The sequence below is a fragment of the Daphnia carinata genome, chromosome 9, assembly GCF_022539665.2.
Source record: "Daphnia carinata strain CSIRO-1 chromosome 9, CSIRO_AGI_Dcar_HiC_V3, whole genome shotgun sequence".
NCBI lineage: Eukaryota > Metazoa > Arthropoda > Branchiopoda > Diplostraca > Daphniidae > Daphnia > Daphnia carinata.
Genome location: NC_081339.1, coordinates 9,033,853 through 9,175,140, shown reverse-complemented (window position 1 = coordinate 9,175,140; position 141,288 = coordinate 9,033,853). Strand labels below are relative to the sequence as shown.

General features: G+C 40.7%; 13 protein-coding genes, 3 long non-coding RNA genes, 2 other non-coding genes and 4 pseudogenes across 20 annotated transcripts; 9 read left to right on the top strand and 13 right to left on the bottom strand.

Moving 5' to 3' along the window:
- Positions 1-8,212: 8,212 nt before the first annotated feature.
- On the bottom strand, positions 8,213-9,969 carry LOC130685739 (compound eye opsin BCRH2-like). Its single transcript, XM_057509063.2, has 5 exons — positions 9,515-9,969; positions 9,330-9,431; positions 9,134-9,239; positions 8,637-9,060; positions 8,213-8,573 (listed from the first exon to the last, which is right to left on the bottom strand). The coding sequence occupies exons 1-5, from the start codon at positions 9,921-9,923 to the stop codon at positions 8,451-8,453; spliced, it is 1,164 nt and encodes a 387-aa protein (XP_057365046.1). The 5' UTR covers positions 9,924-9,969; the 3' UTR covers positions 8,213-8,450.
- A 931-nt stretch (positions 9,970-10,900) lies between these two features.
- Positions 10,901-13,056, top strand: LOC130685715 (synaptojanin-1-like; annotated as a pseudogene).
- Positions 13,057-14,389: 1,333 nt separating this feature from the next.
- Positions 14,390-14,713, bottom strand: LOC130685714 (uncharacterized). Its single transcript, XM_057509035.1, has one exon. It carries the CDS (start codon positions 14,711-14,713, stop codon positions 14,390-14,392), a length of 324 nt encoding a protein of 107 aa, XP_057365018.1.
- A 164-nt stretch (positions 14,714-14,877) lies between these two features.
- On the bottom strand, positions 14,878-15,528 carry LOC130685713 (uncharacterized). The gene has a single exon (XM_057509034.2). It carries the CDS (start codon positions 15,526-15,528, stop codon positions 14,878-14,880), a length of 651 nt encoding a protein of 216 aa, XP_057365017.2.
- A 1,416-nt stretch (positions 15,529-16,944) lies between these two features.
- On the top strand, positions 16,945-21,720 carry LOC130685712 (uncharacterized; annotated as a pseudogene).
- A 12,196-nt stretch (positions 21,721-33,916) lies between these two features.
- On the top strand, positions 33,917-34,567 carry LOC130685711 (uncharacterized). Its single transcript, XM_057509031.2, has one exon. The coding sequence runs from the start codon at positions 33,917-33,919 to the stop codon at positions 34,565-34,567; it is 651 nt and encodes a 216-aa protein (XP_057365014.2).
- Positions 34,568-36,392: 1,825 nt separating this feature from the next.
- Positions 36,393-38,548, bottom strand: LOC130685710 (synaptojanin-1-like; annotated as a pseudogene).
- Positions 38,549-39,483: 935 nt separating this feature from the next.
- On the top strand, positions 39,484-90,219 carry LOC130685752 (compound eye opsin BCRH2-like). Of its 2 annotated transcripts, XR_008999661.2 has the most exons (6): positions 39,484-39,934; positions 40,018-40,119; positions 40,210-40,315; positions 40,389-40,812; positions 40,876-41,093; positions 90,208-90,219. XR_008999661.2 is itself a non-coding variant. In XM_057509076.2 (5 exons), the coding sequence occupies exons 1-5, from the start codon at positions 39,526-39,528 to the stop codon at positions 40,996-40,998; spliced, it is 1,164 nt and encodes a 387-aa protein (XP_057365059.1). In that variant the 5' UTR covers positions 39,484-39,525; the 3' UTR covers positions 40,999-41,236. The 2 variants fall into 2 exon arrangements, 1 of the variants encoding a protein (XP_057365059.1); XM_057509076.2 differs by lacking the exon at positions 90,208-90,219 and having other exon boundaries at positions 40,876-41,236.
- On the bottom strand, positions 44,407-46,609 carry LOC130685754 (uncharacterized). Its single transcript, XR_008999662.2, has 9 exons — positions 46,449-46,609; positions 46,273-46,370; positions 46,053-46,207; positions 45,682-45,897; positions 45,489-45,615; positions 45,301-45,423; positions 44,952-45,219; positions 44,712-44,876; positions 44,407-44,638 (listed from the first exon to the last, which is right to left on the bottom strand). It is a non-coding gene; the product is annotated as an uncharacterized LOC130685754 (long non-coding RNA).
- Positions 49,460-52,720, bottom strand: LOC130685709 (uncharacterized). Its single transcript, XM_057509030.1, has one exon. It carries the CDS (start codon positions 52,718-52,720, stop codon positions 49,460-49,462), a length of 3,261 nt encoding a protein of 1,086 aa, XP_057365013.1.
- Positions 60,297-60,368, bottom strand: Trnac-gca (transfer RNA cysteine (anticodon GCA)). The gene has a single exon. It is a non-coding gene; the product is annotated as a tRNA-Cys (tRNA).
- Positions 60,838-60,909, bottom strand: Trnac-gca (transfer RNA cysteine (anticodon GCA)). The gene has a single exon. It is a non-coding gene; the product is annotated as a tRNA-Cys (tRNA).
- LOC130685753 (uncharacterized) lies at positions 77,344-78,576 on the top strand. Its single transcript, XM_057509077.1, has 7 exons — positions 77,344-77,456; positions 77,522-77,755; positions 77,815-77,949; positions 78,006-78,198; positions 78,258-78,358; positions 78,403-78,473; positions 78,530-78,576. The coding sequence occupies exons 1-7, from the start codon at positions 77,344-77,346 to the stop codon at positions 78,574-78,576; spliced, it is 894 nt and encodes a 297-aa protein (XP_057365060.1).
- A 10-nt stretch (positions 90,220-90,229) lies between the features above and the next one.
- Positions 90,230-90,916, bottom strand: LOC132088331 (larval cuticle protein 65Ab1-like). The gene is made up of 4 exons (XM_059497000.1): positions 90,908-90,916; positions 90,763-90,830; positions 90,614-90,676; positions 90,230-90,527 (listed from the first exon to the last, which is right to left on the bottom strand). The coding sequence occupies exons 1-4, from the start codon at positions 90,914-90,916 to the stop codon at positions 90,230-90,232; spliced, it is 438 nt and encodes a 145-aa protein (XP_059352983.1).
- A 10,755-nt stretch (positions 90,917-101,671) lies between these two features.
- LOC130685708 (uncharacterized) lies at positions 101,672-102,197 on the bottom strand (annotated as a pseudogene).
- Positions 102,198-102,273: 76 nt separating this feature from the next.
- On the bottom strand, positions 102,274-103,277 carry LOC132088288 (uncharacterized). The gene is made up of 3 exons (XR_009421745.1): positions 103,019-103,277; positions 102,462-102,952; positions 102,274-102,401 (listed from the first exon to the last, which is right to left on the bottom strand). It is a non-coding gene; the product is annotated as an uncharacterized LOC132088288 (long non-coding RNA).
- Positions 103,278-104,427: 1,150 nt separating this feature from the next.
- LOC130685751 (uncharacterized) lies at positions 104,428-105,492 on the top strand. Its single transcript, XR_008999660.1, has 3 exons — positions 104,428-104,560; positions 104,653-104,992; positions 105,095-105,492. It is a non-coding gene; the product is annotated as an uncharacterized LOC130685751 (long non-coding RNA).
- Positions 105,493-105,496: 4 nt separating this feature from the next.
- Positions 105,497-107,432, top strand: LOC130685750 (uncharacterized). Of its 2 annotated transcripts, XM_057509074.2 has the most exons (9): positions 105,497-105,571; positions 105,914-105,943; positions 106,018-106,077; positions 106,148-106,198; positions 106,260-106,318; positions 106,381-106,592; positions 106,673-106,832; positions 106,902-106,999; positions 107,057-107,430. In XM_057509074.2, the coding sequence occupies exons 5-9, from the start codon at positions 106,303-106,305 to the stop codon at positions 107,372-107,374; spliced, it is 804 nt and encodes a 267-aa protein (XP_057365057.1). In that variant the 5' UTR covers positions 105,497-105,571; positions 105,914-105,943; positions 106,018-106,077; positions 106,148-106,198; positions 106,260-106,302; the 3' UTR covers positions 107,375-107,430. The 2 variants fall into 2 exon arrangements, with proteins under 2 accessions (XP_057365057.1, XP_057365058.1); XM_057509075.2 differs by having other exon boundaries at positions 105,503-105,943; positions 106,148-106,161; positions 106,289-106,318; positions 107,057-107,432.
- Positions 107,433-110,936: 3,504 nt separating this feature from the next.
- LOC130685749 (vitelline membrane outer layer protein 1 homolog) lies at positions 110,937-111,915 on the top strand. Its single transcript, XM_057509072.2, has 2 exons — positions 110,937-111,302; positions 111,380-111,915. The coding sequence occupies exons 1-2, from the start codon at positions 110,992-110,994 to the stop codon at positions 111,681-111,683; spliced, it is 615 nt and encodes a 204-aa protein (XP_057365055.1). The 5' UTR covers positions 110,937-110,991; the 3' UTR covers positions 111,684-111,915.
- Positions 111,916-119,647: 7,732 nt separating this feature from the next.
- LOC130685707 (girdin homolog) lies at positions 119,648-121,422 on the bottom strand. The gene is made up of 2 exons (XM_057509029.1): positions 120,766-121,422; positions 119,648-120,440 (listed from the first exon to the last, which is right to left on the bottom strand). The coding sequence occupies exons 1-2, from the start codon at positions 121,420-121,422 to the stop codon at positions 119,658-119,660; spliced, it is 1,440 nt and encodes a 479-aa protein (XP_057365012.1). The 3' UTR covers positions 119,648-119,657.
- Positions 121,423-125,352: 3,930 nt separating this feature from the next.
- Positions 125,353-127,718, top strand: LOC130685738 (AP-3 complex subunit mu-1-like). Its single transcript, XM_057509061.2, has 10 exons — positions 125,353-125,511; positions 125,608-125,725; positions 125,796-125,908; positions 126,056-126,177; positions 126,250-126,377; positions 126,448-126,474; positions 126,535-126,562; positions 126,619-126,901; positions 126,967-127,176; positions 127,399-127,718. The coding sequence occupies exons 1-10, from the start codon at positions 125,398-125,400 to the stop codon at positions 127,531-127,533; spliced, it is 1,278 nt and encodes a 425-aa protein (XP_057365044.1). The 5' UTR covers positions 125,353-125,397; the 3' UTR covers positions 127,534-127,718.
- Positions 127,570-128,496, bottom strand: LOC130685737 (uncharacterized). The gene is made up of 3 exons (XM_057509060.2): positions 128,281-128,496; positions 128,074-128,213; positions 127,570-128,011 (listed from the first exon to the last, which is right to left on the bottom strand). Exons 1-3 carry the CDS (start codon positions 128,360-128,362, stop codon positions 127,661-127,663), a joined length of 573 nt encoding a protein of 190 aa, XP_057365043.1. The 5' UTR covers positions 128,363-128,496; the 3' UTR covers positions 127,570-127,660.
- Between the last annotated feature and the right edge of the window lie 12,792 nt (positions 128,497-141,288).

Below are 141,288 nucleotides of genomic sequence, written 5' to 3'. Positions count from 1 at the left end.
CCTCCTACAGAGCCGCCACTTCCGTGGCGCATTTCCTTACATCCCCTCCGCACTCCAGCCCAGGGTCGTTAGTACGCCTACCGTCTAGCAGCAGTTACAGAAAAGCAATGCAGCAGCGTCATTCAACCATGGCAGTTTCCCCACCACCCGTGGTGTCGTTTTGTCCGTCGGGAAGACGGTACGAGTTCGCGTTTCCAGAAAGTGGATTCCAGGTAATGTTACAAAGGTATATGCAGATCCCCATTCGTATGTAGTCCACACCCTAGATGGGCGAAACTTCAGGAGAACCCGCCGAGCGATCAATGCACAGCGAGAACGCAGCCCAGCTCCTCCACATTTTTCACCATTTTTACAGTATTCGGCTAAACCACCTCCGCAGGCCGTAGTGTCCCAGACTTTTCCAGCTTTGCCCCAAGTTGGATGGTTACTACCACAGAAGTATACAACCCACCCGACTGACGAGAGTCCATTTCACTGGTTTTCACCGCTCGTTCCCGCAGTCGCCACTTCGTCAAGAGGCCAAGCGTCTACAACAAGCATCATATCAGATTAACTTGCCATTTTGGAGCAAATACTCTCTATTCTAATACTGTATACTAACGCGAAAGAGAAAGGTGACTGAATAGTTAAAGCGAACAGAAAACGCCAATGCCATAAAAGATGAGGTAAGCTGGCCATCGCAATGCTACCTGTCGGATATTCATCAAATAACGAAATATTCTATTTTCTAACAGGAATCTTATCTTTCTGATTGTTCATTGCTTCACTAGGTAGAGCATACGACTGCAGATCGTAGGGTCCCAAGTTCAAACCTGGGTGCCCCCTTTAAACATAAGATGCATTGGTATCATCTCATGGGATGAGTTGAAAAAGGCAAGCAATTATTTCGAGATATTTAGAAATAAATTTGTTAAATAATCATCTTAAGCGAAGATAATTAAAAATGGAACACTGAAGGAGAATAACTTCCTTGAAATGAGAAACGTTTTCCTTGTTTAACAAGAATTCAATTACTGTCGTGTGGATGTTGTTGAAACATAAGAAGCATTGGTATCATTTCATAGATTGAGTTTAGAAAGGGCATGCAATTATTTCGAGATATTTGGATATAAAATAGTTAATTAATCATCATAGGCGAAGTCAATTGAAAATGCGCACGGTGAAGGAGAATTATTTCCTTTAAATGAGAAACGATTTCCTTGTTTAACAAGTAATTCCATAACTGTCGATGTTGTTTATTTTAATTTACATGACCGAGCATCAAATCAGATTAACTTTCCATTTTATAACAAAAACTCTTTATTGTAATCTAAGAAATGTCATCCAATCATGCAGTAGATGGCTTCATACTACCAGCCAACAACATCACTCCAACGCAGCCCTGTCTTGGTTGTATGTCCGGAAAAAGGCAGAGATCCCTTTTTCGTGTCGGTAGGACAAGAGCCTATGAAGTCGAACAACAAATTCATTCAGACGTATGTGGCCCTACGCACGTACAGACAAGAAGCGGTTGGCGTTTCTTCATAATTTTCACTGATGACTTCAGTGGATGCCACACAGCCTACTTCATGAAGCGGAATTCCGAGACAGCAGATCTCTTCATAGAATACGTAAGTCTACTCCGCAATGAAACCGGTCACGTTGTCCACACACTTGGGTCCGATTACGGTGGAGAATTTACCAGCCACTTGTTTACATCATTAGTTACTCCATACCAAATGTGGCACCACACAAAACCGAACATACCACACTTGCGCATTTTTGAAATCACAGCATATATTCATATTGCAAAAGCTGACCGCAGCAAGCTAGACTGCAAGGGCCTCATATGTTTCTTCGTAGGATACTCCCTTACCAAAAAGGTATACCGTTTTGGCACCCTGCCACTAGAAGGAAAAAAATCAGCCGGGAAATCATATTCGACGAGCAACTTCACCCACACTAGATTTCCACCGCAGCGCTGAGAAGGGAAATTCACCTGACTATTTTATAAAACTCTTAATATCTACACTCAAAGAAGACCAAAAACAGGTCCCCAAATAATACAAGAGAAGATGTAATGCCCCAGGTTGCAGGGGGAATTGACATTGATCCTGAGCCACCACACGAGCCCATTCCGTCAGACGTCTCAATCCAAGAAGATATCCCAGTTCTGGAGAAGGAACCCAATCCAACTCTACCAAACGACAGCATATCAGTATCTCCAACAATAAGAACACGCTCACCGCCTTACCCTTTGCGCATCCGCGCATGTTGGGTTCACAATCTGAAAATGTCTTAACTGGATGTGAAGGCTGCTTTCCTCTACTGGCAGTCAAACGAAGAGATCTATTGACAACAACCGGAAGTGTTTGTTCTGCGGGACAGGAGGATTTGAACTGTCGTTTGCACAAATGCTTATACCGCATTAAATAGGCATATCGAATATGGAATCACACTTTCGACACTTTCCTAAGGAAATTTGGACTTCGTCCAAGCACTTCTGATCGAAGCCTGTATTTACGTCATCATCAAGAGGAATTTCTGGCAGATCGCCAGAAAAGAACGTTGTATCTATCACAGCCCGACAACATCCATAAAATTCTTCGTTTACTTAATAGGAAAAGGGAAGCGCCCACGATATTTACTCTCTTCACACTCATCACCGATGCGCTAGCTACACATTAAACCTGCTTTTGAAAATTTGAAACCAAAAGTGAAAAAAACTAAAGGAATGCACAGAAGGAAAACTGAAATTCTTTGTAACAAACAAAGCAGGAGCTCCAAGTCATCCTATGTCATTGATGCAAAATTCTTAATGTTCATCATTCTTACTGCAACGCGCTGGAATGCTTTCTTTGATGCAGTTGAAATAGTTAACTATTTTATAAAGAATAAAAAACAAGATTTGAAGTATGTTTTCGAGAGCTTCAAAATCCAATACGGAGAAAGATTGCATCAAGGAATATGTGACGACCATGAGGCCACTAGTAGAAGCGCTAGATGTCTTTCAATCGGACTTGAAAGTGTCCACAGGATACCTACTTCAAACATCAACTATTTTGAAAAAGTAGACCATTGTTTTAAAAGAAAACGGTGGTATCTTTCATTGTAAATCATATATTTCTTCTATTGTCAGCACTTGAAACTCTTTTTTCTCGTTTCTTTAAAGACTGTGAACTAGTTCTCTCTGCTCTTGCTCACATGAACATCAAGCTGAATTGGTTAGACGAGACTGGCAAGTCATCTGCTGTAAGAAACTTGAGAAGAATTATCAAAAGTTCGCTCAAGAACTAGCTTCGGGTAAAAGTGTCGTCATGTATATTATTATTGTTCATATCAAAAGGAAGAAATTTTTTTTTCTGAGAATCAGCATTTCAACTTCTAAAGATAATTGCGGTGAAGTTGCTGTTTTCTTAGCAGATCCGTCAAATGGTATTTTGAGCTTGACTAAATATTATTCATTAAATTTGATATTTATTAAATGTGACGCACCATTGTCTTCTCGGCTTCAGTCGAAAAGCTTTTCAGTGCCGAAGGGAGCATTTTTTGCCCAACAAAAATCGTCTTTCCGATACAAATTTTGAAGAAATGTTGCTTTGAAAAGCAAACAATGATTTGCAATACGAAAAAAGAATAAAGAAAATGAAAGAACAATATACTGTTAATGTATTTTAATTATTGGTTGCAAAAAACTAAATGATCAACTGGTAAATCAAAGCATAAGTCCCATAAACGGGGATATCTGAAATATTGACTGGTCTATCGGAATATTACCTTGGTAAAAGCTTTCAATCCTAGATTGCGTTGATTAAAATAAAAGTATCGGTATCAGTAATGTGTGCAATACTTCAAAATAGTATCGCGATTTTTTTCGAAAATTCGGTACCACGATACCGATATTCCTTCAGAGTATCGCTTCCCATTCTAGTTGAAGGTTAAATATTTGTTGCATCGGAAACTAAATATATTGTTGGTGAAGTCCCAGGAAACGCGATTTGAAGGCTTTTGTAAGACATGAATTCCAAAACAAAGATTGGTTCAAACATGATGTTAAGTATATTATTCGAACAATAAAATGGTATTTCATTTTTTATAGTTTTTTTTTCAGGTTTTGTTACAGTTTAATTTTTACAGCCTGTTTCAAGTATAATTGTATTTCAATTTATACTTTTAAAAAAGCACCAGATAAAATATTACATTCAGTCGAGTTGCCACTCCACACTGCACATCTTCTTCTTGGAAACTTCCCAGAACGCATAAATCGTATCGTTGAAGAATACAGAGGCAGGTCACCGGGCGCTGGTAAATTTTTGAAGAATATGCCAATATCTTATGGACGAACTCCGCTATAAAGAAACTGGTTTAGCATTAACGGATCAGGGTCTTCCGGGTCCATGCTAAGATGGATCAGTTGCCGCGCATTCAGAAGGGCTGTTACTTCGGCGACGACTGTTCTTAAGACTCGACGGTAACTAGCCGATTCCCTATGCCAAATTTCATGGTACAGGATTGCAGGATTTTCTTCGCACTCTCCCAAATGCGGTCTATGTGGGTGAGAAAAATGTCATTCGATTTTGTAACAAACACCATGTATTTTTCCGTATAGTTTGGTCATTTCCTAAAGGCTTGGCGAAGTTTTTGCCGGCTGTGACCAAGTTGGTCCCATTATCGCTTGGTCTTTGGTAAAACAGAGAAACAAAGGAGTAATTCTTGCACGCTGAATCCGTCGAGAAGTATGGCGTACCTTTCCCAGACAGCACCTTTCCGTCTTTAAGACGTCTTTTTTCCTAGTCAACGGGACGGTGCATACCGTATTAAAAACGTCCCAGAATGGGCCAAAAATCGACTAATTCTGGTATTTATGACAGCCAAACCTGGGTTATAAACGGTCTTTTGTAGGGTTCTTGTACCGTGACGTGGTCCTAAAGACGTCTTTTGGTCAGGCCCAAAGACGTCTTTTATTGGGCTAATAAAAGTTTTTTGACCGCCCGTACATTAAAGGCAAAGTGTGGCTGGAATCGAACTCGGGTCTCCCGCACTACTTTCAGATACTCTTTCCACTAGACCATTCTACACATGATAATGCTAGTATTTCCGAGCAATTTAACAGAAATGTAGGAAAATACTTAAGTTTTTTTCGACAACAGATCCCAAACAGGATTTTAAAAACATAAAGATGTAGTCGAAATTAAAGTAAACCCTAGTTCCCATCAAATGTAATTAACCCAATTATGCTAAAATTTTCCAAACTGAGGTATGATTTTAAAATTTTTTAAGGAAATGAATTATTTGATATTTAAGTCCTATCATAACTAATGCTTGTTTGGAGCATTTCTTATGCTAAATTAATGTATATGTTTTCCTGACTCCCTTTATTTTAGCTTACACTTATTTCAATAGCTTGATTCTCGTAAACTTTTTGATAAGGCATAAATCCGTCTTTTTCACAGGGTTTCAAAACGTATAAAGTCGTGAAATGTGCCTAGTTTGGGACCGATAAAAGCTTTCTTTTTCCGGTCCTATATAAGGTTTTTAGGACGGCTTTTATCCCGGAAAAAACCAGGCGTGTTGTCTGGGTTTCAGACCATGTGTACTTTGGTTAAAAAGCCTGATTTCGGCCCAGTAAAAGCCGTCTTTTTCACAGCGTTTTGAACCGCGTAAGGTCGAAAAACGTATCTTTTATTGCGGTTCGGACCGCACGTTTTGGCAAAAAAGAACCAGTCTGGGCCTGATAAAAGCTGTCTTTTTCCGGTCCTACAATTCGGTTTCGAAAAGACGGCTCTTATCCCGAAAAAAAAACCAGGCGTGTTGTCTGGCTTGGCGATACTCAGTCCCGACTGTATGTGGTAATCTCTAAACCAAAGTGTATACAGTAACATTAGTGTGCAGGTAACATATCGCTGAAACGATGAGTTCTATTTCGAACTATTTCAATATTTGGGGACGAACCTCCCAATTGAGTTGGTATTTTATTGGACACCAGGAACGACCCGTTAGCCGTGGAACGGAACACCTTAAGGATTTTTTGCCGCACCGTCATATGCAATAAAGGTGGGATAAAAAACATTGAAGATCAAACTATTTTCGGGTTCAGGATTTCATTCGACTAATAACGTAATGAATGTGGATGGTACAAGGGGCTATTAAAAAAATAACAAATGCAATTAAATAATTTGCGATAACTCAAGCATGCACCTTCAACCATACTTGGTGGACATCTTGCAGCAAGTATTCTGCATATCCAGCCTGCAATCTGATAAGATAGATTCGTACAATGAATAGTACATATTCCTGGAACCCAGGTGACTTCCAATCGCCCTCCCAGCTCACTCCGAAGAATGAACCGACTACGAAAGAAAAGAATTTTGCTGTCATTTGCTATTTTCTTGACTGTGAACTCGTTGTTACAAGGTGTGAGGATCGAACTCACGTTTCTATACAGAGACCAGAACTTAAGTCCGGCGCCTTAACCACTCGGCCAACCTGGTGTTAAATAACACTATTTCACTCAATTGGAGTCCCAGCTTAAAATTCCAATCGTCCAATGAGACACTAAAAAAAAATTAACAGACTACGATAGAAGAGAAGATTGCTGTCATTTACCATTCTCGTGACTACAAACTAGTGTTTACCAGGTGTGTTGAACGAACTCACGGCTCTAGACAAAGACCAGAACTTAAGTCTGGCGCCATAACCACTCGGCCAACCTGGTACACTAAAAATCAGTAACAGTAGCAGTAATAGCTGCTCCAAAGAAATTTTCTTTCTTTCCAGTTGCACACAACCGTTAAACAATACATTTAAGATCAACGTGTGAAAATCCAACTTACGTATCTATAAAGAAACGAAAACTTAAGTCTGGTGCCTTCACATCTAGGGTAATCAATTAATATATCTTTAGCAATCAAATAATTGTGTTAAGTATTATCAGCACATGTTGCGACAGATTTTAATAACAGAAATCCAATTTACCAGGATATAGATTCAATTTAGCGTTAGTAGTCTATTGTAGCAAACTTATGGTTACCAGGTATGAGGATCGAACTTACGTCCCTATACAGAGACAGAAATTAAGTCTGGCGCCTTAACAACACGGTGAACCTTGTGTTCACTAATACTATTTTACTTAATTGGAATCCTAGCTTAGAATTCCAATTGTCCACTGAGACACGCAAAAAAATGAACAGACTAAGGTAGAACAGAAGATTGCTGTCATTTGCTATTTTCTTGATTGTTTCTTACCTTTTTCAAATTGATTTATTCCTAAATCTACCAGGAAATAAAATTCATTTCACGATTTTTCGACGTGGCATGGTTCTATCTGCAGCCAATATAATCCTTGTGGTTAACGATGTTTTCTAGCTTATGGTCCCACCTCCAATGAATGGGCAGCGCAATTAAAACGTTATTTTAAAAGGTTTACCAACGGAAATCATTTATCTTCTAGAGCATGGTGTTCAATCTAAGATAAGAAACACAGCGCGAATGAATCAATTGAAGAGTGTTCACTATGAAAACAAGTGGATACGAAGAATTTAGGGTTATATTATGATTATTCACATTATATGTTTACCAGCGAATGTCGGACGGATTCGTTCCTCTAAAGATAAAAAACTAAGGTTAGCTATTATGTCCTGAAAGATCTGAAACTAACTCCAGTTTACCGCTCAGTTTATTTTCTACGCAAACAACAGAAACAAAAAGAACTCGAAAAACATTTGTGATTCATGGATACCAATCCGTGGGCTGTCCTTCTTATTAAAGGCAAGTCCTTGTTTGGTTTTATTGGAAATTGGGATGTCGTTGTAAAGTTTTCCCTAGAAACGGGAAAAATACAGACTTACAAATCCATATACACTTCCCGTTCAGGAACCGCCTCAAAACCTAAAATTCTGCATTAATACGGAATTTGCTGAAAGTGTCGTAACTTCTTTTATAGCGAAATATTTCAAGTACATAGTTATTTACGATTTCTCTATCAGCGGCAAGATAGATGAACAAGTTAAAACGAAACTCACAGAAAATCCACAAAGGAGCGAAACCACTTAAATAAAACAACCCAAGATCCATTGGTTATCCAAGAAGGAAGTATTAGTATACTCATTTTCCCTGTTTTAAACGCCAAAAAATGCGATACTTTTCTGTCCCTAAACTAAATTAATGGTGTCGTTTGCCACACGGTTATAATGCTGCCATAACGAATTCTTCAGGAAATGGATAAAAATGTATCTTTTTGGACAATAGAAATTTTATTTAGAGAAAAAAACAAAGTCCGTCAAAATAAAGAAAAGTAACGAGAACACTTTTAACGCGGTAATATTCAAAATTATCAGAAATCACTGAATTTTCTCATTTTCGTTAGTCCTCAGTAGAAAGCCAGCGTCGTCATCATGAATGATAGCCGTCTGATAACCAGAACACCCACGAATCTCTTTTAAAAAGAAGCCTACTGATCAAGCTTGATGTAGTTAAGCTGATTCGCACTTGACAGTTTCTGTCATTTCAGTCTTCTCCGAAATGACAGATTGGTTATCGGTCACTGCTTTCTTCTCTTCCACGATGCACATCCAAGGGAACATTTGCTTGAGGCACTATATAAAAACACAATTTTATAATTTGATGAGCAAAACATTTTTAATGGAATCGAACTGTACCTCTCGGTATTTAGGATGGGAAATGGCATAAATGAGCGGATTGTAGGCACAAGATGTTTTAGCCAGAATTACTGGAATAGCAGATACCAAAGGAGTAATCTTTGAAACATCACCCCAGGTACCAACAATGCAGATGACGGCGAAAGGGGTCCATGCGGCCAACCACATAGACACGTTCATGATGGAGACCTTGGCAATGCGGATCTCAGCAGAGACTTGCTGTTGATCGTTGTTGCTGCGGAGAGAAGCAACGTTCATCTTCTTGGCCTGCGCACGCAGTTCTTCTTCGTGCTTAAAAACAGCATGGACGATGAAGTAATAACAGCCAGCAATGACAATGATTGGCAGAATGTAGTTTGCAATGGTGGCTGCCATAATATGGGTTCTGTTATTCATATTTTGAGAGACATAGTCATACGAACATCTGTTTATTTGTGGTGAGAAAAAGAAGTAAATGTTATATGAATATAGCCACGCTTACAGATAAAAATACTCACGTTCCCATGATGCCGTCCATGGCGTACGCACCCCATCCTACGAGTGGGCAAATAGACCAACCTACAGCCCAGATCCAGCTCATCGTGATTATGGTTACAGCGCGGTCTAAATTTCGTCAAGGAAGTGTATCGAGTAATTTTAACGTAATACTTCTAAGTAAGAAAATTTTTAGTAATTTCTTTAACAAAACCATACTGAAAGTAAGTGGAGTCCCACTGAATCCCTTCACTATCACATTATAGCGATCGTAAGAGATCATGGTCAATGTGAAAATCTGGTTGTACCCGAAGCAAGCCCCTATTTACAGAAATCAACCGACGATTAATAGTTAACATCGTATCAAGCTATTCACCGCGTAAAATTATTAATTCGCAACGTACCAAGAAAAGCATGGATTTGGCAGCCCATTTCTCCAAAGCGCCATGGTCCGCCAAGGAAGAAATTGTAGACGCATTCCGGGAAGAGAGCAAGCATCAACAGGAAGTCTGAGACAGCCAAATTCATCACCAAGAGGTTTGCGGGGCTTCGAAGAGCTGGGAAACGGCTGAAGATTTTCAGAACGACAGCGTTTCCGGCAACGGCGCAAGTACCGATGATCAAGTACAGTAATCCCAAAAAGTAATACCAAGCAGGGTGCAAAGCCTTGTAGGTGTGCCAATGCGGATGAAGAAAGCTACGAATGTCTTCGGGTGCGTAGGCATAGAGAGTGAAGGTATCGGGCAAAGCCCACGGATCGAAAGCCTGCTTCTGGGCCATAGCCACCACAGCATCACCAGTCAAATTCGCCATTTTTCTAACGGAAAAACATCAATTTTTGTCAATTAGTACAACAAGATCAAAATTATGGTACATTCAAAATGATGTTTTACCTGGAAAAGAGATTTTGTTTTCAAGGTAGACAAAAGAATCTAGCACAGAAGGAATTGTCAAAGGAATTGACTTTGTAAAGCTGGAGCGTTGACAAGCAGAAGAAGCGACCTCGAAAGCAAGAGCTTACAGACTGACGCTATGAATTGAACACATGAAATGGGTCGTTTATATACAGAATTTTTTACAGGGAAATCAATATCTTGACGATGGCGTCCTCAAGAAACTTTATTGAATTAGCAGCCTACTTGTCTAAGCTGTTTACTAGGACAGAAACCATACAAATTGTTTGTGGTTATTACCGTGATGTTTGTATACAAAAAAGAAAACGAATAATCATGGCTCAGCACATCACTATGGCGTAGCAGGGGGAAACTAAACTCACGGGAACCGTGAAGGTCACGCAATGCCTTGTGAATCGCGACTCACAACTGGATCACGAGATGGCCACCACGACTCCAATAAACAGAGGCACACACAAGTATTTTATACGTGTCTTTCTGCACGAAAACCGCGTTTGTAAGAAGTTGCGGCAGTCCCGAACAGTGATTCGTTTTTAGTGTCAATAAATGAATTTCGTAAGAAATTGTTTAATGAACTTTCGTTTGACTTTTCATTCTGATTTAGTAAATGCAAATAGTTTTCAAATTGTCTAGTTATATCTTTCTATTATTATAAGATAACTGATGAACCCCCATCTTCTTGCTCTTTATTTTCTTCGTGTGATTAAATATTCCACGATTTTAGCAAACTTGTTTCACGAAATACCCTTCCGGTGGCGGTTTCCACAACTGATGGCGCCTCCCGTTTCCAGGGTGATTTCCTCGCCATACCGTTCCACGTTCAAGTACACGATAAACACGATACCGTTTGGACTACCACAGCTGATTTCAACTGATTTTGAAAGAAGGAATTACAGTAAACGTGCTAACCGATTCGAAGTCGCATATCAAGTTAATGACATTCTAAATACAATCGGCCGGGTAGTGGCTTGAACCTGCGTCACGAAAATGGCTATGGGGAAAAGTTACAAGATTTGGCATAAAACTAATGGGCAGGGACCGTACAGTGTTTTGCCTGAACAACGAATCCGAGACGAAGCTCTTCTCTTTGAATCTTTAGTTATTCCTGGTATGGGTAAGTAAACTGAATTTTTTTACGATAAAGCTAACAAACAAACCAACAAAATTGCATATAACTGCTAACTATTTGCCAGATCCTGCTGAGGTAGACGTAGGAAAGAAGTTGTATACAAAACTTTCTGACTCATATGGACGTCTTGGTGTACTAGTAGTTAATACAGGTTTATCAAATGAACTAGAATAATTTTAAATAACTTTGAACTTTGATACTTAAATTTATTTAGGAGATTGGCCCTTGCAATTCCTAGTATTAGCTACAGGTTGTGTTTCTGTTGGGAAGATTGGAGTATCTACAGTTTTTCGCATCAATCAAACAACTTTTATCCCTCTGAAGGGGCCACAAACGGTAGAAGAAGAATGGGTGACTGAGCTGCTGAAGCCGTTTAACTCTGGAACATTCTATTTCTTCTGGTCATCTGGGTAAGACCCAACTGATGCTACATTATGTACCCAAAAGATCCAACAGAATCGCGGAATAAAGAGGAAAAACAGAAGGGGATGATTCACTTAGGGAACTCTTCCAAGCTGTCCAAAAACGGTATTGTGAGTCGATGCCTTCTATTATGTTCGACTATCACCAAAAATGCAAGGTGTTAACCTCCAGAATCTCGCAAAATTGAAACAAAGTCTGCATCCCCTCTTTAAGCGCCATTCCTTCTTCTTACTCAAGAATCAGCAAGTTGAATCTCAACAAAAAGGAGTTATCCGAACCAACTGCCTCGACTGTCTTGACCGAACAAACTGGAAAAAACTTACAAATTTGAACGGTAATTTTAACGTGACTCGATTTTCTGAATATTGTTACAAACCTGTAAATAGTGCGCAGACATTTAGTGGCTTAGAGATCTTTGCCCTTCAGTTGGATGCTCTAGAGCCTCAAACGAAAACTCAGACCTTGACAAGGTTCGAGGAGGTTTTCCGGTCACCGTGGGTGAACAACGGAAACGAAATCAGTAAAATCTACGCTGGAACCGGATCTATCCAAGTGACTGTTTGTGTTAGCTACTTTTAGCTTCTGCTTAACAACCATGGTGTTATTTGAAAAGGGTGGATCAAAGACTATGGATGGCAGCGAGCATTGAGAACGCCAAAGCCTGGGCAACTGAGCTACAGAAGGTTTTAGTTGAAACGAAATCAACCAATTAGTCATTCAGTAATGTGTAAATGATATCGTACAAGGTGCTTTCACGGGATCGCCTATTCGCGCTACTGACCTATGTTCAACTTGTTGGCGTATGCCTCTACGTTTTGATTCGACACTAATTAGCGGCTGACGTGCGAGACGTGGCCCCCAGTCAGTCAAAACCGGGCTTGGTGGTGCGACGGGAAATAAAGGTGGCGTGGCTATCCGCTTTTTGGTGCGCAACACTTCGTTGTGTTTTGTCTGCAGTCACTTTGCCGCTGGCCAATCTCAGTGCGCTGAGCGCAATGCTGACTACGCAGAGATCACGCGACGCATTTCTTTCCCTCATGGAAGGAATGTGGAGAAGCATGATTTCGTTTTAAAAAAATTCAAAAGCGCAAGGTATTCGTGAATTACGTTGAATGTGAATTCAGCTTTCCGCCAACGCACAAATACCATCTTTTCTCCGACGATTATGACACTCGCGAGCCGAACCCCGGCATGGATAGATCGTGTACTGTTACGCAAACGGCGTGATAATAGTCAAAACCTAGGACGAACTGCCTGTTACGGTCGTGCAGAACTAAAACAGATTGATCATAGGCATGTGATGGCCTTCATAGACATAGAAATTCTTGCTACACGCATAGAAAAAACTCGATGGGTCTTGGAAGACGTGGTTGGGAAGCTAGGCCCATCGGATGCCACCGTTAGAGTACAACTTCTAGGCAACTTGGAACACGATGATGATAAAACGAGCTGGGCTGATAACAAAATGATTTTGACATGAAAGAGGTCAAAATACAAAGTAAAGGGGAGAAAGCTAGGTAAATAGAAGAAAGGAAAAGGGAGACTGCGCAAATGGAATGCTCGGTCTAAGAAGAAAAGAGAAGAGATGAACTTGAACAACAAATGCAATTGGAAAAGAAAGAGCGGTGGAAAAAAACTTGAATGCTCATGTTGAACAATTGAGGTATATAGAATATTTGTGTACTCCATCATTTTTCTCTAAGGATGTTCCCCTCACAGGGTAATGGACTTTTAGGCAAATGAAAAACTCGAGAACAGGAGAGATTGATAGCAGAAGCTGCAGGGTTAGAGGCTATTAAAGAAGAGGAAAAAAAAAAAAGAGAAGACGAAAGAGCAAGAAGAAAACAAAGTGGGTATAATATATTTTTTTTTTTTTCAAAACAATTTTTTTAGATAATATAATGTGTATTTTCAGAGAATTTTTGACCAAACAGCATTTGGCAAAACTAAGACAACGTTCGAAAGAAGTGACCGCTGATCTCGAAAGATAAATGAACTTCGTGGAAAAGCTTGCCGATAGTGATTGTTCCGAAAAAAGGAAAAAACACGTCGAGACATAATGCGATTTTTAGAACTCATTAAAAACCATCGTCAAACTGAGAAAGAACGCTTGCAGCAAAGCGAACCAAAAAAATTTATAGTTTGAAACGAAAGTGGACGTGTTGTCCCAAATTGATCAAAAACAACATAGTGAAGAAGAATTCATTAGCCTAGAAGAGCAAAAATGCAAACACCAAGAAATCATGGGCGAACCGAGGTCAAATCGAAGGTAGAGGTTAGTCGAATGAGCAATTGAGCATCGCTGACATAGTTTAGTACTAGCAGTCTTTCAAGTACCAATAGCTGAGTTATTAAAGTGTGCTCCAGTTCCAACCTGCAATCATAGGTAATGTACACACTTCAACTTGTTTAATGATTTTAGTTAATGTGATGATGCAATTGTTGATTAAAATTGATGTTTGAACGAGGTGAAGTGATTCTTTATTATCGTTTTAAGGACTTCAATGTCATAATGGAATTATGAAAATGAATGTTTCTGTTCTTCGTCAGGTTATTATGGCATTATGCTACTACTAGCTGTCGTCTTCCTGATGACTGGATCGACCTTAGGTGTGCCGATGGGTTCATCTTGTGGATACGGTAGTTATTCATACCAGACAACCCCAGCTGCGCCGTACTACGGTACGAAGGCGGCCGAGTACTACACCACAACATGCACAGAAAGGAAAAAAAAACAAAAAACTAAGTGACTTGATTTTATATTGTATAGCTTATTTGGCATACTTCTTAACATTACAGAAGACCATGCTTAATTAATAGGTTAAAGAGAGATTGATCGGATACGGGCGGGAAGTAGTTACAGGAAGAGCGGAACTCATTAAATAGGGGGGAGTTGTTGACGCAGAAAGTGGCATCGCTGGAAGTGCAGGATAGTTCACTGGTGCAGGTGTAGGTGCCGCAGATGCAGGATAGCCCATTGCAGCAGGTGCCGTAGGGGCCAACGGTGGAGGAATGCTCGTTGATGCGGGCATAGATACCGGTGGTAAGGGATAGCCCATCGGTGATGGTGTAGACGCAGAAGGTGCAGAGTAGCCTATTTGAGAAGGTGTAGCCATAGGAGGTGCAGCGTAACTCATCGGTGCGGATGGGAGTGAAAAGGAGTCGGGGAAGCGACCATCGGGGCAGGCGCTGGGGCAGGAGCTGCGGTGTAACCCATTGGCATTTGCATAGTTGTTGGAGGTAAAGGATAACTCATCGCTGCCGGTGTACTCATGGTGGACATAGTGGATGGAGTTGCAAGCTAGCCCATTGATGCAGCAGCCATAACTGGAGGTGAAGCATAGATTGCTGGTGTTGCCGTGGTTGATGGAGGTGCAGCATACCCCATCGGTGTGGGTGTGGCTGCCGAAGGTGCGGGATAGCCTGTTAGTGCCGGTGTAGTTAACGGTGGAGCAGAGTAGCTCATTGATAAAGGTGAAAGTGCCATAGGTGCAGCCGGAAGTGGCATTGGTGGGGGATTACCCATAGTTGTAGGTGCTGACGGTACTGAACTTGTAGGATAGCCCATTGGCGGAAACATAGCTGCCGGGGGTGCAGGATATCCCATTGAAGCGAGTGAAGGTAAGGAAGGTGCTGGTGAGGGTAGCGAAGGTGGGGAATAGGTCATGGGGGCCAGGGTAGGAAGTTGAGCCATATAATAATTCATAGCCGCCGGAGTAGCATAACTGGTTGTGACCGCGGCAGGTGGTGCCGGAGTGGTATAGCTCATCGTACCAGCAACATTGTAGCTTGTTGGCGTACTGGAAGTCGGATAACTCATTGGCACAGTGGTAGGTGTGGTAGCGGCGGAATACATCGGCATTGCAGGAGCAGGTGTCATAGGACCGGGATGAGCCATGGCTGCTGCTGTGGGGAAGGTCATCGACGGCGAGGAAGGTGTTGGGAAACCCATTAGAGCGGGCGCAGAATTCGTTACGGTTGCAAATGCCTGAAATGGAACTGTTTTTGGAATTCATATTGCGAATCGCAAAAAAAAAAAAACGTTTGTTTTAAATCTTTAAGCTTGGGAAGAGATGGCTAGGTGAACCACTTTTGTAAACAGTGAAAAATAATACCTTGAGGATTGCAATTGTTGAGAACGGCGCATAACTGGCTTGGTTGAGGAAGCATTGGCAAAAATTGTCTACCTCTTGTGTCTTCAGCAATGTTAAGGCGGGAAACTGGCGAGATTTCTTCTTCCAGTGTTTCCGTTAGAGGAACAAAACTATTATCACCAGTTTCTTTGAGCTGAGCTCGAACTGAACACAATACTACCAAGAAAATTACTGTGAACCTGTAAAAGAGAACAACAATGCAATTACTGGAAATTACATTTAAATTCACATCAAATAAGAAAGTTAAATTACGTTTGTTGTTTCATCCTGGAGAAGAGTTTGATTTCTTGCTGTTCTGTTGTTGCTGAGCTCAACTCGGTGGGTGATGGCAAAAATCAGACTACCAGGCATTTATACACCTTCCAGACCAAATGGTCCAAGCCCTGCCAAAGGTTGCAATAATTACTTTTATCAATTGGAAAGTAATAGCTGAACTGGTTCTAGGAAATCACTTGTGGATCTCATTAGGCACTAGCATGATCGTCTGAATGATGTTCCGTGCAAACCCCAATAGCGCGAGGAAAATAATCGCAATTCGCAGTGGCTTTCCATTCCCAAGCAATGAATTCTTATTCTCATGGGTCTAGATTAAAATGACATTATGTACTCGTTAACTAATGATATCGCAGCTAAGCCTTTTGAATCGAAGTTCTTTGCTTGAAAGGTTTCCAGCTGATGTTATGAAGCCACGGAAAAGTTTAAGCAAAACTGAGGTAAATCGTTGGCTCGTCGTGAGTATTATTTTTTTTTTTCGTATTTATAAGCAATTTTTTCATCTACACAAAGAAGAGCGGAACATACCCGATTGAAATTAACGAACGACTATGGTTCAAATGCTAGTTAGCTTTATGGGTTTCGTTTTCATTTCAGGTAAATGTGTACTTACCAGCTAGTTCATAAATATGCAAATTAAGCTGATGCTAATTAAGCAAAAGTGTAATGACAATTTTTTTTTTACTAGGCCCAAACAGTGTTTTGGGTTGCTGAAATAGCAAGCCAATTTGGCAACTGACTCATAGGACTGGGACCGGCATTCCAACCTGTTAAAGCATTCAGAGTTAACAGTTCAGATCCATCAAGTGCAACTATAAAGTAATCAATATTAACATTTATTGAAAATTTAAATTTTTACTTTCTGGTAGTAATCCGGATTTCTCCTAGCATTCGTAAAGTTTCACACGATATTAACAAGTTGTCAACATTACTCAATTCACATGGCGTTTGCCCTTTGTGAAAAAAAATTCAGGAAAAAGAACATTGACGTTATTACAAGTAATGACGTGCTGGCTCGTTGGGATTCTACGCTGTCGGTTGCCGATGGTGGACTGCGGGATCTTTACGAATATTTCAGTGTAAGTGTAGCAAACAATTGCAGCCACAGCGAGGACGAACGAACTCAAGCCTACAATGCAACAGTCGTTTATGGACAATTGGCCAATTTCCAACGAGATTATTTGCTGGATAAATTCTATGGTCACAACATTCGCGGTGACCGAATCATGGACCTTATCATTATTGATGAGGTCGATTGCATGTTGCTCGATCGCGGTAACAATACGCTGTACCTATCGCACGACATTCCTGGCATGGAGATGCTCGAATCTCTTTACGTTTTCATTAGGGAAAAGATATGCATAGCTTCTGCTATATCTGATAAAATGGCAATAATGAAATCCATTAAATCAGCCGTTCTTCACGACCTCTACGGTGCTATAACTAAAGATGATTTAGAATTGATTCACGGCCTATTAAAGGACCATCCATCGGAAAAGAATGCGCTCTGGAATTACTTGATTGAGACAAAAGTCATCGACCCACAAGGATGTCTTTTGAAGGAAGACAAGATTAAAGACATTAATTTTAAACCAGAACTGAATCCCAAAATTATCTTCTATCTTCATAGTGTTGCGAAACGCGAGCGGAGTATTCGCATTCCTGAACATTTGATTTCTTTTGTCGATTGCCATCTTGACACCTGGCTGGAAAATGCCATGACGACACTGGAACTCAAACGAGACGAGGACTACGTTGTTGATCAAGACCGAACAGACACCTGCCCAGATCTCAATCCTCAAGTGATTATCATGGACCAGGAAACTGGGATGGATCAGACTTCGGCGCAATGGGACGGAGCACTGCATCAATTTATTCAGCTAAAGGAAGGCTGCAAATTGGCATCACAGAGTCTGAAAGCAATTTTCGTTGCTAATGCAATGTATCTCAAGAAGTGCAAAACGGTGGCTGGAATATCGGGTACGTTGGGATCAGAAAAACGAAAGACAATTCATACAAGAGAAATACAAAAAGCACCAGTTCGTCATTCCAACAGCTTTCCAGAAATGTTTCTATCTTAAGCCGACACAAATCTTTAAATCAAAGGACCACTGGCTCAATGCGATCGTCAAAGAAACGCAACAGATCACTCTTCCTGGAGATCAAGCTAAAGCTCGTTCTCTCGTCATCTTCTGTCAATCAATCAGAGATGTGAACTTTATTCATTGTTACCTTAAAAATGGATTAAGGTCGAAGCTTAATGGCAACCACATCCATTGCTACACACGTGATTATGAAAAGTTTACTTTCGAAGGTCAATCACTTGAAGTTGGTCACGTGATCGTCGCCACTAACTTGGCGGGTAGAGGCACAGATATCAAAATCAGCAACGAATTGAGAGACGACGGAGGTCTAGACATTTGTTTGACTTTTTTGCCGAAAAATGAGCGAATTGAAGAGCAGGCGATGGGGCGCTCTGCTAGAAATGGCGCACCTGGAAGTGGAATCTTTCTCTTGTACGAAGAATCGCCAACAGGAAAGAAATGGGGCGCTGGAAAATGGTTAAGTATGAAGCAGGAGCGCCAGTGGCATGAGAGCCAACGGATTTCTCGTTTACAAGAAGATTTCAAGACCATGGAGTATGAACGACACTTATTTGAGGAATGGTCTAATTATTACACTGAACTGAAGCAAGAACTAAAAAACCAAAAACGTGGAGATCAAGAAATTAAAGCAACTTGCGACAGTGTACTCGATGTATGGGCTTTGTGGCTTGACCAAACAGAGGAGCATTTGAAAGTTGCTCATTCCTCTTATGTTGAATTACTCCGCAATTTTCGTGCTGGGCTTGGACTGCCAGAAAACAGCACAAGAGACTGCAGTTGGATGGCGCCAGTTCGATCCACCGACGTAGCCAAACATCTGGCTCTGCAAAAGCCATCACTGTCGGAAGCAGGTGAAATTCTGAAACGCGTCATTGATTCAAAGGACAGTGATTTTTATCCTGCTGCTCATTACTACTTTTCATTCATTTTGATTAAAGAAGATTTTAAAGAAAACAAAATTAAATTCATTCAAATTTTACAAAAATGCGAAACTATTTTGAGAAACGACATAGACATGCACTTGTCCTTTTACCGTAAAATCGCCCATGCAACGCCTGACCCAGCCCCGTCATTCTGCGTCGTCGACGCCTATAAACAACAAAAAGACAATATCATGAAAATCCTGGAATATTTCATCGGTTCGTCCGAACTCTATTAGGCAGTCATTATTGCTCAGCTTCTAATCTCAAGGAAGCTGGAAAGGAAGAAAAAGAAGAAAAGAGCTTTATTAACAAAGCTGAACATTGCTACAGAAAATCGAATTAGATTTTGTGCGTTTCCAAAAAAAAGGAAAAACAAAGTGTAAACCTGAACAAAAACCAAAATTTGTCCCAAAAGGGCGGACAAACTGTTTCAACTATTGATAGAAAAGAAGTGTATCAGCTGTCGGTTCAACGACATCGATATAATCCCTAATGGAGACGCTATCATTCAGCAAGTAGCCAATGAATACGGAATCCAGAAACTGAAGGACAATTTAAAGTCTGTCTTTGGGGAAATTTGGCAGAAGAGCAGATCGAGAAAAAACTGAAAAAAGAACATGTGATCCCGTGCACGAGAAAAGCGTTCTGGGAGGAGCTGAGGAAAGAAGGTGCACTTCAAGCTTTGAAAGGTGGATTATGTCCTCAAATGAACTGCGTCATCGTTTTGGAATCCGAATGCGACGACGAATCAAGTAAACTGAACAGCAAAATACTGAATCGAGAAGATCGGATCAAAATCGAAGACTTTCAGTTCGGATTGGATTCTTTTGATGGCGAAAACAACTGTCTGAACGTGCTGTGTAATCCCATTTACGACAACATGGACGACTTACTGAAACAAAAGAAAATCATGTTCAGTAAAGAGTACGTTATTAAACAATTTGGCGATCAATATCGTTGCCAAAAGGAGAAATTCGAATTTAACAAAATTGCACAGCTTAACCTTAAAAAACTTGAAACCGTCAATTTGAAACCTTCTTTCCCAATGGGGAAGGATGATTTAACGCGGGCTATTATAATTCCGAATAGCGAACGTAACTGCGTTTGGAAGGCGTTGACTGATCAGCAAATCATCGATTCGAATGGCGAGTTATGGTCCAACTACCAAAAATTCAGCTATCCCGAATGTCCTGCTTACGAGAAACCTGTCATGCGTGTAATAAGTAGAATTTTCGTCGCTGAAATAGTTAAACGTCAATGGCTAGAGGCTGACAAAGAGCCCAATTGTTTGAAAGCCATAAATTTGCTTCCATTGAAACCCTATCGAGATATGCTTGGCCATTTGATGGCTGCCCACGTCATCTATGGTGCTCGAGTGACTGAAGATGCAAAACTCATTGAAGAGGAAACTAAAGACATTGAAGATGAAGACGACCGTGACTGTGTCGGGAAGTTTCTGAAAAGCCACCAAGCTGTTTACGCTCCGAGGATGAAAAAATCTGACTTTTTTCTCGATCTTATCGAAATGGATATTCGGAAGATTCCAAACACAAATAACATTTCTACGGAACTTTATATCTTCGATCTTTTAGGATTCAATCACGTTGTTGACATTAAAGATTGAGAAAGGTCCTGGATATCATATTTGGGGGCAACGTTCGCCGGTGTTGTTGGTGTAGCTTAGATCGCTGTTGGAAATTACCTTATTCACGGTAAAATGCTGTCCTTTGGATTAAGCAAGGATTTATTGTTAATGGGAGGGGTATCGGACATTTTGTACGCCATAACGACCATCATGACGCACAGCAATTTCACCTGGTCAAATTTCATGCGCCAAAGGCTTAGGAGTGCCATGGGAAAAATGGAGCCAAACGAAATGATCAAAGCACTTTACAAATTATATAAATCGACTGAAAATGAAGATTTTAGAAAGGCAATCAATTTGGCTGTCGATCTAGTAAGATGGAAACGACAAAACAGAGGTCAAACAAACAAAGGGCATGAAACACCACCAGGAAGGATCGCAGAGGTGACTGGATGGGTCAACCACCAAACCGAGTTCTACTTTCACAGCCAACTCCATTACCTTTTACTAGATGTTGGCATCTTTGTACTAGGAAAAACCAAGAAATGCGTCACCAAAAACTTGACCGACATTCGAAAGGCGCTGACCCAATTCAACGAACTGCACGGACTCGAAACATCCCAGCATTTCGTTAAAGAGAAGTTGAAAGAATTGATTTCTGATTGGACTACAGAAGGGCACAAATGGGTCAATAGAATCGTCGAGGAAATCTCGTTGAAGCTTAACGAGATTCAACGAAAGGAGGGAATATTGCTGACTCAAGAATTGGCTGATAAAGTAATTCGCTTGATGGAACCGATTTTCAATGATTACGAGATGCGAATGAGATTGATACGCGTCATTGTCACCTGCATTAGCGAATTCCTATTGGGCCTGGAGAATCGCGACAGCTCTGAAGTCCCAAGAGCTAAAGACATCGACGTTGAAGAATTTAATCAATTTCAGAAAAAAATGGTAGCTGACATTGACTCTGAACTGGGAAGCCTAGTGGAAAGGATTCTGGACTGTTTGAGGCAACAAGTTCATCAAGTCGCCTCCGACCAAGTCTCGAAGCTAGAAAATGTTAATTCCGAAATGTTCACTACTTTTTCACAGTTGATTTAATCGAAGGTGAAAACACTGTAATTTTTGAAAGATTGCCTTACACGATTTATGAGGACGACGAACATTTTAAATTGTTTTCAAATTGTTTGATTTTTCCAACATTTCCAGTTTTCCATTTTAGCCTCTTCTTTCCTTGTTGTAGTTGCTGGCTATATTATTTTCCAGGTTCTATTAAGTTGAATACAAAGACATTTTTGTTCAACTTTTTTTTATCCGTCGAAGAGAACTGACTGTTTCCTGGAGGCAAACGTAGCCGAAGGAAGCTTACACTACCGTGTGAAATTTATTAAGTATGAGCGACGAAAGCTTCACCTTAAATCCGTGGCATTAAAGATCAAAATGAAAAAAGTTCGGTTGAAAAGCATATTCGTACGAACTGCAGCGATTTAAAGGAAAACTAAAAAAAAGAAGATATTTCCTTTCAGTATTTGCATTGCAGCAAAATCGGTGAGACGTCAGTATTACAAATCTGCCAAAATCTAAATGCTTCACGAAGAAATTTTTTAGAATCCTTTTGCAATAGTTGGAGTGCAAGTGTTGGAAAGACACAGTTTTATTACTAAGAGTTTTAGCAAAGACGCATGGCAAGCCAAACGTGCAGACAGGACGAAAACACAGTGATACGCTAGCGATTTTGATGAAATTTGTCGATTCACATACCATATACGCCAGAACACCGTCAATGCTGTGCGGGTGAAACCTACAAGGCTGCAGCCCAGTGAACCTCGTTGGATTTACATTTCCATAAATGCTTGGGTGACATAAAACATTTTTGGAGTAAACGTTTATGAAATAACACATCACGCATACCAGAAATGCAGAACGCCACCGGGGTGTCAGATTGCCACGATTATTTTCTGCATTCGTATTGTAAGGAAAACGAAATTACACAGGAACGATTAACGGGAACATTGATGTAGGAGCCATCTCATTTTGAAATCAGAATTTCGATCGGGAACGACTGTGATAAATGAATGATGCAATGGCGAAAGAAACAACTGATACATAGTAAACTGACAAGTACTTTCATCATCATCCAGCTATTAAAAAAATATTTCGAAGCTCGTACTATATCAGGGCTATGTCAGTGTAGTGGCTTGCGTCGGGATAATACATCTAAGCCTCGGTGTAGTAGCTGGGTGGTGGCGAAGTATTCAGCTGCCTTGGTGACGCAGTATAACGCAAAGCCTCTGTTTGGCAATAGTCTGCAGTCAAACAGTACTTGGGCGTCTTAGAGTGATTCGTCAGTGTTCTACTTGTGTAGTACCTGGACACGCAACAGTAAAACGGGGCAGGTGTGGTGTGGCCGCTTGAGGTAGAATAGTACTTTGAAGCTTCGTTGTGGTAAATAGGTGTAGGTTCAGTGTGTAAGACGGAGCAGCTTCATTTTAGTAAGCTACATAATACTTCATTGCTTCTGTGGTGTTCTAATACGAACCAATAGTGGCACAGAATTGCTCGTAGAAGACTAGGACTTCTCAGGTACGGAAGGGTAGCTGGGTATGGCGTAACTGCGTGGGGTTGTAAAATTCGATTTTGACAGGTTTCAATTGGTAAAAATAGAAGGTAAAGAAATTCGTAAATTGTAGACTAATCAGACGCTTTGCAAACATCTCCTGCATCTCTACTAGTATTTAAAATTCATGAATCGAATTATTGAATGGCATGTTGGCCGAACTGATAAAACGCCATACTTAATATCTGGTCTGTAGAAATGAGGGTGATTAAACCTACACCTTGTAACAAGCGTGAAAATCTATAAAATGTTATTGTGGAAAAGACTGGCTGAACGAAAATGAAGAAACTGCATGGGCAATATGTCAAGGTTTTAGTGCTCTGAGACTCTTTTCAGAATTCCGTGCGAGCAAATTCTTACAAAATTTTAATATAGGCCTACAGGAATTTAGCCCACTTGGCATAGGCTATTGAGACGAAAACTTGGCGGTGTAAGTGTCTGTTAGCAGCATACAATGTTTGTCTAGCAGGGCGCAGGAGTTGTGTAGGACCCGGACGGCGACAAACTCACCGGCAGACTCCTATACAACCCAAGAGTTGGAAAAAAGAAGAAAAAATGGCTGCCCTTAGCACTCGAATGACATCCTCTAGACCTGTTACGATCGGTCACAATGGACCGCATTGTATTGTACAGTTATTGATCCGGATCTATCATGACATCAGCTAATATCTTTTACCTCTCTGTTCAGCCTTGCATTGGAATGCTAGGCGTTGCTGTTGCAGCTTCTTCCGGGTGCGGTAGGCTCTGTATCTTTGGAGTATAGGGGAGGGTGGGCGTGGTTGGAACACAAAACTTATTTTTGTTCCGTACGATTACAAAAATCGTCCAAGTAAAGTAAAAAATATATAGATTTGTAGCCAGTTATGTCAGCTACATAACCGTATTTTTTTTGGGTGGGTTCGGCAAAGTTTAATGTGTGCTATGAGTAAAAAACCGGAGGTACCTCAAGTTGTTTCAATTGCCAATTCTACTCGGCAATTGAAACAGGGCGTCTGGGCAGTTGAAACGTGGGTTTTCCCATAAGAGAGCTCCCGGTTTTACGAAAAAACTAAAATGACGATATCTCAGAATCTGGGATACGTATTTTGATGAATTTTTACAGTAATATAGAGAATTTTAATCTTTATTTTTTAAGATGTTTTATAAGTTTCTATAGTAAATAAATATTATTTAATTAATTTTAGTAGTTTTCTGAATTAGGTTCTGAACACCGTTAGTAATCCAAAGAACGGTTAATAGTATGGAGATCAAATTTTTATAATCGAATATTGCATGTCCGGCCTTACATCATAATTGTTGTTAATGTCCTTAATTTAATTTTTAAAATTTAATTTCTTTCGTCAACGTTGTAAATAAAAGCACAAAACATTGTGGCAGACGATAAATGCCAGCCACCCAGCAGACGAAATAAAACACAAAATAAACAATAATTGAAAAAAGAGCTCTGCTAATACGCTGCGTAGGGAACACCGTTGCCAGACTACAGTAAAGGAGACACGCATACGGAAGGGTCGCAATTGGAACAAGGTGTTCCAATTGCTCCGACCATGGGTCTTCTCGGAGTTTTAATTTTTATAGGTGATAAAGTTAAGCAGAGACTAGAAAAAAATTAATGTGATCAACTTATAGCTTAATGAATGACGAATGATTGGAGACCTTTTTTAATGATTTTCTCCATCGTTTTCAGTGTGAAAACGAAAAAATTGTCTGCAAAAAAACAACAAATGGACAGCCAAAAAACAATTTTCTGGGATAATTCGAAAACTTTTAAATTCTAAAGCCTCCAATTTTTTCTAAAAATGTAGAACCCTAATTCCCGTTAGTTCAAATTTTTTAAACCAAATCTCTTACGTACTTTAAGTGGTAGAATTTTTGTTTCAATTGCCGCGTGTTCCAATTGCGCCCACCCTCCTCTACGTCGCTTACTCTTCCGCCACAAATGTGCAATGTACTTGATGATCTGCCGGTAGCATGAAGTAGACTCGCTGGCCGACGTGCTGGCCAATGTCGATGTCGATTGGTAGCTGTAGTAACCCAAGACCAATAGCAGAGACATGGCAACAGGGCCTGCTAGTGGTCGAGGGACGGCAGTTGAAAATCGCAAATAAACGCAGCAAGGTCAGACTTAGTTCGCCTCCCTTTCATCTTAGCTATCTGTTCACAATACGAGGTAACCACGCTAGTCTAGGTTACCACATTGGCGACGAGGTATTTTTTTTTTCTTTTCGAACTTTCCTCTTCCGTGTACAAATCAAAGTGCAAGTGAACTACAATCACTATTCGTCTAAAAGTGCCACTCTCATCGCGTGTCCAAGATGGCTACCTCCATGCCTTCTTTTCCACCATTTGATGTGGATGAAGATCACACCTCAATCGGGGTCCGTTGGTCAAAATGGGTGAATCGATTCGTCAATTTTTTAGCCGCTCTAAACATCACAGATGATGCACGTAAAAAGGCATTACTTATCCACTATGGTGGCGAAAAAGTATTTGAGATTTTTGAAACTTTGGACTCGACAATTAGAGTAAAAGTTCAGGCCACAGCCAACGACGCTGCCATTAACGAAACAGCTTATGAAGCGGCATTACGAGCTCTGAATGACCACTTTATCCCCAGAGTCAACACTGACTTCGAGATCTTCACTTTCCGTCAGGCAAGACAACACATCGGTGAGACTATCGACGCATATCACACACGATTGCAACAAATAGCTAGGTATTGCAACTTTCCAGACAAAGACAGAGAAGTCAAGGCACAGTTAACAATTGGTTGCACTTCTACTGATCTGCGAAGAAAAATACTAGAAAAACCAGCCATGACGCTGGAGATGGCGTTGAACAAAGCCAGAGCTCTCGAAGCGGCCGCTAACCAGGCCGACGTCATGGAAAAGGAGACAGAGCAAGCTGTCTTTGCGCTACAGCACAAACATTCAACTCGCAACCAACATCAGCACAAGACCTACAATCGGAAAACTACACAACCCTCGGAAAATCGCACTTGCAGTTTCTGTGGGGGAAACTTCCACACCCAGTTGTCTTTGTGCCCAGCCCGGTTTCATCAGTGCCAAAACTGCCTGAACATACACCACTTTGAACAGCTCTGCCGTTCAACTCGACGAGAGAGACCAAACCAAGTGGACAAGGGAGACAAACCCAACAAGCGCAGTGCTCTCAAACAACAAACCAAGACATTTCACCCGTCAGCCTGGAAGCAAGACATCCAGAACCAAGCTCAACACGTCAATGTCAAGGAAGTGCTCGACTCAGAGTCTGAAGAAGAGGTAACCTATCAAGTAACAGCCCAAGGTCTAAAGAACTCGTTGTACACCGTATGCATCAACAATGTCCATGTGTCGGTCATCGCAGACTCAGGTTCAACAGTCACGCTCCTGGATCAAGAGGCACATAGTAGCCTGGGAAGTCCACCACTAACCCCAACAACCGTCAAAATTTTTACCTATGGAGCCACACAACCTCTGCCACTGCTAGGCAAGCTTGATTTCACGGTCTCATATGACAAGTGCTCTGTCAACAGCACAGTCTTCGTTTGCCCGGGTGATAATGGGAACCTACTGAGCGGCAAACTAGCAGCACACCTCGGGATTCTGAACATGGCCAACGCCATCAGTGAACGGCCGGAAAACTCAAACGTCACGGAAGAGCAACTCAAGTTTCCTGGATTATTCAAACGTATAGGAAAACTTAAAAACTTTACCGTCAAGCTACACATCGACACTTCTGTCACTCCCGTTGCAAATACCCATCGACGAATCCCACTACACCTCCGCAAGGCAACTGAACTGGAACTCCAACATCTAGTAGAAATGGACATAATTGAACCGGTAGAAGGTCCCACACCGTGGGTGTCGCCTGTAGTCGTTGTCACAAAGCCGCACGACAAAACCAAAATCCGAATATGTGTGGATATGAAACAAGCCAACAAAGCAATCCAGAGGGAGCGCCATACAACCCCCACGCTCGATGACATCCTTTCAGATCTAAACGGAGCAGCTATGTTCTCAGCTCTAGATCTCGCTCATGGCTATCACCAGCTAGAGCTAGATGAAGCTAGTCGATTCATCACAACTTTCTCCACCCACGTCGGACTGTGGCGCTACAAACGTCTCTTTTTTGGAGTGAACTCCGCCGCCGAAGTATTCCAGAATGCAATACGACAAACACTTATTGGATTGGAAGGTACCCTAAACGTCAGTGACGATATATTGGTTTGGGGAAAAGATAAAGAGGAACATGAAAAACGTCTTCACTCAGTGTTATCGAGACTAAACAGTCTCAACGTAACCTTGAATGCAGCAAAATGCCGGTTTCGTCAAGACAAAGTCAAGTTTTTTGGCTTCATCTTTTCCAAAAGTGGAATTCAAGCAGATCCTACCAAAATCGAAGCAGTGACGTCGCTTAGCAGACCGGAATCATGTGAGGCCGTGCGAAGTTTTCTAGGGATGGCGAATTATGTTCGAAGATTTGTTCCGGGATTTGCCGACATCACGGCTCCACTTAGAGAGCTAACAAAGAAAGATGCAGTGTACAAGTGGACAACCGACTGTGAACAAGCTGTGAGCAAAGTGAAAGAAATGCTGGCAAAGAAACCGATTCTCGCCTACTTCGACACGAACCTACCATCGGAGATCATCGTGGATGCCAGTCCAATAGGTCTAGCAGCAATCCTCACTCAACGGAAAAATGATAACACCAGCCACATAATCGCTTTTGCGAGCAAGTCATTGTCCCCAACTGAACAAAGATACTCCCAACTTGAAAGAGAGGCGCTTGCTGTGCTGTGGGGATGCCAACACTTCCACATATACGTTTTTGGACAACCGGTCACAGTGCTAAGTGACCACAAACCATTGGTTAGCTTTTTCAACAATAGTATGTCCCACCGCAACACCCGCTTGGAGCGTTGGAGTCTAAAACTTGTACCCTACAATGTGACAGTGCAACACACGCCAGGAGCCACAAACCCAGCGGATTATCTATCTCGACATCCACTAGACAACAATCAAAACGCAGTTGCCACCACATCGGCTGAACAACATGTAAACTTCATTGTAGTATCATCCCTACCAAAGTACGTGACACTGTCCGAAGTAGAAGAGGCATCAAAAACAGACTCTGAGATCTCGCAAGTTATAAAAGTAGTCAAAACGGCCAACTGGGGCGCACTAAAGACATCCCCTTACTACAAATGCAAGGAGCAGTTATCGGTGGGCAGTGACGGGAAAATACTTCTAAAAAACAACAAAATCTGCATCCCAAAACAGCTCCAACAAAAAGCAGTACAGCTAGCTCACCAAGGTCACCAAGGGGAGTCGAAGACCAAGGCACTAGTCCGCAGTAAAATTTGGTTCCCAGGGGTCAACAAACTAGTCGAACAAACAGCCAAAAGATGCCTCCCCTGCCAAGCAAGCACAAAATCACACACTAAAGAGCCAGTGATCACATCTCCGATGCCTTCTGCTCCGTGGACTCAACTCAGCATGGATTTTGATACGCTCCCGACAGACGAAGAAGTCTTTGTTGTCATCGACGACTACTCGCGGTATCCTGAAGTACACCTTGTTCAATCCACGTCAGCAAGAAATACCATCTCGAAGTTAGAACGTATCTTCTCTCAACATGGAGTCCCTGAAGTGATCAGATCTGATAATGGACCTCCATTCAACATTGCTGAGTTCGCCGCATACATGGATAAAATGGGAATTCGCCTTCGTCGAGTTACACCGGTATGGGCACCGGCAAACGGCGAGGTTGAACGCATAATGCAGCCACTAAACAAGATGGTTAGAACAGCCACAGTAGAAGGAAAAAACTGGAAGTACGGCCTAGACCGCTTTCTGCTGAGCTACAGAGCTACCCCTCACACGGTAACGGGGTTCTCTCCCGCAAAACTGTTGTTCAATAGGGAATTAAAAATCCTACTACCGGAACTTCCAAAAACAAGCGCTGACGATCAAGGGGATCATCATCGTCAAGCCCGCCTTCGAGACAACGAAATAAAAAAGAAAATGGCTGACTACGCAAATAGCAAACGCACTCGCACACCTTCGACCATAAATGTGGGTGACGTCGTCTTATTGCGAAACAATAGCAGACTCAGAAACAAAATGGAACCACCATACTTCCCTAACAAGCTGACGGTCTCAAACAAAAAGGGCAGCATGGTAACGGCAAACGGTCGAGGCAAACAATTAACCCGAAACAGTTCGTTCTTTCGTCAATTTGGCTGCGGCGACCCTGCAACGTTCACCGATGAGGAAGTTCCAGCCACCACTAGTAAAAATAACAGCCAAGCCGAAGCTGAAGACAAGGAAAGAGAGGAATCGGGCAGTTCAAGTTCACGCTGCTTGTCGCCACTGGACGAAACCATAGAGCCACCAAGCGAGCCGGTAGAGACGCTGAAGGAAAATGAAGAAAATTTCCATGGATGGACGAATGCGGACAACATTCCTCCCTTACCGTCGGATGAAGACGATGACCGACAGGAGATCGTCATTCCCCAAAGACGAGGAACACGCCCAAGAAAACGCCCAGATCCACTCCATTACGTAGGGAAAGGAATTCAGGGGAAGAAGAAGTAATAGGAGCCCAAGAAACCTCCCAATCGTCTGTATCTCCCTAGTATTTGTGAAATGTGACCGCTGTCAAATTTAACCGGGTGCAGCTGTATTGAAAAACAAACATAGTCTCGAAACCATGTAATGCAGAAATGTTAAAAAAAAAAAAAAAAAAAATAAATAACAATAATATGTTGAGTCCTACTAAATCAAAGTGGGGAGAAATGTAGTAACCCAAGACCAATAGCAGAGACATGGCAACAGGGCCTGCTAGTGGTCGAGGGACGCCAGTTGAAAATCGCAAATAAACGCAGCAAGGTCAGACTTAGTTCGCCTCCCTTTCATCTTAGCTATCTGTTCACAATACGAGGTAACCACGCTAGTCTAGGTTACCACAGGTAGCGCGCCCGTTCCAGCCGCATCCGCGCTATTTCGCGCTTCTTCGTCTCGCAGAACTGCGTGGCTATTGCCACCAGGCACAGGTTGATCATGAAGAACGAGCCAATGTCTTTTAAAGAAGGCGTTCGTTTAACTGTACATCAACTTTGTTTATACACTCCGCTATAGTTAGTGGACGTGATGGATGTGGGCAGAGATAATTAGCGGTGCTTCAGAGATCTAGTGTTTGTCTTAGGCTGTTAGATCCTCGAAGCGGTTGTGCAGCTACTAATATGGTAGAAGCGTATAGGGCGGTGGACATTTGGTAGCCAGCCAGTTTATCCAAGCGATGCAAGGCTATAGCAATATTTTCAATGAGCATTAAATATCGACTAGCTTTGTTTGGAATGCCACAATTGACTTACTCCAAAAGATGCAGACTGTCCTACACTCTGAAGATCCAAATATCTCATCCGATTGGCGGAAGCGATCCCCAATTGACGCGAGGCAGAGTCCGATTAATATTGAACAATTACTAATATTAACAACCATGTAATAACCATTTAACAGCTGCAAATCTTTTTATTATTAGCTATTGTTATTCATTTTAAAAAAATCAAATCAATGTCATCATTCGTGAATATTTCTAGTAAACTACGCAATATATGTAAACAGCACCATGAAAAGAAAACCATGAAAGAAGCAACCGGCGTCTTCGTTCCGACCAACCTGACCAATCTTCTCTTTCATCTTTCTCCTCCTTTCATCCTCTCCATTCTTCTCCGCAGAGGCATGATCTGTTTCAGGGTTATCATAAGCCAAGGGTAAACAAGGCCACAGAAAAGAAGTGAGTTTCGGTATGTACGTCAAACTGTAATAATAAACTGTTGAATCATCTGGGATGAACCCGAATAAAAGTTTATCAATCAACAATAACAATGGTAATCAACAGTTAAGGTAAGTAATGGTATATCTTTTGAAGAAATTGTACCCGATTTTTGCCTAATCACCTATCACTTAGATTTTTCTCAACTGTCAAGATTGAGTGCCTTACGCTGAAGTCGGTGATTTTGTTTTCTTATTTCCTATGTACACAATGGCAAACAAGGGCAAACCGGAGAACCAAAAGAACATTATGGAAAGCAAATACTAAGATACCCAAATAAGGTGACCAAATTTTTTTTCTAATCCTGATGACGCCTCAATGTTGTTTGCAGGTTTTGCAAAAGTACGAATACGCCACACATTGAGAAATTCATGGTGCATTTTTTCTAACTCTAATTGCAAGATAAATATGTGGGACGAAAACATTCTGAAATAAATTAATGGTTTAAACATTTATCACCAGTTTAGTGTAATTATTTTTCGGCAGAGCTTACTCACCTTCGATCCATTCTGACTGTTATCGTATAAGCTATGTCAAGTTTTGTCAAAATAGTTGATCTCGTTGGCGAAATTTAACATTAAAGGTCCAAGGACGCCATTACGAACCGTAGCTTTTTGTCAGCGATGGTTGAACTATCTATGTAACAGTATAAAAGATTTGTATTATTATTCCATTTAATGTAGGGTTGAGTGACACTGAGTTTGAAGAGGTTTAAAACGGATACGGGCTCTGTGAGGCAGCCAAGACGAACTAAGCGGTAGGTGGGTGGTACCTAGTGCCAAGTCACGCCGCAGCATTCGTGTGCCATCGTCTCACAGGGTGCATCCCCCTCAAAGATCGTACATTTCGTATCTGATAGTGATCTGGGATGCACCTTCGTAGGGAGCACCCCCTGGTTGAATCTCAGATAGCTAATGCATCACTCAACCCGATTTTTAAAAAATTAAACAATTGAATTGATCGTTATTGTAATTCCAGCCTTTCATTTCCCTAGATGTAACAGTACATGTAAGTGGTGCCACTAGTCACTCCTATGAAGAATTCCGGCAAAGAGCACCGATGTAACAGTGTTTCAGGCTGTACAAGGGCGGGTTCTAATCGGTGGGTTCTTATCGATGAGTTTTACGTTGTCTTATCGTGACGTTTTGCCACTGTGTCATTTTTACACTAGCTTACTCCACTAACGCAACGCCGGTTTTGACGGCTGTCGATATAAATTGCAAAAATGGCAAAAAATATTTTCAGCATTAAATTTCGTTTTAAGTTCATTTTTATGTTTTTTATGTGCTTGGGATTGTGTGGATATGCTTTTTAGAATTTTCTTTGCCTGCAAACTGAATTTTATCGAGGGTTGCAACGTGGAAGAAACATACTCTTCTCCTTCTCTATTGAAAATTTTTTACCTTAAGCTGCAGTAAATTCCGTATGTGAATTGAGTAATGTTGACAACTTGTTAATATCGTGTGAAACTTTACGAATGTTAGGAGAAATCCGGATTACTACCAGAAAGTAAAAATTTAAATTTTCAATGAATGTTAATATTGATTACTTTATAGTTGCACTTGATGGATCTGAACTGTTAACTCTGAATGCTTTAACAGGTTGGAATGCCGGTCCCAGTCCTATGAGTCAGTTGCCAAATTGGCTTGCTATTTCAGCAACCCAAAACACTGTTTGGGCCTAGTAAAAAAAAAAATGTCATTACACTTTTGCTTAATTAGCATCAGCTTAATTTGCATATTTATGAACTAGCTGGTAAGTACACATTTACCTGAAATGAAAACGAAACCCATAAAGCTAACTAGCATTTGAACCATAGTCGTTCGTTAATTTCAATCGGGTATGTTCCGCTCTTCTTTGTGTAGATGAAAAAATTGCTTATAAATACGAAAAAAAAAAAAAAATACTCACGACGAGCCAACGATTTACCTCAGTTTTGCTTAAACTTTTCCGTGGCTTCATAACATCAGCTGGAAACCTTTCAAGCAAAGAACTTCGATTCAAAAGGCTTAGCTGCGATATCATTAGTTAACGAGTACATAATGTCATTTTAATCTAGACCCATGAGAATAAGAATTCATTGCTTGGGAATGGAAAGCCACTGCGAATTGCGATTATTTTCCTCGCGCTATTGGGGTTTGCACGGAACATCATTCAGACGATCATGCTAGTGCCTAATGAGATCCACAAGTGATTTCCTAGAACCAGTTCAGCTATTACTTTCCAATTGATAAAGGTAATTATTGCAACCTTTGGCAGGGCTTGGACCATTTGGTCTGGAAGGTGTATAAATGCCTGGTAGTCTGATTTTTGCCATCACCCACCGAGTTGAGCTCAGTAACAACAGAACAGCAAGAAATCAAACTCTTCTCCAGGATGAAACAACAAACGTAATTTAACTTTCTTATTTGATGTGAATTTAAATGTAATTTCCAGTAATTGCATTGTTGTTCTCTTTTACAGGTTCACAGTAATTTTCTTGGTAGTATTGTGTTCAGTTCGAGCTCAGCTCAAAGAAACTGGTGATAATAGTTTTGTTCCTCTAACGGAAACACTGGAAGAAGAAATCTCGCCAGTTTCCCGCCTTAACATTGCTGAAGACACAAGAGGTAGACAATTTTTGCCAATGCTTCCTCAACCAAGCCAGTTATGCGCCGTTCTCAACAATTGCAATCCTCAAGGTATTATTTTTCACTGTTTACAAAAGTGGTTCACCTAGCCATCTCTTCCGAAGCTTAAAGATTTAAAACAAACGTTTTTTTTTTGCGATTCGCAATATGAATTCCAAAAACAGTTCCATTTCAGGCATTTGCAACCGTAACGAATTCTGCGCCCGCTCTAATGGGTTTCCCAACACCTTCCTCGCCGTCGATGACCTTCCCCACAGCAGCAGCCATGGCTCATCCCGGTCCTATGACACCTGCTCCTGCAATGCCGATGTATTCCGCCGCTACCACACCTACCACTGTGCCAATGAGTTATCCGACTTCCAGTACGCCAACAAGCTACAATGTTGCTGGTACGATGAGCTATACCACTCCGGCACCACCTGCCGCGGTCACAACCAGTTATGCTACTCCGGCGGCTATGAATTATTATATGGCTCAACTTCCTACCCTGGCCCCCATGACCTATTCCCCACCTTCGCTACCCTCACCAGCACCTTCCTTACCTTCACTCGCTTCAATGGGATATCCTGCACCCCCGGCAGCTATGTTTCCGCCAATGGGCTATCCTACAAGTTCAGTACCGTCAGCACCTACAACTATGGGTAATCCCCCACCAATGCCACTTCCGGCTGCACCTATGGCACTTTCACCTTTATCAATGAGCTACTCTGCTCCACCGTTAACTACACCGGCACTAACAGGCTATCCCGCACCTTCGGCAGCCACACCCACACCGATGGGGTATGCTGCACCTCCATCAACCACGGCAACACCAGCAATCTATGCTTCACCTCCAGTTATGGCTGCTGCATCAATGGGCTAGCTTGCAACTCCATCCACTATGTCCACCATGAGTACACCGGCAGCGATGAGTTATCCTTTACCTCCAACAACTATGCAAATGCCAATGGGTTACACCGCAGCTCCTGCCCCAGCGTCTGCCCCGATGGTCGCTTCCCCGACTCCTTTTCACTCCCATCCGCACCGATGAGTTACGCTGCACCTCCTATGGCTACACCTTCTCAAATAGGCTACTCTGCACCTTCTGCGTCTACACCATCACCGATGGGCTATCCCTTACCACCGGCATCTATGCCCGCATCAACGAGCATTCCTCCACCGTTGGCCCCTACGGCACCTGCTGCAATGGGCTATCCTGCATCTGCGGCACCTACACCTGCACCAGTGAACTATCCTGCACTTCCAGCGATGCCACTTTCTGCGTCAACAACTCCCCCCTATTTAATGAGTTCCGCTCTTCCTGTAACTACTTCCCGCCCGTATCCGATCAATCTCTCTTTAACCTATTAATTAAGCATGGTCTTCTGTAATGTTAAGAAGTATGCCAAATAAGCAATACAATATAAAATCAAGTCACTTAGTTTTTTGTTTTTTTTTTTTCCTTTCTGTGCATGTTGTGGTGTAGTACTCGGCCGCCTTCGTACCGTAGTACGGCGCAGCTGGGGTTGTCTGGTATGAATAACTACCGTATCCACAAGATGAACCCATCGGCACACCTAAGGTCGATCCAGTCATCAGGAAGACGACAGCTAGTAGTAGCATAATGCCATAATAACCTGACGAAGAACAGAAACATTCATTTTCATAATTCCATTATGACATTGAAGTCCTTAAAACGATAATAAAGAATCACTTCACCTCGTTCAAACATCAATTTTAATCAACAATTGCATCATCACATTAACTAAAATCATTAAACAAGTTGAAGTGTGTACATTACCTATGATTGCAGGTTGGAACTGGAGCACACTTTAATAACTCAGCTATTGGTACTTGAAAGACTGCTAGTACTAAACTATGTCAGCGATGCTCAATTGCTCATTCGACTAACCTCTACCTTCGATTTGACCTCGGTTCGCCCATGATTTCTTGGTGTTTGCATTTTTGCTCTTCTAGGCTAATGAATTCTTCTTCACTATGTTGTTTTTGATCAATTTGGGACAACACGTCCACTTTCGTTTCAAACTATAAATTTTTTTGGTTCGCTTTGCTGCAAGCGTTCTTTCTCAGTTTGACGATGGTTTTTAATGAGTTCTAAAAATCGCATTATGTCTCGACGTGTTTTTTCCTTTTTTCGGAACAATCACTATCGGCAAGCTTTTCCACGAAGTTCATTTATCTTTCGAGATCAGCGGTCACTTCTTTCGAACGTTGTCTTAGTTTTGCCAAATGCTGTTTGGTCAAAAATTCTCTGAAAATACACATTATATTATCTAAAAAAATTGTTTTGAAAAAAAAAAAAATATATATTATACCCACTTTGTTTTCTTCTTGCTCTTTCGTCTTCTCTTTTTTTTTTTCCTCTTCTTTAATAGCCTCTAACCCTGCAGCTTCTGCTATCAATCTCTCCTGTTCTCGAGTTTTTCATTTGCCTAAAAGTCCATTACCCTGTGAGGGGAACATCCTTAGAGAAAAATGATGGAGTACACAAATATTCTATATACCTCAATTGTTCAACATGAGCATTCAAGTTTTTTTCCACCGCTCTTTCTTTTCCAATTGCATTTGTTGTTCAAGTTCATCTCTTCTCTTTTCTTCTTAGACCGAGCATTCCATTTGCGCAGTCTCCCTTTTCCTTTCTTCTATTTACCTAGCTTTCTCCCCTTTACTTTGTATTTTGACCTCTTTCATGTCAAAATCATTTTGTTATCAGCCCAGCTCGTTTTATCATCATCGTGTTCCAAGTTGCCTAGAAGTTGTACTCTAACGGTGGCATCCGATGGGCCTAGCTTCCCAACCACGTCTTCCAAGACCCATCGAGTTTTTTCTATGCGTGTAGCAAGAATTTCTATGTCTATGAAGGCCATCACATGCCTATGATCAATCTGTTTTAGTTCTGCACGACCGTAACAGGCAGTTCGTCCTAGGTTTTGACTATTATCACGCCGTTTGCGTAACAGTACACGATCTATCCATGCCGGGGTTCGGCTCGCGAGTGTCATAATCGTCGGAGAAAAGATGGTATTTGTGCGTTGGCGGAAAGCTGAATTCACATTCAACGTAATTCACGAATACCTTGCGCTTTTGAATTTTTTTAAAACGAAATCATGCTTCTCCACATTCCTTCCATGAGGGAAAGAAATGCGTCGCGTGATCTCTGCGTAGTCAGCATTGCGCTCAGCGCACTGAGATTGGCCAGCGGCAAAGTGACTGCAGACAAAACACAACGAAGTGTTGCGCACCAAAAAGCGGATAGCCACGCCACCTTTATTTCCCGTCGCACCACCAAGCCCGGTTTTGACTGACTGGGGGCCACGTCTCGCACGTCAGCCGCTAATTAGTGTCGAATCAAAACGTAGAGGCATACGCCAACAAGTTGAACATAGGTCAGTAGCGCGAATAGGCGATCCCGTGAAAGCACCTTGTACGATATCATTTACACATTACTGAATGACTAATTGGTTGATTTCGTTTCAACTAAAACCTTCTGTAGCTCAGTTGCCCAGGCTTTGGCGTTCTCAATGCTCGCTGCCATCCATAGTCTTTGATCCACCCTTTTCAAATAACACCATGGTTGTTAAGCAGAAGCTAAAAGTAGCTAACACAAACAGTCACTTGGATAGATCCGGTTCCAGCGTAGATTTTACTGATTTCGTTTCCGTTGTTCACCCACGGTGACCGGAAAACCTCCTCGAACCTTGTCAAGGTCTGAGTTTTCGTTTGAGGCTCTAGAGCATCCAACTGAAGGGCAAAGATCTCTAAGCCACTAAATGTCTGCGCACTATTTACAGGTTTGTAACAATATTCAGAAAATCGAGTCACGTTAAAATTACCGTTCAAATTTGTAAGTTTTTTCCAGTTTGTTCGGTCAAGACAGTCGAGGCAGTTGGTTCGGATAACTCCTTTTTGTTGAGATTCAACTTGCTGATTCTTGAGTAAGAAGAAGGAATGGCGCTTAAAGAGGGGATGCAGACTTTGTTTCAATTTTGCGAGATTCTGGAGGTTAACACCTTGCATTTTTGGTGATAGTCGAACATAATAGAAGGCATCGACTCACAATACCGTTTTTGGACAGCTTGGAAGAGTTCCCTAAGTGAATCATCCCCTTCTGTTTTTCCTCTTTATTCCGCGATTCTGTTGGATCTTTTGGGTACATAATGTAGCATCAGTTGGGTCTTACCCAGATGACCAGAAGAAATAGAATGTTCCAGAGTTAAACGGCTTCAGCAGCTCAGTCACCCATTCTTCTTCTACCGTTTGTGGCCCCTTCAGAGGGATAAAAGTTGTTTGATTGATGCGAAAAACTGTAGATACTCCAATCTTCCCAACAGAAACACAACCTGTAGCTAATACTAGGAATTGCAAGGGCCAATCTCCTAAATAAATTTAAGTATCAAAGTTCAAAGTTATTTAAAATTATTCTAGTTCATTTGATAAACCTGTATTAACTACTAGTACACCAAGACGTCCATATGAGTCAGAAAGTTTTGTATACAACTTCTTTCCTACGTCTACCTCAGCAGGATCTGGCAAATAGTTAGCAGTTATATGCAATTTTGTTGGTTTGTTTGTTAGCTTTATCGTAAAAAAATTCAGTTTACTTACCCATACCAGGAATAACTAAAGATTCAAAGAGAAGAGCTTCGTCTCGGATTCGTTGTTCAGGCAAAACACTGTACGGTCCCTGCCCATTAGTTTTATGCCAAATCTTGTAACTTTTCCCCATAGCCATTTTCGTGACGCAGGTTCAAGCCACTACCCGGCCGATTGTATTTAGAATGTCATTAACTTGATATGCGACTTCGAATCGGTTAGCACGTTTACTGTAATTCCTTCTTTCAAAATCAGTTGAAATCAGCTGTGGTAGTCCAAACGGTATCGTGTTTATCGTGTACTTGAACGTGGAACGGTATGGCGAGGAAATCACCCTGGAAACGGGAGGCGCCATCAGTTGTGGAAACCGCCACCGGAAGGGTATTTCGTGAAACAAGTTTGCTAAAATCGTGGAATATTTAATCACACGAAGAAAATAAAGAGCAAGAAGATGGGGGTTCATCAGTTATCTTATAATAATAGAAAGATATAACTAGACAATTTGAAAACTATTTGCATTTACTAAATCAGAATGAAAAGTCAAACGAAAGTTCATTAAACAATTTCTTACGAAATTCATTTATTGACACTAAAAACGAATCACTGTTCGGGACTGCCGCAACTTCTTACAAACGCGGTTTTCGTGCAGAAAGACACGTATAAAATACTTGTGTGTGCCTCTGTTTATTGGAGTCGTGGTGGCCATCTCGTGATCCAGTTGTGAGTCGCGATTCACAAGGCATTGCGTGACCTTCACGGTTCCCGTGAGTTTAGTTTCCCCCTGCTACGCCATAGTGATGTGCTGAGCCATGATTATTCGTTTTCTTTTTTGTATACAAACATCACGGTAATAACCACAAACAATTTGTATGGTTTCTGTCCTAGTAAACAGCTTAGACAAGTAGGCTGCTAATTCAATAAAGTTTCTTGAGGACGCCATCGTCAAGATATTGATTTCCCTGTAAAAAATTCTGTATATAAACGACCCATTTCATGTGTTCAATTCATAGCGTCAGTCTGTAAGCTCTTGCTTTCGAGGTCGCTTCTTCTGCTTGTCAACGCTCCAGCTTTACAAAGTCAATTCCTTTGACAATTCCTTCTGTGCTAGATTCTTTTGTCTACCTTGAAAACAAAATCTCTTTTCCAGGTAAAACATCATTTTGAATGTACCATAATTTTGATCTTGTTGTACTAATTGACAAAAATTTATGTTTTTCTGTTAGAAAAATGGCGAATTTGACTGGTGATGCTGTGGTGGCTATGGCCCAGAAGCAGGCTTTCGATCCGTGGGCTTTGCCCGATACCTTCACTCTCTATGCCTACGCTCCCGAAGACATTCGTAGCTTTCTTCATCCGCATTGGCACACCTACAAGGCTTTGCACCCTGCTTGGTATTACTTTTTGGGATTACTGTACTTGATCATCGGTACTTGCGCCGTTGCCGGAAACGCTGTCGTTCTGAAAATCTTCAGCCGTTTCCCAGCTCTTCGAAGCCCCGCAAACCTCTTGGTGATGAATTTGGCTGTCTCAGACTTCCTGTTGATGCTTGCTCTCTTCCCGGAATGCGTCTACAATTTCTTCCTTGGCGGACCATGGCGCTTTGGAGAAATGGGCTGCCAAATCCATGCTTTTCTTGGTACGTTGCGAATTAATAATTTTACGCGGTGAATAGCTTGATACGATGTTAACTATTAATCGTCGGTTGATTTCTGTAAATAGGGGCTTGCTTCGGGTACAACCAGATTTTCACATTGACCATGATCTCTTACGATCGCTATAATGTGATAGTGAAGGGATTCAGTGGGACTCCACTTACTTTCAGTATGGTTTTGTTAAAGAAATTACTAAAAATTTTCTTACTTAGAAGTATTACGTTAAAATTACTCGATACACTTCCTTGACGAAATTTAGACCGCGCTGTAACCATAATCACGATGAGCTGGATCTGGGCTGTAGGTTGGTCTATTTGCCCACTCGTAGGATGGGGTGCGTACGCCATGGATGGCATCATGGGAACGTGAGTATTTTTATCTGTAAGCGTGGCTATATTCATATAACATTTACTTCTTTTTCTCACCACAAATAAACAGATGTTCGTATGACTATGTCTCTCAAAATATGAATAACAGAACCCATATTATGGCAGCCACCATTGCAAACTACATTCTGCCAATCATTGTCATTGCTGGCTGTTATTACTTCATCGTCCATGCTGTTTTTAAGCACGAAGAAGAACTGCGTGCGCAAGCCAAGAAGATGAACGTTGCTTCTCTCCGCAGCAACAACGATCAACAGCAAGTCTCTGCTGAGATCCGCATTGCCAAGGTCTCCATCATGAACGTGTCTATGTGGTTGGCCGCATGGACCCCTTTCGCCGTCATCTGCATCGTGGGCACATTCGGTGATGTTTCAAAGATTACTCCTTTGGTATCTGCTATTCCAGTAATTCTGGCTAAAACATCTTGTGCCTACAATCCGCTCATTTATGCCATTTCCCATCCTAAATACCGAGAGGTACAGTTCGATTCCATTAAAAATGTTTTGCTCATCAAATTATAAAATTGTGTTTTTATATAGTGCCTCAAGCAAATGTTCCCTTGGATGTGCATCGTGGAAGAGAAGAAAGCAGTGACCGATAACCAATCTGTCATTTCGGAGAAGACTGAAATGACAGAAACTGTCAAGTGCGAATCAGCTTAACTACATCAAGCTTGATCAGTAGGCTTCTTTTTAAAAGAGATTCGTGGGTGTTCTGGTTATCAGACGGCTATCATTCATGATGACGACGCTGGCTTTCTACTGAGGACTAACGAAAATGAGAAAATTCAGTGATTTCTGATAATTTTGAATATTACCGCGTTAAAAGTGTTCTCGTTACTTTTCTTTATTTTGACGGACTTTGTTTTTTTCTCTAAATAAAATTTCTATTGTCCAAAAAGATACATTTTTATCCATTTCCTGAAGAATTCGTTATGGCAGCATTATAACCGTGTGGCAAACGACACCATTAATTTAGTTTAGGGACAGAAAAGTATCGCATTTTTTGGCGTTTAAAACAGGGAAAATGAGTATACTAATACTTCCTTCTTGGATAACCAATGGATCTTGGGTTGTTTTATTTAAGTGGTTTCGCTCCTTTGTGGATTTTCTGTGAGTTTCGTTTTAACTTGTTCATCTATCTTGCCGCTGATAGAGAAATCGTAAATAACTATGTACTTGAAATATTTCGCTATAAAAGAAGTTACGACACTTTCAGCAAATTCCGTATTAATGCAGAATTTTAGGTTTTGAGGCGGTTCCTGAACGGGAAGTGTATATGGATTTGTAAGTCTGTATTTTTCCCGTTTCTAGGGAAAACTTTACAATGACATCCCAATTTCCAATAAAACCAAACAAGGACTTGCCTTTAATAAGAAGGACAGCCCACGGATTGGTATCCATGAATCACAAATGTTTTTCGAGTTCTTTTTGTTTCTGTTGTTTGCGTAGAAAATAAACTGAGCGGTAAACTGGAGTTAGTTTCAGATCTTTCAGGACATAATAGCTAACCTTAGTTTTTTATCTTTAGAGGAACGAATCCGTCCGACATTCGCTGGTAAACATATAATGTGAATAATCATAATATAACCCTAAATTCTTCGTATCCACTTGTTTTCATAGTGAACACTCTTCAATTGATTCATTCGCGCTGTGTTTCTTATCTTAGATTGAACACCATGCTCTAGAAGATAAATGATTTCCGTTGGTAAACCTTTTAAAATAACGTTTTAATTGCGCTGCCCATTCATTGGAGGTGGGACCATAAGCTAGAAAACATCGTTAACCACAAGGATTATATTGGCTGCAGATAGAACCATGCCACGTCGAAAAATCGTGAAATGAATTTTATTTCCTGGTAGATTTAGGAATAAATCAATTTGAAAAAGGTAAGAAACAATCAAGAAAATAGCAAATGACAGCAATCTTCTGTTCTACCTTAGTCTGTTCATTTTTTTGCGTGTCTCAGTGGACAATTGGAATTCTAAGCTAGGATTCCAATTAAGTAAAATAGTATTAGTGAACACAAGGTTCACCGTGTTGTTAAGGCGCCAGACTTAATTTCTGTCTCTGTATAGGGACGTAAGTTCGATCCTCATACCTGGTAACCATAAGTTTGCTACAATAGACTACTAACGCTAAATTGAATCTATATCCTGGTAAATTGGATTTCTGTTATTAAAATCTGTCGCAACATGTGCTGATAATACTTAACACAATTATTTGATTGCTAAAGATATATTAATTGATTACCCTAGATGTGAAGGCACCAGACTTAAGTTTTCGTTTCTTTATAGATACGTAAGTTGGATTTTCACACGTTGATCTTAAATGTATTGTTTAACGGTTGTGTGCAACTGGAAAGAAAGAAAATTTCTTTGGAGCAGCTATTACTGCTACTGTTACTGATTTTTAGTGTACCAGGTTGGCCGAGTGGTTATGGCGCCAGACTTAAGTTCTGGTCTTTGTCTAGAGCCGTGAGTTCGTTCAACACACCTGGTAAACGATTGCCGGAGAAATAGGACCTGGAGAAATAGGACCCGGAGATTTAGGACCCCAAAATAGGACCTGGAGAAATAGGACCCGGAGAATTAGGACCCAATCATCAATCATATTTTGAAGGGTCCTATTTCTCCCTCATAAGGGTCCTATTTCTCCATAGTAATGGTCCTATTTCTCCTTGGGAAATAGCCCTAAAGCCCGTTGTTATAAAGGAAGAACCGGACGGCTTATGTAGTTTTCCGCACTCCAAACCACATTATCAATTGCTCGTGTAATCAGTCCATCATAACTTTTTTGTTTGAATTCATATTTGTATTTTTTTTGCACGATTACACGCATTATCTATTGCTTTACACAGCTCATGTATAAAAGTTATGCTTATTTTTACACAGTGTTTGATTTTTTGCCCTTGACCTTTCGTTAGTGGCGTTTCCAGTCCTAGTATCGCCCTCCCCCCTGGCTGATATCCTTATTCCATGCGAATTCCCGGAGACGAGGGGCATGCTTTCCCCTAAGTACTCCTTAATACACTGATAAATAATAAAAAAATTATATATATATTATTTAAGACAAGCACATTTTTTAATAAAAAAAATATATGCCGCAAAACCATAAATAGAGACCTACGTGGCAAGAACGAAAATAATGAGTTCCGCTCGGATCATGGAAGGCATGCCAGTGTATTGTTATACAAAACTATCATGGCACGGCTTGTAAATAATGGAACACGAGGCAGCTCATCCATGTCAATATCGGCAATTCATACGATAAGTTTTTTTTTTCGCTAGTTTATTCAGTTTATGCTTTCCTTTCATTTTTCGTTTTCTTAATGTTGATTTATCCCTTTTCTGTTGTTGTTCCTTTCTCTTTTCTTGTTCTTCGATGCGTTCAACCAACTTCTTTCTCGTTTGTGATGTTGATTTTATTCTCTTTCCTAATTGGTTTATCAAGCTCGCAATCAATTCCACATTTTTTTTAACCTATTGCGCTTAGTATTCTTTTATCTGTTAAAATACAGAAAAGTAAAATTAGTTGAAGGTCTATTTTTTTTGTCGAAATCAAAGTTTACCTTGGCATCTGTTATTTTTCCTTTGTTTGTTTAGTTTCTTCTTCTCCAACTTATCTAACTTCCGTTTAAGTTGAGTTTTCATTTTATCAGAGTCCTGCTTTTCCCCTGAAATTGGATGGCATATGCTGGCTTGCCTTCCTTAAACAAAAAGATTATAGCACATACATACCCTACTAACCTTTGTCCGTCCCAGGGACATCCCATCTACGTCCTGGCTGGCCGATCGGGACGTCCTATTCTGACGGCAGATGTACGTCACCAGGATGTCCTAATGTCCGGTTTTAGGGACGTCCACTGGAGGACGTCCTACGGACGTAATTAATTGGAAGTCCTGGTAACGTCCTTATTTGGGAGTACTACGGACGTCCTTAGTTGGACGTCTGCAGGATGGCAAATCCGTACGTTCAGTGAACGTACGTATTGGAACATCCGCGGAATGTCCGGATCGCGGCAGCCAAAGGACGCAAGAAAATTTGTTTAAATTAAAATAAAACCATAAATTTTTGGTAATTGATTTACATTTATTTTTACAAAATACAAACAATTAAACAAAAATTTAGCAGGTAACATCAAAAGCCTAAAAGGTCCCGCTTCTTCTTCACTGTCGGTGTAAATGAACTTGCCAGCTCTATCACTAGTTTTCGAACTGGCTTTTTTGGAACCAAGCTGTGTAATGGCTACATCGAAATCGCTGTCGACCGAGGTAATTGATGTTTGCGAAGGTGTTCTCACCTGGACGGAAAGAATAAAAAATGGGAAATTGTGATCGGCGTAGAAACTCGAACAGGAAGATGATTTGAAATACCGGTCTCTTCCATCTACTGTTTGTTTCAGTATCAGAGGCAGCCGATTCGGCACTGATGGAAGATAGCGAGCGGAATCAACGACTTTCGCCCCCATTCATGTACGTGCGTTTGTATGGGTTGTCTTCCTTTAAATGATTGGGACGACCAACGATTCCATTTTTATCCTGCAACCAAATAAATTCAACGCACACAGATTGAGAACTGTTTCCTTGTCATCGATAATTACGGAAAAGCCAAACCTTTTTCATTGCGGGGATGTTCGACTGTACGCCTGCTATGAGTTGAATGACTTGTTCTAAGCCTTCTTTTTGGATCGTTTCCTCACGTAAATATACAAGGTCATAGACATTGGAGCCATGATTGGCGTCAGTTCTGCTGGGGTGATAGTTTTTTGTAGATCAGACAGAGACAAAATCGCTGTTGCTTGTGGAAGGTTTGTTCTCGCAATCGAAAATACGATCGTGATAATTTCTCTCTTCGGCTGACCATGTAACACAAATTTCGAACCTACAGCGAAGAACAGTTTTTACTGACAACTCTGCATTTAACGAGATAAAATAATAAAGTTAATGAGAAGTATGTTCATACCCTCTCTAGGTCTTGTCGTAGCTGTACAAACAATTTCATACGTTCCATATCTTGCTGTTGTTGCTGACTTAATCTTTCCGTTTCAGTGGTTTTGGGCGGTAGCAATGGTCTGTCTCGGTTGGACTGGAAATTTTAGAAAAGAAAATTGATTGCTTGTAGTAGAGACACATGAATTTGGGAGCACACACCTTTCGTTTAAGAACCCAAAAGTTGAAAATTTGATCAACGACAACGACATCGAGATCAAGATCTAGCGTCCGCGCCGTTTCATTAATGCTGGCATGCTTATAAAAGTCCGATTCGATGAGTTGTAGCCTTTTCACACACAAGTAACTCTAAATAATTAAACGCAAAACGTAAAAATGTTTATGTATCCTATACTTTTGGGCACGGATTAAGTGCCTTTCTTCGACGGTCATTTCTTTTTTCAGCTTTCTAACGGATTGGGTGTTCTCCTCCCCCTCGCCTTCAACATGAGATCCCGTGATCCATATCCAATATTGATATCATGGAAATCAATAATACGGAATAGTGTTACGTGCTCCTGGACATTTTCTTGGGCACTGCTCAGCGATGATACCGATTTCGGTTTGCTACCTAAGACGATAATAAATTAATGTATTTACTAGTTGAAAATGCATCTAAGTGAAATGATAATTAAAGAATGGCTCTCAGATACTATCTAGCAGGAAGATTAGAACGAAAAGCCTTTAAACCATAAAAATAAAATTAATTTAGATTCAATTACACACATGTGTCCATTCATAGCTGGGTGTGTAGTTGGTTTTCTCCTCAACAACAGAATTGGATGTCTTGCTTCTGTAAATTGAAATCCGTTAAAGCTCAGTACTTGCATCTTCAGATTAATGTCTTGACGTAACTAACAGCTGTAATGCTGTTATTTCATCTGAACGATAAGAAAAATGATTACATAAATTTCACGAACAAAAAATCTGTGAAAATCTAGATTACCAGAAGGATGATAGCTATAAGGCAGCTAACAAGTTGGTTCCCAAATGGTTCATGGTAAATCATGCTCTAGTTTCATGATTCTCCTTGAAAGTAACCACCTAAGAAACATTTTGGATTAGTAATGTGTGTCAAATTTCCAACTGCAACTAATAAAATTATGTCTACACTTTAAATACCTTTCCTTCCAAGTAAATTTTTTCTTCTGTGGTGCTAATGCCAACATGAATTTGAAATGTACCAAAACTGCCAAACCTAGGTAATAGAAAATTTTTAATTTTACTGAAACTAGCCACTTACCTGTCAAACAAACACCGCTTACAATAAGCAACTTCAACGATTCATAGAATTGTAGGATGTTGACACTTCGAGCTTGAAACAGTCGTCTGCTTGTAGTAACCGTTGCCATATATATCGTAAAAAACAATATTTTGCGCAAGGGCAAACAGTGTTTTACTATGAAATTAACGTTTCTTAAATTATTTTTATATAATAATTTTCTTAGTTATCTGTGTATTAAGAGGTACTTATGTGCCCTCCCAAGAATCCTCATTGAGGCACGAAGAAAAAAAAAGTGAATAGCGACACTAGTAAAGGGCGGGTGATGGTAGGCCTGAAAACACCAGTAAGAAAATGTGAAATGCAAAAATCCAAATACTGTATAAACAAAATTACTTTTCTATTAAATGAGCTCTAAAAAGCAATAGAAAAAGCATATAATCCTGCAAAAATATTATGAATGTAAATTTTTTAAAAAAAGTTATAATGCAGTGAAAAGGCGTCATATTGATAACGGTGTTTGAAGTGCAGAAACCAATATAAGCCGTTCGGTTTTTTTTTCAACATATCGGAATATTAAGCCCATTACACATTTAATTTTTTTAAGATGGAGAAATAGGACCTCAAGGCTGGAGAAATAGGACCCTCAATAGGGAGAAGTAGGACCCTTCAAAAAATGTTTGAAGATTGGGTCCTATTTCTCCAGGTCCTATTTCTCCAGGTCCTATTTGTAGGTCCTAAATCTCCGGGTCCTATTTCTCCAGGTCCTATTTCTCCGGCTACCCTGGTAAACACTAGTTTGTAGTCACGAGAATGGTAAATGACAGCAATCTTCTCTTCTATCGTAGTCTGTTAATTTTTTTTTAGTGTCTCATTGGACGATTGGAATTTTAAGCTGGGACTCCAATTGAGTGAAATAGTGTTATTTAACACCAGGTTGGCCGAGTGGTTAAGGCGCCGGACTTAAGTTCTGGTCTCTGTATAGAAACGTGAGTTCGATCTTCACACCTTGTAACAACGAGTTCACAGTCAAGAAAATAGCAAATGACAGCAAAATTCTTTTCTTTCGTAGTCGGTTCATTCTTCGGAGTGAGCTGGGAGGGCGATTGGAAGTCACCTGGGTTCCAGGAATATGTACTATTCATTGTACGAATCTATCTTATCAGATTGCAGGCTGGATATGCAGAATACTTGCTGCAAGATGTCCACCAAGTATGGTTGAAGGTGCATGCTTGAGTTATCGCAAATTATTTAATTGCATTTGTTATTTTTTTAATAGCCCCTTGTACCATCCACATTCATTACGTTATTAGTCGAATGAAATCCTGAACCCGAAAATAGTTTGATCTTCAATGTTTTTTATCCCACCTTTATTGCATATGACGGTGCGGCAAAAAATCCTTAAGGTGTTCCGTTCCACGGCTAACGGGTCGTTCCTGGTGTCCAATAAAATACCAACTCAATTGGGAGGTTCGTCCCCAAATATTGAAATAGTTCGAAATAGAACTCATCGTTTCAGCGATATGTTACCTGCACACTAATGTTACTGTATACACTTTGGTTTAGAGATTACCATATACAGTCGGGACTGAATATCGCCAAAGGTACGCCATACTTCTCGACGGATTCAGCGTGCAAGAATTACTCCTTTGTTAATAATATTTTACCTGGTGCTTTTTTAAAAGTATAAATTGCAATACAATTATACTTGAAACATGCTGTAAAAATTAAACTGTAACAAAACCTGAAAAAAACTATAAAAAATGAAATACCATTTTATTGTTTGAATAATATACTTAACATCATGTTTGAACCAATCTTTGTTTTGAAATTCATGTCTTACAAAAGCCTTCGAATCCCGTTTCCAGGGACTTTTCACCAACAATATATTTAGTTTCTGATGCAACAAATATTTAACCTTCAACTAGGATGGGAAGCGATACTTTGAAGAAGTATCGGTATCGTGGTACCAAATTTTCGAAAAAAAATCGCGATACTATTTTGAAGTATTTCACACATTACTGATACTGATACTTTTATTTTTATCAACGCAATCTAGGATTGAAAGCTATTACCAAGGTAATATTCCGATAGACCATCAATATTTCAGATATCCCCGTTTTGGGACTTATGCTTTGATTTACCAGTTGATCATTTTTAGTTTTTTGCAACCAATAATAAAAATACATTAACAGTATATTGTTCTTTCATTTCCTTTATTTTTTTTCGCATTGCAAATCATTGTTTGCTTTTCAGAGCAACATTTCTTCAAAATTTATATCGGAAAGACGATTGTCGTTGGGATAAAAATATTTCCTTTGGCACTAAAAGCTTTTCGACCGAAGCCGAGAAGGCTGAAGGGAATAGTCAGCCCGTGCCTGACTTTACCTTTGATAAGTTGAAGAAGTTTTAAAGATGAAAACCCGGGAACACTGGTTGGAACTAGTTGTTAACTGTGGGAGATGTATTTCACGACTGACTGCCCCTTGCCCTCTCTTGCGAGACGGCCAATAGGCCTAGGGTGGGGCTTACATACAAGAAAAATGTACAATGGTGGCCCTCTATCGAGGACCACCCAATTCAAAAGCATTAAAACGGCTGGGCAGCCTCGTGCGGCGTCCAGACCGCGTCGTCTGCTGTTGGGAATCTAATATATTCCCAACACACTCCCCACCAGAGCCCGTGCTCCACGGCTCACTCTCTTCGACCGGGCTGGCGGCTGACACGGATGGAGTTGTGTCTTCTTCCGGCTCCATCTCCGGCGCGGGTAGTGCTTCAACGTCGTCGGGCTGGTCCTCGCGTAATTCCAGGGGGTGTAGGGACTGAATCGCTCGGTTAATCAAGTTCCCGTTAGGGGTCTTGACCGTTACCGATCGCATCAGCCCGTCTCGGCTGGAAATCAGCTCCTTCACTACACCGACTGTCCACATAAGTCTAACTTCGCTCGTCTAACTTCGCCTACTCGGATCTTGCGTCCAGGCCCTCCTTTGCAGTGAAAATTGTCTACTTGGAGCAAGTAGTCATTCACGAATCGCTCGCAAGTGTCCTTGACGTAGTCTCTGCGTAGACGGTCCATCTCGATGAGTCGTGCGTTGGTTGGGTCGGGAGTCAGTAGGTTAATTGCTGGCTCCGGCGGAGTGCAATTAGATCGTCTGTTGTTCAGAAATTGATTTGGAGTGATGGGAAGTGGATCATCATTCCCCTCTGCCACATAAGTGAGTGGCCTTGCGTTCACTACGCTTTCTGTGTCGATCAAACTGACTTCCAACTCGTCGTATTCTATACACGCACGGTCATTGGAACGCCGTAGTAGGTCTTTCATTGTCCTAACCATGCGTTCCCAAATGCCTCCCCACCATGGGGCTAGGCTGGCGGAGAAGATCCACTCGGTTTTTCGCATGGCTAAGAGGTCATGGATAGCTGGATCAGATCTCAAGACCTTTAAGTGTTTGGAAACGCACCTAAAGGTTTGTGCGTTGTCCGAATACATGACAGATACGTTACCTCTCCTAGCCGAAAATCTTCGGAAAGCTAGGAGAAAGTCACGTGCTGACATGGTTTTAGTTAACTCCAGGTGGACGGCCCTAGTCACCGCACAGGTGAATAAGCATGCATAACTTTTGGGTTGCTTGATTGTACCCTTTTTCATCTTGCCTGAGTCGTCCGGTTGGAGGTTTTCTTTTTCCTCCGTTTGTTCCATGGCTGGAGGCTCTGCTGGAGTCTCCATACTTGGATCATCCGTTTGTGGGGGATCCACGGAGGTCGTAAGTTCCGCTTGCTTGCGTTTCTTACGTGATATTGGGTGTTTGTAATACAATGGCCCTGCGAAATCCACACCCGTGATTTCGAAGGCTTTCGCTTGTTTCAAGCGATTCAGTGGTAGAGGTGCAGCTACTTCTGTGAATGGCGGTGAAGTTAGCCGTTGGCATTTGACGCAGGCATGCCAAACTGACTTAGTCTGCTGACGTCCTTTAATAATCCAAAAATGTTCTCTTAAATCGGAGAGGGTAGTTTTCACTCCGGCGTGTTTAAGTGAGACGTGCCTGTCCGCGATGAACAATTTGACAACTGGGTGGTGAGTGGGCAGCAGTATGGCAGGTTCAATGTCCCTGTCTCTTAGTGCCAACTCAACCCTTCCGGTCACTCTGATCACCTTGTCTCTTTCATCCCACACGGGTCGGAGTTTGGCAATTTTCTCCTTGTGGTGTGGTTGCCTTCCCTCTTGTAGGTCTTGAAACGTCTTTGGAAATGCTTCTTTTTGGAGCTGCCTGTAGATAAGTAGCTCCGCCTTCGTCAGTTCCTCTACTGTAAGATGGTCTACCAGTATTTCTTTTTCGTCTCCTATCTTGATTGGAGTTTGTATCTGCGTTCTGTTGGTGGGGCGATTCTTGGAGATGAACCTAAGCATCCAGGCGGTTCGTCGAAGTAGGCGATTCCATGATGGAATTCGTTCCAGCTGCCATTCCATTGGGGTAGCTGGTTCCACGGTAACCACCGACATGATGACGGTTTTTCCTTTGGCTTCCGCTTCGATCTTTTCGTAGATGCTCGTCTCCCCTGCTTCGGGTGTTGAATCCGGCCATTCTGTTTCGTCCTTTAGCCATGGTGGACCATTCCACCATAGCTCGGAGTGTACCAGCGCTGACGCTGGCGCTCCCCGCGAGGCAAGATCCGCAGGATTGTGTATGCCCGGGCAGTGCCGCCACCAACTTACTCCAGACAGCTTCCTGATAGCTTCCACTTGGTTCCTAACAAATGGTTTCCATCTGTTAGGATCTCCTCTGAGCCACCCAAGTGCTACCAAAGAGTCTGCCCAAAATATGGTTCGCCAAGACTCTATGTGGAGAAAATTTTTCAGTTTTTCTCCTAGCCGTGCGGCTAAAAGCGAGCTCAATAACTCCAGTCGTGGTAGGGTAACTTTTTTCTTTGGGAGAGGTGCCACTTTTGTTTTACTGGCGAGAAAGTGGATACTGGTTTCGTTGTTTTTGGTTTGGAGCCTTGCGTAAGCAACGGCTCCATACGCTGCCTCAGACGCATCGCCGAAGACGTGAATTTCTGCTGATTGTATGACCCTTTTTGAGTAGCCTATCCAGCGAGGGATTTTCAATTTGGCAAACTCGTTCAACCCAGTCATTGCAGCTATCCATGTTTGTTTTATTTCCGGCGGCGCTTCGACGTCCCAGTCAATTTCCGCTTCCCAAAGCTTCTGGTAGATGATTTTTAGCAGGAGTGTAGTGGGTGCTAAGAACCCAATGGGATCAAACACTCTTGCAGATATCCGTAGGATATTTCTTTTTGTTACTCGGTCCCCCAATTCTGTAGCGGCTTCAATGATAGGCGCGGGGTCGAATTGGAACGTGTCGGATTCGGTGTCCCACCGAATGCCTAGGACCTTTGGTTGGCCCTCTTCCAGTTTCTGAGTGAAGATTTTTACAATGGGGTTGATAAGCCCCTTCTCACTGAGAAATTTGCGAAGTGGTTTGTCGTTTGTCACCCAGCTTCGCATGTTGAGTTTGGCCTCCTGGAAGATGGCCTTTGTTTCCTGAATCCTGTTTTTTGCTGTGGGGATGCTGTCGGCGCCACCTAGGTAGTCGTTGACGTAAATTTGTTCTTTTAGTTGTTTAACTGTAGTAGAGTACAGCGGCTCCATTCCATCCAAATGCTTGTTGAGGGTAACTCTAAGCAAGAATGGGCTGGAACTGAGTCCAAATGGAACTCGTTTCCATTTGTAAGCGACTAAAGGGGAGCCAGGTGTTTCTGGCTCCGTTACCCACAGAAATCGTACTGCTTCTGAGTCTTCAGGATGAAGGGTGATGTTTAAAAAAGCTTTTTCGATATCTGCTATCCATGCGATCCGATTTAATCGGAATCGCATTAGAACGGCTAGCAGGTCAGGATTCAGGTTTGGACCGGTTTCTAGGACGTCGTTGAGGCTTGGTCCAAATTTGGACTTAGCCGCTCCGTCAAAGACCGGTCGGATCTTTGTGGTAGTTTTGTCCTGTCGAATGACAGGATGATGTGGCAGATAAGTGTGGAGTCCATCGTAGTTTAGGTCTGCCTTTTCTACGAAGTTTTGGACTCTAAGTTGTTCGATCTCCTGGTGGTAAGCAGATAGAAGCGCTGGCGTTTTCTTGAGTCTGTTTAAAAGACTCTCCAGTCTTCCTTTAGCCATCAGGAAATTCTTTTCCAACCTCCACTTATCCGTTTTCCAGGAGATTGGGGTGCAGTATCACCCATCTTCTTGACGGGTGATTTTGTCTCCAAAGGAGCCTAGAGGATCGTCTAGCTCCACTGCATCGCAATCGTCTAAGATGGCTAAGTGTTCCAGCTTCCAAAACAAGGATAGATCAAAGTCCGTCTGCCGCTTTAATTTTCTTTCACAATCTTCTTTTTTTCTTTTTTAATTGTGGAGTTCTCTATGGAAATTTCTTCCATAGACGTCGGGTGGGGAGATGAAGATTCCTTTTTCTCCTTTACATCCGGCGTTTTCTCCTTTTCTTCTGGAAGGTTTGTAAAAGTGTAGTTTGAATTGAGGCAGCCGGCTGCATATGATGCTACTGTTTGGGCTGAGAAACTACTACATTGCAGCATTTGCTGGATCAATGCTTTGCCTTTTTTCGAATTTTTTTCCTTTGAAGGTCCAACTATCATCCGCCCAAGCTTTGTGTTGTATGCCCTTAGGCCACACGGGCTTTGGAAAGCTGCTTCGTTAGGGATGATTTCAAACATCTGGTCGACTCCTATTAAAATTCCGACATCCTTTTCTTGGCTGTTTGTTTCGAACCTGTCGTCAGCCATTTTTTCATTGTCCAGCCACAATTTTCGTGCAAATGCTGTGTGGGCATATGGACCAGTGTCTCCAATGTAGTCCGTCTACAGTGCTGTAATTTTGACGAGTGGGGCACCATGCCAAGTGCCCCTAAATGTCAACTCGACTGAATTGGTCTTCTCCACTGGATTGGGTTTTCGTTGCTTGAAAACTCTGGTACCAATATTTTCCACTGCTACCACCTTGAGGTCCAACAATTTTGAGATAGATCTTGTAAACCAAGATCTATGGCTGCCGTCGTCGATAAATAAAATGGCTCTTGTTTGTTTGCCATTTGAGCCTACTACATTTACTGTAGCTGTCTTCACCACGAGATCGCCGGGGCGGTTGCGCTTGCAGCAGACGCCGTAACATTTGTGATGGCGCTGTTGCCATTAACAGTTTGGTGCGCGAAGCGTGTCTGTTTTTTACCGCAGAGAGCCGTGTGGTGGATAGCTTGGCAATTTGTGCAGGTGTAGTTTGTGGTGCAGTTCAGAGTTTCGTGATTTGCACAGAAGCATCTGACGCACCTTTTCTGCTTAGCAATGATGGCCTTTTTTTCTTTTAGGTTCACTGGACAAACCGTGGGGTAGTGAACCTCCCCGCAAAAAATGCATGGTCTTGTGCATTCTCGCATGATAAAATTGTCCTGTCTTGTAAAAGGGGTGTTCGACGGGGGCACAAATTGTCTGGAATTTTTGCTGGTGTGTGGAGCTGGTTGTGATCTGGCTCCAATCGTCAGCTGTGATGCTGTGGCAGCGTGTAGTTGTTTCGCTGGACTTGGCGGTGTTGACTGCTGTGGCGTTTTTGTGGTTTCCGATTTCCATCGGCTATACCTCTCCGCTGCGTCAACTTCATCCCTGATGAAATCTAGTAGGGATGAGATGTCTGTAATGTCGTTTTCTTCAGAGCTCGACCACTCTTTCTGCAATTCTGCAGGAAGCAATTTCATTAATTTTGTGCCTAGGAGTCCTCCAAATGTTTCTTTTCGAACCCCGAGGGTTTCCAAGGCGTTAATATGCGACTGGACTGTGAGCTGCAGTTTTCTCAGCGCCGATACATCTGCCATTGTTTTAACAGGAGCGAGGTTGTCAAACTTGCATAAATGGGTTTGAATAAGAGCCTTTGGTTTTGCGTAGACTCTTTTCAGCTCTGCTATGGCAACGTTGTAGTTTGCTGCGGTGAGCTCCAGATTTTCGACGCACAAGTACGCTTCCCCTTTTTAAGTATTCTTTTAAGTAGTCGAATTTTTGAACATCCGACATTGTAGACGAGTGAATGGAGGCATTAAAGTTCTCCAGAATGATGTCCACTCAAGAATATCTCCTTTAAAATGTTTGATTTGTCTTTGGGGAAGACGTGTTGCTTGTTGAACTGGAGCTGCTGCTGCTGCTACTTGAATTGGTGCCTGGTTTTGCGCCATAAGTTGTTGTATCTGTACGGCATAGGCTTGCTGTTGTTGGAGGATCTGATTTGCGAAGAGTTGTTGCTGTTGAGTAAGCAGGTCTTGGAGCAATCTTTTTCTGTCCTCCTCAATCTGGCGCTGTTCTTTTCTCTGCAGCTCTTGAAATTCCAAGTCTTGTTGTCTTTTATACTGGCCTCGTTTGTTTTTAACGAAGGCGAGTATGCTGCTCATTTCTTCTTCTACTTCTGCTACTGTGGAGTAATCTTGCTCGATTTGCTCCTCGGTAGCGTTCGTAGTTTGCAAGGCCCAACGTACTTGGTCGCTTGCTTTAATAAATTTCTGGCGACGTTGCTTGAGGAGTTCTGTATCCGTTGCAATATCGTTATCCAGTTCCGCGGTCATCGTGAGATCCTTGTAGCCCTTGATTTTCTCCATTGTCCTAGTAAGGTGGACTTTCAGGCCCGCTCGTGTTGCTGCAACCAATCGTGACATTTTTTGTTTTGCTGGAATTGGAAAGTTGATTCTTCTTTGCAATCCTCAGCGGAGTTCACTCCTGGATTTCCCTTGAAGGAGTGAAAGAAAAGAAAAAGGAAAACTTGGAAAAAAAGTTTTACTTTTAGTGCTTCCACTAATTTGTGAGTGAATGGAAAGGGAGCAGCGCTAACGCAGTGCTCCAATCAGTGGGCGTATTTTTTGAACTCCACTGGTTGAGGTTTCTCCTCCTTGCTATGTCAGACAATTTTTTGAAAAATGGAAGCTTAAATTTGCTGCTCTTGGTTAGCTTTCGGTGACTTTCGAGCGAAAAAAACCGACCTTGTTGTCAGTAAAAATAAGAAAAATGTCAAGATTTGTTTAGTTGCTAGCACGGTGCTCAATGGGTAGGAATGGGAATGGACTATTTTTCGATGAGTTGGAAAATAAAGTTGCTTATTTGGCCGTTAGGCTGCATAAGCTTTCAGTTTTAGAAGAAATGAGAAAAATTAGAAAAGTTTTACCATCCTTTGGTTTTTGACCGCCAGATGGTGTTTGTGTTCAGTTTCTGAAAAAAATCGAGAAAAATGAAAATAATAGAGAAGTCTGTTTTTCTGACCGCTAGATGGTGCGGGCCTCCAGTTTCTGAACGAAAATCAAGAAAATTGAAAGTAACAGAAAAGTCTCTTAATTTGACCGCTAGATGGCGCAGGCCTTTAGTTTTTGAGAAGAAAATAGAAAAGAATTTTGAAATTTTTGGGATTTTTAGTTTGCTTACGACCGCTAGATGGCGTAAACTTGCAGTTCTGAAAAGAAATGTTTTTTCTTTTTGAAAAAATAGAGAATTAAGGTTTGAAATTTTGAGCGCTAGATGGCGCTTGTTTTCTAAAGGAAGAAAAAAAAAGAGAAATTAATTAGTGGGAGTTTAGGTTTTGAGCCCAACTCCAAAAAATGTAAGAAGGTTTTTTCTTTTAGTGGAGTACGTTTAAGCCGTTTCTCCTGCTTAAAGGAAGTGAAAAGGTTAGTGATCAATTATTTTATTGTAACATAGGAAATATTACAACGTTTCAATAAAGATCAATTAAATCCATTGGATCGGCGTTAATCCAAAGGATATCTTCTTCTTCTTCTTCCTCCTTTTTTTCAGCTGGGCCGTCTATTGCCCTGGCTGGTTCTAGTACCGGTGTTGGGTCTTGGATTGGAGTTTCCAGTGGATTCTCCTTTTGGGGTGCTATTGGTCGGCCACGTCCCCGTGATTTTCCTGGCCCCGACTTGTAAGGTGCGAACTTGGTTAGCAGTGAGTTGTTACGTCCCCCGCCTGGGGTGGGTAACAGCTGCCCAAATGGCTCTAGATGGTTGACAACGTTGTAAATTTGTCTACCACGACCGCGTGCTTTACCGAGTTTGGGCTGTTCAGGGACGTTGGCAACTGGAGAGATTGGTAGATCAACTCCACCTGAAGCTGCTGCTCCGACCTGCGGCTCTTCACTTTGGCTGACGAATGTGGAGAGTCGCCACCCTCGTCCGCGGGAAACTCCTATCTTCACTGCAGTTGTTGGTGGATTACTCAATCCACTTGGAGCTGGTTCAGCTGCGGCTCCCTCCTCCTTCTTCTCCACCTGGTTGGTCGGGCGGTACCTTATGTCACCACAGTATTTCGGTTCGAGAGCTTCTTTGATGGCTGCTAAGGGCATGTGACGGATGGCAATCGGAAGTAAAGAGTTGAGTGGTGAAGGGGTTAGATCGGCTTCAGGTGTGGCTGCTGCAAGACGGTTGACGAGACTTATTTGCTGCCTTCCTTCTGGGGTGTTCCTAAATTGCTTTGGCTGTTGTGGACCCGTCCACGGCCTCTCCAATCCCTCGGCCCTCCTCTTGGCCCTTTTTATTTTTTCGGCGTCAGGAATTCTTGAAGTGGTGTTGGAGACCTTACAGGTGCTCCGCTAAAGCGGAGAAGAAAAGAGTAGTAGTGGAGGATATAAATATTCTCCAAAAAGGGGGTATTCCAAAAAAAGTAAAAAAAAAGAAAATTGGCCCCCTAAATGTGAAGCAACGAAGATGGCCGCTACACGCAGCAAGGCGAAGCAGTGTATTTGAAAAAGAGAAAAATGAAAAGGAAAAAAAAATTGGAGGTGGAGTTATCAATGGCCGCCGACCAGGCGACCAAAATTGCAAAAAGGAAAAAAAAAAGAAAAATTTTCCACCCTACTCAACCCTAACCCTACTTGAAGTAAATGGAAAGGGAGATGAACAAGGAAAAAAAGCAAACGTTTCTCAAAGGGAGAAAGAGAAAAAAAAAATTTTACCAAAAAATTCAAATTTGAAAAAGGGACGACCAAATTAATGGCCGCCGACCACGTGTTTGCCCTAACAGTTGAAAGGCAAAAGGGAAAAAAGGTTTTCTTAGGTGCCTACACACTCCACACGTGTTGAAAAGAAAAAAACCACTCGTTGAACACGAGTGGTGAAAGGCGAAAAAGAAAAAAATTCACAAGCTTAACTAATCGCGTGGTGAAACAGCAAAAAAAGTTTCACACGCTTAAGCTAACACGTGTTCAAAAAAGGAAAATTTCCAAGCGGTGTCTAGGGACTAAAAGGGGTGAGCTCAGAAAAACTCCCCCACAGAACACAACAAGTAAATACTTAAAGTAAGAAATTTTTAACTTAGATTAAGAATACTTAAACGGTTACGAAGGACCATGAAGGGAATAGTCAGCCCGTGCCTGACTTTACCTTTGATAAGTTGAAGAAGTTTTAAAGATGAAAACACGGGAACACTGGTTGGAACTAGTTGTTAACTGTGGGAGATGTATTTCACGACTGACTGCCCCTTGCCCTCTCTTGCGAGACAGCCAATAGGCCTAGGGCGGGGCTTACATACAAGAAAAATGTACAATGGTGGCCCTCTATCGAGTACCACCCAATTCAAAAGCATTAAAACGGCTGGGCAGCCTCGTGCGGCGTCCAGGATGCGTCGTCTGCTGTTGGGAATCTAATATATTTCCAACAAAGGCAATGGTGCGTCATATTTAATAAATATCAATTTTAATGAATAATATTTTGTCAAGCTCAAAATACCATTTGACGGATCTCCTAAGAAAACAACAACTTCACCGCAATTATCTTTAGAAGTTGAAACGCTGAGTGACAGAAAAAAAAATTCTTCCTTTTGCTATGAACAATAATAATATACATGACGACACTTTTACCCGAAGCTAGTTCTTGAGCGAAACTTTGGTAATTCTTCTCAAGTTTTTTATAGCAGATGACTTGCCAGTCTCATCTAACCAATTCAGCTTGATGTTCATGTGAGCAAGTGCAGAGAGAACTAGTTTCACTCAGTCACCGTCTTCAAACAAAGGAGAAAAAAGAGCTTCCAGTGCTGACAATAGAAGAAATATATGATTTACAATGAAAGATACCACCGTTTTCTTTTAAAACAGTGGTTTTCTTTTTCAAAATAGTTGATGTTTGAAGTAGGTATCCTGTTGACACTTTCAATTCCGATTGAAAGACATCTAGCGCTTCTACTAGTGGCCTCATGGTCGTCCCATATTCCTTGATGCATTCTTTCTCGGTATTGGATTTTGCAGCGCTCGAAAACATACTTCAAATCTTGTTTTTTATTCTTTATGAAATAGTTAACTACGTAAATACAGGCTTCGATCAGAAGTGCTTGAACGAAGTCCAAATTTCCTTAGGAAAGTGTCGAAAGTGTGATTCCATATTCGATATGCCTATTTAATGCGGTATAAGCATTTGTGCAAACGACAGTCCAAATCCTCCTGTCCCGCAGAACAAACACTTCCGGTTGTTGTCAATAGATATCTTCGTTTGACTGCCAGTAGAGGAAAGCAGCCTTCACATCCAGTTAAGACAGTTTCAGGTTGTGAACCCAACATGCGCGGATGCGCAAAGGGTAAGGCGGTGAGCGTGTTCTTTTTGTTGGAGATACTGATATGTTGTCGTTTGGTACAGTTGGATTGGGTTCCTTCTCCAGAACTGGGATATCTTCTTCGATTGAGACGTCTGACGGAATGAGCTCGTGTGGTGGCTCAGGATCAATGTCAATTCCCCCTGCAACCTGGGGCATTACATCTTCTCTTGTATTATTTGGGGACCTGTTTTTGGTCTTCTTTGAGTGTAGGTATTAAGAGTTTTATAAAATAGTCAGGTGAATTTCCCTTTTCAGCGCTGCGGTGGAAATCTAGTGTGGGTGAAGTTGCTCGTCGAATATGATTTCCCCTACCTTTTGGGTAAGGGATTATCCTACGAAGAAGCATATGGAGCCCTTGGAATCCAGGTTGCTACGGTCAGCTTTTGGAAAATGAATATATGCTGTGATTCCAAAAATGCGCAAGTGTGGTATGTTCGGTTTTGTGTGGTGCCACATTTGGTATGGAGTAACTAATGATGTAAACAACTGGCTGGTAAATTCTCCACCGTAATCGGACCCAAGTGTATGGACAACGTGACCGGTTTCATTGCGGAGTAGATTTACGTATTCTATGAAGAGATCTGCTGTCTCGGAATTCCGCTTCATAAAGTAGACTGTGTGGCATCCACTGAAGTCATCAGTGAAAATTATGAAGAAACGCCAACCGCTTCTTGTCTGTACGTGCATAGGGCCACATACGTCTGAATGAATTTGTTGTCCGACTTCATAGGCTCTTGTCCTACCGACACGAAAAGGGGATCTCTCCCTTTTTCCGGATATACAACCAACACAGGGCTGCGTTGGAGTGATGTCGTTGGCTGGTAGTATGAAGCCATCTACTGCATGATTGGATGACATTTCCTAGATTACAATAAAGAGTTTTTGTTATAAGATGGAAAGTTTATCTGATTTGATGCATGGTCATGTAAATTAAAACAAACTACATCGATACGACAGTAATTGAATATCTTATTAAACAAGGAAATCGTCTTTCTCCTTCAGTGTGCGCATTTTCAATTGATTTAGCTTAGGATGATTATTTAACTAATTTATATCCAAATATCTCGAAATAATTGCATGCCCTTTCTAAACTCAATCTAATAAATGATACCAATGCCTCTTAAGTTTCAAGGGGGCACCCAGGTTTGAACTGAGGACATTTTGATCTGCAGTCGAATGCTCTACCACTGAGCTATACCCCCATTACACAACGTTAGTCAAAAAAATAAATTCCTGTTAGAAAATTAAAAATAAATAACAAATTTCGTTATTTGACGAGGATTCGACAGGCAGCATTGCGATGGTCAGCTTAACTGATCTTTTATGGCATTGGAGTTTCCTGTACGCTTTAATTATTCAGTCATCTTTCTCTTTCGCTTTAGTATACAGTATTAGAATAGAGAGTATTTGTTCCAAAGTGGCAAGTTAATCTTATTTGATGCTAAGTCTTGTAAATTAAAATAAACAACATCCACACGACAGTAATTGAATTTCTTGTGAAACAAGGAAAACGTTTCTCATTTCAAGGAAGTTATTCTCCTTCAGTGTTCCCATTTTTAATTATCTTCGCTTAAGATGATTATTTAACAAATTTATTTCTAAATATCTCGAAATAATTGCATGCCTTTCTAACTCATACCATGAAATGATACCAATGCATCTTATGGTTCAAGGGGGCACCGAGGTTTGAACTGGGGACCCTACGATCTGCAGTCGTATGCTCTACCACTGAGCTATACCCCCATAATGAAACAATGAACAGTCAGAAAAAATAGATTCCTGTTAGAAAATAGAATATTTCGTTATTTGATGAATATCCGACAGGTAGCATTGCGATGGCCAGCTTACCTCATCTTTTATGGCATTGGCGTTTCCTGTTCGCTTTAACTATTCAGTCACCTTTCTCTTTCGTCTTAGTACACAGTATTAGAATAGAGAGTATGTGCTCCAAAATGGCAAGTTAATCTGATATGATGCTTGTTGTAGACGCTTCATTAGCTGTTACAAGACTGTGTATTCTTGGTCGCGGGGTATTCTTAGTTACAGGGATTGCTAGTTTACCATTTACCATTAATTTAGTTTAGGGACAGAAAGGTATTGCATTTTTTGACGTTTAAAGCACGGAAAATGAGTATACTAATACTTCCTTCTTGGATAACCAATGGATCTTGGGTTGTTTTATTTAAGTGGTTTCGCTCCTTTGTGGATTTTCTGTGAGTTTCGTGTTAACTTGTTCATCTATCTTACCGCTGATAGAGAAATCGTAAATAACTATATACTTGAAATATTTCGCTTTGCAACTTTGTAACTTTTTTCGTCAGTGAAGGAGTGATAGGCTGGTGTCAACCAAGAGCAATTATTTGGTAAATGGGTTGTTGAAAGTCCGACACCCCCAAATGCCATGCTGTCCATGGCACGCCAGTGTAAAGCATTCTTTTAGCAATTGAAAGAATGAGTTTACGTTATTAAAGACGAATTGTAATAAGAAAATGAATTTGGAAGGCGTTACCACAATGCCAAATATATTTAATTCTAATAGGCCACAAAAGATAATAAAAGAATTATAAATAAATAATTATAAAGAAAAGATAATAGAAGATATTAAAAGAATACACAATTATACGATATAAATGGGAAACGGAAATATAAAATGGAGTTATGCGAATGATGTCTTACCGTCACCGCCGTGGCGAAGATAAAATAGAGATGATAGATGTTATACGGAAAAAATAAAGATAATAAGTCTATCGGTCGCACAAGAAGCGACGAGAAGCACTCACAATAATTATTGAATCAGATACAAATTTAACTCACTAGATTTTAGGAATTAAACAGCACTTGTAGCACTAAGGATGAAAATGAGAATTGGAACTGGAACTAAAACAAGGGAGAACTGAAGAGAATTGAATAGAACTGAAGAACTGTAGAACTGAAGCGAGCGAGCTTATGGGAACAAAAAGGCATTCTTTTATACTTCCACAAGATTGAGAGAAACATAGCATTTCCGTCAGATGACTCCGGATGCGGAATGTCGCACACGCATTTCTTATTCATAGAAATGCATGGCGCGACGTCCTACGCACCCAGCACATCCAATCAGCAATAAGCAGGATGTAAAGTATAATATAAAAATAGAATTCAAGGAAATGTCAATGACACTTGAATTACTATAGTTATAATGTATACTTTAAATATAGAACATAGTATATAATTTTAATATAGAGAAAACAAACAATGAAGATAAAATATAATAAAAAGTTGTATTTTGGTGACTTCGTTACATCACTCCCGGCGGTGCGAGATTACGTCCCGTAATCAGACTTGGTAAGCGAAATCCGGTTCCGGTTCTTGAACTGGTCGAAAGCATAGCTTGCAGATGAGTCCAAAATTCCACAACCATAACAGATGCGTAAGAAAAGAAGACCCAGGAGGCAGAGTACACCGATGAAGAAATAATTTTTAATAGTTTCCCACCTGCTAGTATAAGTGTTCACTCCAGATGCTGATAATAAAACGTTGGTCACACTTGGTCGATTATTTGTTGAAAACTCACTCGGCGAATGTTCATTCATAGCTGCGGCAATATCAGCCATTATACTCATATGATCCATAATGGTTTCACTATACGCAGGGTTACTTTTATGTTCATAGTCGAAAAACTTCACATCTTCATACCGAAAAGAATGCGCAAGAGTTTGTACCGGTAACACGATACTTGCGTTCACGGCTTCCAAGTGTTATTGCGAAACGCATAAGGGATGTCATTGAAGTTCACAAATCCATTGGTCCAATAACACGGCGAATATTTAACGAGTTCCCAACCGTCCAGGTTAATTGTATAATTTTGAAATTTTGGTTGCGGTCCACAAGATGTTACGACGGTTTCGAAAGTCACATTTAAAGGTTTACACGAGATGACAATGGTGGTTTTTCCAAAGGCTTGTAATTTTGTGCACTTGGGTAGATCTAGATGTGAAGCAGCTAACCAGCCATAATATTGTGCTGCAATAATTGCTCTTACATGTTTCGCATTTCTCGAATCACATTGTAAGATTTGAATTAATCTTGATAATTGATTTTCATGGTCCGTAAGTTGATCACGAACATATTGTAAAGTAGCGGGATGGTCCAAATTTTGGCCGCCAGGTGGCGCGGGGTCCGCCAATGTTATTGTCGACAAATTTTTCATGATGGCCGCCGTTGTAACGAAGAGTTTTGATTGGCCGAGAATATTAAAGGCATCAGATTTCTTTGAACAAGAGTTTTGTATGGGAATACAACGCGGTTGAAAAGTTAAATGAAAATCCAATTGTTTTTTGTCACCTTGAAGGCGAAAAATTTTATCATTTCCCGTTTTTCGTATTAATTTTCCAATTCCAGATTCAATGAGATGAGCTTTTGGTTCAGATCGTTGAGTATATGTTTTGTCCCAACTAATGTCAAATGATTATGCGACAAATGACCTGTTGAGGCAGAAGCAATTCCTATCGGTGTAGAAAAATTACTGTCTTCCACATCTTGATATAGGCGAATTTTCTCGAGTACACAATTAGTAATTTCCACATCAATCGTTTCTAACCAATGACCAAAAATTTCTGGTTCACGGTCAAATACAAATTTATTTTCCGCAGCAGTCATTTTTTGATCGTCACACCGAAGACTGTTAATCATATCGTTGCATTCATTTGGTGTAGTGTCAAGTGGAATTTTATCAGGCACAATCACCAATTGTCCAAAACAATTCATGGTGACATGTCGAATTTGTTTCCACTTCGCACAAATATATCCTGGAAATTGAACTGCGGCGCGAACTTCACTATGCACTGAATATTGTACGTCAATGGAGTGTTTATCGTTTATTTCCGGATGACAATCGTCATCCGAAAATTGAATTATTCCCATTTTCGACGATTCAGTACAATCGCATACGGTCGTTTCAAAAGCTCGAACGGGAAGCCCATAAAGACATAGCAGTAAGACAATTGGAAAAGGCGACATTTCTACATATATCAGAAATATATATATAAAAAAACAATACATAAGAAAAATTTAAACAGAGCAGTGGCCACAAATATTCTACATCGACATTGGGTTTTTTTTTTTTTTTTATATTTTTGATTATATATAGGTGAAACAAAAATAAAAGGCAAAAGAAGAAGAGAAAAGAAAGTAAAAGTGAAAAATTTTCCGACGGCTTTGAAAGGTCAACGGTCTCCCGTCGGCTTTTCAGTAGCTGCGCTACGGCAAAAGGATAGAAAAATAGAGGGCATCGCATTATAACTGTGTTTTCGGGCAAAAGGAAAATTTATTTTTAATCGAAAGTGGTATCATTGGAAAGAGGAGAAGATGCTCGTATTTATCAGAAAGAAATAATTGAAAAAGATTGTTTCGTTTAGTTATGCGGAGAAGAAAAGAAACGTTTAAAATTTTTACGGCGGAAAAGTCCGTGCGCCAAAGGTCAAACTCAGATTTTCGATTTTTTCTAAGTCCAACGCAAGGGAAAAAGGGACTTGGCTAGAAACGGAGGGGAGAAAATGTGAAACATGAACAGGTGGTCGGAGCTAACGCGCTTGGAGAGGAACGAGGGATTTTTGAAATATGAACGCGAGTGGAAGGGAGGGCTTGTTAGTTGCCCTGTGGCAAAATTGGGGGAGCAGAAATATTTTTTCTTTGCTTGCTGCGAAGTGTTGGAACAAATTCAGTGTTCGATAGAAAAGGAAAGTGAAAAGTAGTGTGGACTTAGCGTGTTAGGAAAAAGAAGTTGCTTTGTGTGAAAACAATTTTGTGCATCTAGAAGAAAAGTTTTTGTTTCCTACACGGAATATGTATTGTGTTAGTGTTGTTATTATATGAAATGTGTAAATAATAATTTTTGTAAACTACCTTAAGCATTATGTTAATGGCTATTACTAATTTTATATTTTGAATAAAATAATTTAAAAAAATGGAACAAAATTTCATACTTTGTCAATTCGAACGAAACATATTGCAAAAACATTGTAAATAAAATAGAAAACAAGAGTGAGAAATAGAAGTATGAAAATAATTCAGACACAGAAAAGTAATGATGAATTTTTGTGATTGTCTTTTCCTTTCTCTTTTTTTTCATTATTATATTTTTTTAACTCAGAGGTTATCCTCTTTATTATTATTATTAGCGAATTCTGTAGTAGCATGTTTTATGTTTGTTCATTCGCTATACTTTATTTTTTTTTTTTTATTGAGAAAGAGAAATAAGACAAATGCAAGGTCAAAATTTTATATAATGGTTAATAAACTACTAAAGAAACACAAGATACATTTATAAGAGAATCAAGTGTGGAGAAAATAATAAAAAAGAAACAACAATTTTAATCGTTGGGATTCAGGAATCTTGCTCCATTTGGGCGCCTTCCGGGTCGTCTGCAGGTGGGGCACACGTCCTGCACCCACCATTGGGATACCGCCCAATTTCGTGGTGGAGGCATTCGGTTCCGCGGATCGAGCTCCAAAATTTCTTGAAGCTTCTCCAAAGATCGTTGACAATTTTCTTCGTATAACGCGTTTAGTAGCTCTAATTTCAAGACTCCTGTGCGAAGGTGTAGTTCGTGCAGGTGTAAGTCGTGTCGGGTAGGCCAGGTGGGGCGCGCGGGGTAAGAACGTACGGGTTCCGGCATAAGCGTAGCGATTGGCCTTACGCGCACCGGGTTGAATGTCACCTGAGGTGTAGCCGGGTTGGATTGGACCCAGGGTGGAACACGGATCCGGGATAGCAAATTCACTTGAGGTGGAAAAGGTACCTGGGGCGGAACAGGTGACGTGCGGGGGGTGGCAGATGGCCCCGCTTCCGGCTCAGTCGAATTGTCTTGTCGAAGTCGCCAATATCTGTCGGAACTATGCCGACGAGTGGCGTAGGGAGAAAGCCGATAATCTCCAGTATGGTCCTTAGGCATTTTGTAAAAGGATTTTCAAAAATTGTGAGAAAGGATTGATTCCTCTCCTGGGCTTCACGTTTGTTATATAGGGAAATAGTGTCATTGTCAGCTTTCTTGAAATAACTACTTATAATTGATAAAAAAAAATTTTCTTCTTTTTCGATTCTAAAAACGACACGTTCAACGTCTTTTTTTATTATTTCTTCTTGATATTGTAAGCAAGTCTTCTTTTGTTTCTGAATCCATTTTTGTTGCGAAGCAAGCGAAGGGGCAACCGTATATGGGTAACATGAAGAAGGGAACAGATTACAATTTCCACGAAATACAAAGCATATACAAAAATTAATATATAATAAGCATATATATATATAACAGAAATAACAATTGATACAAGTTAAAAACTATAAGAAACAGAAGAAATTATCGTCAAATTCTATATATATATATTTGAAAATATATATATATATACAGTACAGTGCCGGTTCACTTATAGAACCGCTTAGCTATAGAACCAGCTCGGTTATCGAGCCGATTTTTCCTTGCCGTGTTTCAGCGCCGCCATTGGCTGTATTTTGAACTAAATCCATATTTTTGGGTTCGAACGTACGGATTACGCATTTTAAAACGTACAAGCACATGTTATTGAAATTGGTTTTAGCAATTTTAGACAATAGTACAAATTGGCTTAATGACTTTACGTAAAATAATAGCCTTCCAAACGAATTCAGGCGGAAAACAATAAAACAAATGACTTATCGTGCTGCTTTTCTCTTTGCCTTTTAATGTTATCAGAATTTTTAAATAACTGTATTACAAAATGACACTTTTCGTGTCGTTTAGGTCGTCGTGTCGTTTTGTTTTTTTCCATTTATTAATTATGGGCGCTGAAACACGGGAAAGAAAAATCGGTTCGATAACCGAGCCGGTTCCATAGCTAAGGGTTTCTAGAAGTGGACCGGCACTGTATCTAATATAATGACCAATCGTTGATGGGGCATCCTCTTTGTGGTAGAACCTTATTGTTGGTAAAATAATGCAGGAATGGTTGAGGTATTAAATTCTAATATGAGAACCCCCTTCCCCCTATTCTGGGTAGTTGCATAGAGATCAGTACTACCCCTGTGCTATTCGCTTTTACATTCCCATACTGTCAAAATCTGTGTGATGAAAGAATCGACGATAGGTGGCTCTGAGATCGGCTGCTCGGTTATAGAACCATTCAGTTATAGAACCGCGCACAGACCGGTTCTATAACTGGACCGGCACTGTACCCACCAAATTATTAGGAACACTTCCTCCATTTACGTGTATTCTTATGGCGCTACGGTGTTTTTTAAACTCCCATTGCTATTTAATGGATACAGCTAGATTTTTTTTTTAATTTTTGCTAATCAGATTAGGTCGTGATCTACAATTCACTAATACTTAATTTTTTTTTTGTAGAACTTACCGCTAAGGCTGTAGGTTTGAGATATGCCCCTTGGCCGGGCGATTCTCAAATGCCGGAGTCTGCCGGCTCAGCGTAAAGTAGTGGTACTGGGTCCTCTGAAACCCAAGGCAATAGCCGCGGTACGTCTGGGCAGCCGGTGGGGGCACCGTGCTACTATGACTTGGCGGACTGGGCCGCAATGACGCCCGACAACTGTTCTGGAGGCCAACGACCTCAAAAACGATGCCGAGACAGGGCGCGGCCAATATGACGGACACGAATAACAAACGCTAGATTACTTGTGATCCTTGGCGTCGAGTGCCCCCGGGTCGGACGGATCTCCAAGTGAAGCGACGGCAAAAACAGGATCTAATCTGGATGAGAGCGGTTGCAAAAGCAGCTTCGTTGTAGCCGTCGAGAAAATGAGCCGGGCAGAATGAAGAGGGCTGACGGGCAGAAGCAGCTTATCGCGGCCGGGCAGAAGTTTGATGGCCAGTTGCGACGGGCAGCAACACAAGTGATAACAAGCGGAACGTGATAGTAATTACCAGCAGAAAATGAAGAGCCGACTCCGGGGGCTTCGGTGAAACTCGTGTGTATTATACTCGGCCAAAACCGGCCTTTATATACTCAATTTACAAAACACCGTTGACTGATATATATAATAGCACGAACATGAATATCAACGCTGGAGTAGATGTCACCGTTGTTCCGTCACCCTTTTCAGCCTCAGGAACTGCCGCTGACCTCCCACCTCCAACTCTCCTTGGCCGACCCTCTGTCGGTTACTCCTCCGGCACCAACCTCTTCCCTCTGGGCTAAAACTGGCTCCAGTCACGATGGGTTTTAAATATTTATTTCCTCTGGGCTAAAACTGGCTCCAGAGCGGGCGTCTTTAATATTCATTTCTGCCTTTGCTCGACAGAGACCGCCCTACATAGCTGTAAACTACGTACGGTTATTTCAATATTATAGTCAAGCGTCTCCAACTTCTATCGTCGGGACTTATAGCATCAAGTCCCGCTTACATTCCATCTATTACCGTCTACCGGTCTTTCTCGTACCGTCACCGGGAACTTCTTGGTTAGTTCCCGCCTCACGATGGACTTACCCCGGCAACCGACTCTCTGGTTCCGAGTGCCCCGCATCTCCGCTTCTACTCGTCTATCTCTTCACCGTCCCCTTGGACAGTGTTGGACGTCGGATTTTCCGACACTCCCCCCGTTGGACCCTCGTCCAACTCAGAGTCCGAACTGTCCAAGTCTTCAGTGTCTTGGAACGGTGAAGTATTTTGATGGTCATCGTCTATCGTCCCCGCGTGTAACTCTAACGGGTAAAGACACTTAATGTCCCGGTATATGGGTATTGACCCTTTTCCTGAACCCTTATCTGCGATTAATACTGCTACCCTCCTGAACTTGTTGTCTGAGCCCGGGTATAATTTGGCCACTCTTCCTACTTTCCATTTCGTTCTCTTGGATTTCTCGTCGTGTATCAGCACCACTTGTCCCACCTCAACTTGTTTTGTTCTACCCGGCGTTGGACAGTGGAACTTCTCGAGGTCTGCCACATATTCTTTATAGAAATCTCCCCACCAATTTGCTAGCAGGTTTCTTCTAATTTTCTCCCGCTTGGTTAGACGTATTCTGTCTGAATATTCTCTCTCCTCCTCGTCTACCGGGTGTTTTTGATTTTGTCTATAGCCTGTGATCAAATGCTTCGGCGTTAGAGGTTCATTATCGTCGTCAGAGACATACGTTAATGGCCTCGTGTTTATCGTATCTTCAATCTCGGTTAACACCGTTTGGAACAGGTCATATTCCAGACACTCGTTTCCATACGTTTTGTATAATAGCCTCTTCACTGTCTGGACCATCCGCTCCCAGAACCCGCCCCACCAAGGGGCCAGGCTCGGGGAGAATCTCCACTTGACATTTAGGTCCACCAGTGTATTATACACGTTCTCACTTTTGTACGCCGCTCTCAGGTATTTCGCGGCTTGTGTGAATGATTTCGCGTTATCTGAATACATGGCTTTCGGCACCCCTCTTCTTGCAAAAAACCTTCTCAGTGCAAAAATACAGGATGCCGTCTCCAAGTCTGTGGTCATTTCTAAATGCACGGCTCTTGTTACCGCACACGTGAACAAACAAATGTAGGCCTTCGCTTGTCCACCTCTTGCCGTCAGTTTTATCGGGAACGGTCCCGCAAAGTCTATCCCCGTTACATTAAACGGGTTCGCCATTTGAAGTCGATCTACCGGTAGTGGAGCCGGAACTTCGTTGAACGGTCTCGAATCTAGTTTCTGACATTTCATGCACCTTTTCAACTCTTTCTTGATCGTTTGCCTTAGTCTTGGAATCCAAAACGTCCGCCGTACTTCCACCATCGTCGTGCTTACTCCAGTGTGCAGCAACCGTTCGTGCGTCTGCTCTATGAGTTTGCCCGTCAAATAGTGGTTTTCTGGCAACAGGATTACCGCTTCTCTCTACCGTTAAGCCGCAACCAGTTTTCTTGGCGGCCGTAACACCTGATTAGCCCGTTTCTCTCGTCCCAGGCCAATCCCAGCTTTCTCAACTTATCATTTTTCCAGGGTTTTTTCTCTTTTATGGCTTCTCTTTCATCTTTGTATGCGTCATTTTGCATCTTTAGCCATAGATCTAACTCCGCTTGTTCTACCTCTTCTGCTGCGAGGATGTTGAACTGTTTCTTGTCGGCGCCACCCGACACTTCCGCCAGCGGTGTCTCGGGATTCGGTTGTCCCTTAAACCTCTTCACCGCTCTCTTCACTGTCGCCCAGATTCTGATTATCGTACGCAACGAACTATAGTTCTCGTACCACTCTTTTTCTTTTGACATCGAAACACTACATTGTGTTATCTCTTTCATTTTTTCCTCTTTTCTGATTTCTTCTGTACAATCCTGCTCCATTTGGGCTGGATTCTTCGGCCAATTCTCTTTTTTGTTCAGCCACTCTGGGCCTGACCACCAATCTTTCTTATGGTTCAGCTGGCTCACTGAAGCCCCTCTCGATGCTATATCTGCCGGGTTCTGAACTCCCGGACAGTGCCTTATCGACCCTATGTCGATCTTCTCCCTGATTTCTGTCACCCGGTTGTGGACGAACTGTTTCCAACGGCCTGATTCGCCTTTCATCCACCAGTAGGCTATCGCCGAGTCCGTCCACAGTGTTTTCTCAAACGACCGTCCCAGAGACTTTTCAATGTATTCCCCCAGTCTGACTGCCAGCAGATTACTGAGCAACTCCAGCCTGGGGGTCGACACTGATTTTTTGGGGTCCGGTGCTATCCGGGTTTTGCTGCATAACAGCTTTGTATCTTCTCCGTTCTCCAGATATGCGGCTACACTGTACGCGTCGTCACTCGCGTCGCAAAACAAGTGTAGTCTCGGTGAACGGATCTCTCCAGTCCACCGCCCCAGCTTTGTGTTCCTGAGGTCCGACAAACTTTTAATGAACGTCTCCCAGTGTGGCATTATGCTTGCCGACACTGGTTCATCCCAGCCTGTCTTGTCTATCCAGACCTTCTGCATGATAATCTTCGCTACCACCGTTACCGGCGATATCAATCCCAGCGGGTCGAAGACTTTCAGCGCAAGGCTGAACAACTTCCTTTTCGTCGGCCTCTTGCTCATCTCTTCGGCCTCTTCTATTATTTTTTCTGGCTTGAATCGAAATGAGTCCGTCTCCGGATCCCATGTGACTCCCAGGGCTTTGACTGCTTTCTCTGTACTGTCTCCCATCGTTATTTCCTCTTTTTGAAACTGTAACGCGTGCAACTGTTCTCTCAGTGCCACGCTGTTTGTCGTCCACTTTCGAAGCTCCATTTTGGCCGAACTAAATATTTTCTGGGCTTGTGTTATCGCTTCTATTGCTTGGGGAATGCTACTCGCTCCCCCCAACCAATCGTCCACGTATAACTGCGCGCCCAGCTTTCCCACCAGCTCTGGGTATTCATCTTTATGCTCATCCAAGCATTTTAATATAACTGCTCGTAAGATGAATGGGCTACTCGAGAGTCCAAAAGGTACTCTCTTCCACCTGTATTCTATCCATTCCGAGTTATCATCTTTCGGGTCTTTTATCCATAGGAATCGGACTATCTGTCCGTGTTCTTTCTGTATTCCTATCTGTAGGAATGCTTGCGTGATGTCCGCCATCCACGCTATCTCGTTCTGCCTGAATCTGAGCAGCACCGCCAAGAGCTCCGGGTTTAGGTTCGGCCCGGTTTCCAACAGATCGTTCAGGCTAGGCCTATTCTGCTGGTGGGCCGAGCCGTCAAACACCGGTCTGATCTTGGTGGTTGCCGCCTCTGTTTTTATCACTGGTCTGTGCGGTAAATACGTACATGCCCCTGTGTAATTTTTATCCGCTACCTCTATGTAGCCTTTCTCGAGGTACTGTTGAAAAACTTCGTGGTAGGCCATTCTGTCCTCCCGTTTCATTTTCTTCAACAGCCCCGTCAATCTTATCGAAGCTATGTTTTTGTTGGTCTCCATCGACCTTCTGTTATTTTTAAACGGGAACAGAATCTCATATCTGCCCGTCTGATCTTTCTTTATGGTCTCCTGATAATTTTTCAGGAACCCCGGGTCCTCTAACTCTTGGGGCGTAACTCCCATGTGTTCCAAGGCCCAGAATTCCTTGAAATCTACCATCGCTTTCTTTCCGTCGGCCTGTGTAACAATGTTTGCCGACACTTCTCTCGGATTTCCTGCTGTGGGTGCCCCAAAAATGATCCACCCCAGCTTACTGGCACATGCCACTGAGTCGTCTGGACCCTGTTTTGTCTGGTGTTTTAGAATTTGCCAATAATAGTCACACCCTATTATCATGTCAAACTCTGTTTTATTGTCTGCCCTCAAATGTCTTTCGTCCGCGACCTTCTCCCCCTGTTCCGTCAAAATCTCCACTAATTTTGACCGGACCTTAGGGGTTGCTTTCGCCACATATTTTATCGCCGTAGCTTTAATTTTTATTTTTCCCTGTCTTTCGGGAATCATCCATATGCTATAGGTCTTTAGCACTGATCTTTCCGCTTGGTCTGACCCAAACGTGTTCACTCTTATCTCTCCTTCATCTTCTTCGTCCGCTTTTAATCGTCTGATCAGACTCTGTCGGATGAACGTTTTCTCGCTCCCCGAGTCTATCAGGCCTAGCACTTTTATTTTTCTGTTATTTTTTCCTTGTAATACCGCCGTGAACGTGGGCAGTCCGATCGAGGTTGCCTGCGCACAATTCACGTTGGTATCTATCGTTACCGATCTGTTCATCGGCCTTTGCGGGGACTGTGATCTGACTGGCCCGTATTGTCTCTGTCTTGACAGGCACAGCGCTGGGCTATGGTCTATACTCCCGCAATTCCTACACGGGACCCTGGCTACGCAGTGTTCCGTCCGATGCGATCTGCCGAGGCATTTCAAACAACGGTTCTCTCGCTCGCAGAGCGTTCGTCTGAATTGCGGGGTATTTACCATACACCTGTGGTGTATGTGATTCTGCTGACAAAAACAACAGGGTGTCATCCTACCTCCCCTCTCTTGAGGCTCCCTTCTCGGGCTCTGCGGCTGGCTCACGGGATCTTCCTCCATCTCTCTTAGCCTTATCTCTCGATCAAGCTCTTTGAGAATGGCTTTTAATGTCGGTTGATCCTCATCGAACCATTTGTCTCTCCACCATCTCGAGGTTAAGGCTTTAGGCAGTGCCTTCAACACGTCCCCCGCGATGTATTCTCCATAGCCGCCCATATCCACTTTTAGACTCGTCAGGGCGGCTCTTGCATTTGTCAATCCGTCAAAGATTCTCTTCAACTGGCTGATCGTTGCTGAGTCTCCCAGTCTTACGGCCACGAGACTTTTCAGTTCGTTTACGTAGTGGGCTTTTAATTTTTCTGTGTCCCCGAATCTCTTTTCCAATTTCAGCATTGCTTCCTGATATTGGTTCTCATCAAAGTGTATATGCGATATCAATTCCGCGGCCTTACCTTTCAGGCTTGTCCGCAGGTATTGGAATTTTTCCGCCTCTGTCAATCTTGGATCGGCGTCATACGCCGTCCACATCGCTCTCCATCCTTTCCACGCTGTGATCTCTCCGTTAAACGTCGGTAGAGGTAGCGCCGTTCTGGTTACTGGCGATTGAGTCTCGCACTTTTTGTATTTCTCTCTTAATTTTTTCATTCTTTCTCTCAGTTTATCCTCTGTTTCTCTGTCACTCGCCTTCTCGGCTGCCGTAGAGACTGCGGCAAGCTTTTCGTTCAACGCTACGATGGCCACCCACCGAGCTTCGGCCTTGTCTATGTATTTCTGTCTACTCTCAGCGTCGGCTTCCGCCAACGCAATACTGTCTTTCAGTTCCCTTTTTATCAGAGCCCGATCCTCAAGTAACTCTTCCCGCGTCCCTAGTGGGGAGTCAGCCCTTGACGAAGCCCGTAAAGGCTCTTGTCGTCTTATCGGACTATCCTCTAGGCCGGGCAGGCTGTCTTCTATCGTTCTCTCCACGATTGACCTTATTTCTGCTCTCACTCCCTCCACGATCTCCGGGATTTGTTCCTTCATCGAAAAGCTTTCTTTCGCTTGCTCGATTAATTTCGCTGCAGAGTTCAACGCTTTATTACTTCTCCCGTCTATTTCTTTCACCAATTCTGATATTGCCGCCAATCTTCCCTCTAAATCCTCCATGTCTTTTATCTTTTTCTCTATTGCCTTCATTTTTATTCCCATGTCTGTTATAAACTTTTCGATTGTTTTCTCCGCGACCTCCACTCTCTTGTGTAGCATAGAGTGATACCCGTCGCCTGCCTTGTATATTTTTTCTACTTTCTCCTCGACGATCGACAATCTTTCGTCGATAGTCGTCTCCTCTGGGTCCGTGACCGCTTGTCTCGTTCTCCTTGACGGAACTGACATTTTTTTTTTTTTTTTGATAGTGATAGAGTTTTTTTTTTTTTTTTGATAGTAGTAGAGATAGTTTTATTCCTGATAACAAATTATAACAGTACAACAAATATTAAACAAGCACTGGGGACTTAAGGATTTCGTCCTCGGAGGATGAAGCTATCCCTGTTTTTGCCAGTCGCTTAGATAGTTGCCTGCTCAGCCTTTCTTCGGGTGAAGATTTCTTCCAACTTTTTGGTATCCCTGATGTGGACCTCGCTTTTTTCGCTGGCTCTTTTGAAGGTCCAGCGGCGAGGTCACTTATTTCTTGGCTCAGCACCGTGGGGGTCGGTGGAGGGACCGGTACTTGAAATGTGGCGGGCGGCAACTCTTTGACACCGCGCGCTCTTTCCAATAACTGCTCCCTTCTCTGAAGCTCTTCCTTATCGCGTCTCAGCTTACTTGTCTCCAGCAGGAATCTGGCGTGTTCCTCGGCTCGTTCTGCTGCCTTTTGTGCCGCTGCTATTGCCGAGGAGTGTGACTCCTTAACTTTGGTGAGGGCAGCTAGCTGTTCCCTCTCCTGTTCGTTTAAGAACTGGGCTGGCGAGTCCAAAGTCGGAGCGGTCGGTCGCGTGTAAGGGTTTGGCCGACTCTTTTTCTCCACGGATCTCTTGGCACGTTGTTCAGGGAACGGCTCCGGGATGCGAAGTCTCCTGAACACACCTTTCGGGATGGTCTGTTCTAACTCTTTCCAGAGTTCGTAAGCACGAGCCTCTGAGTCTAGGAGTTGTTGGAATCTTGCGTACACCGCCTGCTGGTGCTGCTGATGTATGCTGTCCGACACTGTTATGGAATGTACGGACGTTTCTGTTATTATTTTTTTTTTTGTTCGAAGGACCAATTTGAGATATGCCCCTTGGCCGGGCGATTCTCAAATGCCGGAGTCTGCCGGCTCAGCGTAAAGTAGTGGTACTGGGTCCTCTGAAACCCAAGGCAATAGCCGCGGTACGTCTGGGCAGCCGGTGGGGGCACCGTGCTACTATGACTTGGCGGACTGGGCCGCAATGACGCCCGACAACTGTTCTGGAGGCCAACGACCTCAAAAACGATGCCGAGACAGGGCGCGGCCAATATGACGGACACGAATAACAAACGCTAGATTACTTGTGATCCTTGGCGTCGAGTGCCCCCGGGTCGGACGGATCTCCAAGTGAAGCGACGGCAAAAACAGGATCTAATCTGGATGAGAGCGGTTGCAAAAGCAGCTTCGTTGTAGCCGTCGAGAAAATGAGCCGGGCAGAATGAAGAGGGCTGACGGGCAGAAGCAGCTTATCGCGGCCGGGCAGAAGTTTGATGGCCAGTTGCGACGGGCAGCAACACAAGTGATAACAAGCGGAACGTGATAGTAATTACCAGCAGAAAATGAAGAGCCGACTCCGGGGGCTTCGGTGAAACTCGTGTGTATTATACTCGGCCAAAACCGGCCTTTATATACTCAATTTACAAAACACCGTTGACTGATATATATAATAGCACGAACATGAATATCAACGCTGGAGTAGATGTCACCGTTGTTCCGTCACCCTTTTCAGCCTCAGGAACTGCCGCTGACCTCCCACCTCCAACTCTCCTTGGCCGACCCTCTGTCGGTTACTCCTCCGGCACCAACCTCTTCCCTCTGGGCTAAAACTGGCTCCAGAGCGGGCGTCTTTAATATTCATTTCTGCCTTTGCTCGACAGAGACCGCCCTACATAGCTGTAAACTACGTACGGTTATTTCAATATTATAGTCAAGCGTCTCCAACTTCTATCGTCGGGACTTATAGCATCAAGTCCCGCTTACATTCCATCTATTACCGTCTACCGGTCTTTCTCGTACCGTCACCGGGAACTTCTTGGTTAGTTCCCGCCTCACGATGGACTTACCCCGGCAACCGACTCTCTGGTTCCGAGTGCCCCGCATCTCCGCTTCTACTCGTCTATCTCTTCACCGTCCCCTTGGACAGTGTTGGACGTCGGATTTTCCGACAGTAGGTCCTCGTTCACGAAATAGGCACACCCGGTTTTTCCCCCATAAGCGTAATGCTAAGACGAGGTTTTTCAAAATTTTAAATAAAATACTTAAATAGTTGAGTTAAAAAAATTCTTTTTTCCCAAAAGATATAGCATTCCTTACTTAATATAGATTTAATGTTATTTTTTGAACAATAATTTTTCTCAATATCCCTCCCTATCCCTTGAAGTTAACTCCGTTCTGAGATTTTGGACGGAAAGTGTAGTTCACACTTGGTCACCAGAGGCGCTGCAATGCAGGTTTTAGTCTTTAATGTTTCTTTATTTCTCTGCTTTCTTAAAGACTGGACCCAAGTGCATGGTGTATCAGTGTGAAGAAATTTGTTAAACCAAATATTTAGATAGCGAAATGCATTCAACAACTATAAAATAATTAAATGAATTTTTTTTATTTACATTGCTTTGAAATGAGAGGAAGAACATGGTCATCTAGTTCCTTGCCCTCAATTATTAAGCAGTTGTATGACAAAATGTTGCTCTTACAGTGCTGGTACTTTAAACTTAGTAATAAATGGAAAGTAAAAGGTAAGTAAAATAAAAGTAAAATAAACAATCCGCGCGTCGGGTCATGCGTTTGATCGCGCGTCGGGTAATGCGTTTGATCGCGCTTCGGATATCTCACAGCTCCCTTGGGGATGTCACAGCAAACAGGCTTGTTTGTAGTTACCTACCTTGTGTGTTCCAGCCGTTTTTTTGCTTTTGCATCCTTTCTCCTTCTTTGACTCTTATTGGTTTCCGACTTATGTAATTTTTGTAACCTTTTCGAATAAACCTATATATAGGAAGTAGGAAGTCACAAATGTCAATTCATTCTTCTCTAGCACATCTTGCGCATCTCTGATTAATATTTCTACTCTTTTAATTTTAAAAATGTCTTACGAAGAAGACGAGTTCCCTATGGTTGAACCCGTTAAAGGAGTTAAATACAGTGGTACCCGTTACAACTCCGAGAAAGGATTTATTTACCATCTACAGAAGAAAACGTAAGATTTTGATTTTGTATTCAAGCATAGTTGAGCAGTAATTCTTAAATAAATTAATTTTTCAGATCCACGCACAACATATATCACTGCAAGTACCATAAGAAACTTCAGGGGGGGTGCAAGGCGAGAGTTAAGTCGGGACTTGAAGATGCTATTTTCAGCAAACACGGTGATGCTAAGCATAATCATCCACCCGAGCTGGAAGAACAGCAGTTGCTTCGTGTAGTCAACGCATGTGCTGATGCTGCTGCTGTGGATCGCCGTAAACCACGGATTGTGTTTGACGCCGTTCGGAGAGAGTAAGTCCATCTTCATTGAGGAAATCATTAAATGTTAATCATTCAATTTTTTATTAAAGAAATGCTGGAGTTAACATTGGGTATGGTGATGCAATGCAGCGTCGGATGCAGCGATCAAAAAGGAGAAGGCAACCAAAATTACCCAAGACCGTAGAAGAAATAGCTGGATTGATTGAAGAGTATCAGGACTATAGGTAATGCCAAAAATTAGTACTATTAAGAAAATTTCAATATCTATTTTCTTGTAAAGGGATGCCTTTGGTGGTGGAAGATTTTTTAGAGGCCTGGTGAAGACGGTTGAGGGAGAGGCATTGGTCTTTTTATCACCGACGCTACTGCCGGAACTTAGTGAAGCGACCGAACTTCAAGCTGACGCAACTTTCCAAACAGTCCCCGCATTATTCAAACAGCTCTTCACTATCCACATCACAAGGGGTCATTTGGTAAATAACTATTAAAAAATTAAGCTGTAAACTGATATTTTACCAAAGTTTTTCATTAGGCATTCCCATTTGCGTACATTCTAATGACTAGAAAATCACGCATCCTTTATGATGCTGTGCTAGAGAAAGTCATCGATATTTTTGATGAGCTTCATCCTGAGCGCTACATTTCGGTTGATCTCATTATGTCTGATTATGAGGCAGCAATTCAAGGTTCGATGGCGGCCGCATTTCATGGAAGTCAACATGTTGGTTGCTTCTTTCACTACTCTCAGGTATATTTATCTTTTGAATATTTTGCAAGCACTTTAATTAATCAAATTTTATTCAGGCTATATGGAGAAGGATACAAAAGTATGGCCTTCAGTGTGCCTATAAGAACCGCGCTGTTATAGGGAAATACGTAAAGGAGCTTATCGCGCTAGCGCTTTTGCCGTCGGATGAAATTTTGGCCGGTTATCAAGTAAGTGCCTGACATTTTAAATTGAAATTTCAAAATTTTTACACTTTTTTTTTACAACAGAATATAAAAGCCTACTATCATGATGTTCTCCGCCGTGAAAGTGCAGCTATTCAGGCAGGAATAAAGCAACTGAACAACTATTTCCTTAGCTACTGGATTGTTGAAATTTCTCCGCAAGTTTTCAGTGTTTTTGGCCTGGTGAACCGGACCAATAATTTGGTGGAATCGTGGCACCGGTGGCTGAATGACCGCATGGGAAAATCCCATCTTAATGTTTGGGATTTCATCTGTAAGTGTGGGCGTTATCATATTTTGAAATGCATTTAATATGTCCAATTCTGAAAGACAATTTAAACAATTCATATTTTTCAGATTTTATCAAGGAAGCAGAGGATTCTAAAGCTCGTGATTACCTAGCCGAGTCAGAAAATCTACGAACAATCAGAAGACAACCCCTTTCGCAGCGAAAACGGAATGACTTCATATCAAAAAACGAAAAGGATTTTATTGAGGGTTCCATCTCTATGCGGGATTTTCTAAAAAAATCAAGGCATTTAACTGAGCCAGACGTAAGTTCGCATTTAATTTGTAACTTATAATTTATCTTAATGACGTTGAATTATATTTTCAGCTGATTACACAAAATCAAGCCGACTCGACTGAAAGGGTAACAATTCAACCCAGAAGGCGATTCTTGGCTGGAACTCTTAGAGCGCCTGCAATTAACCACGCTTCTCCTACAGTCGAGCCAGCCGACAATGATCATGATCCTTCAGCCGAAATAACGCCTGTAACCAGTCGCTCACGCCGTATCGTTAACGTACCCCGTCACCTGTCAGCAGACGATGATTCCCCAATTACGCCTCCCAGTCGACGATGTACCCGCAGAAGACAATAATAAAACCTGTTTTACTTATTGTCTATCATATTGCATGTGGAAGGGGGGGCTATTGTTATGTTGAATAGGGGGCATTAGTTAAGGGGGCATTAGTTAGGGGGGGGGCATTAGTTTTGGGGGGCAAAAGTCGGGGGGCAACTGTTGCCGAACCGGGGGGGCATTTGTTAAAGGGGGCAATCGTCGCTATCCCGGCCAACGTTTACTACTTTGTCCTCTTGTCGACCGTCAATTTTCATTGGTTTTCTAGAGAAATGTGTAACAAAACGTAGGCGAGAAGAAGAAAGAGGCAGTGAGCAGTTTCAAGTGTGTTCGCTTGACGTTGTAAGTTAATCTGTGAGAGTAAAACGGAAACAAGATCCCATCTCGGTATGCTTATCTAATCTTTAACTAATAAGTTATTGAGTGAGAATTGTTTGTATGTTGAATTATGGCGAGTACCTTTATGTAAATGCATTATGGCGAGTACCTCTGTGTGTTGAATTATGGCGAGTACCGTTATGTTCTGTTATGTTACATTAATGTTAAGTCAGGAAAATAAAGCCGAGCTGCAAAGCTCTTAACAATATGCAGTTGTTAACCTTTGATCAATCTTTCATTTCTTACAAAAATATCGAAATAATTTTGAAGTGAAATTGGTCCCGCGATCAGAAAGAATTGCTTTTGGCATCCCATGACGTACAATAATAGTCTTATATATACACTCGGCTGTTGTTAACGCAGTTTGATCCTTTAAAGCGACTGCTTCTACCCATCGACTAAAATAATCAGTAATAACTAAAATATAACTATTTCCGTTAGGCGAAATTGGAGTAATAGGCCCTAAAAAGTCAATACCGATTACTTGAAAAGGAGCTTTGGCAACTTCATGGGGGTGCCAAAGTGCTCTATATGTGGAGGAAGTGTTAGCTATACATATTTCGCAAGCTTGGCAATATTCTTTAATATCGCTCCTCATGTTAGGCCAATAATAATGATTTTTCACTTTTAAAAAAGTTTTATAAATGCTAAAATGTCCTCCCATCGGTGCATCGTGTAATTCCTTGAGCACTAGATGGCGGAGCAATACAGGTAACACCAATTGATAATTTACTTCGCTGCGCTTCCTATTTGGAAAAGGCAACTCATGCAGATAAAGAGTACCTTCAATAATTTCAAAATATTCAATTTCTTTTACCCAATCTGGCCTAGTTTGTTGAAAAACTTCATCCAGCTCTCCTTTCTCCAAATAATTCCTAATAGCTATACAAAGTTCATCTTCTAACTGCTTTACACAAATACATTTAATATTTTTCCAGTTTGAATACTAGCCACCTTTAAACGTGACAAACAGTCAGCATTTTGGTGAATACGACCAGGCCTATACTTTAATTCATAATTGGTCGCAGCTAATAATATAGCCCATCGTCCTAATCTCCCATTGTTATCTTTTTGATCCTTAAGCCACTGTAGTGGACGATGATCACTAATAATTTCGAATGGCTTATCCAAAAGATAATGTCGAAAATGTTAAATTGCATCAATCACTGCTAAAGCTTCTTTCTCTGTAGTGGCATATTTGGTCTCAGCTTTCGTTAATTGTCTACTAGAATATGCTATCGGATGTTCGTGGCCATTTTGTATCTCCGAAAGTACCGCTCCTATTCCATAATCACATGCGTCTGTGAAAAGAAAAAAATTTTCGTTGAAATTGGGGTAAACTAATACTGGGGGCGTAACGAGAGAAGTCCGCAATTTTTCAAAGGCAGCTTGCTCCTTAGTACCCCAAACAAAAGGTTTTCTGCTAAGGTCTTTATGAGTTAATCTAGTCAATGGCTTAGCTATTGATCCAAAATTTTGAATAAATCTCCTATAATATCCGGCTAATCCCAAAAATGATCTTACTTCGTCTACAGAAGAAGGTGTTTTATAATTCACTATTTTATCGATTTTCCTGGATCTGGCTTAATCCCTTCAGTCGAAATGACATGGCCTAAATAATTTACCGATCGTTTAATAAACTGGCATTTTTTAAGTTTTAATTTTAAATTTGCATCCTGTAGCAATTGAAAAATTTCACGAATATCCCTCAAATGGTCTTCGAAATTATCAGAAAAGATTATCACATCATCCAAATAAACTAACGCCTTACTTCCCAAAACGTCTTTCAGTACATAATTCATTAGTCTTTGAAATGTGGCAGGTGCATTGCACAAGCCAAATGCCATACGCTTAACTACCTGAATTTGCCAATATCCAGCAGCCAAGTCGAGAGTAGTGAAAAATTTCTTCCCATACAATTTATCCAATGTTTCATTTATCCTTGGTATAGGAAACGAATCTTTCTTTGTGATACTATTTAATTTTCGATAATCGACGAAAAAACCTGACTTCTCCACTTTTTTTCTCAACTAAAACCACAGGTAAAGCCCATGGCGAATGCGAGTATTGAATTACATTGGCATTGAGCATTTCTTGTTCCTTATCCTCCAATAATTTTCTTTGATTATTTGTAACTCTGTAAGGGCGTTGTCGAATAAGGCCTCGTCCCTGTGTATCAATTGTATGTTTTATAAGATCTGTGTTGCCTAATTCTGAATCTTTTGCAGCGAACAAGTCGTGAAAGTCATTTAATAATTTAGTGGGCTGTGTTTGAAATTCAGGGTCGACTTCCGGAATTACAATAGGCTCTTTTACTACGTTAGGCCTGTCCTCAACTTTATTTAAAGAAATTTTTCCAATCGCTTGAGTAGTAACTTCGATGCCACCTAACTTCGTATCCCTAGGAATTTTGACTTGATTTAACGAATGATTTTCAACCAGAATATTATATTTTCCATCTGCCGATACTTTTCCTACGAACTCCTCAATAAAAAAGCCGGCCGGCAAATCTTCTGCTGGGGTAAATATAAAAGCTGTATTAGGCGGAACAAACGGAAATGACCCTTTCATTTGCGCGGCAATTACTAGCGACGTCTGACGAGATAACGTCGTCTTTTTGACCGAAGTAAGTGCCAGGTCCAGAATGCTAGAAAAAGCTGATCCCTGCTTATCTCTTGTTAAATAAATGCTCTTGGCTTCTCCATCAAGCCGAAATCCGTGTTTCTGGATTGCGTCCCATCCAAGGATACAGTCCTCAGAAACACCATTTGTAACAATTAACTCTTGTTCCAAAACTGACTCTCCGCATCGTACGGGTAAAGTAACTCTTCCCAGCGTGTGTAGTTTTTTTCTCCCCTACATCGTATAAATCAAAATCAAGTTGACTGCAGATCACTTGACCTCTATGGGGTAATTTCTTAAATAATCTCTCGTGAATAATACTCTTAGACGCGCCTGTATCGAATAATGCTTGAAATGGGATCTGATGAATTTTCAATGGAATTCTCGGTGTCGACTCATTCGTTATGGTTGTTAATTTTGCGACTTGTCGGGATTTAAACGGAGGCTCCCTATCAACTGACCCGAAGTTACAGTTGATACCTATTGGTTTCCCTGATTCGGAGGCGGACCTGGAATGTTAGGCCTATTCTGGTTTTCTGCCTTTGGACAGTTGTTTGATTTATGGCCAATTTCCCGACATGAATAGCATATTGGTGGCTGAGCTTGTTCCAAACTTTGCCGTTGATATTTGCGACAATCTGTCTGAGAATGACCCTTATATCCACAAAAATTGCAAGTCAGCTGTGGCGGTGTAGGCTTATCGTTAGAAGGGGGTTTATGAGCTGTAGGCCTATCTGGAAAGTTTTTGAAAGTTTGTGCGCCATTGTTATTGTTATTCGGCTGAGGAGGTCTCCAATTCGTATCCTGGTTACTGTTACTAACTTGGAACGAAACTTGCTTCTTATAGGGTGCACTTGATACGTTTTTATCAAATTGCAATTGCCTTACCGCTTGCGTTAGTTCAAGAAGTGCGCTCTTGATTTCCTCCTTCTCAGTTTTAGGGTCATCTATTTGTTTGCTTCCCTGTCTGATATTTGTTACGGCATTATTGACGAATTCTTTTTGCTCCAATATTATTTCTTTGAGTTCTTTGAATTCTGCGTCTTTGGTATCAGGCGGTGTAGTCACTGCCCTAATAAAATCATGTTTTTCCCTATCCGTTTCCATGGCTTCCAGTCGTAATGCATACACTCGTGTTGCAGAAATAAGATCATTAAAATTCTTAAATTCTTTATATTAACTTTCGATTGTAATTTGGAATCCAACCCCTCTATAAATTTTTGCATAAGAATTATAGCGAAAGACGCTTCTGAATAGCCTACAGGATATGCGCGTTTGAAAATATCCTGCAAACGATGAGCATATTCTATAATCTTTTCCCCTGGCTTACGCTTAGCTTTATTAAATTTCTTTTGATAAAAATCAGCATTTCCGTCACCATGAAAATGATCAAGAAGAGATTCTTTAATCAGAGCATAGTTGTGAGGATGAACCTTCAAAGTTGCCTGCATGATCGAGAAAGCTTTATCAGCCAATTTTGCCCTTAACATCTGAATAATTTTCCCCTCAGACCAACCTGATCCTTCTACTATACTTTCAAAAAAAAAAAATTCTAACCAGGAGTCAAAACGCTCAAGGGGATTTCCAGAAAAAGAGGGAAGTAGCTGTAAACGGGAAAAAGTGTGTTGATTATTTTGGAAATCGTTCAAATCATCGACCGTGGCCGCTCTTGATGGAGAACAAGATTCCGCCATGTTTGGATCAAATCTTAGAAAATTCAAAGTTCTTCCCGGTGAATTCTGAGGGTGTTGTGAAGTGTCGTTCGGAATTGCCTTAGATCCTCCTGCGTTATATCCGATCGGCTGAGTAAGCGGGCTCGAGTTTGTAACTGATTGGAACGATAGTTTCTTCTGCGCGACCGTTTCCTCTTCGGAATGCTTCCCGACAGCGGCGATGTTTGATGGATTGGCGTGCTTTGCTGCTGCGTTGGTCTCGTTTGTATCAACGTCAGCGATTGCCTCAATTTTTGTTCCGTTTGCGTGATTATTGGCTTGATGTCGCTCGCCTGCTGTGCGAAGAATGGGTTGTTGGCTTCCGGAAAATTGTTCAGTTTGTCCAAAAGGAATATGATTTCCGGCTGTAGCACCTCCAAATTGTTGATGAGTTGTAGTTTCTTTAGGTATGACGCTAGGTTGGCTACTTCCTTCAGGAACGTTCGTTGGGACTCCAGCAAGATCTCCTCCAGATGAATTGATGTGTCGCTCACTTTGGTGATGATTTCGACGTATCTCCCGTCCTCGTCTCTGTCGGTGATGTCCCGTCTTGGAACGAACCTGAAAAGTTCTCGCTGTCTTGTTGGTGTGACCTCTTGCAGGTCTATGATGTTGTAAATTTGTCCGTGTAGGCAAGTCAAAACCTGTCTCGCGTGTCGCGTGAAAATTTCCTTGAGCTCCGTCACAATTTCCTCTGTCGGCTTCTTCGTCTTCTTCGTGATCGGTGCACTGGCTTTCACCTCCAGAATGGATGTCAGGTACTTCAGAAGTGTCTTCGGTTGTTTCCAATCCGTCAGTGTTAATTTTTCGGCGTCGTAATTCCTCTGAATGTCGCGCATCAACGCGACAAGGTGATCCCAGATTTTCGGGTCGCTCAATTGGAAGTCCTTCTCCCTCTCCTTGAGGCTCTTGATGGCTAGCAGTAGGAACGGTAGCTGGCTGTTCGGTAGCTGGAAGATGCTGTTCCTTTTCGTCTTGACTTCTTGGAACAGATTCTGGAGATTGACGTTGAGTTGGTCTTCCATTGGTTGTCTTCTTTTTTTGAAAAAGGGCCGAGACGGTGTTCAAAAAAGCGTTTGTTGGGGAAGTGTTTGTGGAAACGGTTTTCTTGGGTGAAAGATGGTTTACTAGTTGGGCTATGAAGGAAGGAGAGTTTCTTACAGTCGAGGTATCAGCTTTACGTTGGGCTCGTGGTTTGCGAACGTTTGAAAGGTCTACTGGCTTTATCAACTCATACGCAGAGTTCGATCTTAACTTTCTTGGGGATTATCTGGAATTGCACTAGGCTTCAAAACAGGAGAGGCAGATTTCCTAATAGTTTCTGTTGCCTTTCTCGAAGTTTTATTACCCGTAAACTTATCAGATCCAGCAAGATTTGAAGTGGAAGTTTTATCAAAATTAAGAGTTCTGGCTACAGCTTCGTCAATTTGAATAACTGGCTCAATAGGACTTTTAGTAGCGGATACAGGTGTGCGAAAAAGTTTAGGCCTACTAGTAAAAATAGTATCCGTCATTGTGGGTGAGTTCGATAGATCGCTGCCACCATTATGTAAAGCATTCTTTTAGCAATTGAAAGAATGAGTTTACGTTATTAAACACAAATTGTAATAAGAAAATGAACTCGGAAGGCGTTACCACAATGCCAAATATATTTAATTCTAATAGGCCAAAAAAGATATTAAAAGAATACACAATTATACGATATAAATGGGAAACGGAAATATAAAATGGAGTTATGCGAATGAAGTCTTACCGTCACCGCCGTGGCGAAGATAAAATAGATATGATAGATGTTATACGGAAAAAATAAAGATAATAAGTCTATCGGTCGCACAAGAAGCGACGAGAAGCACTCACAATAATTATTGAATCAGATACAAATTTAACTCTAGATTTTAGGAAGTAAACAGCACTTGTAGCACTAAGGATGAAAATTAGAATTGGAACTGGAACTAAAACAAGGGAGAACTGAAGAGAATTGAAGAGAACTGAAGAACTGTAGAACTGAAGCGAGCGAGCTTATGGGAACAAAAAGGCATTCTTTTATACTTCCACAAGATTGAGAGAAACATAGCATTTCCGTCAGATGACTCCGGATGCGGAATGTCGCACACGCATTTCTTATTCATAGAAATGCATGGCGTGACGTCCTACGCACCCAGCACATCCAATCAGCAATAAGCAGGATGTAAAGTATAATATAAAAATAGAATTCAAGGAAATGTCAATGACACTTGAATTACTATAGTTATAATGTATACTTTAAATATAGAGCATAGTATATAATTTTAATATAAAAAAAATAAACAATGAAGATAACATATAATAAAAAGTTGTATTTTGGTGACTTCATTACACCAGACACCTAACAGTTTCTAAAAGGGACTATTTGAATTATGTGTCTGTATTTCTTGCTATGAAAAACATGCATAGTTTGTGGACACTGATCCATGGTAAGAACTGGGACTGCAAAAAATGTGTTTAGCCTTCTAGCAAGATTATAAATACAATCGATATTAGGAGAGGTAGGGCGTGGTTGGAAGAAAAAACTCATTTTTGTTTCCCATGATGGCAAAAATCGTCTAACTAAGCCAAAAAGTATATAGATTTGTAGCCAATTATCTTAGCTACATAAAAATAATTTTTTTGGTGTAGTTCGGCACAGTTGAACATCTGTTATGGGTAAAAAACTGGGGGTACCCCAAGATGTATCAATTGCCAATCCTTCTGGGCAATTGAATCAGGGCGTCTGGGCAATTTTAACGTGTGTTTTCCCATAAGGAAGCTCCCATTTTGATGAAGAAACCAAAATGACGATATCTCAGCATCTGGGATACGTAGTTTGATGAAATTTTACAGTAATACAAACTATTTTTATCTTTATTTTTAAGATATTTTATAAATTTATGTAGTAACTACAGATTATTTAATGAATTTCGGTAGTTTCGGCTAATACGCTGCATAGCACTATAACACCGTTGCCAGACTACAGTAAGGGCAGAGTCATAGAAACCTGGTTCCTCCACGCTGTATGGTAAATGCTGGGACTCGAGGTTGAAATTTCAGCGATTTTTGTGGGCGGAGCTCGCAGCGTTAAAGAGCCATCTGTTGAGTAGATTTACAGATATCATGATTTCCTATAGTAAAAAGGTAAAGAGGCTTCATGTTACAACAGCAGAACGGTATAGTGGATAGCACTCATGGTTGCAATGCGGTAGAACCGAGTTCGTATCTATTATCAGTCTTTCTTTTTTCACCTTTCGTAACGTAAGCTGGCTACGCGCGGCGCTAGGTGCCACTTTCCACTGTTTTTTCCACTCATTTTAATTCTATATTAATTACCAAACAATGGAAAGTGGAGCACGGTTTGGGATATTCGGCCTGTCTGGCAATTTAGTTTTTGGATCAGGAGGTATTGCGCAATGACGGGCCGTTTTTGTAATACGCGATGCTTAAAAGACACGCTTGACTTGGCCATCCGACTACTCCAAGTACAAAACGCTGGAGGTTGTTCTACACCTGCTGATTCCTTTTCAACTTCCCCCGTTTTTGCGCGTCTGCTATGATTGGCTGTTGAAATTTTGGCAGGACACAGCTCATTGGTTGGTTTTATGTAGTACTCCACCAAATCCGCTAGGTTCGCTTTTAAACTGCCAAAATTCAACCACGAGTCCCAGCATACCCAGACAGGCATTTACAGACAGCGTGGAGCAACCAGGTTTCTATGACTCTGGTAAGGGCATGGTGTGCTAGCATGGTGTAACAACTCTCCATTTTAAGGCCTATCTCGAATGAAGCCTGTTTCGGAGGAGATGGGTGTGGCCTAATTGAGGTTACATATAGCCAACGCCACCATCGGAACTACTTAGGAACTAGATCATTCACCAACGGTTTGCCATTTTATTCGCACTGGAAACGTTAATGGCGTCGTGTAATTAACGCTTTGATAGTGTTCTTCGAAAAATGGCAAGTAAATTGTACCTCGTCGATGGTTGTTAAACTCGGGGTAATCAAGTAAATGGCTCTGCAACACTCTTCCATCCATAAAGGATAATTTCGATAAGTAGGAAACAGTTTTCCCGAAGAAAAACCTTCTAGGTATATTTAGGTTATGTTGTCCCTGTGTGCTTTCTTATCATTATTATGTCTTACTCGCAGACCCTGCTCCAACAGCCAGAGTAATCATCAACCATTGGCAACTTTGAATACTAATCCAGGTAAACTCCATACGTAAATGATGATGACCTTTTCTCCTATCTGTATGATTTGCTAATATTCTCATTTGTATCCTCTCCCTCAGTTGAGAAGAAACATTTTCATTCAAAATGGAAGATCATGTGTTCCATCCACTGATCTCTAAACGAATAAGACCACCCAGTAGCTCACATCTGATTGAGGTGATGGGCATACACCAGCTTATATTTCTTTGGATCGGGAAAAATGCACTTGCCTCCAGTTGTGTTAATTGGTATACATTTCTAGGAAACTTTACCAAATTATTTATAACTTGTCTAATTGATGCCCTTGCCCAACATCTAGTGCCAATCGTGTAATTACCATTTGACTCAAAATGTTTCTATTCATTCTGAGACGGAAACTCCAGAGCCTGATCTCTATCTCAATCCCAAGGATAACTGTTTGTTGAATTATGAAGGTACAATAAGTTAAGATTTAGATCCCATTGAATCCAAGTTGATAATTTATTACAATTTAGGCATACAGTACAATTGAATACAAGCACAGACTCCACGCCACGTAGCCGAAATCCGATCGAATTCATAGGCCTTACACCAACTGATTTTTCTTCAGATGAAACAACTTAACCTGATTGAGACTCCAGTAAGATTGTGGCGATGTTTACTTGGAATTGCCATTATTTTAATATTCTGAACAAGATAATTTAAGAAACATCCCTGACAATATAAATCTGTCTGAACAGAATGCAAAAGTAAAAAATGTTGTTCATTTTTATTTCCTTACGGAGCGTCAATAAGTAATGAAGTACATAAGCAACGCAGCTGCTAAATCAGGAAAGATAATTCTGATACGTAATGAGCAATGGGACAAGTCCCTTGTTTGGACTTTTTTAAGTACGTGCAGCCCTTACCGTTTACCTCAACATCGGCAAGTAGGCGTCTCTGACTATATGTAACGTAGACCACAAACAGGCTTCAGCCGAGATAGGCCGTTATAACGAAGAGTTGTTACACCATGCTAGTACACCACGGTAAGGGGGACTCGCATACGAAAATCGCATTGGAAAACGGTGTTCCAATTGCCCCTGCATGGGTCTTTACGGAGTTTTAATGTTTACAGGATATAGAAACGAGCTAGGAAATATATCGTGATTTTTAGTTGGGAGGAAAAGGAGGAACCTTTCGTTTCACAGGAAGCCAGTAAATAGAAGAACGTAGGTATGGCGTAATACAAATCTATCTGTTTAATGTTTAAGGCGGCTAAAAGTATCCATTAGGGTGCATCTTAATAATAGAGGAGTAAAGTAATAAAAAAAACGAGATCTACATCATAGCTATTTTCGTTATTAGTTTATTTCAGCAAATTCCCTATTTAATACCAAGGGTTATTGAAAGAGGAACCTTGGACTCGACACTTAAAATTTTAATCGTAAACCGATAATCGAACATGACCAATAATTTTGATTAGTTACTACATTAAGCACTTTTTTAAGTGCTTATCTCTCCGTCCGTTTCTGCTCAGTATCCAGCATGGTTTCACATCATGTTGCACCTACATATAAGTCAGTCGTATCCTAGTATTCTTCCACGACAAATCAACGCCGAGCACACAGCATCGACGCAAAAACCCAATTTCATGAAGAACTACATAAAATTGCAAACGAACACATTTGCTAGAAGGTATCGGAATTATAATTCCACATTTTTACATCGAAAGCAACAGAGGCGTAAGGCATAGAAAACATGACTTTGAATTATTTAATCAACTGAGGGTTTCATTAATTTAGTAGATCTTGTAGCCTTTGCCGTTGAAAGGGATATGGACAGGGGCGTTTGGAAGTTCGTATTCGTGAACAGGAGCAACGGGCAAGTGATCTCCTTTGGGCTGGAAACCGACTTCATCAGCGGCCCAGGTCAAGGTGAATTTTTGGTCTTCAGAAGAAACCCAGTAAGAAGACCCTTTATTGGTGTTGCCTAGGATTCCACCGTACGATCCTTTGCCGTAGGAATCGTAGGTGACTCCTTGCATCTTCTTCTGGACCTGAGACTCTTCACGAGTTGTGTAGTCAGACTGGGCGTAGCTGTAGGTGAATAGAATAGAATTTAATTTTTTAAAATACGAATACTTTTAAACTATACGTTGGTGAGTATAAGGTAATGCGCCTACCTCCATTGGCTGCTGCCATTGAGGTTGCGCTCGTCAGATTGGCTAGTGATGGTAATGTCGGCGTATTTGTTATCCTTATTGTAGATTAGTGCAGGGTAGGTTGATGAAGAATATTTTGGTGCAGGGTAGCTTAGGCAGGATAGCTAGAAGCTTTGTATTCCGGTTTGTAGCTGGATGGTACGGCGGCAGCAACAGCCAAAAATGCGGCGACAAAGAACTGTCGGAAAATCGCGGCATTAGTTTTAAGTTCGGAGTTTTTTCAACTATAAGTAGAATTAAAAATAAAAGCCTTACCAGCTTCATGTTGTACTTTGCAAGTTGCGTAAACAACTGATGGTTTTTGTTCTCCGTTCCTGGGCTTTTATAGTCATGTGGATGGTAAATAACATGCAGTCGGGCATCCAGTTGACCTAGTTGTTTTGGCTGCTAGCTTTCGTTCAAGTTGTATAGGTTTGGGCGTTGTGCAAAAAATTTCGCACTCTCACTTTTCACACTAACCACTTCATAAAAATAATTCCTTTCCTTACGATAATCTTTCCTGCAATACCGTCCATATTTTCACGTTTAATAGCCAAACTTCAGTCAAAGGTACCAAAGCGTGTTAATGCATTGTATAAAAGTATTGAATTTCTTGAAACCGGGCATTTTAATTTCCGGTGCTGCTTCAAAGTGAACGTCTTTGCCGAAATCAAGAGAAAGGTTGTTAATTCCCCAAGAAACAACAGCAAAAGTATAGGCACACGCACGTCGCTATCGCTGCCTATTCGCTGCGTGCAATCACTGCATTGCAAGAGCTATGGCCTGGAATGTAAACCATAGGTAACCACTAAAGGGCCGTGACCAGACTTGCCGCGATCGCGATCAAAAATTGATCGCCGATTCGACCTTTTGAGAAAGATATCTTTTGAGAAAGATCGGAGATCGGATCGGCGATCCCAAAAAATTGATCGCGATCCGATCGTTTTTACCGATCAAACTTTTCGCCATCTAGCTGTAGATTTTGCAGTCGCATGTTCTCTTTCACTACTATTTTTTTCGAAGTCCAATTGAGGGAAACTGTTTAGTGTTAACCCTCAATGGCTCAATGAGCAATTTTCAGCGTTAGATGTCGCAAAAAAATGATCGGTAAAAATGATCGGCGATCGAGATCGGAAAATTGATCGGCGCGGCAAGTCTCATGTTGAGTACTGTTGAGGAGCTGAACAACTAATATCTTGAATCACCATCACACAAGCTTATGTAGTCGACAGAAAAGGGTGTGTCGTTTCTTCAACCTACATTTGAAAGCGATGGTCACGGCCAGACTTGCCGCGCCGATCAATTTTCCGATCTCGATCGCTGATCCGATCTTTTCAGTTTGATCGGATCGGGCGATCCGATCGAAGTGCAAAAGATCGGATCGGCGATCAAATTTTGCCGATCATTTTTACCGATCATTTTTGGGCGACATCCAACGCTGAAAATTCACACTGTTTAACGAATGTAGCATTGGCTGCCACAGTGACAGTCACTGACGGCCATTGAGGGTTAACACTAAACAGTTTCCCCCTGTGGTCCAAAGGGATTAATAATAGTTTCAACCCGCAGCTTTGTTCAGCCTGACTACACTACCCGTGAGGAGTCTCAGGTCCAGAAAAAGATGCAAGGAGTCACTTATGATTCTTACGGCAAAGAATCGTACGGTGATGTCCTAGGCAACACCAACAAAGGATCATCTTACTGGGTTTCTCCTGAAGGCGAGAAATTCACCTTGACGTGGATTGCTGATGATGCCGGATTCCAGCCCAAGGTTGACCATTTGCCAGTCGCTCCCGTCCACGTCTACGAGTTGCCAGTTGCTCCTGTACACGAATACGAACTTCCAGTTGCACCTGCTCTCCCTTATGCGCGCACCGGACTCGGATATTAAGATATAAGTATTTCGTTAGTGATGTCTGTGTGATGCGAACTATGCAGGCCTAACTTATTAATGTTCAAATAAACTGATGGAAACGAAACAAATTTTTAACATAAAATCTTGTATCATATTTCTATTCGAATTTCGAAAAAAAGTTAAATCATCAAGTCGTTCGGTAATTAGACAAAACATTTTCCTATACACAAACAAGACATTAAAGAAAATTTAGAACCGGTGCCCCTGGCCGGTAATACCTAATACGACTGTTCCCACTTTTTTTTCACATTTAGAATTAACCCTGCAATGTGCGTGCGTATAATAAAATATCGGTAAAAAAAATTTGACCAACGTAAGAGAAGATCGATGTTACGCCTTATTTATCCTAATTTCCTATGACTTTGTTCTTTAACACTTCACAACTTGCTCGATATGAAATTTATTGCCTGGCAAGGGAATGTCCTTGGATGTTCTACTGGATATAGATATGTAAGTTAAGTAATAGAATGAAACTGTTAACAGATACATAGCAGTTTTCGATATTGATTTGGTTTCAGCAACACGGTCAATTCTGATATTAACGTTGTCTCAGAAGACGTCAGACAAGGGAAAACGACCGTGATGGATCATTATTGCATTGTAATTTATCCAATACAGGAACGAGAAGGGCCGTGAAAATCTTGTCTTATCTAGTCTGCTTTTGGCAATATGGTTGATAAATATTTAATTTCATCAATCAAGTTTTGCGTAAGTTGCTGGAATGCTTTATAGGCTGGTGCGGAGTAGGCTGGTGCGGAGTAGGCTGGTGCAGCGTAGCTTGGAGTAGATTACCTTGGTGCAGGGCATCTTGGGGCTGGTTAGCTGAAACTTTGTAGCTAGAAGGTGCAGCGACAGCAAACACAGCGGTGATGATAAACTGTAAAAAACATTTCAGTATTAGAATAAGTGAAATGAATTTGATGATTTCTTGTTGCTCACCAGCTTCATGTTGAATTCAGAGGAAATCATTTAATGAACTTTATTTTATTTTATGTATGAGTCAAATCATCAGTGCAATGGGATATTCAACGATGGCCAGTTAACCAGGTTGTATTAATATGGGATATTATATGCGACTTGATGCATGTTATGACGGTCTAATTGCTTTTGTACTGGATCTAGCGCTTTAAGACTTGGAAGTTCTAACAGCTAGACCCTATAGTTGGACTAATTTTATAGGTCGCAGCAGACAATGAAACTGATGCAGTAGTGATGGGGAAGAAGATGGCGATTAGTATCAGGTACTATTACTACTAGTCAACTTGTAAATCATGCGTGTGTTCTGATTCAGCGTAATAATTCAAATAAAGTTCATTAAACCAATTCCTCTGAAAGCCATTTGAAAAAACTTAAAATGCGTCATTGTCCGGGACTCCCGCAACTTCTTACAAACGCAGTTTTCGTGCGGAAAAAAAAGGTATAAAATACTTGTGTGCACCGCACTCTATTGGAGCCGTGGTGACCTCACTATCGCGTGATCCAGTTGTGAATCCGCGGTTTATAATTGGATCCCGTGACCGACACGTCTCCCGTGACTTGAATTTCCCTCTTCTATGTCATAGTGACGTTCCACTACCTACGCCATTACGGAACCCTGATTAGCCGGCCAATCAGGGTTGTCCAGCAAAAACGTAGTGGGATAACACATGGCATGATGACGGAAACAAACTCATGCATAAGTTAGGTGCTAGTATAAGTAGGTTAGTTATTAGCAATTGGTTGGGTTGGTTGTTAGGTGCAACAGCCAACTCAAATTTTTTCGATTTCTTATTAATTATTCTTATTAACTTTTCCTACATTTCTTGGCTAAACTCCTTCGAACTGTCATAAAAAGGTCCTTTTGCTAGGTATTGCATATTCTTTCGGGAATTGCCGTCGGAATAAGTAGTCGGAATAAGTATACGATTTAAAAAAACGCATTGTGTTCATGCCTAAGCCAAAACGATTGGTTTCAATTTCCTGAACAAGATATATAACACATAATAACAATTACCAAGCGTTTGCGAAGAAGAAATAATTCGCGGAGGATTCGTCCAGCATCATCGCACCGCCATAATAATGAAATGATGACATCCATGTTTCTTCCTTCCGAACCGCTCTTATGTAGAGAGATGAAAGATAAGGGGCCAAAACCAAAGATATACGTCTTACATAGTATAACTGCTTTAGCCCAAAATGGATTAGGCTTTGTTCGACCTCGTTATTTTTCAAACTCGGCTGGGTAAAGTACTTTCAATCCATTTCTCAGATTTTCAGATTTTGTACCCCAAAAGATGCAGGCTGTTCAGTCAGCTACAAGTCTTTTCATTATTATTATTATTTACTTTCTTTATCAAATCAGTGGCTCATGTCTCTGTCACGTACTTTTTTTTCTATAGTAAGTCGGGCCACCATTTTTTTTTTTGTTTTATTTATATCAGTTCCCAAAAAGATGACAGGCGAAAGTCAATAACTGAAATCAGAGGATAACCTTATATTCAAGAGGGAAAACAATATGCAATGGTAGTATTACAGTGAAAATCTCTTCATGTTTGCCGACTATTGGAAGGATATAGAAAGAGAAAATCCAAGTGGAAACAGGGGCCACAAAAATTATAAAAAAAGCTATAGTTCAGGAAGAAGAATAAATAATGAAGAATGTCTTGACGGTTGGAAAGAAATGGCCGACAAATTCGTTTACCTGCATCACAAAAATATTTTGTGAGTTATCGGTTACGAGGAGGACGTCGCTAATGGATGGAGATAATGCTCTTCCCCCTGATGGCCACGGTGTTTACGGTTTCACAGAAATCATTTAATTTGTTTTTGTTCCGATATTTTCCTCCAGAACCGTACAAATCAACTTTATATCAACATTGTAATAAAGACTACAACTACAAGGGTCCGATGCCAAATGCATCGCAAGTTACTTATCAAGTTGCCAACGACATCAAATTTGTATACATGGCAAATAAATCACCAGTTGTATCCAGGAGGATTTCAACATGTTTTTTACGCATGTTAATGATCAAAGTTTGCCTTCCAGCTTTCAAATTTCTCGAAAAAAAAAGGAAAGGAAGAAAAGCCAACCACTAAGTGTGAGACTACTCTACTAAAGTATTAACAGGGGATGACTGCTGTCTAAAACATACAGAAAGACTTGTATTTGGCATCCGGGGTGTTTTGGTTGAAGCTGCGACTTTCAAGGATGTGGCTACATTGCATTATTGTGTTTTCTTTCCTGTACGGATGTGTGGCATTTGCATTAGCCTACTGGTACTAACGTTTGGGAGGGTACAGGCCGTTTCAGGTATTAAACCAGAAACTTTCATCTGGTTGTCAGTAGTGGTAGAATTGTTAAACTATTTGGCGATAGATCGCGACTCTTCGTCTCGTTCGTTACACAAACACGAATAGGGAGGATACAACAAAATGACAGTTTTAACCCTTGACCAGATTAGTTTCGAAACAAGTTTTTCTGTCCGGCTTTTATGTCGCTTACCGCTGGAAAACCCAAAACTGATTACCAAATAACACAAGTGGGAAAATGTACGTTACTCGTGGGGTACAGAGGCATAACATTTGTCTACTGACGAGTTGGTAACGCATCTTTTCCGAAAACTAAAAGAAATTGTAGTATCGGCTGCATAGGCCTACTGCATTTCGGTTTCTATTTATTGTCGAGTAGTTTGACTTGTTTTCCTCAAGTGGCTTTGTAGATTGCGAGTCAAACAGTGGCTATATTTACGTAAGAAACTATTCGCGGGATCACCTTGCTTCGTTGCCGACGGTACATTCAACCACGTGGAGCTAAAGTTAAGAAAAACATATGAGAAATATATTACATATGTTAGACGATGCGGATGAGCCGCAAAAAAAAAAGAACAATCACAAAGCTTCACAAAGAATTGCTTTAGCCCAACTCGTGTAGAAGGATAATCTTTTACCTGTTCGAACATGGGACATGCTATTTTATATTCATTTGCATCCCCAGACGACCAGGAAGGTTGGTGAAATAAACCGTATGGAACTTGAATAGTGTAAATGGGCGTCCACGTCTGAAAAAATTAAAAGAAGAAACGAAAGGAAAATTACGATAATGGAGGATCAGCATTCATTTAAGTGAGAGCGGGAGAGGGCGCATTTATTATTGACATCTTAAATTGTAGCAGGAATTGAAAACGAAAGGCAGGGTAGAAGAGAATGATGGATTGACTGGAGCAATCTACTAAATAATGTACAATATGTAACCATCAGCCAAACGGCAATAAAACACTATCTCCTCATGTGTTCTACCGACATTAATTTTGTGAAATATTTTCAATGTTTTACTGCTTTTTGTGTTATACCGAAGACTGAGAAAAAAATACGAAGGCAAAAGAGAACGATGTTGAATCACTTTACTCACCTCAGTCGACCATAGGATCATTGAATAATTGGAATCGTCTGATGAAGAAGAAAGAACTCGCCCGTCAGGTGAAAAGGCAAGCGAAAAAGCGTAAACCATCGATGCGCACGAGGAAGAATCCGGTATTCTTGCGCATTTTCCAAAGGATTCCAAATTAAAATCTGTCCACCTGCAGTGAATGAAAAGCAAAGAATAAATATTATAAAATTATACAATAATAAATACTAGGGTAAAAAGGGAAAACTTATGAAATGCTATTTCAACCTTTCGCGTCTTACGATATTAGATTGTTGGATTTTTTTAAATAGATATCACCATCCTTCAAGTTAAAGAAAAACATTTTTATTCCTTTTGGCTACCTCAACATCTCTACCTAAGTATTCTTCTTTTAAAAGGGATGAGGAAGTATGTAAATTCCAAACTGTAAAACGAAGAAAATTTTGGCAACTCGTCACTCTTTATCTCGAGAGGTTTACTGCTTGTACTGGAACTAATTTAAAAGATTTTTTTGGAGCTTGAAATAACACAGCAATGACCATGACTTGCAAGCTTGGGTACGAGGGAAATTGCCCTGGATTATATGATTACTTTACCAAGCAAAAACGAAGTTGTTGGGCGGTTTCCTTTCAGCTTCGATGTTTTCTCTCGGCTTTAAGTTTGGACACCAAGCAGAAGAATAAACTCCATTCAGGAGATTCCGCGAATTGGTGCTGTAAACGGACACTTCGCTGTCTGTTGACCAAATCTGTGTTTGCAATCAACTTTAAGGCGAAAGTTTACTTGCGTTAGAATTTGTTTCTGTCACTCGTTGTCTCTTATCGTGCTAATCATTCTTCCAAAACAAACAACTTTACCTTGATATCATAGGATGGTGTACAAGAGGCCAAATTTTTTGTGTTTTCATTCAGTGCAAATCAATTATCCAGATCTTCAACAAATAAAAAGGGGCATATAAATCAGGATTAATGTAACACATTTTTTAAAAGAAAAACTCACATCATTTTTTTTGTATTTTCGAACAATTTTCGCACTCAACTTCACTGTAAATCTTTTGGTACTACCAAATACCTACCAAATGGTAGATAAATGGAAACAGCTACCATTTGGCGACCAGAAAAGTAGAAGTATCTGCCAGATTTCAAAGGTCTACCAAGTAGCTACCAACCAGAAGCAGCTACCACGCTTTTAGTGGGATCTACTAGATACGTGGTAGATGCATCAATCAAACCAAATAGAAATCCCGGTTTTTATTAAGGTATTTGCCTGTTTATACACAGGCATTCATATAAACAATAAAACAAATTTGAAATTCCACCGTTTATTTCCTTGGATATACGGCTTATATCCAAAACACACAAGAAAATACAAATATTCTTGATTGGAGGGAATATGTGGTTCCAGTTCAATCTGAAGGGTCAGATGAAGATTCGTCCACAACATAATTGCAAATATCAGTTTGTAAGGTTGAAACAGACGGGCAAACAATGTTTGGGATCTTAACTACAAACATATCAAAAAATTTGTAGAACTGCCTCAGAAATTTAGGATACTGCAAGTTAAATGCGTGGAACGACGCGTAGAGCACTTGAAAAGCATGGGACAGGTCACTTCCAAAAGGAACAAGCGTGAAGTCGAGAACCACGGTGTAGTCCATAACGCTTTCAGCGGAGCCGCGGCAGATGATAAATGGCTGCGAAAGATGCTTTGGCTTCTTTTTGATGAAATCGTCCAGGGAAGCATTTTCCTGTAAAAAACAAATTGATGTTAAGATTAATCGCAATGTGATGGTGTAGTTTCTAATTACCTTGAGATACACGATGAAACTTTCCAGAATGTCTTCAATCGGGGTATTTTTAACTTTACCAACGTCAGGGGTAAGTTTGATGAGGTAGTACAGCCCGGCAATTATCCCTGAAAATCAAAATACGTACTAAAGCCCATGCAATATTTGAAATGTGAAAAAATTACCTTTAGCGTTGTTTTTTGGATTAGGTTTGATGGATAGCTGTTTCTCCTTGAGAGCTCCAATTTTCATGATTTTGGGTAGATATATCTGACTGAAGTTCACGTCAAAACTTTCTGAAGAAGGATAACGAAGCCTTAAGTCGTTGACAATCTAGAATAAAAATATAATTAGATCATATATTATAACATATTTAATGTTAATTTACGAGTTGGCCTTTCTCGAAGTCGACAAAGCGTGGATAGGCGATGAGGTAGTCAGTAGCAGACTTCAGTACTTTCCAAGCTCTTCAAAAACTGCCTACGATGAAGTGCTATCCATAAACCGTGAAGGAGTAGCCAATAGTGAAGGTTGGTTTTGCGAAGGAGCTAGAAACTGTGACGAGATGTGTGGTAACTTCAATGATTTAACCAGTTTCCTAAGCTTAAGTTTTTGTCCAAAGCTCAAAACCTTCATCCTCTCAATGTCATCCTCAGTCATCTCTAGGAGAGCTTCACCATTAATGCCATTATCTAATAGAGAAAATTACTAGACAACATAAATGATATAATACAACAATTGTAATACTTACCAAATAACTGATACACAAATTCTTCGTTGTATCCTTTACTCAGTAAATGGTCACTTAGTGCAGCCTTGCTGAGCGTTTGAATGTTTTCTGACATTCCCTACAAATTTCGCCCTAAAACTAAACATTCACACTACACTGAAATTACTTCAAATCCAATTAAAAAATGATGGAACAAACTCACCTCCAATTATGAGTTGCAAAATTCAGCCGAAGTGTTTGGTCCATACGCCGAGATGAAAGCTTAACGTGTACTGGCCGCAAAAAATGGCGTGGGTATAGATAGAGATACACTTAAAACTTAAAACAAAAGAAGCGCACTGGTCGCAAAAAATTGCGTGGGTGTAGATATACATCAGTGTTAAAACAAAGGAAGCGCTAAAGCGCGGGATGCGTAGAAACCAAAAAATTGAAGACAACAGTTTAAGAAAGCATGATCCTGTCTATATATGGTAACTTAGCAAAAATGTGCCTCAGTAATTTACAGAAAGTGGGATGGGCCGACAAAGGTTTCTGTATCATCTCCAAATGTGCGCAAAGCCAAAGTGGCTCTATTTTGTTAGTAAATAGATTCTTGAATATTAAGTGAACTATAATGCTCCCAATAGAATAAAATTCAAGGACAACAACATCTTGCGAAATTGCGTTTTAGCCATCATTATATACTAATCTGGTTAAAGATGTCCTACCAGCCATGAAATAAAACACTCTGCCTGGCAGTTAGTGCCAAATGTGGTAGACTGACATCTACGATACTGGTGGTAGATATATGGTAGATATGTTGTACCACGTTGGTATACGAGCTACCACATAAAATATCTACCAAACCATGTACCATCGTAAAGGTAACTATATCAATTAAAATGGTAGTCGATTGAACAAAAAATAAAAATACAAAAAAGTCTGTATTTTTCTTCGTTCTTAATCGATGATTTTTTAAAGTGTAATTCTATATTTATACGTTAATAGATATTAGAGGTAAGTAGACCATAGTTTTCTTAATAATATTTCAAAAGAAAAATAATTTTCCTTATTCAACTTTCAATAGCATCATTTATTCTGCGAAAGTTGTTTTTTGGGGCCAATTTGTACAAACGGCAGGGGTGATGTTGGACACCAAATAGGCGTGCATGGGATGGGCCAAGTCTAAGCGCGAAAATTTAAAATTTTGAAATTTAAGGAAACATTTAGAATATAACATGACTAAGACAAATCAGAGAAAAAAACTTGAAAAATTTCTGTTACCAAATTATCGATTCTGTCTTGGCTCCACCTCCTCCTATGTCTTCCTTATCAGTAAAATGAAATTTTTCAGGTATAATAAAAGTATTTTATTTCACGTCACATCCTATTAAAATTACATTTAAATTGTTCGCTAATTTAGTAGTTAATAGTATGAAAAAAATTCAAATTTTCATCCAACACAATCTACCTCTTTTGACCACGTCCAAAGTGGTACAGGTGTCCGTACAAAGTCACCCCGATTTCGTCGAAACTCACCTCAAAATAAAAACGGTAATAAATTCTAAACAAATTATATTACATCTCTGAAAAAAATTAAGGGGGTAGCGGATACGTTGTAAATTCAGTTTTAACAAATTTTATTTATTTCGCGTAAGTAGGGTGGTACATAATGGGGTAAAACCAAAACTGTCCAAGATGGGTCCGGTCTCCCCTACATTTAAAGAGTTTTTCCCACAACTCAAAGATTTCGTCACATCGAGGCGTTCAGGTTATTTTAGTGTTGACGGGTAACATGGCAAGCCACGTAATGCACGTATATAGCAGGTTAAACGGATGTGGCAAGCCAAACACGTTCCTACCGGCTGGAACCACTAATGGTCCGCTTGCAGCCCTTATCAGATTTGTCCATTTGATGATGTCGTTGACGGCGGAGAGTCGAATGTATGGCTTAGACATGTACAAATGGAAAACCAACCGCTCTGTTTCAACAGACTTTTTCTTCTTTTTTTCTTTTTTAACCACTATGTTAACAGTAGATCACAAATGTTTAATTAGATGAAAGGATAATGTCATTTTTCAGAATTAACTAGAGCCGAAAAATTTTTTTTGGACAATCCTTAGCTTCACTACTTCTAGCATCAATCAGGCGCCAATAATAACAGACCAACAACCAAAAGACTGAATCAATGTTTTTCACTTACGAAGAAAGCAAATGAAGCCATTAAGTTTTGTTTGATTGGATTTCATTCAATTTGCTCGGTCAAATTCAAAAGTTGCTTCGTTTGAAAAAGAAGATCACCACCTGGATAATTCCAGACAATGACATCCCCTTCTAGGCAGCCAGCAGCCAACTGGGTTCCATTCTCCTGAAATAATCGGAGGGATTGAGTCTTTTTCTTTATACAACAAACAACTTAACACGGCATTAACGAGAAACATATTTTCATTGAAAAACATCATCTCGTTCTACCTTCACCATAATTGTTTAACGTGATGGTATTTGCATTCGCTGTAGTTAACAGCGCGCCGACGGGAAAACTAGAAAAGGATGTGACTCACGCTAAATTTTAGTGTCACAATTCTTGTACCATGTTGAGTTTGTAATTTGTTTTGTTGTTGCTTCCAATTAGAAAAAGGAATAGAGCCATTTGCTGCAGCGAAAAAAAATCACTGCTCCATCATATAACCGCAAGCAAGAACCGTTTTTTTTGGGTGGAAGCAACTTCTTGTTCTTGTTGATGGTGGTAGTTCTCGTGGTGGCAGTGACATTGCCACCGCCTTGAATTTACCTAAATTGATTAAGTTAACATCCAGATTTCAAGACTTGACGAAAAGGATATCTAATAGAATGCATTTAATACAGACGTCAGACGTTTAATGACATCGGACAATTTGACTCTTTCTTCCTTTTTTTAATCATTTCCCCAATTATTTTGCAAAGATTTTGACCAGAACTATCTTCTCTGCGCAAAACTGCCAAGAAACTGAAATTAAATGTATTCTATACTAAAAAGCATCTTTGTCACCAATTACTTTGCTTGTAGCACACAAACTCTATGGGGTTGTTGTGCACCATATTGCTGGGAAGGAGAACAGGACTTTCAAACGGATGCAAGCCGCGAGACACAAAATAGAAAAAGAAACATCCAGCTGAAAATGTGCCACTTTCAATTGTTCCGCGCGGCAGTACTTCCGTTTCGTCGGTGGCACTATTTAGAATTTTCCAACGTTTCAGGCGCCATTCAGTTCAAAGTTCCTTTGAATCCGCTCTGCGAAAAAGTCTCTTGAGCACTCATTTTTTTAACAAATCCAAAATCGGGTAATTTCATGCTGACAGGTGTTGACATTGAGATGAGGATATATCTGGCTTGACATCGCGGTGCACCAAATCTCTCGAATGAATGTAATTCAACCCATTGGCAATTTGGTAAAGGACCAGCTCATCTGGTGGTAATGTTGGTCCTTTGTATTTGTTCCCGCAATTGACCGTCAACGTTCCAGCGCACAGTTCCAAAACGAGATATCTATAAAGTTAATGAAACCAAATCTTAACTTCTGATCAACCGTCTTAAATCAATTAACTACGGTACGTGAAGTCTTTGTTCGTTGTATCGTCGACGTAGAGTAACCTCAGTACCTTTTCATGATCAAGGTCTTTATGTTCATTTCTCTTCGAGTTTTGATAATTTTTTTCGCTATTACCATGTTCTTTTAATATTTTCTTGACGGCTACCACCTTATTTACGCATGTTCCCTTACAGACAAACCCATAACTGCCACTGCCAAGCTTTCCTTCTTCGGTTTCGTCCAATTTCACAGTTTTCGGAATATGTTGAGAATTTTAAGCATAGTTTGAGACATCTATTACCAATTTAGTGGCTATAGTTTCATTTCTTTCATTGAATGAAATACAAAAAGGGTTTTCGCTACTTTGAAAGCACTTAAAGATAAAAATCGAGTTTTCATTAATTAGGTTGCAAATGATTGGACATATATGATAACGGTACCGACCTTTGAAATTCCCTGTATCCTTACGAGAAGTATTGTCTTATCTGTATATACGTCAACACACCTGCTCGGAAACATTTTTAAAAAATTCAATGGCAATTAGGTTTCCGTTTACGTGTTCTACGCTCAGCAAAACGTACGTATGTTTTGATTCTTCTCTTCAACTAGCCCACTCAATATCCTATACTGCGCAGCGTTCAAAAGTGGAAAGTAACAGAATGTTTGGTTGTAGTTGTCAACCGGTAAAGCGAATGGCTCACCCTTATCTTATCCAAGCGAACGGCAGATTTAAAAACACCTTGATATCTATTTTTAGATTTTTGTCTCGCCTGCTGCATTGCTTCATATAATTTCAACCCACCCTCTATTTCGTGGATTACCTTGTTGGGGCAAGTAAAAAGGTAGGTTATCATCTAAAGATACTTTAAGCCACAGGCAAAATTCAAATCATAAATTCAAAAGTTCAGAAATGCACCTCAACCTTCCCCTTGTATTAAACTTTGCATTAAAATTCTTATGGTTTTAGAAAACATATTTATTAAGAAGGTTCACTCTAATAAGTTTGATAACAACAGCTATAGTAGGCCACTGCATTTCACACAAAACATTCCCTACGTGACAGAAAGCTAAAGACACGAAAATGGCCAACGCCGTTGATGTAGTGAGATCTATGTGCAAAATGAATTTGTTCCAAGATTAATAAAAGGAAGAAGCTCTTTATGTAGGGAACAGCCTTTTGATCCATATGGTGATACAATACCGGCCGTGTTTGACTTCACTGTTAAAAATATGTACTTTTTTCGGTAATTTACCTCCTCTAAAATCGGTAATTTTACCTAAAAACGGTGATTTTCAGTTTTTACGAAAAAAATGGTGAATTTTTACCCGAAAAATACATTGTGGGTTTCACACACCAGAAACCGGGGTTGACGCACCCGATAATGGTGTTAACAAACTAAAAAACGGAGTTGCCACCCCGAAAGGTGGCGCTGCTTATTGTTTATGTTTTCATGAAACTTGAAACGGTCAGACTTCATAAAAATAGTTCGTCTGTTGTGCCCTGACTTTTAACTCTAGTGTGTTCCAGATTTGCTGCATCATGGAAATTCAAGCAGAAAATATAGGTATGAAATATTAATAAGTGAATTAAAATGTGTAGCACTGTTTGCCTCCGATTAGTATTGAAGTATGTATATTCGTTGCTCTACGCCTTTAGGAATCGAATGTGAAGTCGTGAATTGCACTGCTCGTACACGCACAAAAATAGAAATGTTATCACATTATAGGACAGTTCATCGAGGTGATCGTACATTTGATGTAACTTGTTTGAGCAGTTGTGACAGAAGATATCTTACAGAAGATGGACTAAGAAAACATTTGCAGTCTCACCATCCAACATTCTTTGAACAAAATATTGAAGCAGTAGACCTAGCACCTGATGATTCAGAAGAAGAAGATGTAATGTTACGAGAAGAAATACAGGGTCTTAATTCACCCCTTGCTGCAGCATCTATCTTTTCAACAGAAGAACAAGTGCTTCAGAAGCCACATAACTAGTAAATATCATTTATTTTGTCTTCCATATAAATGAACTTAAATACTATTAATTTTGTTTACATTGACCCTGCATTATTTCTACTTCGTCTGTCTGATGAAAGAAAATTTAATCAAGTAGATGTACAGACTGTTATGGAAGCAACAACAGATTTTGTGAACAAAGAAATCATTTCTGTTTTGTCAAAAACAATCTCATCACTGAGAGACAGCAAGTGTACGCACATCAAGAGTATCCAACAAATGGTACAAATATATAGATCTCCCTTTGCTCCTGATCTATTTAAAGGTCTACGCACCCAGTACAAACTTTCATCAACTTTTATTTGTCAGCGAGCTTCTTGACCACAAAGTGTACCAATTACAACATCCCGTTGATTTATCTGTATCAACAAATTGCATGTACCCTTTGTCTGACTTTATCGTTACCAAAAGTGAAATAAACGATAAATAATTGTTCGCCATATTGTACTGTATGGCAACGTCACATACGTTTTGTCAACTCTAACCTACCCAAGCTCTTTCAAATTAGTCGACCATTAATAGCTACACCGCCTACACACTTCAATTGTGCAGCACAGGTAAGTTTTCAATTTTAAAAGTAAAAAAGTAACTTCCAACTACTTTAAGAATGGTAGATTCTGGTCGAAAAAATGTTATTGTAGTGCTTGATACTAAAGGAGACGAGGACTCTGATGATAATTTTGAGATTGGTTTTTCGAATGAGAATGGAACATTTTCTGATCTTGCTTTGATCACCCAAAAATTGATAGCCAAGAGTGAAACAGCTCGAAACTCTGTAAGGGATCGTGACTTGGTTTTAAAAAGGCAAAGTTATGTTAAAGAAGGGTTATGGGTTGTTATGGGTGAGGATTCACCAGTTAAGTCTGGATCTATAATTAAGTGTTCTTTCAAAACCCCAGCACAAATGTCTCTCCTTTCTGCTACAAAAGGTATGTATTAGTTGAAATTGATAATATTAGTAAGAACAATAAACACAATGCATATTATTCCTTTATTTTCATAGAAAGCACAGTTTTGGCTCCTTCAACAATGACAGTTGTTGCTACTCCTGGTACTTCGCATGGTATGTATGGTTTTTTGTCAACTAGTTCATTACGATGATCATATAATATCCAATTTCTGTTACTTTCTAGATGGCTTTCTAGAAGTAGTTACAAGTGCTTCTACTCCTGTTGCTGGACATGGTATTTATATTTTGAAAAAAAGTTCACGGTGACAATTTCAATAGCCTGTTGTATTTCCTAGATAACTCTAAAACTCACTTTATTTGGTAGGACTTACCAAATCAATGGCAATGGCAATGGGTACGTACTCTACCTTTTTAAACATATTTCACTTTTGAAAATTGTGTACGAATTGGTTTTAGATGACAGCGATACCATATCTTATGGTCAAAATGTAGCCAAGATGTTGGATATTTATAAAAACGGAACGGCCCCTTATAGTACTGCAGTGGACAATCTCGTCAAACTTACTTTCTCGATCAGAAGAATTCGAGTTATGCAATGGATACCTGAATCAGGCAGAATTGAGAAATTCATAGACAGCCACTGCCCATTTCTTAAACATCAAACTTTTGTAAGTTTTAAAATAAATCCAAGGCAATTTTTAAAGTGCAAAATATCTATTGATTATCAATTGAAATATTTTGATTATAGCTTTTCTTCGAGTTTGAATTAATAATGAAGAAACCATGCGAAATTTTTCGAGAAATGTGGACCCAATCTGCCAAATTCATCATTGAAGCAGCGAAAACTACAAATAAGAAACAAGTAGCATCTCTATTATCGTCCAAACCTTTTCAGAACATGTCGCCTGGTAAAAAATTTCACTAAAGAATCGCAAATGTTTTAATGGCTAACTGTTTTATTTTTTATTTTGCCCAAGAAATGTGTTCGAGAGCTGCCCTTGAATTATTACCATTCTTGGTTCCTGGAAAAGGAAGAGGTGATAAAGCAGCTCGACATTTAGTCGATTCCAGAATGGTAATAGAATTACCGCTTACCAATCAAAGTTAATCTGACTATTGTTTTAATTAATAGGAATCAGCTAACCTTGCAAGTTGCATCGAACAGGAAACAAGGGGATCGCCGTTTATCCTATACATCGGATCGACAATCCACCTCATTTTGGAGGGTAAACCATTTGTGAGATTTAACACAACTGCGGATGCTGTTATTGGATTAATGGCAAGCTACTACGTCTTTCACTTCAAATACAGCAACAAGGTTCAAAACGCATTGCTGTTTCTTCAGTCCTACGTTTTAGGCGTAAAGGACGAAGCAACTGATACTTGTCCATCCGTCCATTCCTTTTCCGCACTGGTGGATAAAATGAAGACTTCTTCATTGTGTTTGTAAATGTACTCCAATTTATGTTTTTCGGTTCCAAATGTATACTTTTGTGTTCTTCTTAATATGTAAACTAAGATACATTAACAATAAATGTCATTTTCATTTGGATTTACTGCATTATTTTAATTATTCATATAAATAGCTAGTACAAGAACGGGCCATTTGGTTTCATTTTTCGGTAAATACGTGTTTTAATTTAGGTGTTATTTTAACCTCTTTTCGGAGGACTTTTACCAATTTCAGGGAGCCTCCCCTAAATTTTTTTTTAGGTGATATTTCCACCTATCTGGCAGAGTCCGACTTAGGTGCAAATTTCACCGAAATTCGGGGCCTTTTTTTAACAGTGTTCGTCTTGTGCGCTAAGCCATTGGTTAAAAAAGCCGCAAAATCTACGCTAATGATTCTCCTGTTAAGTGACTTAGCTTTCAATAAAACAGACAGTATAGACATTCGCTGTTGTATCAATGTGATGACGCCATGCAAAACTACAGCGAAACTACTCGGGTTCTTCTTAGTGCTGTTTCATTGGTATTTGGTAAACGTTAGGCGTTTTTTCTTATTTGTATCAAATAGCTTAACCCCGTTTGAAACTGACGACTTCACTGTGGATGAGAAATGCTGGCCGAGTATGCCGTCAATTGCGGACAAACGGTAGTGGCCAATGGAAGGTTTATGATGGATGATGATGATGGACCATGATGACCAACCCGATTTCGGCGAGCTGAGCCCACAGAAGTCTATCGTTAGACGATATAGAACAAAATATGCACAACAACCATTGACAAAACGAACCACAATCAGGGCGTTTACGACGTCGATTATTTCTACGACATCAATTCAAACTACTACGAGAAGCAACCTAACTCTCGCCGAGGATTGTTCTTAATTCGAAGAAAATTCATTAACCTTGCAATTTTTATCTAATACGCGCAGATAAAAAGAAGAAAAAATTATGGAAGGTCTGTTTTATTTTTGGATCCCTTGGCCTAGTCTTCGGCAAATTGGGTTTATTTTGGGGGCCATCGTTTGAAGTATCGGGAAACGACTGCCACAGGAACCGCAACAGCGATTTCTACATCGTCGACAACATAACAGTACGACTACCACGACAGATACGGCGACTACAACGTCAACGTGTTTAACATCAACGATGTCTACAACATCAACATCAACAACTACGACAACTACAGTGTAATACCAAGCAATTTAACGAACCCGTTTGCTTTGTCGACATGGTGATTGATTTCTCTTCCATTGGGTAGTGACGTGCTACATCAAGAACAGATACTGGATCATACAAAACTGTTCGAACTCCAGGCATGCAAGTGGGGCAGCGCCTTTCTATAACTGTGACTGTTGGTAGCAAAACTCAAATTATTTGCACGTCAATTAACGTCTCAACTGGAACATACGTTAAGATAGTTCGATCGTTCAATATGTGTATGACGTAACCCCATATTATTTAGCGAACTGCAAATAAACAGCGTGAGCAAACGTCAGTAGGCATTAACAACCAGTTAGAATTTTTTTGTTATTTTAGATATTTGACACCATTGATGCCAATTTTGGTCGCAGACCCGCCAATCTTAAACCAAACATACACGACAAGGGATAACACAATGGTTATAAAATCTGTTGCCAGTAGTGCCAGCGCTGGCAAAACGGTTTAACCAGCACAAAGATATTTCCCAGGATTTTTACGGATTTGTGTAAAACGAACAATACTGTAAGTTTCGTCATATGTATGCACTCCTAATGATTCATGTGAGTAAAGAAAAAATAAGAAAAACAAAAAGCTAAACAGAAATATTTTTAGTTCTGCATTGCCATTTGCCCTTAGGAATCATTCTCTTTCTTTTTACATCAAGCACCTAGATTACGAAAAAAAATTTTTGTTTATGCGTGCATCCAACGGTAGATGCATACTTATTCTTTGCTTGCAACATGTGCGACAGTAGCTTCGATTTGCTCCTTCGACAGCGTATATGCTTAAGGCGATTTATACATCATAAATCGTAGCGGTCTGTCGTAACATTTCGGTATACGAAACGCCATGAAACACAAGTTGAGATAAAAACAGCAGGGACCTACTGTGCCAAAATGGCGTTTCTATTTCATTAAAATGAATTGCCTCGTAGCTAATGAATCTCTGTTTTACTTACCGTTGTCTGTTCCCCGCATCTGTTGTACGTACTTCTATTATTGTCGAAAAACGCTAGCGGCAAAATTTGTGGCAAGCAGAAACCGCAAAAAGAATCGACCTTCTCACGCATTACCTCTGCAAAGACAAGATTGGGGCAAATCAATTCCAGTATTGTTTTCGGTTGAGGTAGCTCAGTGGTTCTATGGCCATGAAGTCTCCATTTTAACCATTAGCACTGCAGCCGCAACACGCTAGATAAGGAAAGGATAGCATTTCATTAAGAGTCTGGCGAATTAAAACTATTACAGCTTTTCCCATCGATGAACAAAAAGCCAACGGTCCCCTTGGCTTGTTTTGGTTCTCACTCATTTGTCACACGATAGGTATTTATATATGTGTATTTGTAGGTATAGATACTGTAGGTCTACAACAAACCTGATTTTTTTTATTTCCTTTTTTTTTCTGCGTGCCAGCAACACACGTCGGCTACCCGTTAAAACGAGCACCGGTTTTTGAATAACACTTGCAGAACTTACGCAACATCTTGAGATTGGGAAAAAGTCAAACAATCTAAGATATGGCAAACTAAGCTAAGAAAGGAAGGGCTGGAACAAGTTATCAATGCCCACATCTTTGCAACTAAACCAGCATGATCGGGAATTCCACCAAAGTTATTAACATTATCTGGCTTCATTTGTGGCTAAAATAGGCGCGAAGTTTAATTATTCCTTAACTCTCTATCATTTTAATTTTCAAGAGGACAGCACTATTCAGTTTACGTAAAAAAATAGAAAAACGAGTAAAAAAGGATTTCAAATTAATGGTAAATAATAAAACGCGGTTAAAGGGTTCATTACGTAAACTTTACAGATTAGCCTATATACAAACAATGTGGCAAACGTTTTGGTTGGAAACCAAGTGTGAAACACCTAATGACAAATGAGCATGGCAACAGCATATTATTAAAAGAACTATCATACTAACGGTGAATTAAAAATCCGGTCGCCGTTGCGCTCACTGAGATAAGGCTCGAGAAAGAAAAAATGACGAAAATTAGAATGACGGGTGTGATAGACGGGCTTATGCGCAGCTTACATGCTATCGTGTAATTATGCACAAATATATACATTCGTGGGTTCCTGTACAGGACATAAACAACAGAAATCTTGGCCGTGTGACAATGTAGACATCTAGGTAATATACTTTTAAAGCACAGTAGTGTACAGAATGCATCCGCTGTTACGAAGCGGATCTTGTACTTATTATCGACAGCCTTCTAACATTGATAAGGGAAAGAAACCCAATCAAGATTGAGCGTTCAAAATGAATACGTAGTCTTAAACAGTAGAATCCAAAGTCTCGTTTACGACATACATAACGGCAGAGCGAAACAAATAGAGCCCTGTTGCTCCGTCTACACTAGGACAAACTAAAATTAAGTACCGCAGTATACCTTCTGCACTCACCGTAATAAGTCAAGATGTTGAAACTCGTGCTAAACTTTTTCCTGCTGTCCGTAGCCATCGGTGTCAATTGCCAAACTGAAGAGACCGTTATACCAACGCTACCACCCAGTACCACTAGAGCACCAAGAGAAATTATCACAGTAACTAATGGTGGAACGGAGGGTGAATGGGGACCGTTGGAGCATTGCCCAAGTGGATCGAGGGTCGTCAGTTACCAGACTCGAAATGAGCTCGCCACACCCCGATTTGACGACACTGCGCTCAACACCATCGTTCTCTTTTGCAACGATCAATCTGTCACCAACCTCACATCCTCAGTTAGATTGTAAAAGCAACAAACAGATTACAGAATTATTGATATTATCTTTCACGAATTGTTCTAATACTTCATCCATCATCCAGTTCTGGAGATTATCACGCGGTTCAGACGTGTCCTTTCGGTGGCTACATGAAGAGTTTCCAGTTGCGGGTAAGTCCTAATGGAACTGAAGCGGACAACACTGCAGCAAATGACATCCGTTTTCGATGTTCCAATGGTGGTGAAATTAACGGCCTTGGCAACACTCACGGCGATTGGGGTCAGTACAGCGAAGAATGTGCAAATGGCCTTTGCGGAATCGAAACTCGTGTCCAACCGTACGACGGAGGAATTGGTCACTACGACAACACGGCCTTGAATGACGTTCGCTTCACCTGTTGCAAATGAGGCGTGATTGATGATCTTAGTATAAATGCGGATTTTCCTTTCGCAAATAGAAATTTTGAATAAATCAAATGATTGAAACGTTTTTACTAAAGTTTGTCTTAATGACTGACCAGTGTTGCGTGACGACATGTCCAGCCTTTCGTTCACAGTTTGTACAACTGTAAAGTTGGCCATATCTTTAACTGTAGATAATACATAATGACATTTGTTTTCATGTCATCACGCAACCATATCCACACAGAGGAAGACAGTAGTGTTGTTCTGTCATGTCTTTTTCAGATCCGTTTCGTTTTTCATTTGAAAGAATGTTTCTTAAAAAAATCGAGGTAATTTGTTTATTAAGTAGATGCTCATTTGGCGTTCCATATCTACGCCTCTGATGATTTAAGTTCGACATCGCCCACTTTTACTTCATCGTCCGGATTTGAATACTTTTTCGTCGAGGGCGTGGTCAAAAACATTAGTTCAAATTTTAGGTGAAGTACTGCGCAAGAACATCAACATCTCTGCTCTATAAAGCAACAAAGAAATTGAAAAAGGAGTTTGTCTGTCACGCTGTGCTTTTGCTGTAATTGGCTTGATTTCATGGGACTCCCTGAAAAAGGGTTCAGACCGCCGCCGGCTGTAGCGAATCGGCGGGATGGGGATCTGGAAGACTAGAATGTGGGTGGAAATGTGGATTTTGGCCATTTTTCAGTCTACGGGCTTAGCTTAAACCGGGTGGGCGTGCCAGTAGGTAAGCCAACGGCTAGGGATAGCGGGTGTGTAAAATAACAAATTAAGAAGGCATGACGGGCAAATACTGTGGGATGCAGGACGGTCAGATGCAACGAGTGGATCGACAGCCAACTACTATGAACAGTTTTGCAAGCAGTCAGTGGACCGATGGGCAGAGACGGTACGGGGGAAGACGGCCAGAAGCAAAGAATAGGTGGATGGGCCCCTGTAGCGGGCGATTGGACGGGCTCAGACTGAGAGGAAAGGACGGGCATATGCAACCAAAAGATAAATGGTCCATGCAGCATGCATTTTGGCGGGTGGAAAGTAGGCCGGCGGGCAGAGAGTGGGCCGACGGGCAAAGAGGAGTCGACTGGCAACTACAGCGTGTTTCTTGGCGGGCAGAGTAGGTTGAAGTTGCAGAGAATCTACGGGGGAACTGGCTGAGGCAAAAAGTGGGTAGACGGACAACTATAGCGGGCGTTTTGACGGACAGAGACTGTGACAAAAGGACGAGCAAATGCAAAAAAGATAGATGTGCCACTATAGCAGGCGTGGGTTGACGGGCAGAGAGGCGACGGACGAGCAACCTCAGCTGGTTTCTTGGTGGTGTAATATAAAATATAAAATATAAAATATAAAATATAAAATATAAAATACAATATATAAAATATAAAATATAAGTCACAGGCCCAACACTACGATAGACATGAAACTACATAACAGCATAAAATAAAAAAGGCTTTTTATTTACGTGTTAATCATTAAAAATGCAAAACGAAAACTGAAATCGTTTTTTTTCCTAATATAAACATTTACCAAAAGGGTGAGAGGAGAAGGAGTGTGGAAAAAAATCGTCATATTCAATAGATGAATATTGGCAGTGATGAGTGCAGAAGGCCTATGTGCTATAATTATTACTATAATAAAGAGGCCATCAACAGAAATTTACTCTGCTATTGCTACTGAAATTAATATGTGAGAACCTGTTTTTAGTAGGAAGTTTGCTTTTAATTTTAGTTGAATTCAATGATGCAAAACTATTTTAGAGTTAAGATTAAACATATAAAGACATACCATCCCAGACTTGTCGCCCGATTATTTCATGGGCGATTACCGATCACCGTCGATAATCAGAAAAAAAAACGGCGATCATTCGTCTGTTAAAAAATTTGATTATCGATTAAATTTCTTACCGATTATTTCTCCGATACGTACCATCCTCATCATAACGTTATCCAGGGGGCTCAACGTTATATCTCTCTTAGCTCCAAACATTGTCAGAAATTACGATACCGATGTAAGTTTATTCGAGGTAAACACGACTCACAATAGAAGACTAATGAGATGAGTAGAAGAAAATTAATCACGGAGCGTAACGGGTGGAACAGCAAGACGTCAACTGAGCATCGGACCTGAGTAAAAAAGAGGAGGCATAGTATCCGAGTTCAAGCATGTGTAAGGAACGGCCATCCGTACTCCTTACCTTCCCCTCTCGTTCCCACGCTTGCAACCCCCCCCCCTCTTCCGCCAACAGGTCATCTGCCGATGGCTCTGGCCTTCAAACTTGCCAATTCTTCACATAGGTGTTACATTTACACGCAGAATATTTATTCCCATTGGGACACCTAATCCTAAATGACCTTGCTTCTCCGTATAAATGTTGCCCTTTTTCCAGATTGTCAGTAGTGTACTTTTAACTTTCAAGCAGTGTGTTTCTACCTTTTGGTAGCTCAGCTTCAGTCCAATTTCAAGTGCCATCACAGGCAGTCTACCTTTACTCTTCCGTAAGTCTTCAGTCTTCACAAACACTTGTACCACAGTGCAACAATACAACGCATTACACTGTTCCTCCCATTCTCCAATATTTTAAAAGTAAGGAAGAGAGTTTGATTTTCGAACCTTACATTTGGTGACAGTGAACCTCGAACCCCGAACGCCTGAACAGACTTTTACCAGTGCCATCCTTAACGTTTAGCAATTCTATAGCGCCATCTAGTCGGCAAACGCTAATTTATTCACAGAATGCAGAAATCTATCAAGATAAATACGACGTTGATTAAAACAGTATGGAACGAAAAAATTACACGTCAATTGAAGAAATTTGGACAAATTTCGAGAGACATTTCTGCACGGCAGGCTGACGTTGAAGTACCAGCAAAAATTCATGTAAATTCCATACTCAGCGAGAGACTAACTCCAGAAGATACCAACATTACTACCACTGAACCTCTTTTCTTTCCAACAATTACACCTGAACTTCCAAAAACGATAGGAGATCAACCCTCAAATGACGTCTCAGCACTGCAGGAAGACGAATCATTCATGAAATGCGCTACCGTATCGCGTAATCAAAAAGATTTAACAACCATATCCTACTACCAAAACGAAGATCAAGCCTGCCCCAAGAATATCAAGAGTAATATCGCCATTTCTTCAACCGAAGATTTTCAAACACAGTGCAACCGACGACCTAGCAATATCGAAGAAACTACCTCTTCACAGAGAAACTCTTCATTCGAACCTACGGCTGTTCGTTCTACTGCAACAACCACGGCATCTGCCGAGAATTTTGAACCACCTCACGTTCTTTCAACCAAATTCATTGCTAACCAAGCCGACGATATTCCTGGCAATGTCTCCATGAATTCTATCATACAAAATTATTGCTCTAAATTCAAGAAACCAGAAACAAGGTTCACAGAAACACAAAACTGCTACAGCACTCAGCAATTCAATGATCCACTAACCCGCCCGAGGCCCAATGCGAAGATGAAACTAACAGATTATCTTTATTATACCTTTTTTCTACACTAAATACTCGTACGACTTCACCAGCCCTCTCCAACAGCCGATTCCTGACCAATTATTCGACACCCTCATCGCACAACTCAACATAACTTACTATCGCCCACACTTTTCATCTGCACAAGTAACTGAAGACCCATCAACGAAAGAAGATTTATCCATGGCCGGTTAAATATTGCACTTACTGTTTTAAAAGACTCTGATAATATCTACACATTCTTTTCCTAATTTCCTTACCCTTCCTTCAAGCCAACTTTACAGGTCTAATATCGCATTTGGTTATCATCGGTGCGCGCCAAAAAAATGTACTAAAAATTATATTATCCTCCGCCAGCCGGAGCACATCCCTCGTATCGACTGCCGCGACAGTGTGCTAAGAAATAGACGCTGTCCCAGTCACAAATCTCCCCATCCCCTTTCTGATAGGCAATGTGTTCTAGGTTTAGACACCCCCCTGTCAGCCACAAGAGCTAACGAACAAAAAATCCACAGAGACCACGTTTAGTTCAACGCTCAAGCAACTACGGACTTCTCAGCCCTGGACCTGGTTATGTTACAGATGTTTCTGGCATTACGGCTACCGGGTAGATGTTCCCATTCATGGACCTTTGGATTCTCGCCTGCTGCGGAACCCACGTTCTCTTCATAAAACTTCAAAAAATGTCGCACCTTTGTTTGCCCGATCCAACATTGACTAAATATCTCTTTATAGATTGCGGGACGCAATCTTTCGACCCGGGATGCTATGTAAGGAACGGCCATCCGTACTCCTTTCCTTCCCCTCTCGTTCCCACGCTTGCAACCCTCCCCCCCCCTCTTCCGCCAACAGGTCATCTGCCGATGGCTCTGGCCTTCAAACTTGCCAATTCTTCACATAGGTGTTACATTTACACGCAGAATATTTATTCCCGTTGGGACACCTAATCCTAAACGACCTTGCTTCTCCGTATAAATGTTGCCCTTATTCCAGATTGTCAGTCAGTGTGTTTTAAGCTTTGAGTCAGTCTACTTCTAGCCACTAGGCAGTCCACTTTTAGTAATTCTTCAGTGCAGTCTACTTTCAGTTGTCATCACAGCGAGTCCACTTTTAACTTTCAGCCAAGTGTATTTTTAAGCCTTGAAGCCGTCTACTCTTAACTTTCAGTCAGTCTGTCTCAGTAAGTCTCCTTTCGGCAACTAATAATTTGGTCATTGTAAAATACTCAAACATCCGTGCAACAATACAACGCATCATCACTATCCAACAATTAAAAGTAAGGAATAGATTCTTTTCGATCCTTACAAATGCGAAAACGATGGCGTAAAATGATACCAAATATATGACAGAAAATCAAACGTTTATGCAATTTTCGAAATACTCCTGGCCCGAGAGAATATTGTTCTTCCACCATTATCTGTATGCGTTTCTTTGCTGCAAACGCTGCTCGACACGAGGCGCGAAGTGTTGCGAATGGATCTAAACAGGCGGTTTGGATCGGGTAAAGTGGAGAAGCTTCGCCCGTTTCAGTGGCTTCTAATGGATACAGTATTGAGACACGGCGGCTTGTCTTATCTTCGGCGGTGTGAATTTCAGCAACATTGACTTCCCCATCTGCGGTGACGATGAAAGTCTCTACAATGGCCCATTTTCAGTCTATTCTAAGCCTTTCGTTGTGACCAGTACTCTCGCCTAAGCCAGTATGATGTCCCCAATTTTTGCGTTGGACTCAAAATGTTTGCGAAAAACGAAGTGACCTTCGCGTAGGCTGGTTAAATAGCTCCTCTACCAGCGTTTCCAAAAGGACTTGAGAATGCGTTGTTGACGAGAAAACATGTTTAAGAGATGACTTCTCATCTCACGAGAAGGCTTCTAGTGGGATCCAGTAGCTCTTCTTCGGTGGCTGGGTCGTACGGAAGGCTCGTTAAGCAGTCTCCTTAAAGATATGAGGGTGTAAGTGCTGAGGATCATGCAAATCGGATGATATGTAGGTGAGAGGGCAATCGTTATGAATGGTCTCGATTTTCGTGATGATTATGCGGAACTCATTAAACTTGAGTCGCGTACGTCCAAGCATTTTCTTCAGAGCCTCTTTGGTGAGACCGACGAGGTGCCCTCAAAAACCACCATACGCAAGGAGCGCGCTTTGGGATGAAACACCATTGAATTTGGCAGTCTAAAAAGTATTTTCCGTATTTTTTTTCAGCGCTTTCGTAGAGCTTTTTCAATATTTAAGCAGCACTTTCTTAGCGCTTTTGCAGTATTCGAGCGGCGCTTTCGAGGGTGGTTGCGTTATCTGATAGTATCATTTTCGGCTGGAAATGATGAGTTATGAAGGCTCTACAGGCTGAAATGAAATTAGCCGTAGTAAGGTCTTCTACCAGCTCACGGTGTATGGCACGAGAAGTTATGCAGGACAAAAAGCAAACATAGGCTCCTCAGTACCTCTGCAGAACTTCCTACTGTCCTCTTCAGTCTTCTCCATAACCGTCCTGAATTCCTCTTAGAACCTTCTTTTTGGTCGCCTGGTAGATGCCTGACAGGCTCTTCGGTCCCTCTTACATCATCATCAGCTAGTACCAAGAACCTCCCATGATGAAAAAAATTGTGTGACATATGTACTCGATATACCCAGCGGCTTTGTATAAGTTTTATAGCATTTGAATGTAATTAAAACATAAAATTTATATTAAACGACAACAGAATATTTGAAATTGTATATTCAATTTCAAAAACTTTATCCTTTATTGGGATGGGCGGTGAAATAGGACTGAACTAAAATAGGACTGGGAGAAATAGGACTGACTTTTAAAATATTTTAGGACAGTCCTATTTTTCCGAGATACTAGTCCTATTTCTATTTAGAGATAGTCCAATCTTTTTTAAATTGTTCCAATTGGGACAATGGGCCTCCAATCCGCGTCAATATAATGCGTAAAAGCGTCGGTTTATATCCATTTTACTTTTTAAAATATCGATTGTGTTAACTCATTACTTAAATGGTTCACAAAACCTTTTTTTCTTATGCTATTTTAATTAAAATTACAGGAGAACATGAACTATATTGTATTTACTAGAGTTCATTTAACAAAATATATTAGAGCAAAATCAGAAATATTTATTACTTATATTGCACTTTATGTGGTCATAACAAACTTTTCCAATTGCACTAATGTTTTACTATTTCATAATACTATCGTTACATAATATACAGCTCTTACATATTCTGATTTGACTTTAATAGTATTTTATTAATTATTTATTAAATACCATGAAATTACATGTTCAGTTACGGAGGAGGTGCAGTACGTTAGTCCATAGGCATTTTTAGGTGGTATGATTGAAGTCGGTTTCTTATTTCACTTAATGTAGTGCTCGACCTCTATCCTATTGAAAGAGTTTTATTGTTTGTGTTTTTAATTATTTACTTGGTTACCTTTGTTAGTTTATTAACGTTTCCGATTAATTTTTGCAACCCACACATTGTCTTCGTCATACGTGCGAAAACAGCCGCCTTAATAATTTACTGATAAACAATGGTAAACCCCAAATTTATACATTATCTAACAATTTTACCTGATTTTTATATATTTATGGGGGTGGCAAAAAAAAATTCACCTGAATATTTTTACCTTACTATTTCTCCCACCTTTGCCACCCCATATCCTAAGGTTAAGCCGCGGGAAGGGACAATCCATGCGTGCTATTTTAGGGGTGATCCAATATTTTATATCTATGAATTATTTCATAGAATCCTGAACGGATTTTACATAAAAAAACTGGAGGTAAAGAGCATTCCTTTATCTTTCGAATGAAAAAAAACCGATAATTTGCGTCCAATATTTCTATACGATAAAAATTCCGGCGTGAGACACCGTAGGGCCTATCCTACGCGTGTTAAAACAGCAAAATTGGACGAGGGTGATCCAATTCTTCTGGTGGGTACTGTATACCGCGTAATTCAACCGAATTCCTTCCGATAGTTGCGGGACCGGACGTTTACATGCTCGATTGAGTATGGATTTTCAAAAAAGGAAATCTTTCTGTAATGGCAATCCGCTCTTTCGCCCCAAAAGTCCATCGGAGGACTGCTTCGTAAATCGGGGTGGTGCGTCGCCAAATTTGGATTTGTCTTTGATTTTGGTTATGATTTTGATCCTGATTCTCGATTTAGGATTTTAGAAGCCAAAGTCTTACAGCGAATCCGATTTTTTATTATTTATTCTATGGAATCCTTGATTTTGACTGCATTTGATTCAAACAAAAATTTAGAATGATTCGGCCGATTTTGATTCCTTGAGTAGGGCGTGATAACCTGCAGCGACGAAAAAAAACAATAAGTCTAAACATTTTAATTCTTATCTATTGTGTAATTGTATTCTATCATAAAAATTTCTAAAGAAATTGAGTCCTGTAAGCTAGCCATCACCTCAGTGGTATTCAACGAGCCCCAGTAATTAGAAGTTGCACCCCTAATTTGTGCTTTCGTAGGAGCCAGTTGAATTAGAAGAACGTGAAGTCGCCAACGGTGGAATAGCAGGGTAATCCCAAGATTGTTGTTTGCTTGACATGCTGTCAGTTGATGTGACACTTGCAACTAGCTGAGTAGTACGTTCTGTTAGCAACGTACATCCTAAGTTACACTGTTCAAGCATTTTAGGCAAATCACAGAACATGGGATTTGCTTCTTCTGTCAGAGTTATTTGAAGCTCCATCGAGTTCAGAATTTTTTGAAACTTTGCTACAAACTGTGACGTGATTGACAATTCTTGGTCTTGCTTATGCGGACTTTTCATAATTGAAGAATTCCTGTTCTCCAAATGGGAGTTTGACGAAGCAGGTTCAGATCGTTGATGACTTTTGGTTCGGCGGTGTTCCAAACTTTGCTCCATGTCACTTATCTCATCTTCCAAACGATCGATTTCATTATTCTTTTGTGCAATTAAGCCATACATCACGTACCCTTGCTCCAGGTTATGGAGATATTGCTGCACTATTTCGCCGAAATTACAGTGACCACATTCGGCAAGTAGGGTTTCTCGCCACTCCTCAACTACTTTGACTGCAATATGATCATCGCTAGTTGGATGCACGTTCGTGCGGTTTGTGAAATCGATGCACAAACGTTCTTGATTTTTCATCTCCAGGAAGCTGTTCAGCTTTTCGTCATTGTTTAACAAACGGCGATATTCTCGGAGATCACGTTGTCCTTGGATGCGAGTCGTTTCCAATTTCTCACGAAGAAGATTCAGTTTCTTTTAATTAAAAAACAAACAAACAGAATATTATGATTTAATTAACCCATATAGAGCAGAAATATATGCGCCTTCAATCCCACTTTGCACAAAGCTCTTCTCCAAGTTTTGTTTGGCATATTTAATTTTTAAATAATTGTTCCAGAATAACAGCACAATAAGAATCTTATTCTACATTATTTGCTTTTACGGTGTAAGACTAAATAATTGTCTTTTATATTGCAAGATGTAATTATGTACGTAATGTAATGGTTCATACTCAAATATAAAAAGTAAAATAAATAAATAAAACATGAATTTGTTGAAACTCGTAGCAGTTACGTACCAACCGAAACTCTTCTCTCTGCAAAAAGAGGGTAGTATTTTCTTCATAAAGCCGATCAACGGTAATTCTCACTTGACTTCGTTCATTTTGCAGTTGTTTCAAATTTTTTATAAACTCTTCTTTCACTTTCATCATTTCTTCTAGCTGCATTCGAAGTTGTACGTTTTTTGCTAATATCTTATTGTATTGTAACATCACTTGGTCTAGCTTATCTTGCGGTGATTTCGTTGAAACATCCGTCACCGACGATCTGTATGTATTTGAACGTTTCTTTTCTTTATCACTAAGTTCTGTTTTAGCGAAATGGAATTCTTGACGCACATGCTCAAGCTGTTGCAAAGCTTGGTGATACTTGGATATTAATCTATGAACTGCAGGTGGAGGCTTTTGTGCCGCTTTAATGAGAGACAATTTAGCTTCACAGTCTGCCTTCTCTTTTTCAAGCAATTCGATTCCTTTATTTTGGCGTTGAATCGTTTTTCGACTTGCAATTTTGGATGTACTCAACTCTGCTCGGGTTTGGCGAAGTTGTCTTTTTAATTTTTGAAGTTCCATTGAAGCCGCGGTAACAAGCTCCATTTCGTCTCGGAGAGAATCGGCCACTTTATCTTTTTTGTTTGAATCTTTTGCATTGCTACTCCTATTAACACCAGCCATTGTCAGTTAACTTTCTATTAATATTTCAGACTATTTAGTAGCAACTGCGAAAAACTGGTATTTATTATTGTTACGGTAACCGTGGTTTTCGACGAGTGTCATTGTTTGGTTTCCATAGTTACATCGGATAAAAATGTTTTGATATAAAGGCACCCAACGGGGCGGGGTGGAGTTAAACACACTTTGAGCTGTGCATAGCTACCAAAGGAACGTTAGATTGGCCTTTGTGTTTTTTTTTTGTTTGTTTTTGTTTTTGGCATTGTCATAAGCCTTCTTCTCTCCCCACGTTTTGTAAATTTCTCCATTCTCATCAGCCAACTTTTATTATTCTTCGGAAAAGCAAGCAATCTTTCATTATAAGAATCAATTAATACATTGATATATTCCGCTACATAAATTGGTAGTAATTAACATTATGTTTTTCAGTTATTCATGAATAAATAAGGCGCTTGTTAGAATACGTAATTTTGTGTTAATATAGTTAATATCGTTCTTATTCAATGTATTCATGCGTATCAGTTACTGATACGCTACAAATGTAGCGTGTACTGCAAAAATGTATACCAACAGGAATTACTTGAACGAGACATGTCCCTAAGTAGTTCCGTGCTCTAAAAGAATATGTAAGTAAACTCCAAAAATAGTTAACAGAAATTTGACTGATGGGCAAACTGATCCGCCTCTTTCGGTGAAATGCGGACGCGTACCGCGGTGGGCAAACTGTGGATTTTCAGATGTGGGTTGGCCACCAAATTGGTGAAGCAATCCGCAGTTTATCCGCACGATAAAATTCCCAATCCTCTTATTTCTAATCGAACAATTTATTGTTCGAAGATAAGTGTTATTAAGTTGTGTGAATATTGGGTAAGATTTACCTAGGATTATCTCATAAATATAGATTAATATTATACACGATATAACGTATAAAAAGATAATATAGCCTACTGTTTTTCTTTTCTAAATATTTTACTTTTCTGTGTTAAGAGTCTTAAGATAAAGCTATGTGATTATTCTGCAAGCGTGTTGTGTCCGGTTGTGTCTTTGGCGACAGGAATGTTCAATCATAGGCGAAGGTTGGTATCCGGCGAGCTCGCATCCAATGCGCGAAAAAGCGCGTCACGTAAAAGAAATGGAGGAGGGGTGCATAGCAATTAGTTGCTTATCAAAATCGTTCACATGACAAAAAATGGTTTTCCCACTAGTTATTAGTTACACTAGTTCCCACTAAGATTGTATACTGCGTATGCGGATGCGTACGCGTATGGTGTATCGAAACATTACAGATTATTGTAATGGTAACATAATAATAACGTCTTTTGTATGGTGTTTTGCATTTTGTAACATCAGAGTCTTTAATATGGTAATTATGCTATGCCTTCATACTTTTCTTTGTAAAAGTATAACAGCGGCTTTCAGACATAAAACTAAACAAATATGATTAGCTGGGGAAGCTATACCCTCTAGGCCTTTGTGAACGCTAGATTGTTGTAGAAATGGTAACAACAGCCGAGATCAATTTAGACCCTTTCATCGTTATGAAAAATAAAAGGTTTATAAATGTGTATAAATATGACATTAAAAATATACGAAAATATTTCTACATAGGATTCGTATGTGTTATTTGTTGTAAGAAAACCTAAATCAACGTAAAAGAAATAAAAGCATGGCATTTTCAGCGATATCATTATATTTCTAGGTTTACATTTCTTCAAGATTTTTTTACGGGTTCCACCAAAGGTGCATTTATTCTAACTATTTTCCTTTGTTGGCTTCCGCTAAATTTTGACTCAATCCTGATTTTTCAACGGGCGTTTGGCGGAGTTGATTGAATTTTGAGATATGACGTTTTCCAATATACCGGGAAATCGGTACCTAATAAATTAAGTTTTTATTGCTATGCAAATAGCGTCTTCAGATGTTGTTAGTGTACGGAAGAAATTATTTTTTCTTCGCACTTTTTACTTTGAATTTGTACGTATTGTTCCCGAGGAATGGGAGTTTTTAAATCGTCCTCGTGAGAGGCCTTCACTCCAGTTTTTTATGCAGACGTATACTGTACATTTGGGCGAATAAAGGCTTCCTATGAAATCAAGCAGAAATTGTCTGTCATCGACTAAGCTTATTTTATATATATGCTCTTTTTTTTATTGCAAACACGCGCTACGTAAATTATTCTAGTTAAAATAGCCTACACAGCTAAAACCCTATTAGTTAAGTTTTCAACCCTTACCTCCAGCACATTGAAGGCGTCATGACCCTCTTCTTCTATTTCGTCTTCATCCTCATCCTTGTCCTCATCCTTGTCCATCCTCATTCATATCTTCTTCCGCATTTGTCGTCACCGGTGTTGAAAATCTGGCAGATGCTTGCAGTTAGTGACCGGCTTCGACTGCGGTTGCTCTTTTCACAAGATCCGGAAAAACTGATAAAAATTACATGCAATCATAATAATGCAATGCATAATGCATAATGCGTAGTACTATTATTATATTTCTTTTACTATCCATAATTACACAGCATCTATACACCACAACCCGTACACTACGTATGCTAGTTATATGCACTGCATGTAGAAATCTATGTTTAAAAAGAAAAATTTTAGTTTAAAAAAAATACATGGCGAGCCCGATAAAAGAATAGTTGGATAAATTTCTTCTACGACGCTCAAGGGGTAGGATAACTTGAATTTCTCAGTCTCCAAAGCTAGCAATTTTTTATTAAAAAAGTTGCAGTGGGAAATTTTCTTTAGTTTTATCGTGATATCCACACAATATTATTTAAAAAAAACAACTAGCGTATCATTCAGAGAGATTTCTTTGACTCTACTAAGCTGTCGATTCTGTTTCTAAAGCTGGTATTTTCTGCTTCTAGGATTTCAGCTCTATATTCTGCTTTCTAAAGGAGAAAAAAAAAAGAAAAAAAAATGCTCAAAAACTGAGTGCTCAAAAAATTAAATGAAATCTATTTTCCGGAAAATTCATTAAAAAACGAATAAATACTTTTTACCTTCATCTAGACCTGCCGTAATCGTGATTAAAAATTGATCGCGATTGCGATTTCGATTAAAATTTTAATCGGCGATCAAATTATTTTAAAATAATCGCAATCGGCGATTAAAGTGGGAAAAAATTAGTTTTTGATCGCGATTATTTTTCGATTATTTAGCGACATCTATGAACGTTAGATGACACTATACGAAACTCTACTCATAGCTGTGTCACTTTTTTAGCAGACGCTTTTTTTGAAATGTTTACTTGTTTCAATTTTTTCAATTTAAACAATGGCAAGTTATTTTCTTTCTGCTAGATGGCGCTCAAAAATAATCGGAAAAACAATCGCTAAGAAATTTAATCGCCGATCAAATTTTTTCAACAGACGAATGATCGCCGATCATTTTTTTTGCGATTATCGACGGCTAGTCATTTTTTTTGCGATAATCGCTCAAGAAATAATCGGACGGCAAGTCTGCCTTCATCATTAACCTAGTGGTATTAGCAAGTACGTATTCAGATAATGTAATGTTGTTTGGAACGCGGTTACCCTCCCTGCAAGCACCTTCATCGCAAAATTTGTTAGTGATGAGGGAAGCAGAGGATGTTAAAAGGTCTTGTGAAAGTGAAGATTGCCCTAGGGCTTCCATTTTGATATCAGTGTTTAGTTACCCATGATCCAAAGAGAACACCTCACTAATTTGCTGTGAAAATTAAGAAAGTTTGACTTTGGCAAGACTGCGGACCCTTGTGTTATGGATAAACTGCGGACTACTGTCAAAAATTTTGGGACTGCCCGCAGCTAAAAGTCCGCAGTCTTTCCAGTCCGCAGACCGTGTCTGCATTTTACGCTGACCCATTTGTATTAAACGGTGAACAAGTCACACACTCCCACTACCACCACGTCTTGTGTCATTATTCATATTTTACACTGAACAGAATTCGTCTGTGAGGGAGAAAGACCAACTCAATTATTCGTGCAAACATGATTCATTCTCTTTTTGTAATTAATCATTCCGGTGATGTTTTTATGGAAAAACATTGGCGAAGTATTATTCCGCGAACAGTTATGGATTACTTCTTTGAAGCTCAAAGACAAGTTATTATTGAATTATACATTTTCTCACTGCTGCTGTTGTTCTTTTGACACATCCATGCATAAGCTTGATTTTCACCAATACTCATTAAAATGCAGGTGGTCAAGGATAACAAAGGTCATGAAGATGTCCCCTGTGTAATAGCAACACCACATCATTACCTCATCAGCATTTATCACAATAGTTTATACTTTGTGGCTGTGTGCATGTCCGAAGGTAAAATTCTATTAAAAATTCAAAACAGCTTGTGAACTGATTTCGTTTCTTAACTGGTGTGTGTCTAAAGTTCCACCTCTTTTTGTAATCGAATTTCTACACACTGTTGTTGACATCCTGGAAAAGTATTTTTCAGAATGTAATGAGTCGAACATTAAGGAGCATTATGTAGTTGTGTATGAGGTAATGTTCCAAATTTCTATTGTTAAATTGGTTTTTATTTTCACAACCTTATCCTACATAAATTTTCTACTTAATTGTTTCTAATAATAATTTAGTTTGTGTTCTTTAAACTACTGGTTAATATCTAAATTATTTGCATTCCAATAGCTACTAGATGAAGTTCTTGACAATGGATATCCATTGGCAACAGAACCAAACATACTGCAAGAGCTGATTAAACCACCAAATATTATCGGAAATTTGATCAACACTGTTACTGGGAAATCAAAGTATTTATACATAATCATATGCAAAATCAATCATAAAATTAAAATTTGAATCACTTTCTCTTCATCAAAAAGTGTTAGTTCAGTGCTACCATCTGGGCAACTGTCAAATGTTCCTTGGAGAAGAGCAGATGTCAAGTACACCAATAATGAGGCATACTTTGATATTATAGAAGAGGTTGATGCCATCATTGACAAAACAGGCAATAATTTACTAACTCTCACTTTATAAGATTTTATTAGTAATTCCAATCATTTTTCTTTGCAATGTAGGTTCAACTGTATTTGCTGAGATAGCAGGTATCATACTGATGTGATGTTACAACTTTAGTGCACATTTAAGTTACCGTTGTTTCTTAGGCAAGATCGAGTGCTGCGTTCGTCTAAGGTAATGCCAGAAGATGATAAAATAAAAATAATTTTCACTTGAATTTATTTTTATAGTGGAACTCCAGATTTAACTTTAAGCTTCATAAACCCTCGCCTTATGGACGACGTTAGCTTCCATCCCTGCGTGCGTTTTAAACGATGGGAAAACGAGCGGATTTTGTCGTTTGTTCCACCGGATGGAAGTTTTTGTTTGATGACGTATCATGTTGGCTGTCAAAGCGCAGTTGCGATTCCGATTTATATACGACACAACTTTTTTTTGCCAAAGGAAAATAGCCAGTCACAAACAGGAAAGATCGAAATCACTGTTGGGCCACGTCAAACAATGGGACGAGTGGTAAAGTCCAAACACATTATTTGTTTTATTTTTTCGAATCAATTTTCCTCTAAGCACATTAATAGGTAGAAAATTTACAGTTGAGCATTCCTATGCCAAAATTCGTATTGAACTGTACGGTTTCCGTGAATCAAGGCCGTGCAACGTTTGATCCCGTTACCAAAATTTTACTTTGGGATGTAGGGAAAATTGACCCAACTAAGCTACCTAATATGAGAGGACAAATTCACATTCAGAGTGGCGCAGTCATATTGCAATCAACACCATCGGTTAATGTAAGTTGCCCTTTACATCATCTTAAACTGAAAAAAAAACGCTATTGGCCATGTATATCCAGTTTATATAATTCTGCATCCTGCATGTAAACAGTAACTGGCTGAAGAAAATAAGATTTGCACAAGGCCACCTGAGCCGACTTGATGTTTAAGTTGTGCCAAATTAATTATTTATTGTAGAAGTTAAAAAATTAATTCGTTAAATCTTTCATTTTTCGACAGGTACAATTTACTTTAAGCCAAACAGCCATTTCGGGCCTTAAAGTCCATCGCTTGGATATGTTTGGAGAAAACTACAAGCCTTTTAAGGGGGTAAAATACCTAACAAAAGCTGGTAATTTCCAGATTCGTATGTAATAGAGGAATCTCTACAATAAATATCTATGTAACATGTTAAATTTTAAACAATGAATGTATGTTGTATTGTGTCAAAAATAAGCACTTATTACTATATCAACATAGAAACTGGTTTACTGACAATTAACTAGTTGGCATGGTGATGAATGTTAGCTGAAATAATCAGCTGTTCACTTGGGTCATTATTGCCTTTTTTATCTCTACCTCTTATTATTTCAAGCTGTTCTTGACCATCAATTAGAGAACCACATTCTTCTGCCTGATACTGGGCAAGTCTTTGAGGTGGATGAATGATGCTTCGCTTTTTTAAAAGCAATGGATTCAATGCAAAAAAGCCAGATGTACTCCCTATCAGAACTGCCAAAACTAAGTAAACATTGAAACTCATAACAATTAACATGATGAAATAGCCTAATGTTATTTGGACAAAACTTGTAACTGTTTGAAATGCATGTGTTTTCCATGAAGATGTCCATACCTATAGAATTAAAATTATGCGATCAGGTATTACAAGCATGTGACAAACATCAGCAGTAATACTTGGAATATTTGTCTGTCTCCTACAAAGGCTTGGCCTTGCTGCTGGGCACTGAGACTGGAATGGAACATTTCTTTACAAAATGTTACTGTAAAAAGCAGAAAGGCCAAGAAAGCTGTTCCTATACATGCCACAAGCATACCTAATGAAATTATACTTAGATATATTGACTTTATGGGAACAAATTTGATTCGTGTATTATAGGTAACCTTTCCATCCGGATATGTTGTTGCCTTTAAAAATAAAATCATCAATTTCAACACCACACCAAAAGAACTGATACATTTGCATTGCAAAATTTTTTGATTTATGCTCACAAAACTAGACAATTTTCGGGAAACACTAATGACGACAAACATAGATGAACGTCATCTATTGTTATTTAAAGCAACCTGTTACATTCAGTTGCGCGGTCTGAGATAGAACTCCGGCATTGCTTGATAACGTAACAGCAAAAAAACTAAAAAATTTTAATTATGCTACTTCCCCTTCACTATTTAGTTCCCTTGTGCACCACCGTGTAGTTGAGGGTTCTTCTATTGGTTGCTTACTTTGAAGTATTCCTTTGCGTCCACTTCCCCATTTAACATGTGCGACAAGCTAACTTACGCTGCCATTTCGATATTGTTTTTCCAGTTTTACTAAACTCAAATTAAATACAGTGCCGGTCCACTTATAGAATCGGCCTGTGCGCGATTCTACAAGTCGCTTAAATTACATCGTTTAAAATTACAAAAACCAATTGCAGCAATATTTTTTTGCATATTGTAAACTGCATCCAGACTTGCCGCACCGATCAATTTTCCGATCTCGATCTCCGAGCCAATCAAACTGCAAAATCTAATCATGCTGATCTTTTTTACCGATCATTTTTGTGCGACATCTAACGCTGAAAATTCACACTGTTTAACGAATGTAGCATTGGCTGTCCAACATGGTCTCCGCAAGTTGACTCGACCGTTCGGGTTCCCAGCGGCACCCCCATTCTTGCGTTTTGATTGGCTCTCCAGCTCTGATGCCAGTGGCAACCACCACTGAAAGAAAGCAAGCTGTTGATGTGTCGTCTGCTTGTGCCGTCTGCGTGTCGTCTGCATCGATTTTAATTTTCAAAATAATTCAATTTTCAAATCACAAAATTACTAATCAAAAATCATAAAACGTTCCTGATATCAACACTGACATCTTTTACTACAACCCCTTGGACTCGACGATAAGCGATTTTTTTGTTTCCGGTGAACCGTGATAATGTAAGTAGTTGTAATAATAATGTAAGACTATAAATATTTGAATATGAAAATAAACCGAATGAAAAATTTTCTTTTTTTTTGTATTATAATAACAATAAGCCTATACAATAAGATAAATATAGAATCGTAAAACTGTTTTTGAATTTTATTTACGCTGATAATAATAGAAAATTTAAAAATTGCGCCTAAAAATAATGGCACCCGTTTTCTCCATTGTGATTGGTTGTTTGTAGCTTAGTATTTCCTTAACTAATTTGATAAATTTTTGTTGTTTAATACCCACGAAAATATTCCTCGTGAAACAAGGAATCGAGATAATACCTTAATAACATATCATAAGCCTAAAGCATGCCTAAACGAAGGGCCCAAAGTTGTCGATTTTTTCGTAGTTTCCCCTCCTCCCATACACCGTCCAAAAATTAAATATTTATTAATTTTCTATTATTATCAACGTCAATAAAATTCAAAAACAGTTTTACGATTCTATATTTATCTTATTATAGGCTTATCGTAATTATAATACAAAAAGAAAAAGAAAATTTTTTCATTCGGTTTATTTTCATATTCAAATATTTACAGTCTTTACACTATTATTACAACTACTTACATTATCATGGTTCACCGGAAACAAAAAAGTCGCTTACCGTCGAATCCAAGGGGTTGTAGTAAGAGATGTCAGTGTTGATATCAGGAAAATTTTATGATTTTTGATTAGTAATTTTGTGATTTGAAAATTGAATTATTTTGAAAATTAAAATCGATGCAGACGACACGCAGACGGCACAAGCAGACGACACATCAACAGCTTGCTTTCTTTCAGTGGTGGTTGCCACTGGCATCAAAGCTGGAGAGCCAATCAAAACGCAAGAATGGGGGTGCTGCTGGGAACCCGAACGGTCGAGTCAACTCGCGGAGACCATGTTGTGGCTGTCACAGCGACAGCCACTGACGGCCATTGAGGGTGAACACTAAACAGTTTCCCTCAATTGCATTCGCAAAAATAATAGTAAAAGAGAACCATGCGACTGAAAAATCTACAGCTAGGTGGCGAAAAGTTTGATCACTAAAAACGATCGGATCGCTAAAAATGATCGGATCGCGATCAATTTTTTGGATCGCCGATCCGATCTCCGATTCTTCTCAAAAGATCGGATCGGCGATCAATTTTTTTTATCGAAGATCGGATCGGCGATCAATTTTTGATCGCGATTGCGGCAAGTCTGACTGCATCCCATTGATTCCTGCCACCGAAACATGAGTCTAGTTCAAAATACCGCCAATGGCGTCGCTGAGACACATTAAAAAATCCGGTTCCATAGCTAGGCGGTTCTATAACTGGACCGGCACTGTAGTTACGTTAATTTCCTAATCTACCAGATAAGGCCTTTCTGTTTTGAAACCCCTGAACAAACGTGGGTCAGATTAAATAAATTCTATTCCGTAAATAGCATTTCCATGATACTAACAATGTAACCAACTAAACAAGTATCAACCCTTTTACATTCATACTGATTTGGTTTCTCTAAACTTTGCTGAATAAAAAAAATTCCGTGGGATGGAAACTAGACTAGGGCTCGATCTTGCGCCCAATGGGTGGGTATTTGGGCGAATGAATAACTCTTCCAGCGAAAAAAATGATCCGATGGGTATATATTGGGATCCGGTGGGTATTCTTGAGATTTTGTGCCAACTACCTACCCGGCTTTCACGCGGGTAACGCAGTTTAGAAACCGTTCTCATTTCAGGGTTTCAATATACGGTTAACCCGGTCGCCGATCCGATCTCTGATCAATCTTAAAAGATCGGATCGGCGGTCAATTTTTTGATCAGGATCGTGATCGCGGCAAGTCTGTCCGTGGGTAACCCGGGTTTTCAAGAACCGGGGCCGAGCCCTAAACTAGCCTTTTTCGCAATGCGATAAGTATGGAATTTTCTACGTGGCAACGCCAAAATCGACCATCTTAATTCCATGTTTTCATTTCCCTTTGTTATCACCAATTTAAATTCAGGGAGTGTTTGGTTCTATTTCAATTAATGTTTACCTTTAGCTTGGGTTTCAGTGTAACAAGAGAGACAAACACAACATTTTCTTGTTTCTTAATTATATTTTATCGAGTGAATATTTTGTTGTAAAGTGTTAAAGCGTTTTCACATAAAATATTGCGTAAAACTAAAAATTATAGTTGCCCAGTGTATAAATGGATGTGATAAACAACATATATTTAACTTGAATTCTGAAATACATTTTAGTATTTTTAATTCCTCCATCCCGTTTAACGTCACTTTCTCCTCTTCCGTTTTTGTAGTTATCCCAATCATGGGATTCCATACCGTTGCTCTCCAAATGATTCTACTGGCTTATGCAGCCAAAGTAGTTTTAGCTTAAGGAAATTTTGTATTCCCAGGAGTCTTACACCTTAAGATGTCTGATTTTAGCTTTTCGTATTTTAGAATTTTGAACTCCATTTCAGCCTTAACTTTTGATTTTTACCAATTTTTACCAATTTTATCATTTTAATTCTTATTCACGATCTTATGTTCACCGAACTGAAAAGGGCCTTGTATTCTTAACATCATTTGTAAAACGTTAAAAAGTTTGATGTTTATTATACATATATTGGAAACATATGGCTTATTGGCATACGATTTACATTATTTTTGAAAAATGTTTACTGCTCGTAAAATACGCAACTGCAATTGTGTAAAGTTGCTTACATCAGAAAACGACAGTGCTTGTGATCCGTTGTTGATTGTGTTGCGTTTTCTTTTTCCATGCATGTATGAGTGCATTCGTAGCGACATGGGTGTAATCACTAGAAACGGAAGACGTGGCAGTGACAAAAGCGAGTAGACGGCAATTCAAAATTCGCGTCTACGAATTTCGGAATCATTCGAGATATTTCGGATTGTGTGAGGTTCTCCAAGGTTCTACAAAATTTTACCCATTTACCAAAAATTCCGAAACATTATGTCGGAAATATTTATTTGCATGTTGATTAGCAAACCTTAACGATTTCATTAAACAAGAATGAAAAAAAGTTTTGTATTGTAACATTTAACATTTTTAATTTTTTTTTACAAATCTCAAAGGAAATTGGGTCAAAATAGGAATTAGAATTGGACCTGATCAGCTGTCATCGGACCGTGTAACCTGCACCACAGCGAAAGACGGATGATTGGGTCATATGAGATTCTCATTTTTACTCGGATAGGGTTCGGGGTCATAACACAGTACAGGGGGGTGGCCATATTCTATATCAGTGTTAGCAATTGAAATGAAATACTGAAAGGGTTGCAGTTATTTAGGTAAGAACAAAAGGGAATTTATCTCGCAATAAGGGAATCTATACAACAAAACCAAAAATCATGATTCCGATTAACTCCATGCCAAAAACTACGAACACCACTTGAGCAATAAGTATTAGTTTCAGAACAGTTATTTCGACGATTACAGCTCTAATGCTCATCTGACGGTGGGGGGGGGGGGTTATCGCGGGGTGCAGGCTTAGTGCTAAAAGTTTACCAATTTCTGTCAATGGGCCACTCCGCTTATTTCAGTTTGAATAAGGTCAGCATTTTTATTTTGTTTCAATGTTTTGCTGGGTAGACATTATGGTCAGTTATAAAGTGTTTACGTAAGACAACTTTTCTTATTCCCATCACTTATTTATAGGAATGTTCAGACGAATTACAATATTTCTGGGTTGGTACTGTAAACGAAGTCTCAGCCTTTCTATTCCACTACTGTTGCTCAGGTAACGTAAAGCAGTATGGGAAAACTCGTTTTTGTAAAAGTCGTAAAAAAATACAGAATCATCTGACGTAGATCATCATCGTCTTCATCATCATCGAAACTTTGTCTAGTACTGGATGTACGGTAATAATTATCAGTCAAAAGAATTACGGGAGGCAGTAAGCACTATCGTTCGTAGGTAAACTCAATTCTGTTCCGCTCTGCCATAGCGTTTGACGCGCGAAAAATGTTTTTTTAAACAACAGCTTCTTCCGGCTCACAGTGTATCCGTTATTTCTTCGACCACTTTGCTAAGAATGAGATGAAAGGACGCCTTCGGTTAACAAAGTAAGCGATGGAGAAGGCAAATCCTTCGTACGTAATATTGCCGGTTGCTAAAAGATCGGCAGCTTCTTTTCGAATGGCTATGCGCATAAGATACATTTGAGCCATCTGATTGTTTACGTTTCGGATGGCATTGAATAGGGTCTGTAGGTCTCCATTGATCCACACTGGAATAAAAGCGGAAGTTGGCCAACGTCAACCCCAATCACTGACACTTTTAGGCAAATGAGTAAGAATGTGTAAATTCTATGTAATGTGTTGCGATCCGTAGAGGTTTTCAGCCTCGGACACGAAATGTCACAAAACGATTTCGATTTTTCATGCTGATTCTACGTTAATTTCATCCAGCAGTAGACCATAAAGAATAATCCGATGTTGAAAAATGAAAAAAAATGGCTGAAGCAAAAATCCTTTTATAATCGGATAATACTATCAAACAAATAACTGGAACTCTGAAGCTTTCCAGAACCGAATATTCTCCAAGATCTAAGGAATTCTTGTTATTTCATAGAGGCTTAATGGCATACTGGCTTAATTTGCATTAGTGGCTTATTAAGTTCGTCTAGAATAACGCGCTTTCCGATATATAATGGCTCTTTGCCATACGATGAAATCGTCCACAATAACAGAAAATAGCGGACAACTCCAAGACAGACGCTATGCGTATATTCTGTGACGAAAGCGGCAATGAAATCAAGCCGTTTAATCCTGAAAAATAGTGTATCACTAATAGGAACGGGAACAGAAGCACTCTCTCAAATAAGTACCTGTAGTTTATGGCAGAAAGAAATTAAGTTTGATTGCCTCTTTTGTTGGTTTCAATGTAGGGAATAAATCCTTATTGTGTTGCATTCTAGTCCGCAAAGGGAAGCTTGTAGATCCATTTTGAGGATTCAGATGTACGTGAGAATATCCCCGTGCTTTTCAAGCTACTTAACCTGCGTAATAAACTACATATTTAGCAGCAATGGAATTGTTTGAATTGGTAATATTTAAGTGTCACTGTTAGTTTTAGTTAGCGGTTTTCGTACCGAAAAATAGTATGAAAGCGGTGGACAAGGGACGCACGATTTAACCGACGAAAACAGCACAAGATTGGTTGTCTAATTTCAGACAGAAATATGTTTTGTGAGTTATATAGAATTAACATTTTGAATTATATTACCGAAGCATTTTTCAAACTCCTCTTGTGACGTTAATGTCGCAAAACCTTTTTAACAGATGTAGAAGGACTGAATTTTACAAGTTTTAGAAATCTTCGGTACAGTTGCCATCCATTTCTCACGAATGCGAACACAGCAATTTGGAACTAAAATCCGGTCCATTTCGTCACATAACTGTAACAAGTGTTCAGCTTTATTAATCACTGCATTAATAAAAACATCTATAGATATAACATATGTGAGATGGTTGGTCCTGGACGGGGCAACGCTTATTAATTATTTCCTGTACGTTTTTAAATATTCCCGTGTCAATTTCATGATGCCAGCCTTTGAATGTAAGGTTAGTCAAAATTTTAACTGAAATAGCATTTCCGCTCCGCTGGTGTTGTTCCTTTAACGCTTTAACGTTTTCCAAATAAGACACGATATCAACTAAGAAAACAAACATTTACAATCACATTATGAATATACATAAATTTTCAACCAGAATTACCCTCTTCTTCTCTGTTGCCAAAACCATCTGGATTATTGATTTGGACAAATTCCCTTCTAGGACCCTTTCCGGTTAGTTGCAATCCAGCTTTTTGTCGTTCCCTTCGAAAGCGGAGCTGCAGGGAAGTTATTTGAATTCTCTTATGGAATAAACTAACAGTCAGAAAATATAAAATGAAAATAAATATTTGCCGAAATCTTTTGCTTACCATTGATGCGTCCTCATTGTTGGAATCAGCCATAATTGCTTTTCCGTACTTATTAATTATAATGGTAAAACTACCCATTTTAAGGTTTCAGTATCAGGTGCAATAGTATGTTGGGCAATTGCAAGCCCTAGAACTCTCGCCCCTGCCTGTAGGCCTAGATGGTTTAAGCGCTTCTTCGATTTAATTTTGTTGTTAACAGATATTCCAAAGCACCTTGGTAGATTAAATGTTTTTCTGCCTATTTGGCGATGAATTTTTGAAGCTTGTTTAAGACCTGAAACTAAAATAACTTAATATTCAATATGATTTACAAAAAAGTATAACTTACTTCCTTGTTGTTTGTTTTGTACGTGCCTTGGTACCACTTCACTAACACACTGTTCACTAGTTCCACCTAACATACACTCTGCGTGTTGGAAATTAATGCCTTCCTCTGCAATCACTAGATATGGAGGTAAAGTTTCATTGATGTGTGATCGTTGTGTAAGTTGAGGATCATCACTTCATGTCCTTTGACAGAAAAAAAAATATAACATGGAACGAATACCAATCATATAAAATTTGCCTATCGTTGTAAATGCCTTCATATGACCCAAGGAAATTGGAATCAGTTTCCAAGAAAGATGTTGTAGCAGAAACTGTGAAAGTGGAGTTCTCACCTATTATCAACTGCTCTTCAGTAGCCTCTCGTACCCTAGTGTTACTCTTTGTGGGAGCTGTAGTAAGATAAAAGTTACACGTCATGATAATTGGTAATAAATAAAGTTAACTTACAAATATTTAGATGTAAATCCTGCAATACCATTCTGGAACAGCTAGGCTTTGTGGTGCTTATCCATGCAAGGTACACATATTTGTAACAGGTGATGGGTCACTCACAGTTACCCATCGACCAGGTAATTTCTCACTTTGCTTTTTAAACACAAAGTCTGCAGACTGGGATACCTCACTGCATCTGCTTGACTTAGCTTTCAAATACTTCAATATCACTTGCAGATTAAAAGTTGAAGAACTACTCCTGAATTCAACTTCGAATTCTTCTTTCCCATCGAATTCAACTATAACGGTTTTAGTAATAATGTCTTCCATATTCTTAAAGAAACAAAGAAAATGTATGAGAATCTTTAAAAAACTGAAAAAGAACAGAACAATGGAAAGAAACAGTTAGTTTAATAAAAATAGAAATGTTGCATACCGAGTTACGCACTGTAGGCTTTCTCCATGAGCTTTACAATCAAAACACCCGCTGTCTCTTCTAAAGAAGATGAAACCGACTCCCAGTGCTACCAATGTTTATAGAACTTTCCACCTGTTTTAGATTGCCAATTCTTATGACGGGTTTTGCGCAGCCTTCAAGGATCATTAGGATATGAATTTTTTTTAAAATTTGCATTATGCCAAACTTAGATGGCAGTAAGATACGAAATGGCTATTGCCATGTCAGGCCTATATGCGGGGACATGGTGGCTCTTCCCCCATTGGTTCTTGGCCAATGACCATGGATTCGACTACGTCAGGGGTGACATGGCAAACTCGCCCACCATGGCTATTGCCATGTCTAATGAAATTGCATACCTCTGATGCCAAGGGTATGTTATGTATATATATGTCTATATTTTCAAATAATAATAAATGACACAATATCCTATTTACATTTAGACTTATTAAAACATTCTAGACTTGCAAAAATTCATCCGTTACTGATGAATTTTCTTTTCTGCCCCTGGGATCCAGTAAATGTTTAAACAGTTTACCGCCGAATGACCAAAAGTTCCTGAAGCTTGTTAACAGTTTATGTTTTTTTGTTTAATGTCGTTTGTAATGGCTAGAGAGGGTTTACCGCGGCGGTGTTAAATTAATTGATGTTACCGATGAATTTTCTTCACTTCTCTGGTATCAATTTAATTCAAAAATTACACCGACAAAAGAACCAAAATCGTAGGGAGGAGGAAAAACCGTATATAAACACACTTCGCTTGGACTTACTTAATTCATTCTTACATTTTATTACCTACGGAAATGGCTTCGCATTCCACCTCTGCCGCTCAACTTCTGTCTTCTATCCATGTCGGTCGGGTTTTCGAAAGTATGGATGAGGTTGAATCGGTTATGCTGGATTTGAAGGATGTTTCTTTCTCACCCGTACGTTTCGGTGAACGGCGAACTGTGGAATCCCACAATAAGAAAAAGGGATCCAATAAAATTGACCCAAAATATGTTTACCAAAGTGCTAACATTGTGTGCTGCCATTCCGGTAAACATACTGATCGATCAGTGGGTATCCGTGCAAACTAGAATGTGTACTCCTGTGAGTGTCCTTTTGGTTTCCGTATCGTTTTCGACATATCTTCTTCTCGTTAACTTGTTCAAAGAGCACATATGGAACACAGAGGACAGTTTCTGAAGAACGCATTTCGAGTTATCAAGTGCGAAGGTAAATGAAAAATTATAACAAGTGATGCATTGAAACAAAAAAAAATTAATTCTATTGTTCTAACTTAGAAACATTGCCCCAGATGCACTAGTACATGCTGAAAAAGCTACAGTGCTACAGTGCGGTGTCGTTTGGGCAGTCGGCGTTTGCGGGGGCTGCCGCCACTCGCGGAAAACGTAGCGGGTGGGTCGATGGACTCCTGTGATTGGGACAATTCGCAGACGGAAGTGGAAAGTCGCCCGGTGGGTCGTGGGCGCGGACGCTTGCAAGACAGCGGGTTAGGTGCGGACATTTCGCACGTCGCGGGAGAGGTACGTGACGCGAATAGTGTGTTGGGAGTGTCGGCTTTCGGTTCGCCGGGACGGGACGACGAGCCGGAGGACGGAGACGGTGACCTTGGGGGTCCGGCTGACAACGTTCTCCCTTCGCCGGAACAGCCGGCGCCGGACATTCCAGAGGAGCTGCACCCACGCGCCCCCGAGATGGCGGTGGCACGGCCGCAGCTGCAGTTCAGGGCCCCGCCCGTCTTCACAGGCAAGGAGGGGGACGATGTGATTGACTGGCTGTCGCGATACGATGCAGCGGGGAACATTAACCGCTGGTCGGATGACGACCTACAAATCAACTTGGAGATGTATCTGGAAGACACAGCCAGGAACTGGTTCCTGTGCCTCGACAATAGGCCTACAACCTGGCGTGACGAGGCACCCCGGGCTGGGCATCTCGGACATGCCGCTCCGGGGTTGAGGACCCTTTTTTTGAGGGCATTCCTGAATGGCAGCCAAGCCATCTTTCAGGAAAACAGGTTACGCAGGCGTATACAGCAGTTCGATGAGTCGCCCATCGACTACTTTTATGACGTCCTGAAATTACGCAGGACGGTGGATCCGAATATGACCGAAGTGGCGAAAGTCGAGCATTTGTATCGTGGTTTGAAACCAATTATAGTTGAACGAATTTGTCCTTTCAATCCTAGGACCAGCGGGGAGTTTTTGGAATGCCTGCGCCGGCAGGAGGAAGCAAAGGTGCGCACCTATCGTAGCGATCGAGCAGCTTCCCCCTTGCCAGCGGTGGATCGTGGCGTGCCGCTTGCCGCCTTGCCTCCTGCCGGAGATACAAACCGTGAGCTCTTGCAGGCCATACGCGATCTGCACGACCAGGTGGCTAAGCTCACCATGCAAAAGCAGTCCTGCGGGAGGAGACCAGGCACGCAAAATCGCCCGAGCGGTCGCACGCCGGACGGGCGTACCATCTGCTACCAGTGTGAGCAGCCGGGGCACATCGCTAGGAACTGTCCCAGCAGGCAGGGTCGGGATCAGACCGATGCATGACCGGATCAATCGACTGCCAGAGAGCCCGCTCAGGTGCGATTTGCCCCAGTTCGGGCCCTGACCACGCGCATGGACGAAAACTTGGGAGTCAGCGGTTCGACGTCAGCCGTTCAGATGCTGTGTATCCCTACCGCAGGAACGATGGTCACTAAGCGTATGGCGTGCCACGGCGAGCCGGTCGACGCCGTAATTGACACTGGGGCTGCCGTCACTGGCGTCTCCCCGCGATTGGCGGCCAGCCTTCTCTGCGTCGTGGTCCCATGGCACGGTCCACGAGTTCTGCTCGCCAACGGTACGGAAGCGGTGAATTTGGGCGCAACCTACCTGGAGGTCAGCGATGGAGCGCTGACGGCGAGGGGAACCGCCGTTGTCCTGGAAATGAAGGGGATGGAGCTCCTGCTTGGGAACGACTTCCTCCAACAATTCGAAAGTCTGAGGGTCCAGTATCGGCAGGACCAGGAGCCCCTCATCAGCTTAGGTGAGCTTCCACTGAGGGCAATCACGCTGGAGTGCGAGTCCCTCGGGCAGCGAGTGGTCAGGGTGAAGGAAGAATCCTGCGTCCCGGCTCGCTCGACTACGGAGGTGGAAGTTACGGCAGAGGGAGGGCCCTACGAGCAATGGCTGTTGGAACCGGCGGAGAAACTGTTGAGCACCCAGGGGATGGCGGTTAATCCGGTAATCTTGCGCAATTCGGCCCAGATGTTGGTGCCCGTGACGAACTATACGCGGAAGGAAGCCTGGCTGTCCCCTGGCACGGCGCTGGGCGAGCTAGTGGAGATCGAGGAAACCACCGAGCCGCCGGAGGAGCCGAGAGCCCACACGGGAGAAGGCAAGGACGACGTTCTTAATTTTGCCGACCACATAAACCCGGAGTTAGAGTCAGATAAACGTGAGAAGCTGATTGCGATCCTGCTGGAACATCGACATTGTTTCGCCAATACTTCGCTGGAGCTGGGGCGTTACAAGGCCGTGCAACACGCCATTCCCGTAGAGACGCAGGTTCCGCTTCACCAACCGCCCTACAAGAATGCCTGGAAGGAGCGGGAACTAATTCAACGGCAAGTGGATGAGATGTTGGCTCAGGGAATCATAGAGCCTTCCGACAGCCCCTGGTCTTCACCCGTGGTTCTAGTCAAAAAGAAATGCGGAGGTTGGCGCTTCTGCGTTGACTACCGTAGGTTGAACCACGTCACTGTGAAGGACGTGTACCCTCTACCTCGGATTGATGACGCTTTGAGCCGTTTGACCGGTTCCCAGTTCTTTTCCAGCATGGATCTCCAGTCCGGTTACCACCAGATCGAGCTTAAGCCGGAGGATCGCCCGAAGAGTGCATTCGTCACTGCAGATGGGCTGTGGCAGTTTAAGGTCATGCCTTTCGGCCTAACTTCCGCGCCCGCTACGTTCCAGAGAGCCATGGATTTTACCTTGGCTCAGCTCAAATGGCACTCCTGCTTGGTGTATCTCGATGATGTCGTGGTATACGCCCAAACCTTTGAAGAGCATAGCAAGAGACTTGGCCAGGTGTTGGAGCATCTTGGAGCGGCTGGTCTCAAGATTAAACTGAGTAAATGTCGATTTGGAGAGTACCAGTTAAAGGTACTGGGTCATGTGGTGAGCGCGACAGGTATCGCACCCGACCCCGACAAACTATTGGCGGTACAGCAATTTCCAGCACCGGACGAGACCCATACGGTATCCCAAAAAATTAAAGCAGTACAATCTTTTCTAGGCCTCTGCTCTTATTATAGGCGACATGTCCCACAGTTTGCTAAACTAGCGTACCCGCTCAGTGAGCTCACCAAAAGTACCAAGGTTTTCATCTGGGGACCAGAGCAACGTGAAAGTTTTGCGGCTCTCAAGAAAGCCCTGCAAGAGGCGGCCACCTTAGCCCAGCCAAATTTCGATTTACCGATGGAACTACATCCGGACGCTTGTGGTTATGGCATTGGATGCGCTCTCATCCAACGAGAGGACGGTACCGAAAGGCCGCTGGATTATGCTAGCCGTCTACTCAGCCGCAGTGAGCAGAATTATTCAATAACTGAGAAGGAATGCCTTGCTCTGGTCAGGGCACTGAAAAAGTTCCGTACCCTTATTTGGGGCACAAAAGTTCGCGTGTTGACAGACCATCAAGCCCTTTGCTGGCTTATGAGCAAGCGCGACCTGGCCGGTCGGCTTGCGCGTTGGAGCTTGTCCCTCCAAGAATTCGATTTAGAGGTTGTTTATCGGAGCGGGCGGCTCCACCAAGATGCAGATTGCCTAT

Coding starts and splice junctions, on each gene's coding strand:
- LOC132088331 (XM_059497000.1), bottom strand. Junction 90,677..90,762: donor TACAAACCGGAATACAAAGC/TTCTAGCTATCC, acceptor GGATAACAAATA/CGCCGACATTACCATCACTA. Junction 90,528..90,613: donor AATGGCAGCAGCCAATGGAG/GTAGGCGCATTA, acceptor ATTCACCTACAG/CTACGCCCAGTCTGACTACA.
- LOC130685749 (XM_057509072.2), top strand. CDS start 110,992: ATGTTGAAACTCGTGCTAAACTTTTTCCTGCTGTCCGTAGCCATCGGT. Junction 111,303..111,379: donor CTCACATCCTCAGTTAGATT/GTAAAAGCAACA, acceptor TCCATCATCCAG/TTCTGGAGATTATCACGCGG.
- LOC130685709 (XM_057509030.1), bottom strand. CDS start 52,720: ATGGCTAAAGGAAGACTGGAGAGTCTTTTAAACAGACTCAAGAAAACG.
- LOC130685711 (XM_057509031.2), top strand. CDS start 33,917: ATGGGTTTCCCAACACCTTCCTCGCCGTCGATGACCTTCCCCACAGCA.
- LOC130685714 (XM_057509035.1), bottom strand. CDS start 14,713: ATGAGTTACGCTGCACCTCCTATGGCTACACCTTCTCAAATAGGCTAC.
- LOC130685752 (XM_057509076.2), top strand. CDS start 39,526: ATGGCGAATTTGACTGGTGATGCTGTGGTGGCTATGGCCCAGAAGCAG. Junction 40,120..40,209: donor TGGGACTCCACTTACTTTCA/GTATGGTTTTGT, acceptor GACGAAATTTAG/ACCGCGCTGTAACCATAATC. Junction 40,813..40,875: donor CCCATCCTAAATACCGAGAG/GTACAGTTCGAT, acceptor GTTTTTATATAG/TGCCTCAAGCAAATGTTCCC.
- LOC130685737 (XM_057509060.2), bottom strand. CDS start 128,362: ATGCAAATGTATCAGTTCTTTTGGTGTGGTGTTGAAATTGATGATTTT. Junction 128,214..128,280: donor CAACATATCCGGATGGAAAG/GTTACCTATAAT, acceptor TAATTTCATTAG/GTATGCTTGTGGCATGTATA. Junction 128,012..128,073: donor GAGACAGACAAATATTCCAA/GTATTACTGCTG, acceptor TTAATTCTATAG/GTATGGACATCTTCATGGAA.
- LOC130685753 (XM_057509077.1), top strand. CDS start 77,344: ATGTCTTACGAAGAAGACGAGTTCCCTATGGTTGAACCCGTTAAAGGA. Junction 77,756..77,814: donor TTTGACGCCGTTCGGAGAGA/GTAAGTCCATCT, acceptor TTTTTATTAAAG/AAATGCTGGAGTTAACATTG. Junction 78,474..78,529: donor GCTTCTTTCACTACTCTCAG/GTATATTTATCT, acceptor AATTTTATTCAG/GCTATATGGAGAAGGATACA.
- LOC130685713 (XM_057509034.2), bottom strand. CDS start 15,528: ATGGGTTTCCCAACACCTTCCTCGCCGTCGATGACCTTCCCCACAGCA.
- LOC130685738 (XM_057509061.2), top strand. CDS start 125,398: ATGATTCATTCTCTTTTTGTAATTAATCATTCCGGTGATGTTTTTATG. Junction 125,512..125,607: donor TCTTTGAAGCTCAAAGACAA/GTTATTATTGAA, acceptor ATTAAAATGCAG/GTGGTCAAGGATAACAAAGG. Junction 126,563..126,618: donor GAGTGCTGCGTTCGTCTAAG/GTAATGCCAGAA, acceptor TTATTTTTATAG/TGGAACTCCAGATTTAACTT.
- LOC130685739 (XM_057509063.2), bottom strand. CDS start 9,923: ATGGCGAATTTGACTGGTGATGCTGTGGTGGCTATGGCCCAGAAGCAG. Junction 9,432..9,514: donor CCAAATCCATGCTTTTCTTG/GTACGTTGCGAA, acceptor TTCTGTAAATAG/GGGCTTGCTTCGGGTACAAC. Junction 9,061..9,133: donor ATGGACGGCATCATGGGAAC/GTGAGTATTTTT, acceptor ACAAATAAACAG/ATGTTCGTATGACTATGTCT.
- LOC130685750 (XM_057509075.2), top strand. Junction 106,833..106,901: donor TTTTCAGAACATGTCGCCTG/GTAAAAAATTTC, acceptor ATTTTGCCCAAG/AAATGTGTTCGAGAGCTGCC. Junction 107,000..107,056: donor ATTTAGTCGATTCCAGAATG/GTAATAGAATTA, acceptor TTTAATTAATAG/GAATCAGCTAACCTTGCAAG.
- LOC130685707 (XM_057509029.1), bottom strand. CDS start 121,422: ATGGCTGGTGTTAATAGGAGTAGCAATGCAAAAGATTCAAACAAAAAA. Junction 120,441..120,765: donor AGAGAGAAGAGTTTCGGTTG/GTACGTAACTGC, acceptor TTTAATTAAAAG/AAACTGAATCTTCTTCGTGA.